Source organism: Tasmannia lanceolata, unplaced genomic scaffold, assembly GCF_043159265.1.
Source record: "Tasmannia lanceolata isolate RefF3 unplaced genomic scaffold, GAP_Taslan_0.1 ptg000011l, whole genome shotgun sequence".
Taxonomy (NCBI): Eukaryota; Viridiplantae; Streptophyta; class Magnoliopsida; order Canellales; family Winteraceae; genus Tasmannia; species Tasmannia lanceolata.
The window spans coordinates 9419799-9563977 of NW_027518688.1; the positions used below are offsets into that span (position 1 = coordinate 9419799).

Consider the following 144179-nt stretch of genomic DNA (forward strand, 5'->3'; position numbering starts at 1 on the left):
TGATCTTCTTTCAAAAAGGGACTACCCCTGTAAGAGTCTGAATATTCCTCTTCAATGTATTCCGAATTATCTGAGGGATTCCATAAGTAGAGATATATCTGGGGAGATGTATTTACGTTTGTAATGTTTTTTTGACTTTCCCTTATTGTTGAGCTCACGCTCTTGTTTGGCTCATGGAGCCCGAGCCATTGAGTTAGTTGTCCTTTGACAACTTCTCCTCCTTTCATGTAATTTTCTTTTTGGTTCAATATATCTGGTGGGGGTCTTGCCCAACCCCAGCTTAACCATCAAAAAAAAAAAAGGGTGTGTGTAGAAGTCAGTGCAATAAAGGATCTTCCAAGCAGCATTCGTATAAACACCTCCACTGGACCTGTTTTCCAAACCATTGAATATGATGGGAAACCCACAGCTTGCAAATGTTGCATGGATTTCAGTCACACTGCGGACGGATGCCCTCTCCTACAGATTAGAGACCCGATAGCCCCTCAAAAGAAGAAGATATGGGTTCCAAAAAAGACAGCAGAAGAAGATAAAGGAAAGATGGAAGAGGAAAAACCAAAATCTGAGAAAAATGAATAGAGCAAAGAAAAACTAAGAATTGAATGCAGTAGTCAAGCGGGATCAAAGGAAGCTATCTCAACTTCTAATGCTTTTGGTCTTCTCGTAGACCTGGAAAAAGATGAGGAAAAGGTGGAAGAAGAAGGTTTCATTTCAGAGACTAGCAATAGCCAGGAGGAACAAAGGTGATGCAGGTGCATCTATGCCGTTCGAAGGCCGAAAATTACAAATCCATGATCGAGCCATTTTCTACCATCGGATTAAAATCCATGCAAGTTTCCATCCCCATTGATGCAGCCGTTCCTGCTTCAAATTGCAGCCATCGATCCACTATCCCTACCCTTGATTATCTCAGCCCCAAACAAGGCCTGAGAAAGAGTTTCTTTCTCAGCCTATAGCCATCATCTTGCTGTTATCTTATTAACCCATTTGTTTCAAGTAAAACCCACATATAGAACCGGACACCCCTTATTGTCTCTTCTAACCATTCAACACCTCATATCAAATCAGCCGAGAACATCTTTTTTCCCATACTTCCGTTTCTTGTTTTTTTCCCAAAATCAGTCTTCTTTGAACTCCTACAGCCTAAGAGCCATTATACCCTTAGCCTTTAAAGAACTTCCAAAAAGGATTTCTATTAGTTTTCGTGCCTTTCCACTATCCGCCCCTGCGTCAAAAGGGATCCAGAATTAAATGCCCATAACACAGATTCGAACTGCAATCATATCAAGAGATCATCAGAACCTCCGGATTCAGGCAACTTACAGCACCAATCTGAGGGTACAAACTTGGGCGTAGCCCTACCTTCCTCTCATGACCCCGAGGCTGGAATAGAAGCAGACTTTCATGAAGTCCAGGAAGAAAACTCCACCCCTGTTGATGATGAATATCGTGAGTGCTTGGAACATTAGGGGCCTCTGCTCCGATTCAAAAAGAAAAGAGATGCAACACCTGATAAGATCCTCTGGCACCCCTATCTGTTGTATCATGGAAGTCAAAGCAAAGCTGCATAAAATGCATGAATATGCAAACAAAATTCAGGAAAATTGGGCAGTCCATGCCAATTATAATCATGTTACGAAAGGGAAGATATGGATCATGTGGGATCAAAGCAGAATTCACATAAACATTCAGAGTGACTCTAGCCAGTTCATTCATGCAGAATTGCTGGTTATACAAACAAATCAAACATTTCTACTAACTGCTATGTATGGCCACAATTCAGGTAGTGATAGGCAGAGACTATGGGAGGACATGCAGAACATCTCCTAGGGTATCCAACTTCCATGGTTGGCCATAGGTGATTTCAATGTCACCAGATTCTCAGATGAAAGGACTAGTCAAGCAGCCCCAAATTTTGCTAACATTGAAGCTTTCAACAACTGCATTGCAAGCTGTGAGCTGGAAGACCTTAACACAATTGGTAACCCCTTCTCATGGAGTAACAGAGCCGATGATGATGAAAGAAAATATGCCAGATTCGATCGGGCCCTGGTCAATGCAATATGGCTGCAAGAAAATCCGCTGTCATTTGCAAACTACAAGGCACCGGGAATATCCGATCACAGCCCAATTATTGTGACTCTTAAGCAACAATCCAATCTTGGCCCAAAACCTTTTAGATTCATGAATATGTGGGTCCAGGATGCCTCACTATACCCGGTGGTAGAGAAAGCCTGGACCATAAAAATCAAAGGGAATCCAATGTACAGACTGCTCCAGAAGCTGAAAAAGGTGAAGAGACAGATAAGAGAATGGAATAAAAATGTTTTTTGGAAGAATTGACATCAGGCTCCCCCTTGTTAGAGAAGCTCTAGAAGAGGTACAAGACCAGCTTGCCCTTCAGCCTAGATGTGCTGAACTGATTGCAGAAGAAAATCAACTCAGAAGTGAACTGGTAAGAGTCTCGCAGATGGAAGAATCTTTCGCCAAACAAAAATCAAGCGTGGATTGGCTCCAATTGGGAGACACAAATTCCAAATTCTTCCACTCAGCCATTAAAGTTAGAACCCACAGAAACAACATAGCTGCTATGGAAAGAGAGGAGGGGTCCATCTCAACAGACTGAAAGGAGATAGCGGGCATTCTCATAGCTTTTTTTGAAAAGCTTCTTAACAATAATGTTCAAGCCTCAAGAGAAACTCCTGAACCAACAAGGAAGCTGACCTCCGATGAAGCAGCCCATCTATCCAGACCAATAACTCATGAAAAAATCGAGAGGGCGGTTTTCAAATCAAATGATGATAAAGCCCCAGGACCTGATGGCTTTAATGGAGCCTTTTTCCAGCGATTTTGGTACCTAGTCAAAGAGGACTTCCTCTCTGCCGTTATGAACTTTTTCAACAAAGGCAAGATGCTGAAGGAGCTTAACAACACTTTCAAAGCCCTGATTCCCAAAGGCATTGATGCATCATCCCCGGGTAATTTCAGACCGATCTCTGTGTGTAATTTTGTTTATAAGATTATCACTAAGATCTTGGCTAATAGGCTCAAATCTGTAATTGGAAAACTTGTAAGCCCAACCCAATCAGCCTCTATAAAAGGGAGAATCATTCAAGAAATCATACTCTTGACTCATGACCTCCTCCATAACTTCCATCTCCCCAAGATCTACCCCATCCATGTGCTTGAAAATCGACCTTGCCAAGGCCTTCGATAATGTAAATCACAAAAGCCTCGTTACTTTCCTAGCCAAACAGGGTTTTGACAATACCTGGTGCAATTGGATCACTGAATGCATCTCCTCTCCCTCCTTTTCAATTCTAGCCAACGGAACTCCACAGGGTCTCTTCAAATCCTCAAATGGCCTTCGGCAGGGTGATCCCCTATCTCCCCTCCTCTTCTGCCTCACTATGGAAATGCTATCCATCTTTCTTGATAATGCCTTAACCAAAAACCAAATTGAAACACACTTCTCTTATGGAAGAACCTCTATTACTCACCTCCTTTTTGCCGATGACTTGATGATTTTTGCTGGGGGGCAACATAAAATCTACTAGAGGGATCAGAAATTGTCTCTCCAGGCTCTCCAAATGTACAGGGTTTCATGCTAATGTTCAAAAAGTGAAGTTTTTTTTCTCAGGTACAAACAGCACTACCAGGAGAGAGATAGTCAGAAAGTTGGGGTACTCGGAGGGTACTTTACCTATCAAATATCTTGGGCTCCCACTCTTCACTTCAAGAATGACAGCTAGAGACTGCTTCCCAATCATCTCAAAAGTTCAAAAGAAGATCAGCAGCTGGGAAAACAAGCTCCTCTCTAAGGCAGGCCGTATAGAATTGGTCAATTGGCCAAAACAATCCTCTACTCGCACCAAATATACTGGTCTGCTGCTTTCAAATTGCCCAAAAGCATTACTGATTTCATCTGGTCGGGCAGTGAAGGAAAAAAAAAAGGTCCATACGGTTGCTTGGCAGAGCATATGCAGGCCCAAGATAAAAGGAGGTTTGGGGCTCAGAGACATGCAAGACATCAGCCAAGCTCTTCAATTAAAACTCATGTGGAATCTCCTTCAGAATAGGGAATCTCTTTAGAAGGACTGGATTTTCTCTAAATATCTAAATCACAAGAACATTTGGACTTCCCCTCTGCTCTCAAAGCCATCTTGGGGAGTCCGGAGCATTTTCAACTTGAGAGATGTTGCAAAACATTTTATCTGCTACTCAGTGGGTAGGGAATCTGATATTGACCTTTGGCATCAACCTTGGCACCCAAATGGGCCGTTCTCTGAACAGCCGATCAATATTGAAAAAAAAAAAAATTTGAGCTGGAAATCATGGCCATTCATTTTGGAGTGAAGCAAGCATAGAAGCTAGGCATTCAGAAACTATGGATTGAGACCGACTCTCTTCTCGCTGTAAATGCTATCATAGGTGATAGGGAATAAACACCACGGACCGTTGGATCCCACCACGTGTCACACATGCGGCGGAAGAATCTAATCATGATTAAAAGAGACCTTAGTACACGGTAAGACCACGTGATTCTGCCACATGTCACCTCCCCGCCTCCAAAAACCTCATCATCACAATTATGGGCAAAATTACACAACAAAGCCGCACGCGCTGTTTAACCAGGGAGGCAACCCAATCCAGCAAAAGAGGGCTTTCTCTCTGAAATGATAACAAGGTCCACGTGGCGCCCCTTAAAGAGGATTTGCATGCGAGATCAAAGTATAAATACACCATTAAGTCCCTGAGAAAGAGGAGGACTCGAGAAAAAGAAAAAAGGGATTGGATCTTATCCTTTCCCCCCTTCCAACCCGGCCAAAGGAAAGGAGCTACTCTAAAAAATGAGGTACCATTAAAGGAAGCTCTGGGCTTGTCACCAAGATTGCCGGACCCTAAGCAAGAGAGGGGAAGAGGTGCTGGACGCCTTATTCCCTCCCCTCCCCCCCTCTTTTTTGTTCCTACATGCTACCTCCAACCTGTCCGCCCTCCTAGTTATCAGAGAAAGAACCTGCATATTAGTTTCGGTAAACCTGATCATACCTCAGCCATTTCTTGTTGTTCATTGTATTTGTTGATCCAGAATCTGACTTGGGTGTCGAAGTGGTCGTCCGGGACTCACTCCTGACCCCCCTGTTTGTGATTGCCGACCCCAGCGGAGGTCCTCTACCCACCGCGCGATCGCAGACCTGGATTCCGGCGTCATTATATTGGCGCCATCCGTGGGACCCATTTGAGTATTAAACGCTTTACGACGATGAGAAACCACGCCCAACAGCAAGAAACAGGAGTAATGACCAGGAGCCAAGCCCAGCATGCACAAACCCGTGCCTCCAATTCCCCTGAGCAGAACTCGCGGGCCTCTGGCCAGCATCGTGATTCTGCCACGTGTCACCTCCCCACCTCCAAAAAACTTCATCATCATGATTATGGGCAAAATTACATAACAAAGCCACGCTCGCCGTTTAACCAAGGAGGCAACCCAATCAAGCATAAGAGGGCTTTCTCTCTGAAATGATAAAAAGGTCCACGTGGCACCCCTTAAAGAGGATTTGCATGCGAGATCAAAGTATAAATACACCATTAAGTCCCTGAGAAAGAGGAGGACTCGAGAAAAAGAAAAAGGGGATTGGATCCTATCCTTTCCCCCCTTCCAACCCGGCCAAAGGAAAGGAGCTACTCTAAAAAATGAGGTACCATTAAAGGAAGCTCTGGGTTTGTCACCAAGATTGTCGGACCCTGGGCAAGAGAGGGGAAAGAGGTGCTGGACGCCTTATTCCCTTCCCCCCCTTTTTTTGTTCCTACCTGCTGCCTCCGACCCGTCCGCCCTCCTAGATATCAGAGAAAGAACCTGCATATTGGTCTCGGTAAACCTGATCATACCTCAGTCATTTCTTATTGTTCATTATATTGTTGGTCCAGAATCTGACTTGGGTGTCGAAGTGGTCGTCCGGGACCCACCCTGGACCTCCCTGACCCTCTTGTTTGTGATTGCAGACCCCAGCGGAGGCCTTCTACCTACCGCGCGATCGCAGACTCGGATTCCGGCGCCATCAACAGGTACAACGATAAAACCCTGGAGAAAAGCGACCATGATAAATGAAATCTTAGACACCTTAAAGTCCTTTTCTTCTTGGCAGCTCACACACATCTGGAGAGAATCAAACGCAACAGCCGACTTCCAGTCCAAGCGACAATGTCCTTGTAAGGGATCGAACATCCCTCTTCCATTAACGCCTCCTCAGCTTCTACAAATTATTCATTTGGATAGAATAGGAACTGAGTATGTAAGATTGTAGTCGGTCTGCTGTTTGTTGGGGGTCGATCTGTCTCCCTTGCTCTCTCATCTTGTAACTTCTTTTTATTTTTAATATATTCCGGTGGGGGTCTGCCTAACCCCAGCTTGCTCAGCACAAAAAAAAGCCTTCAATTGTTAAAATAAAAAGGCCGTGGAGCGTCTGTGTGGTGTAAGATCAACGATGGGGCTTCTCACCGCAGAATGCTTTGCAACCCACTATGGCATAGTGGGTCCCACATTTGATTGATTTGAACCGTACCAAATTGATAAGCTTTGTTTTTGGATCACCTTTGATTGATCTGAACTGTCTACTTGAATGCAATATTCTCCTTTTATTTGCTTTCCTTGAAAATGGTTTTAACTGTTAGATTCAACAAACATAAAATGGAGAAAATTTTCTGCGTGTAAATGACCAGAAAAAGGGCTTTGATATGACAATCACTTGTCAAGGGGAGAGAGTTGTAAATGACGAATCTAGAGTTTTTTGGACAAGAATGCCCTTACTGTACGTTTTTCTCTTTCCCTTTCCCTCTCCCTCTCTCTCTCCCCCTATCAAATCAAATTACAGGTGATGATTACCTTCAACTGTTATATTTTGAGAACCCCAAACCTCTCTCTCTCTCTCTCTCTCTCTCTCTCTCTCTCTCTCTCTCTCTCTCTCTCTCTCTCTCTCTCTCTCTCTCTCCGGCACTCTTCTACCTCTCTCTCCGGCCATCTCTCTGCCCGTCACCGGCACAAAAGAGGGCGCTCCCCACACGGCGGCGCGCCTCTCAGGTTGGTACGCCTCTCACTGTCACTTTCTCCTTCAGTTTTTCAGTTATTGTTCCCATAAAGTCTGGAAAACCCCTAATTTTTTTCAGTTATTGTTTTCCTTCAGTTTTTGGGAACACATTATTGAAAAATGTTAGGTTTAAACCAATAATTTCTCAGACATTATTGGTTTAAACAGCTAAATTTTGGAATATCAATGGTTTAAACCAATAATCTGCATGGTTTAAACCACAAATTTTTTGAATATCAGTTGGGAAATCTCTAATTTCTGAAAAATCAATGGTTTAAACCTACAGTTTGTCACAAATTATTGGTTTAAACCACTAAGTTTTGAACTATTAATGGTTTAAACCAATAGTTTGGGAGAAATATCTAGTTTAAACCCCAAAATCAGTTGAGAAAACCCCTAATTTTTAAAAAATTAATGGTTTATACCAACAATTGATAACAAATTATTGGTTTAAACCCCTAATATTTTGTAAATCAGTTGATAAAGACCTAAACTTTCACAAATCAACGGTTTAAACTTATAAGTTCAAATACATTATTGGTTGAAACCCCTAAATTTTGAGAAATCATTGGTTTAAACCCCTAATATTTCTGAAACCACTTGAGAAAACCCCTAATTTTTAAAAAACCAATGGTTTAAAACCTATATTTTCTAACCCATTATTGGTTTAAACCCATAAAGTTTGAGAAATAAATGGTTTGAAGTAATATTTTTTGAGAATTCATTGGGTTAAACCCATAATATATAACAAATCAGTTAAGAAAACCCTTAATCTTTTAAAGATCAATGGTTTTTACAAATAATTTTTTACACATTATTGGTTTAAACCCTTAAAGTTTGAAAAATCAATGGTTTAAACCAATAATTTGTGAGATATCATTTTTTAAAGCCCTAATATTTTAAAAATCAGTTCAGAAAACCCCTAATTTTTCAAAGATCAATGGTTTAAATTAATAATTTCTCAAACATTATTGGTTTAAACCCCTAACTTTTGAAAAACAATGGTTTAAACCAATATTTGTGAGAAATTATTATTTAAAACCCGTAATATATTGAAAATCAATTTTAATTTTTCAAAAGATCAATGGTTTAAACCAATAATTTCTAAACCCATAAAGTTTTGAAAATCAACGGTTTAAACCAATAATTGTTAAGAAATCATTAGTTCAAACCCCTAGTTTTTAGGAAATCAATTGAGAAAAGCCTTAAACTTTGAAAGGTCAATGGTTTAAACCAATAATTTGTCAGAAATTATATGTTTGTGACACATTATCTGTTTAAATCCCAAAAGTTTGGAAAAAATAATGGTTTAAACTAATAATTTGTGAGAAATCAGTTGTTTAAAACATTAAAGTTTGAGAAATCAGTTGAGAAAGCCCGTAATTGTTAAAAAATCAATGGTTTAAACCACCATTCCATTGGTTCCTTTGTAAGGGCATAAACCACCATTCGATTGCTTCACTCCAAAGCACCATTTCATTGCATTGCACCAATACTAACCTTCCTTCCATGGAAAGGTATGTAGTTCCCTTTTCATTCTCATCTCTTTCCATTTTTAGCACGTTTAAATTGCTTTAAACAACTTCTAATCATTGTTTAATTTTGTCTTTATAGGAGAGAGGAACGAAGGGCTTCTTTTGTCTTACACGTTGACAACATTCTAAAGGATGCGGTATCATTTGAATACGTCGGCGGGAAGAAATTGCCTCTTATTGTGGGTCGAAGAACAAAGTATAGAGATTTTGACAATATAATTCATAGCAAAATTGGGACCACTCGAAGTGAGGTTTCTCTATCTATAAAGTGTCGATATATTTTAGACCCATCTGATATAATCTTATATGATATTCGAGATAACGACAACCTTGATCTAGTAATGATGCTCTTTGATAGTACGGTCATTAACACATTGAGCCTATATGTAACTAAAGAGTTCAGATTCCGAGGAAACAATTCTCCGGACCCTAGGAATGTCGGTCAGCAGTATTTAAGTACGAACACAGAGGTAGTGGGTCCCAGAGTGGAATGTAGAACTGCACTACCAGCGCTGGAAAATCGCTGTGGAGATCCTCCTGGCGAAAGAAGACGTTGTCATGGACATACCAATCATAGGTAAAATAGCTAACTGTTTACAATCCATTCTTGAAATTGCCTTCCCTTTATGCTAAATTACATTTGCGCAGATATGAAGTTGAGTTGAGTGAAGTTAATGAAGATCCTATCTGTTACCAGAACGTTGGTGTCACAACGATTCCTTCCTCATTTGCAGAGGCTTCGAGGCCGAATATTAGTACCGTCCCCCTGCTTCCTGCATCACTGAGTCTAATGGCCGTTGCTCGAAAAGAGAAAAGAACGCTTGGCGGTATTCATACCATACATCGGTAAATTATAGTATTGAACAATTGTTGGGTGCGATTCATATTCCTTCGTTTCATTTCTAAATCAATTACTTTATCTTTAATTTGCTACCGATCTGCAGGTATGAAGTGGACTTGAATCAAGATTTCGAAGATCTCACTTTGAATGAGACCGACGCGACTGAGACCGAGTTTGAGAAAATCCAACCAGGTAGAAATGATTCGGACTTGTGTAGGTATTTTGGAGGTGATATTCATGCTATTGATTTGATTCGACCGAACGATGGCAGCAATAACGACGATGAAGAGGACTTCGGTGATGATGAAGAGGACTTCGGTGACGATGATGAGATGGGTGACGAGGAGGATGAACCTACTAATTATGTAGGCAATGATTTGGAAAATACCAATATAAGGCAGCCGATGGAAGCAGATGAAATGGTTGTAGGGGGTGATGAAGTAAATGTGATCGTGGGACCTGAGGAGTTCACGGTCGGGGCAATATTCCTAAATCTTAAAGTTTTTCAGAAGAAAGTCACTAAGTACGCAATTCAGCATCGGTTTGTGTTTGTCCCACAAGAGACAAATCCTGTAAAGTACGGCTTTCAGATGCAAGGATCGTACCTGCCCATGGCGTATCACAGGGACCACTTATACAGATTATGTTAAGGTAAAAACATTTATCCCCCAGCACACATGGTCAAGCACAATGAAAGGGAACGATCATCCCATGGCCACTATAAAATGGGCTGCTAAATGCTCTCTAGCCTTATTCGAAAGCCCAGAAGATGTTAGGACTCCTATGATAAGATGGTACATCAAGGCCCAGTGGAGTATAACAATGTCGTATCAGAAAGCCCACATGGCGAAGATGATCATACACGAAATTATTTGTGGGAATGCCAAGGCGTCATACCACATCCTGCCTGCGTATGCTGATGAGTTGGTAAGAAGGAATCCTGGCACAGTAGTGGGGTTGTGCTGAACTCGAGAGCTGCGGCCAAGAGGGGATGGTACATTTGGGCGTTTCTTTTGGTCATTTGGCCTAGCATTAGTGAGTTCAACCGAACAGTTTGGCCCCTCGCCCTAATTGATGGGACCCATCTGCGGGGGAAGTATAGGGGGACTCTACTAGTCGCAACTGCGATAGATGGCAACAATGGGTTATTCCCGCTGGCACTTGCAGTAGTCGAGGCCGAGACGTATGATAGCTGGGTATGGTTCCTGCATTTGTTCTGTCAGAATTTTATTTCGGCAGGACGAGATGTTATCACGATTGGGTCTGACCGGATGAAGGGGTTGCCTAGAGACGTAGCGGAAGCTCTGCCCGGGTCGCACCATTTCTATTGCATCCACCACCTCAATGCCAACTTCCATGAAAAATTTAAGAGTGAAGATCTCCGAAAACTTTTTGTGAATGCTGCATATTCCCTAAGGGAGGGTGCTTTTAAGAAGGATGAATTAGAACAATCTTGACGTCACACAATCATGAGAAAAATACTGATGATTCACATGGAAAAGCCCATCATAACACAGAAGAAGCTGCTAATGAGCAACGTTACAAGAAGACATATGTCAATTAAGATGTTCTTCGCTAGATTGATAAAACGACAATAAGGGTATCATTTAGGCTAAAGCTCAGACCATATATATTGACATACACATGTACATAATAAATTTTCCTCACAACCATTGAAAGCTTTTTCTCAAGAATGAAAAGTTTTAATTCCCAATAATGGCTGAAGTAACCAAGAGTTATATGAGACAAAAATTCAAATTGCCTCCTACCTTGCAAGACCCCTGACCCCTTTGTTTGTGATTGCAGACCCTGCGGAGGCTCTCTACCCACCGCGCGATCGCAGACCCGGATTCCGACGCCATCATCTTGGTGCCATCCGTGGGACTCGTTGAGTATTGAACGGCTTATAACGATGAGAAACCACACCCAACAACAAGAAATAGGGGTAATGACCAGGAGCCAGGCCCAGCACGCACAAACCCACGCCTCAAATTCCCGAGAGCCAAACTCGTCGCTCGGTCATCCCCTCCCATCATCTCCCCCTCTCCTTCATCCTCCCATTCGGCCTCTATTCCACCTGAGGAAATGATCTTCTTAAGCTCGGCTATTTCATTTTCATGTCGTACTGACCTCCCTTCAAGTTCTCTAACCCGCTCCACTAACAAATCAAAATCAGCCTTGGTTATAGACACATGCTCTTCCTTCACTTCCCTATCAGTATCTCTTTTTGTCCCTCTCATCCCCTTAAAAGGTATGCTCCTCTGAAAAGCAGAAATGAAAAATTAGTAACATATCACTCCGAGAATGGACTCTATAGTAATTGAAAATGGACTTAAAATTCAGTACCTTTAGTAACATATCACTCAGAGACGTTGTCGTTTCTTCCTCTAAAATTCGAATGTCTTGGAGGCATTCCTCGTCTGCTGGGGCGGTCGTGGAAGGTTCTTTCTTATAAACTTATGAACAATAGAGAAAATTTAGATAACTTGAATATGACGAGCCTATGTAAGAAAAACGGGGGTTGTTCCTTACCACTGTGATCGGAGTAGCAGCCTCTTCGCCCTCATCTGCTGCGGCGGATACGAGACCCTCTGAAATGGGAATGTCGTGGACGCTTTCCTCATTTCTGACATGTTCTGTCTTAGCAACCTACGACCAATTAATAAAATTTAGATAACCTGAATATAACGACCCTATGCAAGAAATAGAGTGATGTTCGTTACCTCTCCCATCAGAGTACCAGCCTCCTCTACCTCATCTGCTGCGACGGATACCAGGCCCTCTTCTCGAGGAGCTACGACGGATAGGAGGCTCTCTTCTCTAGGAGCTGCGACGGATAGGATGCCCTCTTCTCGAGGAAGAGGTAGTAGGCACCTCACAACCTGAAATCGAATAGTTAATCTCGGTTAGAAGAAGTGAGTACTAGGGGAGTACAGAAGCTCTAGGTCTAACCTGGGTCTTCTTTAGCCTCCCATCACGGATCTGTCTAATAAGGGCTGCATGATCACTCTTCTGTGTTTCGATCCCTGTGATCCACTTTAATAGGCGTGGATGTGCATCTGGAGCTGAAGGTGCCCACAAGGTAGTATGCTCGAATAGCCACACTTGGAATGAAGACAGACAGTATTTAGAGAACAAATAACCAAATTTACAAAAGACTAATCATGTATATAATATATGTACTCTTTACCTGTAGCATAATAGTGCATCTGGTGATATATCATGTCTTCCCATTTTTGGAATATGAATCCAATGACTCTACCAGGAAGTCGTAGACGGGGTATGCCCAAGCAATTTTGCCTACGGTCTCTTCTCCTAAGTAGGGGAAGAGGCAGGATTTCGTCCTGTGATCCACAGGGTCAGCCCGGGCAAAAAGCATAGAGCAGCACAAGAGCAGCAACACATGTCTCACTGTCGCCTGGACCGATGCAATCTCATCCGATCTGGACTCTGCCTTGATAACATCTGCAATCTCACCAAATCTCGCCCAAGCACCGGCAAACCTCCAACCTTCGACCTCGTCTTTCGATTACCAGTCTATCTGTATTCTATCCCCTATAAGGCTTAGGCTCAATGCCAATGCTAAATTCCTGGCCTCAAAGGGGACTAATATGCCACCTATTTCAAATGCCCTCGACTTGGGTATCCAAGATCGTACGAGGACGGTCAATATTGCCTTGAGCAATTTAACACCTTCAAGATTAAGCAAGGCCCCAAATGGGCTTCTCTCTAGCATATCGGTATGTGCTTTCCTCAACTTCAGGGACTTGAAGAAGTCGTGAAACTTGGAGGGGCAGCATCTCGACGTAGCATAAGACGCCTGCAAAACAAAGAATTATCTGACATATACAACATTTTCACTATGTGGAAAAGATGAAAAACAAGGCTTAAAAGAATTACCGGAGGCGTTACCATGGTTTGACGAGATGATCACTATGTGGGAAAGATGGAATCCAATCCAATTAATCAGATTTGGACCTGTTCAGACAGAATCAGGAAAAAAATTAACAATGTTCTCTACCAAAATTCTTTAACAACCAGAAATTTACCCTTTTGATCCATTAGGGGTGAAAACCCAAGATTCTTCTTAACTGTGATGCCAACCATATAGAAACTATAGGTTTTTCAAAACATAGAGGTTTAAACCAATAATTTTTGATAAACTATGGGTTTAAACCATATATTTTCCAAAAATTAGGGGTTATAGACACTGATTTCTACCAAAATATTGGTTTAAACCATTGTTTTTCAAAACTTAGGGGCTAATTTCAGAAATAGTAGGGGTTTAAACCAATGATTTCTCACAAATGATTGGTTTAAACCATTGATTTTCAACATTTAGGGATTTAAACCACTAATCTGTGAGAACTTATAGGTTTAAACAATACATTTTAGAACAATTTAGGGTTTAAACCAACTGATTCCGAATTATTAAGGGTTTAAACCAATGCTTTCTCACAAATTATTGGTTTAAACCATTAATTTTTCAAGATTTAGGAATTTAAACCAATAATTTGTGACAAATGGAGTTTAAACCAATGGTTTCTATCAAATTATTGGTTTAAACCAAACTTTAGAGGTTTAAACAAATAATATGTGAGAAATTATTGGTTTAAACCATATATTTATACAAAAATTAAGGATTTAGTTGCTAATTTTTCCAACTATATGGTTCAGTCAACTGATTTGGGAAAATATAGGGAAAATTCTAAACGGGTTTTCTCAAAACCCTAACTTAAAACTGAGAGGGAGAGAGTGACAGTGTGAGAGAGGGGTTTAAACCAATGACTTCTAACAAATTATTGTTTTAAACCAAACTTTAGAGGTTTAAACCAATAATTTGTGAGAAATTATTGGTTTAAATCCTAGATTTATAAAAAAAATTAGGGGTTTAGTTGCCGATTTTCCGAAATATAGGGTTTTCTCAACTGATTTGGGAAAATATAGGATTTTCTAAACTGATTTTCTCAACTTTAAACCAATGATTTGTGACAAATTATTGGTTTAAACCAAACTTTAGGGGTTTAAAACCATAATTTCTGACAAATTAGGGGAAAATTAGGGCTTTAAACCATAGGTTTTCTAAAAAAAATTAGGGGTTTAAACCAAACTTTAGGGCTTTAAACCTTAGATTTCTAAAAAACAAATTAGGGGTTTCGATTAGGGGTTTGATTACTCTCTCTCTCTCTAATTTTCCCAACTGAGAGAGAGAGAGTACCAACCCTAACTTATTTGTTTGAGTCTAAACTGATTTTCTCAAAATCCTTAGATTTTTGTTCCTAAACTGATTTTCTTAAAACCCCTAATTTTTTATTTCTAAACTGATTTTCTCAAAACTCTAACTTAAAATCTCAAAAAACAACTGAGAGGGAGAGAGTACCTGATGGGACATAAATACGGCGCGACTCCCAAATCTCGCCACGTGTCGTCCATGCACCAATGGAGCTTAATCATCATTAAGAAAGGTGTTGATGAGCGGCAAGACCATACGGTTACGACACGTGTCACCTTCTCACCGTCCAAGCCTCATCATCACAAATTATGGAAGGGATTACACAGCGAAACCACGCGCGCCGTCAAACCAGGAGAACAGCCCAATCCTGCGAAGGAAGGTTTTCTCTCCATAATGATGAAAAGGCCTGCACGCCACCCCTTAAAAGGAGGACAAGGGGAGGAGAAAATGAGGATATATCTTATCTCCCTCAAGACAACCTTCAAAAGAGAGAGGCGAGGCAACAATAGAGGAGGCCGGGAGCTTGGTCCCACTCTCCCTGTTCATCCCCTCCGACCCATCCACCCACATACCAAAAGAAGAACCTGCACCTTAGCCTTGGTAAACCTGATCAAACCTCCGCCTTTTCTCGCTGTTCTTTATATTGTTGGTCCAAAATCTGACTTGGGTGTCGAAGTGGTCGTCTGGGACCTACCCCGGACCCCCCTGACCCCTTTGTTTGTGATTGCATACCCCGCGGAGGCTTTCTACCCACCGCGCGATCGCAGACCTGGATTCCGACGCCATCATATTGGTGCCATCCGTGGGACTCGTTGAGCATTGAACGCCTTATAACGATGAGAAACCACGCCCAACAACAAGAAATAGGGGTAATGACCAGGAGCCAGGCCCAACACGCACAAACCCACGCCTCAAATTCCCGAGAGCCAAACTCGCCGCTCTCGGGCCAACATCAGCCGGCCTCCAGCACACCGCAAGTGGTCCCGACCATGGAAATGTTTAACGAACTCCGCCAAGAGCTACTCCAACATTTGCCTCCGCCGAAACCTCCGGCCCCTAGCAACGCATGATCAGACGGAAGCCTGTGACGAAGGTGACGAGGAACCGCCGGGGGAGTGTCATCCCCGGCGAAGGCGAGTACTGGCCCGACGGACGCCCTCCCCTTCAACAAATAGCCCTTTGCCTCCCACAGCTAGGGGGCACCAGCGAAACAACGGAAAGCAAGCTACACTAAGCCGCGCTCCCCCTACCCGGACAACTCGATTCCAGGAACTACCTCCAGCTCGGACAGAAGAGGTAGCAACCTCAGCACAGCCCCCCGGGCTGGACCCGCTAGCCGACCTGCAAAGGCAAATCCGAGAAGTAAAACGGGAAATGAAAAAACCTTACGCCCACGACATCCTCGACGAATGGGAAGGGGAAACGGCATCCCCGTTCACCTCGAAAATCTTAAAAACCCCCGTGGAAGCAGGAGTAGACCTCTCCCGTTTCGGTTTTTACGATGGGAGCACAGACCCTCTTGATTTCCTCCAAACTTTCAAAAGGGTAATGGCGCTCCGGGGCGCGTCAGACGGATTTATGTGCAGAGCCTTTGCCTCCCTGTTAAGAAAGACCACCAAGGACTGGTACATGCGGCTGGAGCCCGACTCCATCGCATCCTTCCACGAATTAGGGAGGAAGTTCAGCGCAAGGTTCACCAACAACCGCCTCCGCCACGATCCGGCGGATGCTCTCTTAGCCCTCCGGCAAGGAAGAAACGAGACCCTAAGAGACTTCATGTTGAAATTCAACGCCGAGCTAGCCCAACTTTCCAACATCGACGTCCAAATAGCGGTCGTGGCACTGAAGCATGCTACCACCGACCCGAATCTCAAACTGCACCTCACCCTCAAGCCACCACGGGACCTGTAGGAACTTGAATCCAAGGCTAACAAGTTCGTACGAGCGGAAGAAGCATGTGCACGAGAGCAGAGCCGACCCGGCCCCGAGGAAAGAAAAAGGGAAGATAGCCGAGGGGTCATGAGGCAACGGGCGGAAGAAAGACAGGCAAGCTGGAACCCCGTCTCCGTCTTCGAAAGGCTGGGAAGCGCCCCCCTGAAGGTTCCCCTCTCCCATGTCCTGCTCGCTATCAGAGATCAGGGTCTCCTGACCCCTCCCATGAGAATGAGCACGGACCCAAAGAAGCGCTCCACCGGGAAGTTCTGTGATTTCTACGAGGACCACGGCCGCAACGAAGCCGACCATTGTTTCCACCTCAAGCTCCAGTTAGAAAAGCTGGCCAAGGAGGGACATCTAAATCAGTACCTCAGGAGCCCCGTCGAAAACTCGGACGAAGTCCATCACCCCGCCGACGGACCAAGAAGCAGGCGCCGGTCTCGTAGCAGGCACCGGTCTCGTAGCCAACGCCGATCCCCTAGCAGGTATCGCTCTCGGAGCAGACACCGATCCCGCAGTAGACACGACACGCACCACCACCAGCGCCTCAAGAAAGGAGAGCCCCCTGAACGGCCGCCGGCCCATGAACAACCGCCTACCATTGTTGGAAAAATCAACATCATTGCGGGTGGACCCGCGGCAGGAGGACCAACAACAGCTGGTCGACGAGCGTACGTGGAGTGGGTGTTCTCCCTGGAAATGCCTTCTAAAAAGGCCCGAACGAATCCTCCCCATGAGGATCAGATCATCACTTTCTCCTCCGAAGACCTCAACGGGCTACAAGTTCCACACGACGACGCACTGGTAGTCAGGCTAATCGTCGCCAACTTCGACATAGGAAAAAGTTTGGTGGATACAGGGAGCTCGGTCAATGTGCTGCACCTCGGAACCTTTGAAGAGATGAAGCTGGGCGAGGGAAGACTAGGACCCGCGGAGTACTCCATCTACGTATTCTCCGGGGCATCGGTGCGGGTCAGTGGCAAAATCGACTTACCCGTAACCTTTGGAACGTGCCCCCTCCAAAAGACCATTTTGACCACCTTTATGGTCGTAGACATACCTTTCACCTACAGCGCCATCATAGGACGCCCTGCTCTGAGAGACTTGGGAGCAATAGTCTCCACCCCCCACCTCAAAATGAAGTTCCCCACTCGAACCAGGATAGGAGAAGTTCGGGGGCAGCAAATGATAGCACGCCAATGCTACGCGGCGAGCTTGAGATGGAGCAATGCCCCGGCCGAAAACTTCACGATCGGGAGTGAAGACCCCCGAGAGCGGGCCCGTACGATTAGAGGGGAGCCCACCGAAGAGCTAGACTCCATCCCTATAGCCAAAGACTAACCAGAGAAGCAAGTCCGGATTAGTTCCTTGCTAACAGGCACCTTGCGAGACCAAATGATCAGTTTCCTCAGAGCCAACAAAGACGTGTTCGCATGGTCCGCTCAGGACATGCCCGGTATACCCCCAGAAATGGTCGTTCACAGGTTGAACGTAAATCCGACCCTCAAACCCGTCCGGCAAAAAAAGAGGAACTTCACAGTAGAACGCCAAACTCACATAAAAGTCGAAGTGGAGAAACTGCTACAAGCCGGATTTATCAGAGAGATCCAGTACCCCGAGTGGCTGTCCAATGTGGTTATGGTCAAAAAGACCAGTGGGGGTTGGCGGGCCTGTATAGACTTTACAGACCTAAACCGAGCCTGCCCAAAAGACCCTTACCCCCTCCCGCGTATAGACCAGCTCATCGATGCCACATCCGGGCACGAGCTCCTCACCTTCCTAGATGCCTTCTCCGGTTACAATCAGGTAAAGATGCATGAACCGGACATCCCGAAAACTGCATTCATCACCGATCAGGGCGTCTACTGCTATACTGTCATGCCCTTCGGGTTGAAAAACGCGAGGGCCACATACCAGCGGCTCGTAAACAAACTATTCCAGAAGCAGATAGGTAGAAATGTGGAGGTATATGTAGATGGCGTGCTGGTAAAAAGCTTAGAAGCCTCCAAACACATCTCCGACCTTCAAGAAACCTTTGACACCCTACGACGAGCCCGGATGAAACTGAATCCCGTAAAATGCGTCTTTGGGGTAACTTCCGGGAAGTTATTAGGATTCATGGTTAGCCAGAGAGGCATCGAGGCCAACCCCGAAAAAATCCAGGCCATCCTGGACATGGAGCCCCCCAGTAACGGCAGTAGAGGTGCAGCGGCTCGCGGAATGGATCACCGCCCTCAGCCGTTTCATGCCCAAGTCGGCGGAGAAGTGTCAGCCCTTCTTTAAGCAGCTAAAAAACATACGAGAATTCGAATGGACCCCGGCCTGTCAAGGAGCTTTCAACGCCTTGAAACAGTACCTCCAAACATCGCCCGTACTAGCCAAACCCGAGCCTAGGGAAGAATTATTTTTGTATCTAGCCATCAACCCTACGGCGGTAAGTGCGGTACTGGTCAAGCAAAGCTACAAGAGGGAACACCCGGTGTACTATGTAAGCAAGACCCTCCACGGTACGGAGGTTCGGTACTTGAACATAGAAAAATTCCGCCCCTACTTCCAAATCCATCCCATAATACTTTTGACTGACCAACCCCTCAGGAAGATTCTCCAAAAACCGGAGACCTCGGGCAGAATGGTAAGCTGGGCCGTCGATTTAGGAGAATTCGACATACAGGTCCGACCAAGGCCGGCCATTAAATCCCAGGTCCTCGCCGACTTTATAGTGGAATTCACAGCCCCTGCCACGAAACCAGCAGTAATGGAGAAGACCAAGGCCCCCACGGGCAAACGGCTCACGAAGACATGGGGCCCGACCAGACGGAACAGAGCGGCGAGACTCACTGGACCCTGCACGTGGATGGCTTAGTAGGTAAAACAGGACGCGGGGCAGAAGTGGTCCTCCATGGCCCCGACAGATTCACAGCAGAGTACGCCCTCCGGCTAGACTTCAAAGCTTCCAACAACGAGGCTGAGTACGAGGCCTTATTGGCAGAGCTAAGTCTAGCCATGGAGCTCGGCGCAGGAAAGTAAAGGTCTATAGCGATTCACAGCTGGTCGTCGAGCAAGTAAACGGGGCATACAAGGCCAAGGGACTCAGGATGAAGAGATACCTCCAAAAGGTAAAAGAGAAGCTGAAAAGAATGGGGGAAGTTGAGATTCTCCAGGTACCGCGAGGCATGAACAATCGAGCGGATGCTCTGTCAAAAATGGCCTCTGAAGAAACCCATGACTTTGGTACCGTGTTCACAGAGATACTCTCCACCCCAGCATCGACGAGGTACAAGTCTTGGAAATTCCACCAGGACCGAACTGGATGGACCCCATCATGCGGTATCTGAAAGACGGAATACTGCCCGAGGATAAGCTGGAAGCCCGATGCCTAACCACAAAGGCCGCCCACTATGTACTCCACGGACCCAGGCTGTACAAACGGTCGTACACATGGCCATACCTCCGGTGCCTGGTACCCTCCGAATCGGAGTACGCACTACGAGAGGTACACGAGGGAATCTACGGAGACCACGAAGGCGGGAGGACCCTATCCCAGAAGATCGTAAGGCATGGCTATTTTTGTCCTACAATCCTCAGAGACGCCCAGGAATTTGTCAAAAAATGCAGCCCGTGCCAAAGGTTCGCTACCACCCCCGGTTGACCGGCCACCCCATACACCTCAGTGGCAGGGCCACTGCCTTTTGCCATGTGGGGCATGGACCTGCTCGGGTCGTTCCCAAAGGCCCCAGGGGGGCACACGATGTTGTACGTCGCCATCGATTACTTCACCAAGTGGGTCGAAGTTAAAGCCATGGCGAGACCAAATTCGAAGGCAATAGAAAAGTTTTTTTATCATGACGTGGTCTGCCGTTTCGGCATTCCGAGAATAATCGTAACAGACAATGGACCCCAGTTCGCACGTGCTGAGTTCGGCAGGTTCTGTGATAATCTGAGCATCGAACACCGTTTCGCCTCCGTAGCGCACCCGCAGGCTAATGGGCAAGTGGAGGTAACTAACAGGATCCTGCTCCAAAGCCTCAAGAAGCGGTTGGGAGAAGCCTGAAAGTGCTGGGTAGAAGCACTCCCCAGCGTCCTCTGGGCCTACCGAACAATGCCCCAAGCCGCAACCGGGGAGTCCCCTTTTAGTTTGACTTTCCGGGCCGAAGCGGTCATTTCGTTGGAAATCGACCTCTCGAGCTTCCACACTGAGAACTACGACGAACATGGAAATTCCGAGCTCCTCCGGAACGCTCTCGATCTCGTGCTAGAAAAAAGAGAGCAAGCCCTCATCCGAACCGCCTCCTACCAACAAAAGGTGGCACGATACTACAACGCCAGCGTAAAAAAATGCACGGTAAAGCCCGGAGACCTAGTACTACGGCGAGCGGAGGTATCTGACCCCCGAAGCTCCGGAAAACTCGCACCAAAATGGGAAGGGCCCTACAGGGTCGTTCGAGCGCTCCGCCACGGAGCCTACCAGCTTGAGCACCTCGACGAGGCCCCAGTCCCTCGAAGTTGGAACATTGATAACCTCTGAAAGTTTTACCAGTAAAAAGGAAGGGCAAGGGCTGTGCTTTCTTTTAAGTTATAACGAATGTTTTGTTTGTTTTCTTTTTGTTATTTCCAGCGCAAAGCTATGTATCCTCCTTAACAAATCAATGAAATAGCATTCCCGCCTGAGCTATGCGCATCTCCACTTTCCAGCCCATGATGCATAAAGGACCGGAAGAAAACAGGGAGTGGAACAAAGGTAGCATCTAGGCTGATCCCCCCAAAAATACCCTAAAACGCTCTCCATGAAAAAAAAAGACCTATCCTTTTTGAAGGGCAGGTAGAACCCATCAACTCCGAGCTGATCACTCGAGAGGAAGATGGCCCTTCCATTAACAAGACGCCTAAGGTGACGCCCTACAGAGGCGCACTAGAGGTATTCTCACCGACCAAATTAGAATTTAACAACAACCCACCACAAAGAAACCTACCAAAGAGCTCAACTAGCCCACGAAGCGTTATATATAAAAAAAATGCGAAAGGCAGGTAAGCCTTCCCTTCAGGGCCCTTACAAAAAGAGGGGGGGGAGAAGAAAACAAAAGAGAGTTCAAATAGCTATTACAGACCGAGCACATTAATAGAACCATAAAAAGAAGCAAAGTCTGGGGAAAATCCCAAGGCGTCCGAGCCTCACCGACCCCCAGTAGAGGTCTCAATAACAGTAGAGGCATCCGGGGCAGCCACCAGATCCTCGACCGGTCTCGTGGTATCCACTGGTCTCGGCAAAAGGTCCTCCTCGGCTTCCTCGGCTTCGTGCACCAACTTCTCCAAAGGGAAAGAAGGATCAACATCGCGAACGCGCCGCCGGCATTCGACGAAAGCATCTATCTCGATGTCAACGCTGAACGAGGCCGCGGCCTTGAAAAACTCCTCAGAACCTCGCCATTCCTCCCGCGCTTTCACCAGCTCCTCAGCATACGTTTGTCGGGACACCACCAAGTTATTTTCCGCACGGTTCCTCCCGTCCTTAGACATCTGGAGTTCCCCCCGGAGTTCAGAAACAGTGTCGTCAAGCGCTGCCTTTTCGGCTTGGGCCTTCTCGAGATCCTCGCTCAGCTTGCGGACGCGTTCCTCAAAAGCACCGATCTCGGACTCGTCCTCAACCATGTACTGCAGCATCTTCCTAGCATAACTTTGAACCTGCAAGAGCCCCCACCACAAGCGAACCATTAGAGGATCGCCTCATGCAGTCTCAAAGACAACAAGAAAAGGGAAGAAACAAACGGAAAAGCCAGCTACACGGTACTTACGCAAGACATAGAATGAAGGTACCGGGCCCCCAGGTGCGGGGGAAGTTTTCCAACTCAGCCTCATAGCCAGGAAGGGCGGTCATCAACCCAAGCTCCATCCCAACCCGAGGATTCCCGAGGACGCCATCCTCAACACCGATCTTCCAGTCCGGCTTAAACAGTTCTCCTTGCGCCTGGTAGCACTGCGGGGAAAACTCCATTTTCTCCAGGAGCAGCTTGGTCATAACCGACCCTTCCAGCCGGCTCGACATGTCCTCCACAAAGGCGGCAGGAGAACAAGCCGCACGACCGGCTTTCCCCTGTTTGGCGTGAGAAGGGGCAACCCTCTTGGCGGAAGGCTCCAACTCCCGAGGAGGAGACCTAGCCGTATCCTTCACTCCGACCGATCGACTGGAAGAACTAGATGGCGCGGGCGTGGGAAGCCTAGTTTGCGACCGATCCTTCCTAGCCACGGCCATAAAGCCAGAGGGAATCCTCTGACGGCCAGTCGGACCCTTCGCCGCCTCCGCCATAACCCCCTTTCCCTTAGCAACATCACCAGAAGAAGACATACATGCTGCCAAAAACAGAAGAGCAACGACAACTCAGAACGAAGAAAACGACAGCAAAAAAAAGGACAAACCTAGGGAAAAAGGCTCACCACGATGACTGGCGGAACTCTCCCCCACCTCCTCGCCCGTGCAGCGGGCCCTCCTCTCCGCAGCACCCAGCAGACCGAACCTCCTCAAACCCCTCTCCCATCTAAACTCAGAAACATCAATAGCCTCCCCGGAGGCGAGCTTCTCCAGGTCAAGCTTGCTACAATCAGACTCGTCGGGGAGGGATTTCCTTCGCCACTCAATGGAGCGCCTCCAAGAACGAGGGAAGCCCCAACCAGCATCCGACGGAGGAATAATAAACACATACTCCTCTTTCCACTTCTTAATGGAAGAGGGCAAGTTCGCCACGATCTTCACCTGAGGACGCTGGGTCAGGTACAACCAGCTGTCCTTGCCCTTCACCAATGGGCTAAGGGCAACGTAACTCCTGAGCAGAGGGAGGGTAGGCTGAATCTTGTGAAGACCCTCCTTGGCCACGAAAGCCAAGAGAGTACGCCAACTATTGGGCGCCAGTTGGGAGGGGTCCACCCGATAAAACTTGAGGGCCTCAACTATGATACCCAAAAGCGGAAACCTAATCCCCGCCCTAAAACCCTCCACGTAAAAAGCTACATCTTCCTCCGTAACGCCCTCACACACCCCATCCCTAAAAGTGGGAACCCTAATCCCGTAATCCTCGGGAATGTGAAACTCCCTTCTAGTCCTCTCCGCCGCCCCTTTTTTCAAAGAACTCTTACAGGACGCCACCCGATCGGGGCGGATGACAGCACCGGACCGAATGTCCCTAATCTCCGCCTCGCAAGTAGAAGAAACTCAAGTGGGGGATTCAAAGGGAGCAGCCCCCAACGACGATCCAGAAGCTCCTGAGCTATCTTCCAACTCCCTGGGCAGTTGTTCATCTCGAGAGCCGCCGCCCCCGCCTTTTACCAACCGCCTCCTTTTTCTTGGCGGAGCCCTCTCCACTACTTCTACTGACTCGATAGACGGACTCTGAGAATTGGTTGCGACAGGCATCGTAAAATAATCAAATGTCAGACTAAACGAAAAGCACAGAACTCTCAGAGGCAGATAGCGAAGAAGGGCAAAAACAGAGAGAAGTTGATGAAGAGCAGCCACCAAAAGAAATCGCCGCAGAAGAAAGCCCACTTCACCCAAGGAAGACGAAGAAATAAGGCAAAAATAAATCCCTAAAAAGGCCTTAAAAGGAGCTAGGGTTTCGACACGCGTCAATTAACCTCCCTCCCTGTCTAGTCGGATGGGACGCGCACACGTGGTGCCCATTGGGGAATTCGAGGAAACCGCCAGAAATCGAAGCGCCATTTCCCCCCGACTGAAAAGGCGTTGCGACCCCTACCACTAAAAAACTTCCCCCAGCAAGTCATCCCTACAACGTCCCCACCTAATGAAAGGAAGGGCTCGGATTTCGAACTGCCAGCGCGTGCCCAGTTTCAAATCCTCGCCACCTAGTGAAAGGAAGGGCTCGGATTTCGAATCACCCGCGCGTGCCCAGTTTCAAATCCTCGCCACCTAATCAAAGGAAGGGCTCGGATTTCAAATCGCCCGCGCATGCCCAGTTTCAAATCCTCGCCACCTAATGAAAGAAAGGGCCTGGATTTCAAATCACCCAAGCGTGCCCAGTTTCAACTCCTCCCCACCTAATGAAAGGAAGGATTCGGAGATTGGAAACCTAGCAAAGAGATCCGACCTCAAAGCCACTAGAGGGAAAATACACGGTTGTACCCAAAGCCACGGCACAAGAGCTCGACATACGAATCCACTGGACGGAAGAAACTAAACGCGCTAGGTAAAGGCTCGGAACCCCGCGCAGGGTCGGGCAAAGCCGTCGCAATTCCTCGAAATAAGGAAAACATATACCAAACACACTGGAAAGGGCCCGGTCTTATAAAAGCCCGGCCTCGCTACCACCACTCCCCCTCAAATAAAACTAACCACACACAGATGGGAAAAGCAGCATAAGAAACAAGGCACAAACTCATAAAGAAACCATCCATTCACATCCTTTTGGCCCGCAGGCCTACAAAAAAGAAGGGAGGGGATAAGAAACCAAACGTAGGGCACCAGGCCCCAAAACCCTCGACAAAAAGGGGGGAGAAAAGAAAAAGAAACAGAAAAACGAAGGAAGCTAGAAACTAATCGCTCGAACGACCAGAAGAAGACTCCTCTCCCGAAGGGTTCCCCTCCTCCTCCCAGGAGCTCTCCAGCAAGGGGTCCACCTCATATTCAAGCAGCTGCTCGTTGAGGGCGTGAACCTTTCTCTGCAACGCCTCGTTTTCCCGCTTCAAGTCCTCAATCTCCTTACCATTTTTGAGACCCGGTCGCGTAGTTCCATCCCCTGCTGATAGCGCCTGGAGAAAAAGGACCACTCCTTGGCAACGTAGGAGCGAGACGACTTGTCCTTGCTAGGCAAGGAGGAAAGGCGAAGGGGGGAAAGCCCGGGGGAGGCCCCGAGTCCCTCCTAGCCCTTTTTCGACAGGCCGAAGGTCCTCCTCCAAGTGAGAGTACAGGTCGGGGTCACTTGAAGATTCCTGGGAAAGAGGGGCTTTGCCCCTAACCCGCGAAGGGGAACCAGACATGTTACCGAAAAAAGGGAAAAGATGCAGAGAAACGATCTATCTCAGAAAAAAAACGATAATAAAAATGCCGGGATGGTCTTCCTTTTATAAACCCGAGGGAGAAGCCCTTGGGTCTCGAAACGAGATAACCCACCCGACACGTGTCTCCTCCCTATCGGGTGACCGGCCGGAAGGCATATAATGACGCTACCATTCCCCGGGAGATAACCGCCGGACGAAATGGCACGTCTTCTCGTACTCCGGAGCTCCCATAAATGCCCTCACCATGGCATCGTTTGACCAGACATTACTCCCTTGGCCCATTCAATGGACCAAATGAGTAAGGGGGTATTATGATGGGACATAAATACGGCACGACTCCCAAATCTCACCACGTGTCATCCATGCACCAATGGAGCTTAATCATCATTAAGAAATGTGTTGATGAGCGGCAAGACCATACGGTTACGACACGTGTCACCTTCTCACCGTCCAAGCCTCATCATCACAAATTATGGAAGGGATTACGTAGCGAAACCACGCGCGCCGTCAAACCAGGAGAACAGCCCAATCCTGCGAAGGAAGGTTTTCTCTCCGTAATGATGTAAAAGCCCGCACGCCACCCCTTAAAATGAGGAGAAGGGGAAGAGAAAAGGAGGATATATCTTATCTCCCTCAAGAAAACCTTCATAAGAGAGAGGCGAGGCAACAACAGAAGAGGCCGGGAGCTTGGTCCCAGTCTCCCTGTTCATCCCCTCCTACCCATCCACCAACATACCAAAAGAAGAACCTGCATCTTGGCCTTGATAAACCTGATCAAACCTCCGCCTTTTCTCGCTATTCTTTATATTGTTGGTCCAGAATCTGACTTGGGTGTTGAAGTGGTCGTCCGGGACCCACCCCGGACTCCCCTGACCTCTTTGTTTGTGATTGTAGACCCCGTGGAGGCTCTCTACCCACCGCGCGATCGTAGACCCGGATTCTGACGCCATCAGTACCAACCTGTGAAAAGGTGGTCCTCTCAGAATCAGAGGCTGCCAGAGAGAGAGAGAGAGAGGGTCGTAGAGAGGGGGAGAGAGGGTGCCGACGACAGAGAGAGAGGGCCGCGAGAGAAAGGGTCGGAGAGAATCACACCAGAGAGGGGGAGAGAGAGGGTGCCGACGACAGAGAGAGATTGCCAGCGAGAGCGAGTGAGAGCCGGCGAGAGAGGGCTGGCGAGAGAGAGAGAGAGAGAGAGGTGAAAATGAAATGTGCAATTGCAAACAGTAAAAACTATAAAAAAAAAACCCTTGAATTTTGAATGACTTTAAGGGTAATTTTGTCCTAAACCTACCAAAACCAGTCACCATCACTCTAGATTGGTAGTTTCGAACTCTCCCCAATTGCCAGGTCATTGTCATATCAAAGCCCTTTTTTTTGGTCATTTTCTCTTAAATTATTAGTCCGATTTTTTACTAGAAAAGGAAAATTGAGTACATCACTTAAGGATGATTCGCACCCCTTGCAGGATGATTTGCACCCCTTGTAAAGTGAATTGCGGCGGACTTTAACTCTTTTTGATGTGTAAAAGGGGTGCGAATCATCCTACAGGGGTATGAATTTATCAACTCCCTTAGTATATAACTTGTTACAATATGTGGCCCCGTTAATTTTGCAATATTGGCCCCTCCATTTTAGGCCCACTTGTGGATCATCGATTAACATACATGTAGGGTCCATTATTTGATTGCCATTAGGATCTCTATGTTGCGTCCACTAGTATATAACTCATTACTGTAGATGGTTTCCATTGGTTTTTTTGTCGTTGGGCTCTCAATACTCACATGTACTAAATGTGAGTCTATTATTTTTTAGGCAATTATGTCTTTAATATGGGCCTTACTAGTACGTAACTCATTATTGTAAATAGGCACAATTGGCTTTTGGCCATTGGATTATCCATCTTAGCCCAACTATTAGATTAGTAATTAGTATACACGTGAGGTCCATTGCTCTTTTAGCCACTAGCCCCTCTAAATAGGGGCTGTTAGTGTGGAGAACGCTAGTTACCATTCAGGGAAAAAAAAAAAAATAGTACTAGTTTTGGGCCGACGAGACTTGCATTTTAGGCCCACTATTGGTTAACTGATCAGCATACATGTGGGGTCCATCTTCTTTTCGACCATTACACCCTCTATGTAGGCCCCAATAGTATATCTCATTACTTTATATGGGGTCTCATTGGTTTTTGGGCCTTAGCCCTGTATTGGCACTGCTATAAGATCATGATTAGTGTAAGGTTTATTATGTTTTTAGCCTGAAGCCCTCTATGTAGGCCCCGCTAATATATTTCTCATTAGCATACATGTGAGTCCCATTTACCAAGTCGTGTTTGGTTGCAAAAAAAAGTGGTAAAAAAGTGGATTTTCGCTGGGATTTAAAATGCCGTGCTACGTTTGGTTGTTGTTTTTTTGCTTTTTCGCATTTTGACCACCTGGAATGTTGGGGACGTGGCTATGAAAAGAGAGCCGAATGGTAAACCATTATAAATCGTTAAAATTTTGGTGGAATGTTGGTGGAATGGAATTTAGAAACAATAGAATTTAATATGGCGTTATTTCCAACCAAATTCCAAACATTGACAGAGCAACAATTTGATATGCCAACTTATCTTCTCTTTGACTTCCATTCTACCAAAAGCCTCTTTGACTTCTTCAAAACTTCCGCCCCAATGGAGTACCAACATCCAGAATTTCGCTTCCCCTACCCGCCCCTACGTTAGTTTCCATAATATGCAGTTCTCTATAGATCGGAGGGTTGAGATCATCCTATAGAAATGATTGGGCTTACACCATATAAAAATTCTCCTTTCCTTCGGGAAAGAAGTGTTGGGCAACGTCATGTGGGGTCCCTTGTTTGGTTGCAAAAAAAGTGGAAGACAGCTTGGCATTTCCCAGAATATGGAACGCCGAATGTTGTTTCATTGCCAAATTTGAATTCAAATTCAATTTGACTACAAGACATGGAGAGGACATCATTATTAGCATTTTTTTCCTAGGTGACGCTTTTGTGGTGGAATTGTCACCCCTACTAATCTTCCAACTAAAAACCTCCAGTTTGGTGGATTTTAAAAGGGAGAAGAGTAGAAGATGTCTTGTCTTGTGTAATCATTACATCTCTCTCTCTCTCTGTGTGTGTGTGTGTGTGTGTTCTTTGCAACCCGGCACATTAGCTGGGGCGGTTCGGCGGATTATAGATATTCGAAATAGACGGATTCTCCAACTAGCTAGAGGCCAATTCTAACAAAAGAGCTAGAGGCGAATTCTAGGGATTCCCGCGGGTTTTGGTAATGACATCCCTATATTTTCTACACCTCTTCTAGAGGTTTGATGCCCAACCATACACACTACGGCTCTTCCCCTATTCTCCTCTAGACAACTCTACACATCTCCCATCCTTGTCACCTCCCTGTTGACTAACTTCCGCTACTCTCCCAACGAACCAAACAGAGATTACGGGTATTCTAATGGAAATCCTAAAGGTACTCTAATGTATGTGGGTTCAAGGTGATAGTTGTATTCGATAATAAAATTAGTACTTGGGGCTTCAAAGATTAGAAAAAGGATGGCGATCTATTAATGAAAGGGCTGTTGGGTGGTCTGTGGAAGAGAGGAAAACTAGAGTATGGCTGGTTTTAGAAAGGTTTGGGATCAGTTTTGGGTTACTAACAGGGTCTGTTGGAGTAGGTTTTAAAGAGAGTTTTGGCAAGGGATTGTCTACCGGCAAAAGGGATGTGTTCGGTTGGACAGAGGTGATAGAGTGGTTGGCTTTGGGAAAGTTTTAATCGGATAGGACAAAGGCCAAAGGTTCTGGGTAATGTGAAAAGGGGTTAGAGAGGAATGCTTCTCTTAGCAAAGACGAAAGGGAAAACTACTAATATATTGGATGGGTGTTCGGGTAGCTAGTTTTTACATAAAAATAAAGCAGGGGCTGAAAGGATGGTGGAGAATTGGGTGGGTAATCAACTATAGCAGGGTGCTATTATTTGTGGGAAAGGATGGTGTTTGAGGATAAACTCACAAGCAACAGGTGGCTCATAGGATTTCCGGCGGGGCTTCGCGGCAACGGCAACAACTACTCCGGCAAACAAGCAGCAGATGGCTTGTCTTTGATGGGTTCTCCGAGGCAACAAAAGGCAGCAAACTCAAGAAGGCAACTCAATTTTTCATTCAAAATAAGATAATGATAAGCGATTACATGAGTGCTAATTTATAGGCTTTTTGAAAAGACTAATCCTAATCAAACCTGAGTTAATTTCCTACTCTAAAGAAACTTCCTAAAACAATAAAACTCCTAAACTCAATCAAATTCCTAAAAATCCTCTACCTTAATCCATGTAAATCTGAAACTCTAAACAATCCTTCTCTTGGACGTCACTAAAAAAAATTGCTAAAAAAAATTAAAACAAACTAAAATATGACTCTTTTAAAGTGTAGCAATCAATGTGTCCCGTTGATTTGGGCGCCGTCCAATTGGATCATCAAATTAGTGATTTGGTAGTGCAATTAAGTATCCGACGATCCTAGCCGTTGATCTTCGCAATCCGACGGATGCACATGCATCAGACGCCCCCCCCCCCCCCCCCCCCCCCCTTCTTCTTCTTGAAAAGATCTCGTCCACGAGTTCACGTCGTCTCCTCAGAAGGGATACATGTACCCAAGTTTCTTACTCTGACTTTGCCCGTTCATGCATTGTTCAGTGTCATGTCTGGAGAAGCAAGAATGCTTCTTCCTTGGTGCTTGTGATGGATCTCTTTCTTTTGAAATGGTCAACACAAGCTTCTTTCCATCGTGGTAGAAGGAATATGTATTCTGATGGCCATCATACAATGCGCTCCGATCGTATTGCCATGGTCTCCCAAGTAGGACGTGACAAACATCCATAGGAATTATGTCGCACTAAATACGATCCCTGTAGTGATCTCTAATATTGAAGGATACGAGACAATGCTTCTTGATCCACGTGTTTGTAGTGTCATTGAGCTAGGCAAGACGGTACGGATGTGGCTCAACTTTTAAGTTCAATTTTTGCACTGCCTCTTGTGAGATCACGTTCTCACTACTTTCGGAATCAATGACCAACTTACATACCTTGCCATCGATGTTGCATCATGTGGTGAAAAATGTTATGACAAAGCCATTCCTCGTCCTTCCGCGGAGTGAGGCAAAGTCTTCACGTGACTAAGCTTTGACCCGTAACATCTTCAGTTGCAATGATACAGTCTTCTTCCTCGGGGGTTTCCTCATCTGCAATGGGTTCATCGAGGATTTCGTCTTCCGGCTCGTAGGTTAGTAACTGTTGTCGGGGTTTGGGACATGAAGAAGCAATATGTCCATAGCCATTGCAACGAAAACATTGAGTACCAAATTGATTGCCGGGTGTTCTTTGTTGGGCCGACTGGGCTACAGCTTGAGGTCTTGTAACCGATGGGGTCGATGTCGACGATGTAGAAACTTGATTTGGTTGTGGTGGAGCAGCACTTTTCTCATAGGAAAATGAACATGTAGTGCTTCTTCGTTGCGAATCTTCTATGAGTTTGGCTTTTGCATGGGCCTCCGTCACATTCTTGAATGTGTGACCTAGAAGGGAATCATATATTGGTATTTTCAATCCTTCGAGGTACCGTGCTATGAGTTGCTCCCGTGATTCATGTAGATTATTTCTAGCAACAAGCCTATGGAACTCTTCTGTATATTGTGATACAGATCGATTTCCTTGGACAAGTCGATGAAGTTTCTAATAGATTACCTGCTTGTAGTTGAAGGGCAGAAACTCCTTGCGCATCTCTTGATGCATCTCCTCCCACCCAGTGATAGGTGGTTCTCCTGATTGGCGTAGCTGATACTTTCGGGCTTGCCACCAAGCAACGGCTCATCCTCGTAGGCGGAGGGCTATGAGAGGCACCACTTTGTCCTCGGGAATGTCCTTAAGCTCTAGGGCTTCTTCAACAATGGCGCTCCAATCAATGAATTCCTCTGGTTCTAGCGTCCCATGGAGTCCCAACTGTAATTGCTCCGTGGTAGAGATTCGGCTCTAACAACCGTACGCTGCTGGAGTAGTTGTCCTTGAACCGGTGGCTCAATCTGCACACCTTCCATAAGATGCTCAACTCAAGATGGTACTTGTTTCACACTGATTTACTCAACACGTCGATCTACTCCATCAAGCCTCACCTCTTGTCTAGCAGATAGACGATTCACTTGTTCCATAAGTGCGGTAATCTGGCCTTGGAATTGTTCATCGCGAGTTTGTTATCGTTCATCTCGAATTTGTTGTTGCTCATCGCTCAAGGTGGCAAACGGGCACGGCATGGCACGAAAATTCTCGGCCCAGCGTGGCCCATGCCGGCAGGCCAAAGGGTGGGGGTTAGGCACGGCACGGCCCGCGGCCCAGTCGTGGCATGCCGTGCCGGCACATTTCGGCACGTAACGGTTATTTCTTTTCAAATAAGTGCATTCTCGGAATTCAGAGAAAATTCTCGGAGTTCCGAGAATATGTTTTTTTCTATTGGAATTTTTCTCGGAACTCCGAGAATTTATGCACTTGTTGGAAAAAATTGAAAAAATTTACAAGTCAAATTGCAAGTAATTTAAAAACAAAGATCGATTGTGCCCGGAATATTTATCCAGGAACCAGGGCGGCACCTTAAAATTTTGCTAATATAGAAAATTATTAGAGGAGGACATAGAACCTTGCCTCTAACCCACCAACATACAAGAAAAAAAGAAAAAAATGAAGTACAAATACATTGTGAAGTAGAAGTAGAAATTAACGACTTAAAAATTCGAATCTTCATATTTCTTCAAGTGAGTCGGTTGAGTCATCTTCTCTTCTGTCTTGTGCTCTATTATCTGCATCCAACCAGTCCTTGAGGCATACGCATACCTCTACTGTTTTTGGTGACATTCTGCTCTGTGTGTCATCTAAGACCCTGTTACCTGCACTAAAAGCAGACTCCGATGCTACTGTGGACACCGGGGGGTTAGTAGATCACGTGCCATGCCAGATAGTACGTACTGAATAACTTTTTTCATGGTCATTCCACCATGTCAAAATATTAAAACTCTCCCATTCATCAGGATTAAGGTAGCTTGAACAATCATTTCTCAGATATAATGATAGCTCATCAGAAGATGTACTAGCACTATTTCTAGGTCTTTTTTGATCTATTAGTGACCAAAGCGGGTTATTTCTAATTTGATAGTTTTGTGAAGAACTCGGTCTTCTGTGTCCATGTTCTGTCTCATACAATGCATGCATAGGATGTAATAAATTTGTAATATCATCTATACTATGCCAAGATCTAATGCCTGTGTTTTCATTGCATGCATCTAAAATGACCTCTAAACCTTGTAACTTGATCCTTGGGTCTATTATTGTACTTAAAAAATATAGAGGAGGAATTTCTTGAAAATATTTTCTAAATTTATCCTCCATTCTATGAAGTAGACTTCCATTTCCCAATCTCGATCTATTGCTTTTAAAACAAATAGTAATTTTATATATTTGACTCAAAATTAATTGTGAAGTTGGATAGTAAACACCGGAAACAAGATTAGTTGCATTTAAAAATACTTCTAATAAATCTGCAATAATTTCACAACTATTCCAATATTCTAGAGATATAGTATGATTGCAAGGTGGAGGCATATGTTCTTGGTAAAATGTTGTAATTATAGTTTTGAACTCAAATGATGATTTTAACATTTTATAAGTTAAATTTCACCTAGTTTTAATATCTAATGGGATTTTTTTGTAGTTTTTTTCAAAATTTTTACATAAAGCTTTAAATTCTTGTCTTCTATGCCCTGAAGACTGAATAAATTGAAGACAATTCTTAATAATCTCTATCTATGGTGCAATTTTTTATAAACCATCTTGTAAAGTTAAATTTAAAATATGGCATGACAATCTAATATGAAATAATTGTCCATCTAAAATAGGTTTCAATTGAGATTTTAATAACCCTATTGATGTAATTAGAGAGAAATGAAGGGAGGGAGAGGGATATTTATAAGACTTGTAATATCATGAGTTACCAAAATATAGTTGTTGATGGGTTATTTTAGTAAAAACATGTGTAATCCCTAAAATACCTCCAAATAAAGTTGTTGGGGGGTTATTTGGGTAAAAACAAGTAAAATCACTAATGTACCCTCAAAATATAGTTGTTGAGGGAGGTTATTTTGGTAAAAACATGTGTAATCCCTAAAGTACACCAAATATAGTTGTTGGGGGGTTATTTTAGTAAAAACATGTGTAATCCCTAAAGTACCCCCCAAATATAGTTGTTGGGAAGGGTATTTTTGGAACACAAGAAATTACACAATGTAATTTTCGAAATTATCCCCCTAACTAACCGTTTTTTCTAACTTTAAGGAGTATTTTTGAGAAAACACATAAAAAATTCAAAAAAACACAAAAAAACAAAGGCAAAATTGCCAATGGGCAGTGCCGTGCGGCGGGCCGTGCCAGTTCATGCCAACCCATGCCTTCGTGCCGTGCCGGCACGGCCCACGTCACTATAGCAATCGTGTCGTGCCGGCAAGGCCCACGACGTGTTGTGCCAGGCATGCCGCTGGCCGGCAAAGCCCAATTGCCACCTTGACTCATCGCTAGCCAGTTGTCGTTCTTGCATCTCAGTAAATCTTTTGAGTAGCTCTACTAACGTGAGGTCAGTAGGGGTTGAACTTCATTCTTCGTTCCTTTTTGGAGGCATGACTATGGTGGGGAATAGAATCCAAGATGTGCAAAGTTAAGAAACCTTGCGAGCCATAGCTTTGATACCAAATAACGCAGGGCGGGTAGCGGAAGCGAAATTCTGATAAGGAATTGATGTAGGGTATTCTAAAGGAAATCCTAAAGGTCCTCTAAATTGTTGAAAAAAAAAATTGAGGGTACTGTTGTTGATAGAAAACAGAAACTTGTTGCTTCAAGGCGTGATATCACTTTCCTTAAGACAAGATTCGCCCCCACTAGTAGTGTGCAAAGGGGATCCGCGAATTGCCTCTAAGATACAATGAAGCTTAGTATGGAAGCCCTACTAATGTTTGATGACGCGTAGCACTAGCGGAATCAAACCCGAAATGCCCTTCCGAAATTTCAAGCCTTAGAGAAATTTCTAGATACTGTTTCTGCAGAAAAACAGTATCTAGAACAGTAAACAAAAGAAAAACAGTATGTATAAATACTTGGGGATTTTGTAGGAGTGTAGAAGAGAGTGTAAAGTCTGTCAGAATTGCCAATTCGTTTTCCTGTTATGAAAGACTGAATTCTGCACATTTTGTAGACCACCTGGTGTCTTTTCAGTATGAAAAACACCTCTACACGGCACCTTTCCAGAATGTTTGAAATCTGACCGTTAGATCGCACCCATTGATATTGAACGGTCCTGATCGATCCTAGAGGTGACTGTTGGTTTGAGTAAAACCTCTCTCCAACCCAGTCATCGTTAGATCAACCATCTATGGTGTGGATCGCACCCCCTTGGCACTTGACCGTTGGGGGAAGAGACACAACCCATTTGATCACACTCTTTGACCGTTGGAGTTATGGGCCCGTTGTGCCAACCATTAGGCCCGAACCGAAGCCCAACCCAACCGAACCATTTGGCTTGATGGGTACGTGCGAAGTGCGCCTAAAAAAGTGCCACTATGCGCCCTATAGCCCATTGCCCACGCCGCGCTCGCTCGTGCACGTGTGCGAACAGTGCGTTGCACCATCCCGCGGGTCCAACCATGGGTTCAACCCAATGTGCAATCAACAAGTATTAGAGAAGTGTAGTGCTTTATAAGCCCTTCTCTTTCCTTTCTCTCATCCGGTATAAGACTATCCTTTCAACTACACTTCTCCATCATTTTGTAAAAGCAAATCTTTCCAAGAAAACATTTTCGTTTTCCCAAACGCTCTTGATAAAACATTTTCCAAAACACTAAAACATGCAAAATACATGATTTTGAAAATCCAAAATCACTAACACTCTAATATATGTGGGTTCAAGGTGATAGTTGTATTCGATAATAAAATTAGTACTTTGGGCTTCAAAGATTAGAAAAAGGATGGCGGTCTATTAATGAAAATGAAAGGGCTGTTGGGTGGTCTGTTGAAGAGATGAAAACTAAGAGTATGGCTGGTTTTAGAAAGGTTTGGGATCAGTTTTGGGTTACTAACAGGGTCTGTTGGAGTTGGTTTTAAAGAGAGTCTTGGAAAGGGATTGTCCACCAGCAAAAGGGATGTGTTCGGTTGGACTGAGGTGATAAAGTGGTTGGCTTTGGGAAAGTTTTAATCGGATAGGACAAAGGGCAAAGGTTCTGGGTAATGTGAAAAGGGGTTAGAGAGGAATGCTTCTCTTAGCAAAGACGAAAGGGAAAACTACTAATATATTGGCTGGGGTTCGGGTAGCTAGTTTTTACATAAAAATAAAGCAGGGGCTGAAAGGATGGGGGAGAATTGGGTGGGTAATCAACTAGAGCAGGGTGCTACTATTTGTGGGAAAGGATGGTGTTTGAGGATAAACTCACAAGCAACCGGTGGCTCATAGGATTTTCGGCGGGGCTTCGCGGCAACGGCAACAACTACTCCGGCGAACAAGCAGCAGATGGCTTGTCTTTGATGGGTTCTCCGAGGCAACAAAAGGCAGCAAACTCAAGGCAACTCAATTTTTCATTCAAAATAAGATAATGATAAGCGATTACATGAGTGCTAATTTATAGGCTTTTTGAAAAGACTAATCCTAATCAAACCTGAGTTAATTTCCTACTCTAAAGAAACTTCCTAAAACAATAAAACTCCTATACTCAATCAAATTCCTACAAATCCTCTAACTTAATCTATGTAAATCTGAAACTCTAAACAATCCTTCTCCTGGACGTCCCAACTAAAAAAATATTGCTGAAAATAATTAAAACAAAATCTAACTAAAATATGACTCTTTTAAAGTGTAGCAATCAATGTGGACCGTTGATTTGGGCGCCATCCGATTGGATCATCAAATTAGTGATTTGGTAGTCCGATTAAGTATCCGACGATCTTAGCCGTTGATCTTCGCAATCCGAGGGATGCACATGCATCAGAAACCCTATAGATCGGAGGGCTAAGATCATCCTATGGAAATGATTTTTGGAGAACAACCTATTTACGTTATGTTCCATCACATGGACGGTTTGGATCATCCTGTGATGTGGTCCGTAGAGTACTTTTTGAAAAATACAGGACTATAAGGGCTTACACCATATAAAATCTCTAGAAAGGAAAGCTTCATCCGCGGTTTTAAGATGGAAAACTTTAAGACGAAAAGAAGAATGTTTTTCTTTTTAGATTGCGCAACCCAACAAAGATAAGTGGTGAAAACTTGGAACAGATTTTCCTTTCCACCAGTTTGCAGCCAACCAAATGAAGAGAGTAAGCAGAACCTAGGTTATCCGGGGATTGAGGCACCTTTGGATCAATCACGTTACGAACCGATTTGAGTGCGTAACAACTAACAACAAAAGGTACATATTATTCGGGATTTTCTCCAAATCAGCTGTTGCTCCAAATCAGCCAATTTGGAAACCAACTCAATCCGGGATTTTCTCCACCAATAGTGCCTGGGAGATAGTTCGTAAGCAAAGTCCAAAAATCCTCTGGCAATCAACTGTTTGGTTTAGGGGCCATATCCCAAAACACAGTTTCATCACCTGGCAAGCTTTGCAGCACAAGTTGAGCACGAGGAACAGGCTAATATTCCTGGGAGGATCGAGGGAAACTCGATGTACTCTTTGTTCTTCGGACAGAGAAGGCATTGATCACCTGTTTTTCCAAGTGCTCCTACTCCTCTTCGATATGGAGATCCATCCTCATATATTTCTCATTCCATGAAAACCTATGAAATCTCTATTACGGGAAGAAGAATGGCTCAGATCTACTATCAAAGGTAAGAACAGAATGCCTACTGCCCTCATATTAGCCCTAGGAGCTGCCATTACAACTTGTGGTCCGAAAGAAACAAAAGAATTTTCGAGCAGAAAGCGAAGTACAAAAGAGATCTCTCAACTGAAATCCTTGGAACCATCCGTTGCCGCCTACTCCATCTTAAGCTGAATGACCCCATCACTGACAGATCCTCATTGTTTGCTGAAGCTTTTCAACTTTCCTCGCCCAACCTCTCCCAAAAGAAGGAATATTGTACCTGGTCTCCCCCTCTCTCAGACTGCCTCAAGATCAATACCGACGCATCTCAAGTAGGAGAGAAATATTCTATTGGTGGTATCATCATAGACTCAGCCAGCACTATTATTAGTGCTTTCTCCGTCAACACTCCGGTTGCCAGTATACACGAGCTTGAAATGCTAGCCATCTACAGTGGCGTTAATCTTGCTCTGAGCCTTACTGCCGATTTCATTTGCATAGAGTCTGACTCTAAACTTGCTGTGAACACCATCAATGGCTCTTTCAGATGCCCATGGAAGCAAAAAACTGCGCTTCACAAATTCTTCATTCAACCTGCTAAGTTCAAATCGTGGAAGGTCACACACATTTGGAGAGAAGCCTGAGTGTCCCCAAGACCTCATTGATATTGTAGCTCTTGACTCCAAGGGAGTTTCCTATCTTTCTTTGTAATTTTTTCTTTTATCTTATTAATATATTTGGTTCGGGGTCCTGCCTAACCCCTGCTTGCCAATCAAAAAAAATAAAAAGGTACATATTATTCTATGTTAGAATTAGACAAAGGCATAATTTTTGGGATCTCTGATAACCAAAGCATAGCCAATCAAGTGAACAGTTCATATCAATCAAAGATGAACCCACTAATAGTCGATGAGCCTCATTGCATTACACTAAGTCATATTTGGCTGCCATGAAAGTTTTCTCCATGGAATATTGGTTTATCAAGTGGTAGGAAAGAGTGGTAGAGGGGGACAAGTGAGGGGAAATGTGTGGGGGAGAGGGTGAGAAGTGGCTGAAAAATAGGGAAAAGAAAGAAAAACTCCGCTTCTCTCCCTAACCCTCTCTCAATACTCGGTAATATTCCATGGAAAAAAATAATGGTTGCCAAACATGGCCAAGGAGGAATGTTACACAAAAATGCAGGGTATTTCGGTATCACAGTTCAGATCCATCCTACCCAACGAAAGCAACCAAACTTCACATCATAGAAAATTGACTCCCAAATCATCTACCATTAGTTACCACTTCAGATTCGGAAAATAGCTAATTTCACTTCAACTCTAGTTCAATAAATAAGCACACTTTCTGCACTAAGCCTAGCTCTGTCACATGAACATATATATGCACCAAAGTACAATGCAACAGGTGTTTTCAGTAATTGGGTTTTGTTAGTTTCCCTGCTTTGTTTCTCTCATTGTCAGGAAGCTTTTGAGTAAAAAACAAATCACGTTCCAGTCTCCATTACAATGAAGAGAAAACCCAACCTTTTCTCCACTCCATCCACTAACCAAAATCCTGTCTTTCCCTACCACCACCCATTTCCTTATAGAATAGAAAAAAAATCTAAAAAGGGAAAGAAAACAAACATCCATTCTTTCCCCCCCACCACGGGAAAAATGTCAAAGTAACTACAGAAATACCTGCATCACTTAATGGTGATGTAGCGATTAGTCCCGTGCTTTGCCCAATGGTCCTTAAGATCTAGAGGGGTCGTTAAGTCATGGCCTTCGGCCGCAAGCCGGCTAATCAATCTGGTAAAGACACTCCCACTCATCTTCCTCCCACCCACGCGAGCATGACGCTTGTTAGGCATCACTGGTAAAGGATGCATTGACATAGTAGTTGTGCAACAAGCAGATTGCCACCCCCCATTCCCCCACTTATAACACTGTTGGAGAGCACCAGTGCAAGAACAAACTGGTATTGGCATGGTTGAGTCATCAAAGGTCACTTGGTTCAACCCCAAGTCCTGATCCTTCCATTCATGCTTTATTATTGACTGTTTGTTTAGATCTTCTCCATCTGTAAACTGTGAATTCTTCCACTCAAGTTGCTTGGCTTCTGGGAACTGCTTGTTCAAGTCTTCGCCCGTTGTCCTCTTACCTTTCCTCACCTAAGTCACAATATCGTTATCAGGAATTTTCTCGGCAAGGGCAAATATCGGGATATATTAAATTTGTTTTATTTTTCAGCTTTATATATAGAAAAAAAGATAAAAATTAAATTGTCTGAAAATATATGATAATATATAAATAAGAAAAAATAAAAAATAATAAAAATACAGTAAAATATCATGATATCATCGCAATATTATCTTGGTAAATGAAAATATCGCTATATTTTTTAAATTCTTGGGATTATTTTGGGATTTTGTTGTTTTATCAAAATGTCGCGATAAAATCACTAAAATTTGAAAATATCAGAGATATTTGAGACATAGTTCCTCTCACCGGTTTTGATGCCTTTTTGGATGATAATAGGGCCTTCGACTCCTTTCTCGGTCGCTTAGCCTTTCGAGATTTTGGGGAAGCTTCAGAAACTGCTGAGATTGGGAAGGCCTCACTTATTATATGCATCTCCCTCGTATGGTAAGGAGCATCGCCCATATGTGATGGGTGGTGTATATGAGGAGGATGATGGATGTGCTTTGTTCCACGTGAAACTCCACATCCTGGAGGACAGGTGGCCACACCACCGCCATTCATGGCATTGTCCCGGGCATATTCAAGGGCGGAGATGGCAGAATCCCGTTCCATCATGGCATTGTTCCGTTCGGCAATGGCAGTATCACGCTGGAGCATCGCCATGTCTCGCTCGGCCAAGGCTGCCTTCTTCTCGGAGAGAGCTAAATTCCGTTCTTGGATTGCAGCATCCCTTTCAGCCATGACAGCCATGAGCTTTATGGTCTGGTGGTCCTTCATCTGCGGAGGAATTATCCACTGCAATCATCCAAGCTCAATATCATCAAATGAGAGGCGTTTACATATGTAACATGGGTTTATACGGATGAGTTGATAATAATTTTTTTTTTACATCTTTTGTTGGTAAGCAAGCCATGATCAAACCCAAGATCTCAAGGTTGAGACCTATGCTGCATCAATATGGATATGGGTGTTGAAATCCAGCACAGGTATCGAGAGTCGGAATCGGCAAACCTCAAAAAGAACAATTCGTGGATTTGCCATAATATTTTAATCAATTCTCATATTTTAATTATTTTACATAATAATATGAATATAACAAGTAATATAATAAAAAATTTAATACCCAAAATGTTTTATTTCCATTTAAGAAAGTTACTATTAGGATGAATAAAACTCAAAACATGCGGTAATTGTAAAGTTCTGGTAGTAATATTTAAAATAAACAAATAAAAGAGATCTAGAAGTGTCTCAAGGAATCCTGAAGTATTGGAATCCAAATCGTGTCCAACATGGATTATTCGCACATGTAGAAGAATCCATATAACATGGGCTGAGACAAAGTACAGGAACTGAAATACCGCCTATTTCAAATGAAATGTTAAGTGCTACCATTTACTCGTTTATTTTTTCTGACATTTTAAAAGATTTTTGCACTATGATGGACTTCCTATCAGAGAGATCTCTGATTGATACCTGAGAGTGAATGCCTTTGTAATGATCTGATTTGTGTCTCCCGTTATCCCGTTGCACATTGTCGTCCATGTCACATTCCCCTTCAGCAATCAAGGGAACGATGAGTTCTATAGTCCTGAATGATTTTTTGTTGAACTCCTACAGCAACAATCCAGCTTCTAAGCCTGAGATGCTTCCATCTAAATTTTAAAAATGAAAACCAGTTTGAGCTGTGAATGAGGCATGGTTTTAAATTTCGGTCGAAATCTGTAATTTTGGACCGAAATTTTTCGGAAGGGACTGAAATTTAAAACCGAAACGGAAATTTAAAATTTTGGCTAAAATTATAAGATTTACATAGAAATTTCATTTTCAGATGAGGCCAAAACCGAAACCGAAACTGAAATTTCAAACATTGGAATGAGGACCTATTTAAAAAAAAAAAAAAAAAAAACATTTAACTACGTTAAAGTATAAAAGATAAATAATGCCTTCCTCCAACAGCTTAAGCTTTTGGAGAAGTTAGTAAGTTAACATGGTATCAGAGCCAAAGGTCTCGAGTTTAAACCTCCCGGATGGCTAAAATCCACATGCGATGGTCGGCCCAAAGTGGGGACATGTGCCACGTGTTTGCCAAGTGGTCCACACGTGCGGGGGAGTGTTAAAGTATAAAAGATAAATAATGCCTTTCTCCAACAGCTTAAGCTTTTGGAGAAGTTGGTAAGTTAACAAACAAAAAAGCATGAAAGATTACCTGAATCAGGAAGTAGTCATACAACCTGAAATGCTCACTTTTTTGCACACCAAAGCCGCCCAAACTAGAAAGCTACCCTCCAGGAAGATCAATAAACCCCCCTCTGCAGAGGTAGAAACTGCTTACTGGTAAAAAAAACATAAATTCAACAAACTAAATAATAGAAGTTGCATCACAAAATATAAAAGCATATCTATGCTAGAGCTGTCTCTGCATCCCAACGATATGTAGACTTATTATTGGAAAATAATATTCATGGGAGACGAGAATCCAGTGCCAAAATGAGACTAATCCATCGAACATTTTTTTGTGTCACTATGTTTTCCCCAGTATTGATATGGAGTAACATGAGGTGGAGCAAGTGTAATCAAGAAAACTCTTTCACCCATGGACAGCAAATTAACCGCTAGCACAATCAACTGGTGACCCAGAAAAGTTCTAGGATGAATTATGACTGGAATGCAGTAAATCATAGATGTGCCTTAATGTTTCCTTGATTGGGTCGATCTATTGACGCACCTTGAAAAAAGTGCTAGTTTAAAAGAGTAACAAGATGGGAAAAGTCGCTTGACACAGGCACAGACTACTACAATCAAAGCTCAGTCGTTGTTAAAATCGTATGATTCAAATTGAATCGAGGGTTAAATGATTCAAATCGGAAGGAAGAATTGTTTTTTGTAAAAATCATACGATTCAATCGTTGAACCTTGCGATTTTTACAATTCTTTTTTGTTCGCTCATTTTTTTGTGGTGGGCCCTTTACGATTAGAAATAAATCGCAACCACAACTTTGGATTACTAATCATGGAATTTTATATTTAATTTAATAGTTCTGAATGAAAAATAGAAGATTACTGAGGCGATTCTAGAGGCGAAAAAAAGGCAATTCGTGGCGCTCCCTCCCTAGGTCGATGGAAATCCTACGGAGGGAGGTGGTTTCTTCCATGCCTCTCTCTCTCTCTCTCTCTCTCTCTCTCTCTCTCTCTCTCTCTCTCTCGTCGTCTCCTCTTTCATTGACTTTGGAGCCTCACCCTCTCTTTCTTGTCTCTCCCCTTTGATGGCCCTTTCTCGTCTCCCTCTCTTCCTATGTTGTTTTTAGTCTCACCCTCTCTTTCTCGTCTCTCCCCATTGTTGGCAAAAGTTGAGCCGCGGAGGCCGGATCTGGAACCATGGAGGCCAGATATGGAGTATGGCTCTTCTGTGGTGGCTAGATCTAGGGCCGTGGACGCCGGATCTGGAGCTGTGGAGGCAGCCGTGATGCTGGATCTGGACCTGAGCAAATTCGCGGAGGTTGCCGAAGGCCGTGAAAGGCAGTGGATCCACTGGATCCGGAGTCGTGGAAGGCCAGCTATAGGCGGAGCGATCTTATTTTTCAGGACGAGGATTACCGGAGGCTGTGGATTGCCGGATTAGCAATGGGGTTGATGGGTTTGGTTGTAGGAGGCTGTGGTCTCCGGAATCAAGATCATGGGTGGTGGCCTGAGGACGGGTGTGGTGGCCAGTGGCAATGGTGGTTGCCGGATCTTGATAACGGTGGTGGTGGCTGAGACTCCCCTAGCGGAGATGTTTTCTTTGGAGGAAACGGAGGAGGGACTGGAGGTGGTGACCGTGGTGATTGGTGGTGGTTCGAGGTGGAGGCCGTCGGAGATCCAATGTTCTTCGTTGGTTGGCTATCGTGCACGGTGAGGGCGCACGATAGCTCTGGGCTTTTGAGAGGGATTTTTGAAAATCGAATTCGAGATGTGGTGGAGAAGTCGGTGTGACGTGGCAGGTCACAATCTTGACTTGGGGGGCCCCACAATATGGCATTTTTATTGGATTCGATACAATTAAGGCTATTTGGTATTGTAAGGGGTAATGGGTTTCATTTTGGGCCAAGGAGAATGCTCCTGGGCAATTCATAGTCATACAATGTAAATCTGGTGGGACTACTGGTCCCCATTGTAAAATTTGCTGGTATGAATATATTTGTCAGTTTTTAAAAAAAAAATAGAAGATTACTCATTTTATTCTTATTTTTGACTTTTCTGTATTTTTTCTCATTTTTATATATAAATTTGAAAAAATCTTACGATTTACGGTCTAATTTACGATTCGAACCCCGTTACGATTTACGATTCAATTCCAATTTTCAGAACCATGCCCAATCATATTGCAGACACAAGTCGCATCAACCAGTCTTTTGCTTGTTTCCAACCATTAATCACACAAGCTCAAATAAGATAAGTTCATCGGTGAAGGACACCTCAGTTGTATTTTCCTTAAGATTTCATTTGGTCATCACAAATAAATGCCTCATGGTTTTTTTTTTCCTTTTTTTTTTTTTTGGGAAAAAGATACCACTAATTAAATAAGAGAAGATTACAAGTGCACTTCAGGGGGAAGAGATGGCCCCATAATAGATGCATCATGATTGCCACATGCTTCATTGCCACTTTTATCTTACACAATCCATTGCACCATCTGGAAGCTAAAGATAAGGTTTTCATGGATGCCAAGAACAAATTAGGCCAACTGTAAATGAAAACATATATTTCTCCAAAATAATTTCCTAACATTGTAAAATTGTACATGAACAGGCCCATATCAATTCATTAACATAATAGAGGTGACAGAGTTCTGTTAAGAGAGAACTATAGGTACTTAGCAAATCAAAATGCACATAACAGATACAGCCAGGTTCCCATAATACAGCTATGAGTAAAAGGTATCTTGTTCTAAGATTGGAGATTGACATGTCAATATCAAAGTATAAAACTATAACCCATGGAGGTTCATTATCTCAATAAAAAATAAACTAAGAACAATCTATATGGGGACAATTATCTTCCTTATAAACATTTGACCAAGTGCTGCCTCTGAATATGTAGTCCAACACTGATACATGATGCCACATGTTTACCCAACAGAATGAATGGTTTCCATGGTAGTAGAATCAACAGAGACTTAGTTAGCAAACGGTGCTTCCTTCAAGATTTTTGACAAAGCCTTCCACCATGCCCATTGTTTTAAATTTCGGTTAAAATCCAAATTTTCGGTCGGTTCTGAAATCTAAAAATTTCGGATTTCGGCCGAAATTTGGTCATTTTGACAGAAATGACCGAGATTTGAAAAAAAAAAAAAAAATCGGGTTCGGTCCCTAAAGAAATCGAAACCGAAATTTAAATCCATGCCCATGCCTACCCTTACAACAATCGTCAATGTTGACCCAAACAGAAAGCCTTGATGAAGAAGAGGCGATACAGCATTAGTGCATCCATATAAAGTATTTGGGAAACATAGCAATCTCAATCCTCCGACCTGCCACTTGTGGAGAATAAGTTTCTCATTAGTGGTGTTTGCCTACCATTACTTAGCAGTTAGCTAGCACCACATGTGGCAGGTGGTAGGAGTGGAATTGCTTGATAATGCACTCGTGCTCTCTGGTCTCTTTCTCACCAAGGCTTGACATTAAGATTAGCATTGATGAATGTAGGAAAGATTTCCATGATGGAAGACTTAACTAGCACCATGAGTAATTGTTAGGAAAATGCTACTGACACAGCAACTAAGTCAACGCAAGTGGCAGGTATTAGGACGGGTAGTGAAAATAGCAACTAAAAGTATAAGGATAAGATAGTGTAGACCATAAAGCACTATTTTTTCCTAATTATAATGAAAAGCCTCTACTAAAAAAGCAGGGATTGCCCCACACTGAATAAATCTCTACTTGCACCCTCTAGGAGGAATACCAATCCCTTGAGTATTGTCGAGTATATATGGTCTATATGTGCGCACTTCTCTATAGGGGTATTTCACTCTTTGACTATGTGTAACCTATTTATACATATTTATACATAGTGTGTTCGTGAATGAGGGAATTAACTCATTCACGCAAGTCTTTTCTCCAACCTCTCTCTCTCTCTCTCTCTCTCTCTCTCTCTCTCTCTCTCTTCAATGTAATGGTTAAGATGGTATCAAAGCTTGGGTTGAAGATGAGTGCTACATCCTTCAAATAAACCTAATCCTAGAACCATACATCCTTTCTCACTGCCGCCTCTTCTACCCTAACCCTAACCCTAACCACTGCTGAAAACCCTAAAAACCATCATCCTAACCCTAGCGATCACTGCCGCCCCTCCTTCCCTAAACCTAATCAGTGTTGCACCACAAATAAACATAATAGCACCCCCTCTCCTTTCTTTCTATCAGATTCACACCCTCTTTTAGTTGATCTTTACAACCTCAAACCCTAACCCTAATCTATAACACTCATGATTTAAACATTCATCCATCCTTCATCTAATGGTTCCTATCATTTGTGTATTAATGTGCTGTATGCGATCTGATGGAGATTAGCTGTGACTACTGCTTGCAGATAGAGTTGATTGATTGTTTCTTGTCTGTGGTCAGCCGTGGTTGTTCTCGTTGGTGGACTGTTTGGAGATCTGATGGTGAGTGGCTGTTGGTGCTGTGTGATAACTTATGTCTTGTATTAGCTGCGGTAGGTTTGTGGTTGGTGATGTGTTTATTGAATAAGCATATGCTGATAGCCATAGTTGGCCTTGCTAGTTTGTTGGAGTTGGTAGTTGTTAATTAATTTTTCGGGTGTTGGTGGATCTGTCTGCAATAGCTGGTAGATATTGGTGAGTTTGAAAGCCTTTGTTGGTGGTTTGATAGTGGTTGCTGGCAATCAGTTGTTGGTGGTACCTGATGTTGGTTTGGTGTAGTTTGGGGTTAGCTTTATTTGCAGTTTGTGAGTGGTAGTTGAGCAACCTGTTGGCAGCCATTGTTGTTGGTTAGTATTGCCGCAGATTTACAGATCCTTGACGTTGCGATTCATTGTGGTTATTCGAAATGGCTGTGCCCTCCACTTCGTCTAGTTCGTTCCCTGTGACTTCTATGACGTCCATCAAGCTTGATGGTTCGAATTATCCTGCCTGGAGTCGATCTGTTCAGTTTTGTCTCTGTGGACAGGGCAAGTTGAGTTTTATTACATTGGATCCCCCTAATCCGAAGGATTCCTCCTACGACAAGTGGAGTCAGGAGGATGCTCAACTTCAGCCACTCTTATGTCAGAGTATGGATTCGAAGATTGCTAGCCATATGTTGTTTCTTAATACCTTTCACACAGATTGGCAACGTGCAGAGACTCTCTATTCGGGGACTAACAATCTCACTCGGATTTGTGATGTTTATACTGATTTATTCAGTGCGAAGCGGGGAGAAAGATCTGTTTCTGAGTACTATTCTGATTTCGTTAGCTTATGTGAGCAGATAGATATCTATCATCCTCCATCCACCGATCTTGCTGAGTTAGCAAAGCAGAAAAGTGAGATACGTGTTGTTCGATTTTTGGATGGACTTGGTAGATATTTTTTGCCTATTCGTCAGCAGATCCTTGGCCTTGGTACTTTACCAGACATGGATGAGGTCTTCTCTCGGGTTCAACAAGCATTGAGTGTTGATACTCAAGGTGATATCATTGGTGAGCAGCCCTTGCCGTTCAGTCTGGTTACAGTAGAGGCACTCGCGGTCGCAGTCGTGGCCGTGGTCGTAGAGGTTATGGTCGGGGTTTTGGCCATGATTCAGGGGGAGGCCGTACCAATGGTGGTCGTGGAGCCCGTCAGTGTTCCCATTGTGATATGGAGGGTCATACTATTGATTTCTGTTATGATTTACATTCAGAGTTGCGACCTTCTAGAGCTGCACATCATGTTTCAGGGACATCTATAGAGACTCTCACTGCTATCTCTACTGATTCTTGTGACACCTTAGTGATCTCTCACACTAAATACGAGTCTCTTCGACGACTACAGGAAAAAGGGAAACAACCAACTGCCACCATTACGACAGAAGGTAGCACCCCATCCCATCATGCTCTCTCAGTCATTCCAGTTCTTGGCTTATTGATTCTAGAGCCTCACATCACATGACTGGTAACGGTAGTCTCCTTAGCCCCTTTAAGCGTAACTCGTCTTCTACATCGGTTAGTTTCGCTAATGGGCAAAGTGCCCCATTTCTGGTACAAGGGACACTTCTGTCAGTTCTCATTTATCTCTTTCTTATGTTTTATGTGTACCTAGTTTTCCCTGTAATCTCTTTTCTGTTAGTCAACTTACGCGTCGTCTTAACTGTTCGGTGACGTTCTTTCTTTCTTCTTGTTCTTTTCAGGATCTGGAGACTGGGAGGAGGATTGGTGTAAGACGTGAAGTGGATGGTCTCTACTACCTTGACGGTGATTTTGCACCTACTGCGCTGAGTACTTCAGTTGATTCAGTCATGTGGCACTGCCGCCGTCTTGGTCACCCACCAGCTAATCGTCTACAGTATTCTTCGGCCGTATCTGGTCCTATTAGTCAGTTTCAGTGTGAGTCTTGTCAGTATGGAAAACATTATCGTGTTTCCTATCAGTCACCTTCACTCAGTCGTGTCCTACGTCCGTTTGAGCTGGTTTATTCTAACGTTTGGGGTCCATGTAGGACTCCTTTATTTGGATATCGATACTTTCTTATATTTGTGAACGATTATTCAAGCATGACTTGGTTATATGTAATAAAAGATTGTTCTGAAATTTTTAATATATTTTGTTCTTTTTATGTTGAAATCTCTACTCAGTACTCTTGTTCTATTAAATGTTTGCGCACAGATAATGCACATGAATATTTCTCTATTTCTAATGGTTTTCAGGAGTTTTTATCTTCTCGTGGAACTATTCATCAGTCGTCTTATGCCCATACCTCTCAACAAAATGGTGTTGCAGAGGAAAATTTGATATCTTATGGGCATAGCTAGGACTCTTTTTTATCAGATGCATGTTCCTAAATCATATTGGGCCAAGGCTGTTCTCACAGCCTGTTTTCTGGCGAACCGTTTTCCATCATCCGTTCTCGAAAATCACTCGCCTTTCTCTGTCTTAAATCCCTCTGGGAATCCATTTCCCTTACTGCCTCGAGTGTTAGGGTGCATGTGCTTTGTTCATGATCTTACTCCTGAACTAGATAAATTGGAACCTCGAGCGATTAAATGTATTTTTCCAAGCTATTCTCGCACAAAAAGGGCTATTGGTGTTATAGTCCTCAGCTTCGCCGTGCTTGTGTCTGCTTATGTTTCTTTTTTTGAGGATAAGCCTTATTATACTGGATCTATTTCTACACAAGTTCCAGACCCTAAGGTTCCCTTACCTGTCCCAGTCCCTATCTCTGTACCGATTTCATCACCTATCGTTCAACCCAAACCTGTGTAGGTTTATTCTCGTCGTCATCATCAACCTGTAGGTCAAGATACCACTTCGTGTCCTACACCTCCCTCACAGCTCGCTGGATCACCCACTACTCCTGAGGTAAGTGATTCTCCTGTTGAAGCTCCAATTGCATCTCGTACCCAATCTCCCCACTCATCATCTTATCTCTGATGTAGTTTCTTATGCTCATATGTCACCTTCGTACAATTCCTTTTTATCATCTCTGTCTTCTGTTTCTATTCCTCACTCTGTTGTCGAGGCTTTGGCTAATCCAGGTTGGCGAGTAGCTATGGATATAGAAATGGTTGCTATGAAAGAGAATCACACATAGCAGTTGGTCCCTCTTCTTCCAAGTGCTCAGGTTGTTGGCTGTAAGTGGGTATTCATCGTGAAATATCTACCATATGGGAAAATAGAAAGGCTGAAAGCTCGTTTGGTTGCAAAGAGATATACACAGACATATGGCATCGATTACACAGACACATTTTCTCCTGTGGCAAAGATTCCTTCCATCAGAGTTTTGATATCCCTTGCAGTCAACAGCTCGTGGCCTCTCTATCAGTTAGATGTTAAGAATGCCTTATTGCATGGTGATCTGCAAGAAGAGGTGTATATGGAGCAACCTCCGGGCTTTGTTGCTCAGGGGGAGATGAAGAATGTTGTCTGCAAGTTACACAAGGCAATATATAGTCTTAAGCAATCTCCTCGTGCTTGGTTTGGCAGATTTAGTGAGGCAGTGATACGTTTTGGAATGAAACAGTGTGTTGTAAATCATTCAGTGTTCAGCTGTCAAGGCAAAGACGATAGGATCTTTCTTCTTGTATATGTCGACGATATCATCATTACATGGAGTGACAGTGTTGGGATCAGCATGTTGACCAATGAGTTGACCAGTGCGTTGACCAGTGCCTGACAAGATGAAAAAAATTTAGAGACCAAATTATGAGACTTTTTTTACCGGACTTTTGGGAGTTAATAATGTTTGGACATGATAGATTTTATGAATTTTTAAAATTAGAAAAATACCCCATCATTTGGAAGTTAGGATTTTGACTGACCCATTTTTTTGCATTTTGTACTAGAACTGGAAAGTTGACTTTTTATCCTTTTAGATTTGGATCTTGAAACTATTTTTAATAGATCCAAATGGGGGGTATTCCCTTATTTACATGTAAATCTTAAGTAAATGGACGATTAAATAGAACCAGGAAGCAGAAACAATAAGTAGAACCAGGAAACAGCAGGAAGCAGAAACAAGGAGAAGAAGAAACAGGAAGACAAAAAAAAACAGGAATTCTGGAATTCTGAACGAAACAGCACATTCCGCCTGTTTCGGCCGGAATCCTCGTCCGGAATTCCGGATTCCGGCCGAAACGACCGGAATGGATTGGAACGGAATATATGGCCATTCCGGCCCAGAACCGGAATTCTAGCCGGAACGAAACGGAATTTATAACTATGGTATATATGGTCTATATGTGCGCACTTCTATATAGGGGTATTTCAGTCTTTTACTATGTGTAACCTGTTTATACATAGTGTGTTCGTGAATGAGGGAATTAACTCATTCACGTAAGTCTTTTCTCCAACTTCTCTCTCTCTCTATTCAATGTAATGGTTAAGAAGTATCATCTCTTAGGATATGCACAAGTAAAAAGTACATATCTAAGTATGTCCAAAATCCAGTCCTTATTTCAGCATATGTTCACAGCCTTAAGATATAACAAAGAGTAACCTGTTTATACATAGTGTGTTCGTGAATGAGGGAATTAACTCATTCACGTAAGTCTTTTCTCCAACTTCTCTCTCTCTATTCAATGTAATGGTTAAGAAGTATCATCTCTTAGGATATGCACAAGTAAAAAGTACATATCTAAGTATGTCCAAAATCCAGTCCTTATTTCAGCATATGTTCACAGCCTTAAGATATAACAAAGAGCCCATGCAATCGCATCAGAAGTCACCCTCAACCCATAGCAATCTGCCACGCTTCCTATAGAAAATGTTAAAGACGACAACAAAGAGTGTTAACTTCAAGTTCATTAGCGGAACGGAAAAGACTTTCAAGATCTAGCCTTTAGCCCTAAATGTTGCCCACCCTTGTAGAATCCAGATTGCCCAAATACCCACCATTAAAGTTGACCAAGATCACATCAAAGGGAGGGATCCATCTTCTCTCCTTCACATGCCAGATGAAGTCTCCAACCATTTCCTATAAAATATCTTGAACTGATGTCTCTAAAACCTCTTTTCTAGCTGGAGCACATCTAATGACCGAGTTTCCATTGGCTAAGAAAGGTCAATACATGCGTCTAGAACCCCAAACCAGTTGAGAAAAAAATTGATACCAATTGCACCGTCTTGCAATGAACCAAGGATGACTATGCATTTCCTCTACTGGTCCACAAGAGAGGTGCATATTCACCAGAGCATATCTTGTCTTCTTCTAAATGTCAATACTCAATAGTATTGTAGAAAACCGAGAAATACCTTTTCAACAAGGATCAAACACGATTTGCAGCAAGCAACAAGCAAAAGATTCAAGAAGCACAATCACAAAGAAAGAAGACAAGACTCTCCTTGTTCCTGGCCAAGAAAACTCACAGAGAACCTAGCTACCCATAACCCTAATATGTGGCTTATATATTAATGCCACTACGTTAAGAAAATTACCAAAATACCCTCTTGCGGAAAAGACAATTAAATTTTCCTTTCGGGTCGCTGCACTGGAAACCCCGGTAGGGGCATGCTTCCCCAGCAAGTATGTGTGCGTCACGCACATTAGTCCGTCAGGTATCCTATATAATTCTATAATACAAGGCATCTACACAACAAGTATTGATCTTAGTCAAGACTGCCATCCAATAAAAAACAAAATATATTGAGCCCTAGGAGAAAGTGGGATCATCAGCCACAAGAGCACTCCATAACTTAGTGAAGGAGAAAGAATGTTCATTAGGCACAATGAGGTCCAAAAAAAAGTGAACTCAAAAGCGAGCTGAAGGATCTAAAGTCCACATAGGTCATTTCCATAACTTTGTAGGAGGAATAGGGCTCACCAGTCACAATGAAGTAAAAGAAAGCACAACTCTTTAAGGATCTAACGCCCAAACATGGTTATAAACCTATATAAGGAACATAAACCTCCTCAAACCTAACTTGAGAAATGAACCGCCATGCACCCAAGCCGACTCATCTTGTCAATCACCCTACCCTTCATTGCATCACCATGTTTGCCAATCATAGTATTTCTTCTCGAGTATTGGATGCATATCAAGCACAGTAAAATCAGATAGGTATGGTAGATACGTCTAGAAAGATTCCCAAAAAATCAGAAAACAATATCTATGAGGCTGATAACAAAGGTGTTCTATAAGTTTTATTAGCATATATTTTATTTAGTTGCCATATGTCCAATTTGTATTGTTTTTAATATTTTATTTAGTTGACATGCCAATAATTCAATATAAATATGTAATCAAAATGTGAGCTGCAGATGTGGAGTCAGTGGCAATTAATAAGGCAAGTTGTGGATGTGGAGTCAGTGTGTGCCAATCAATAAGGCAACATGGGAACGGCAACATCATTCATCAAAAGATAAGGAACAAACTAAAAATGAGAAACAAATGGTGTATATGGATTATGAATCAAATATGAAGCACTAAATTGCAAAAAATAAAAAGCAAAAATGGCCAAAAACATGGGGATGCATATGATACAGTATTCATACCATGCACCGGAAATTAAAAATTAATACAAAAAAACATTTGTAACTTTTCAATCCTATTGATTGCAACTCCTAAAATTTTGGAGTGACAAAAAAACATCGGCAGGTAGGAAAATGAAGCCTAGCTAAGAGTAGTCCTCCACCAACACGATATGTAGAGCACAAGCTTTTTGTCCTTTCTCTCAGCCCCTAAGATTCCAAATCAACTCAACTCAACTCAACAAAGCCTTGGTCCCAAACTAGTTGGGGTCGGTTAATGAATCCTTCAAAAAAATTTCATGAAGAAGGTGAAAGAATCTACCTGGCTCAAATTGACTAAGCCTAATCCTGACACAAGTTGGGCTCGTCTACATGGATCATTTTCTTCCTTTCTCTCCTATACAAGGTCATGTTCTCTGTTATTTCCCTAGCCATCAAGTCTTTCCTCACTGTTTCTACTCAAGTTTTTTCAGTCTGCCCCTACCTCTTTTTACTCCATCAACTTGGCACGAGTCACTTCTTCTCACTGGAGCATCCAAAGGCCTACATTGGATATGCCCAAACCATGTTAAGCGGTGCTCTCTCATCTTCTCCTCAGTTGGTGCCACCCCCACCTTTTTACGGATGTCTTCATTTTTAATTCTATCTAACCTTGTGTGGCCGCACATCCATCTAAGCATTCGCATCTCCGCTACACACATCTTATGCACATGTTGGTTCTTGGTGGCCCAACATTCTCAGACGTATAGCATGGCTGGCCTCACATCTGTCTTATAAAACTTTCCCTTCAACTTGGTAGGTATTTTACGGTTGCACAGAACTCCTGAAGCATGCTTCTACTTCAACCAACCTGTTCTTATTCTGTTGTTAACATCGTCTTCAATCTCACGTTCCTTATATAGGATTGAACCAAGATAGCGAAAGATATCACTCTTAGGTACCTCCTGTCCGGTCATATTTATTTCCAAATTAAACCAATTGCTAATAAATAATCGGGAAGTGTTCCACTTTGTACCCAAGCACCTCAGCATACTTAATCAATCTATCTTCCACACTGTTCACCCCCACTTTATTAAAACTAAGTGTCAACACCAAGAACACTTTGAACCATCTAAGAATGAATTTAAGATCACTAACTTGCTAAAATGAGTCTCCACAAAGATAACATTATCGTCTACAAATTAATAATAGAATAAGAGTTAATGATAAAAGAGGATGTAAACACAATATTCGAATTAACTAGCCTTAGCGCAACGGTAAGGTTGCTCCATTGTGACCACCAACTAGCCTCTCTGCAAAACAGAGGTAAGTCTGCGTACATCTAGCCCTCCCCAGACCCCGCAATGGCGGGAGCCTCGTGCACTGGGCCGCCCTTTTTTTCACTTGACACAGTACAATAATGTCTCGAAACACCGACATTAAGTCTAACAGTTTTAACAGTAAGTTTAAAGTGTTAAAAGGAGTTCCGATACGTGTCGACAAGCGTGCTTGCTGAAAATTTGTAGTACAATAATGTCTCGAAACACCGACATTAAGTCTAACAGTTTTAACAGTAAGTTTAAAGTGTTAAAAGGAGTTTCGATACGTGTCGACAAGCGTGCTTGCTGAAAATTTGTATTTTCTTCATCCAATAAACTCGTCATGTTTTCAACCATATCCAAATTTTCAATTTCTAAAAGGATAGATTCTTTGTTGATTATTGTCAACCCAAAACAATTTTCCTTCCACTGCTTAATCATCTGCTTGAGTTATTTTAATTCTCGCATAAACTTGAACCCCTTTCTTCCTTCGAGCACAATCTCCGCTCACCACTTCCCAAATTCTTTCTTGAAACCACTTCAAGTCTTCATAACATATACTTTTAATTTAAATGAAGCTGGCCCCTTAACTACCCCAATCGATTGAAGATAGACGCCTTTGACCTGAGATAGGCCGAAGAAACATCTTTGGCAGGCTCCCAGAACACCTCCCCCTTCTTAGCAACATCTATCTCATCTTTATCCTTGTAGGGTTTTCTTTACCGTTGGTCCATGTAAATTGAGCACCCCCTAAGGGAAGGTTGCTAAGTTCATTTCTATCGATAAACTCAAGAAACCTCATGATAATAGTTCTTGAAGATAGAAGCCTATGACCCAATATAGGCCCAATATACTCCCAGCACTCTTCCTCCTCCTTAGCAACATCTATCTTATCTTATCATCGTACGGTTTTCTTGACTGTTGGTCCATATAAATTGTGCACCCCTAAGGCCCTGTTTGGATTGCAAGAAAAACATTTCTGATGGAAAACTTTTTCTTAGGAATTTTTTTTTCATCCCACAATTTAGAGGGAAATTATATGATTATCGTTACTTTAGAGGGATGTTATCATGAATTGAAGGTCCCTCTGTAAAGAATGATTAGGGTTGGTTCAAGTAATTTTTTTTTGTAAGTAAAATAAGTAAAAAATTTTAGAAATATTTTCCGTTCCAAACTTTTCCATCAAATTCCAGCAATCCAAACATGGCCTAAAGGAAGATTGCTAAGTTCATTTCTATCGATAAAGTCCAAAGACCTAATGATAATAGTTCTATTTTTTTTCTTGCTTTTAACAAGTGAACCGAAATTTTGTTAAAGTCACCTCTAAGACACCAAAGGAAGTTTCATTTTATTTTAGCCTCACTCCCATTACAAATCAAAACATCTTTAGAGATGGATGCTGTCTTTTGATAAAGAGAATCTAATTATAGAATTTTTCTCTCGAATAAAAACCTCCTCATTTTTACCACTTCAACATTTGACATGCATTATACTTAGTACTTATATAGGTCCAAATTGTTGCGAATGGTACAATATAATACTTATTGGTATCAAATATTTTGTGGATAATTCTATTTGTACAATTGACTATCATGCTTTGTGTTGCATATCGGCACTTTAAACTCAAGTTTGTGAGGCCTGTAAATGCTATAATCATTAAAGAATTTAAGTTATACTCATTAATTTTTTATTTATAGGTCATGTGTCTTACAACATGGTTTACAGGTCATGTGTCTTACAACATGGTTTACAGGTCATGTGTCGTACATCATGGAATGGGACACATGTATATGGATACGCATCTTAGATTTCAATAAAAGGGTCAATCGTGTCTCCACTCCCATATCTATACTTGTATCCATATTTGGGTACCATTAGGAAGACATGCTCACTCCATATTTACCTGATTCACTGGTACACTTGATTTAGGTAAGGGTTTGTAATATGCTACATATTGAAAGCACTGTTTATGTTCTCGCAGGCCCAGTTAGTCCACCCTTGGGTCGGATAGTTTGTTAATATGTTTGGCTCAAACTTCAGTTCATGCTCACATTACCTTGGGAAGAAGATTATGTAATTTATCCTATTACTTATTATTATCTTTGTCGGTAGGCTGGCCTCAACCCATAACACCATGGTTGCAACACAAATCACGTTTCAACTTAAATACAAGATCAATCCAAAATAAATGCTTTTATAAATTGACAAAATACTTATTTTTTTACTAGAATCCACAAATTCAGACCGTTCTGTGTAACTTGTAGAGAAAAAGAACCAAAAGTCAACTACCAACTGATCTATAAGCTAAAGAACCAAAAGCCTAAAGTCTGTCAGTCTAGGGTTACCGAGACTAGAGCCATCAAAATTCAACTTCAATTTCCCTAGAAGGTGCAGTTCCCACTTGGATGACATGCCCTACTTGAAGTCTCTACTCGTCATGGTTTCCTCCCAAGACTTGTAGAAACATGGCAATGGGATTCCTTTAAAGGAAGGAAGATTTGATGTTTATTGTTCTACTGTAGAGAAAATTTGCCTTTGTAGACTAAGAAGACCCTTTGAAGTACCTTTGAAAACTCTCTGGTTTCTTTCTTTCCAGACCAGCCAAAGGACGACAGCAAAAAGAAGGCTCCAAAGAACATTGCCTCTTAACTCTAAGAGGCTAGGGGCAAATGCACGACTCGATGTGGGTTGAGATGTGGCCGGGGCGAATCCAACATACTTCAAATTGGTCCAAAAAAAAATGTCATAGCTCACTAGAAAAACCACAGCGAAGCAGCGGATGGTAGGAAAACTAGGCATCAATAAGGCACAACGTGCAATGGTTGACAATGATTTTATGTCGACGCAGATGGTCAACTGCAAGGATTGAGTTGAGGCAAGTTGTCCACAGAATGCCAGCACATGGCGAGGAATGAAAACCCAAGCATTTTCAAACAGGAAAGGGAAGCTTGACGCGGGTGCGAGAGCGGAGGTGAAGGTGGGGGTGGGGAAGCATGGGTATAGATGAGTCAAAAGTTGGGAGCACTATGGGAGCATTTATGTAATATTTTCTTTATGTCTTTCAAAATTCAAGTACATCAAAAAATAGTGATTTCTAACTATCTTCATATAATATCTTTCAAAATTTAAGTATATCGAAAGTAAGTAATTTCTAGCCATCTTCATTTTTGTGCCTTGTTTCCTCGTGCCTTCTGAAGACGTCTTTAGGCTTGCTCCAATGAAGTGCTTTGAAGAGTTGAAGAAGTTTGATGCAAGGAAGTTAGTGATAGTGCGACTGGTAGAGTAATAACAGCAGGTGGTGTGGAGAGAATGAAATCATCACTAGGATTGTTATCATCATCATCTGATAACGGTTTCTCTCTTGCCTCTATTGTCATTATATCTTCCACAATAATGTCATCATTTGGATAAGCATCACAATTTTATAGGTTGCTTGATAATCCTCTCGAAATCTTGACAATTGTAATGCATAAAAACAAGTTTTTCAGTATGATCCGCATTTAGTCAATTCCTTTTCACGCTAAGAATATAAGAATAAGTACTCCAACATCTTTCATCACAAGAGGTGTTAACACTCTCTGACAATACTTTACTGCTAGAGAATATAGATCAGGGGCTGCTCCACCATATAAGTATTCACTATGAAAGTGTTTCATTGTCTCCCTATCACTCAAATTGTGCCTGTGCAAAATGCCTTTATTGCTAACAAAATCACCGATTTGTTGACTTATTAAAGCGGCTTTTGATGGTTCATGAATCATCATCATATGAAGTGCCCCAAGATAGCTTCCTTGGACCTAAATATCAAAATGAGGTTTTATCCTCATCACACCACCTGGGACATGTTTTGAAGGACAAGAATTTATATAGTATTTGGGAACAAGTATGTAAGCCAGTAATGTAATGTATATTCATCTTGTCCCATCTTTCCATCAGAAGATTGAGAATCTGCACATAAATTACATAATCATGAGAAAGAGTATCCTTAATATGCCCAAACATTGTATCCATATATTTACATACCACACCAATCATTGTAATATCTGAATCTAAAAATCTTGTAAATAGGCTTCAAGACTCAAAGTAGTAAGTACTCTCTAATTTTCTCCAAAATTCTTCTTCCATAATAGTGCGATAGATAGTGTAATGGTGTTTTGCTGGTGTGCTTCTCCTTAGGTTTTTCCATTGGCTATTTAGAGCCATAGACACCAAAGAAGCCCGTACTTTTACAAGCCGATGAAGACAATATAGTGGAGTGCAGATCTTGTTTTATTTACATTCAAAAACACCAAAGAAAAAATGTTTTAAATAAAAACTGACAGGAACTGTGATTCTTTATGCATATAACTATTGCTTTCCTTCTTTTATGTTTCACGGACAAATGATAAAGATGGATGCTCAGATTTAACAGTATCTTTCATTAATATAATGTATGAGTTAAGCAACCAGACCAAGATATACAGGGATGCTTACGTTAGATTAGTGTTCCCTAAACTTGCAATTGGAGGCATTATCAGCGATCGCTTGTACCACATTCGACGGTCCAACGTATTCAATAGTGTTGAACAACTCAGCAATATTTTGTACAATTTTGCCAATCGATGAAACATCATGTCCATTTATAAACATCGCTCTACTACATGAGGCAAAGATGATGTTGATAGAAGTATGATTTTTTACGTTGGACCAGCCATCTGAAACAATGGATACACCATATGTATTCTAATCCTCCATTACGAGGTTGAGGCCTTGTCTCATCTCGTCTCCTTGTCTAACGAAGAAGTCCTCACTTTTTCATAATTAGGAGATTTGCAGCCTTTTAATGTATTGTTGATGGTTGTAACCATATCTGCTCAAACAGAGCTCATGACATGGAAGGGAATACCATTGTCATGAAGGCATCTAGCAATCTTCTGGTCAACTTCTTCCCTAGAGCTAACATTAAACATTTTGTTAATTCTTGTCTCCATTGCAGAAAATGTACACTAAAACATTTTGCGATAAAGATGAAGAAACTACGTTGGTTCTTATAGAAGTTTACATCTAACAACAATCAGGTCCAATTCCTCAACGATTAGCTTGAGATTTCTTTTGTTATTAGTTTTTCTTTTTAAAAAAAAAATCCTTCAGAATCTCTCTTTTCTTCTCGTTTCTACAAGTGGATTTTTATCTCTTTTCTCCTCCTTTCTACAAGTGGATTTGTTTCTTTTCGGTACCAAACTTTATTTTTCACTACAAGCTTATGCCTCTGATGGGACCATAGTTCCGTCTCTTCAGGGTCATGTTCCATGGTCGTTCCTTCCTAAGGAGCGTTGAATCGTTGTTCTAGTGCAAGAACAGCACCCATGAGCATGATTCCTACTGTTAAGGGAAGGACAAGGTGATAGCCCTAGGAAGACAACAGTTGAAAAAATGTTTAATCTTAAATCTATGAGAGAAGTTGACCAGAAGATTGCGAGGCGCCCTTATAGCGACGGCATTCCCTTCCATGTCGTGAGATCACTTTGGGTAAATATGGTTACAAAAGGCTAAAAATATCCTAATTATTAAAAAGTGAGAACTACTTGGTTAGACAAAGAACGGACTAAGATGAGCCAAGCACTCAGTTCTTTAATGAATGATTAGAAGACGCATGGTTTATCCATGCTTCAGATGGCTGGTCCAACCCAGAAAATCAAACTTTGATCAACATTATGGATTCCTCAAGTGGTAGAGCCATGTTCATAAATGGGCACGATGTTTACAAAATATTGTTGAGTTGTTGTTCAAGGCTATTGAATACGTTGGGTCATTCAATGTGGTGCAAGTGATCACTGATAATGCCTCTAATTGCAAGTCTACATGAACACCATTGGTAAGCATCTCCATATATTCTAATCAGGTTGCTTAGCTCATACGTTAAATTTATTACTCAAAAATATTGTTAAATATGAACACCCATCTTTATCATTTGTTCATGAAACTGATAAAAGAGGAAAAGTAGTACTTATATATATTCCCTACCAGATTTTATTTAAAATATTTTCTGCTTCAGAAGGTAAATAAAATAAGATTTGCACACTATTATATTGTCCTTCAGGGCCTTGTAAAAGTATGGGCTGTTTGGTGTCTATGGCTCTAAATAGGCAATGGGAAAATCTAAGGAAAACTTGAGAGAAGTGAGAGTACTTAGAGTCTTGAAGCCTATTTATAAGATGTTGAAATCTTCATATTCCGATAGAGCACTGATTGGAGAGGTATATGAACATATGGATATAATCTTAGGGCATATTAGGGATACTCTTTCTCAACGTCGTGTAAAGTATGAGCATATTCACAATCTTGTGGTGGAAAGACGGGACAAGATGAATAAACCATTACATTGTCTGGTTAACATACTTGTCCTTAAATACTGTACAAATTCTTGGCTTTCAAAACACGCCTCAGGTGGTGTGAAGAAGACAAAACTTCATTTTGATATTGAGAAGCAAAGAGGCTATCTTGTGGCATTTCGTGATTTTAAAGGATTTCCATCGAAATTTTCAACCAAAACAGAAACATTTCCATTAGGGTGTGTTTGGTGCACAGAAGTCAGGATGGCTTAGGGGTTTTGCTTGGCATTTAGGTTCCACATTAGCAAGATTCCTTGTTTGGTTGCCAATATAGCATTGAAATCTCTAGAGACTCCCACGAATGTCTCCTAGTTAATCATTCATGTCTGTTGATGTGTCACCCTTGTTCCACCCTATATATCTAAAAACCCAAAACTACAAAAAGGTGGAATTTCGTTTGGATTTCTTGGGAATGATGCTTTGTTTCGCTCTTTCTCTCTCTTCCCTCTTTCTCCTCTCACTATATTGGTAATGACACCCTACCAATACGCTACAAGGTTGACAACCAAACCACCACTATTCTCCGAGGTAAGTTCCACGCAAATCCAATGCTTGTCTCCTCCTTGTTGTCTACTTCTTCCACTACTCTCTGAGTCTATGCCGCGCAACCAAACATTCCGTGGCAACCAAAACCGAAACTGAAATTGAAATTTAAAACCTTGGTCATGAGTACAGATGTAACGATGAATTCAAATTTACTAATGGGTTGCATTGCCCTACACTGGATCAAATCACATCCTAACTAGGACCAATAGTACCTCTGATTGACATGTAAAACGAAAGGAACGAATAATAAGGCTATAAGGTGTGGATCCTCAATAGATCTAAAAGTAGAACTCTTACAAGCCATCTCAAACTTATGCCAACTCAATATTAATGTTGGCCCCTTAAATAGGACCATAGTATCCGCTCAGACACACCCTTCGATGGCCTAGGAGCATCCCTTACAGGAATTAACTTAATTTTTTGTCGCCTTTAATATAAGAATACATGTTCTCACAATATGAGTGGCCTTACGATTGTATTGTCAAGGACGGACCAATAGAATATAGCACAACTCTAATGGCACGGCATCACACCAAACCAAAATTCAATTGAAAAGTTTACAAGACATCGGATTTTAACTCAGACCTTGACTCTGCCTTTTACCCACGCAATGTCATATGGGCAAGTAAGCGCCTCAATCATCATCTTCAACTTTTCTATCATCATGGTCGAGACCAAGTTGCAAATACTTCCACTATAAAAAATAAAAAAAAATAGTCTGTATCTACGCACCTAGCATGCAAGTGGTGTGGAATATATTCGTTCTCAATCATTTATCCATCCTTAGGGTCCCAGGGGGTACCACATCACAACAAATCACACAAACAGAACCAACACAATCCCCGTCAAGATTAGTCTCATCGTGCCTTTCACTCGTTTGTCAACTCTTGTCAAGTACTCTCTTCATGGGGAGGATGTTCTTCAAGGTTGATCTTATCCTCATCATCCAAATGTCCTATTAAATTGGTCTAAAGATTGAATGTACTAAGGGGGGCAATCAGACGAATTATGACTTGGTTCACCACACTTCAAACATTTAAAGATGGTGAGCTTTATGGTTTGGGCCCTAGGAGGCTACACCCAGCATTTGTCTCACTCACATGGGTTTTTGTGGCATTGCCCTTCGGAGGAAGAACGGAATTCAAACGTCTAATCACTCGGTTTCGAATGGCGGTACAAGAGGGTCCTTTATCAGTATCCCTACGCTAAGAATGACAAGCAATCTTCTCAGCCATTAGGCCAATTGAAAGGCATCATCAACATTGGGGGTGTAAAGGATAACTAACTCCTGCAACTGAAATCACGGCCCATTAATGTATCGAGCAACAACGTGCTCTTTATCTTCACCCAATGCATTACAAGATGTTAAGATATTAAACTCTTCTTCATATTCTCTCACACATCAAGCTCCTTGCTTAAGATCAAGTAGTATTCAGTAAAGTACGGTCCTAAAATCAGATGATATGTATTTAACTTTCATCTTTTCTTTAATTTTGGCCCGGCTATCAATCTTGGTCTTTTGGTCTTTCTTCTTTGAGTTCTCCTTGTTTGGAGTTGTTTCCAACACCCTTGAGTTTCATGATAACAAATCTAACAGTTTAATCTTATGCTAGCTCTTTCCATTCAAAGAAGTGGTCGATGCTGTCTACCCACTCTAAAAACTCATATAGGGTCAAGGCGGCCCCTAATATCCCCGAGTTCAACTTAAATATCTTAATCTCTAGAACCCTCGAAGGCTCGCACTAGCCTATCCTCAAAGTGATGTCTGGTTCCATCTTGGAATCGTCGCGGCTCCTTGAACTCATCATCTGGATCTGAAGGGCCTTAAGTCATCAAGACCTAACCCTCAACTACAGTCTAGCTTGGCACAAATGGCTGAAGTGGAAGTGTAGCCGTAGGGATCATGGCATTTCTAGGGCCTCAAGCCCTATATGCTCACTAACACGGTTTAGTGCTACCCTAATTTCGGCTAACATATTTGAAGGCTAATCCAAGGTGGCTTGTGTGCTCTGTTGTAAGAACCCTCGAAGTTGGACTCATCCTTGCCTTTAATGGGGAGCATTGGCCTATTAGTCATAGTCTGGAATCTAGATGTGTGCCATCGATGTGCAGGACAACCCTCCTTACACTCGAAAGACTTTAAGACACATAAGCAACAATAAATAGCACCACAATACGTAACTAACACCTAACTGGCATGGGATAGACACTATGACCTAGGACAATACTACATGCACAGCTCCACCAAAAGATGCCCTAACAGAAAAGAACAACTAATCTAGACTCTAACAGGAATTTGACCGAACACCTAGATGGCGTATGATTATGAAACTAAAGAAGGAATATGAGCTTTTGGCTTGGATACCAACTTGGTTCAAGCGTATGGTTCGCATGTGCTTTTCTGAAAATTTAGAAGCATAATATGGGCTCTAAAAACAACAACCCAAATCTACATAAACATAACATAAATTCAGCCATAAAAAAACAATTCAACTAGACATATTCCATACAATAATCCAAAAGAGAAAACAACTGCCTAGTGAATGAAATCAGTTCTTAGTCAAATTAGTCATAAAAAGCATATTTATAAAGAAATATTTATGGCCCAAAAAATACTAATAGGGTAGTGAACAAATGGAGAATCTTTAGGTCTAGATCAGTAATAAAGAGACGAGAGTTGGGAATGATTAAGGTAAAGAGTAAAGGTTAGTAGAAAATATTTCAAGGGGAAGATTATAAAAAAGGTTACGAAAAAATGAGGTGATTGGATCGTAACTTAGGCAATGTGCCAGGCTCCATGCCTTCGTCGCCGTGATGTTGGACATGTGTGTGTGTGTGTGTGTGTGAGAGAGAGAGAGAGAGAGAGAGAGAGAGAGAGGGGCGATCCCAAACACGAGAAAGAGGAGAAGAGTGGAGAAACAATATCACAAGGACAGAAAGGAAGGAAGAATGTAGTGAAAAGGGGCAGCTTATAAACCCAACTGTGAGGGTACGGGAAAGGAGAGAATAAGAAGAGAGGGAAAAGAATGAGGAAAAGAAAGGGAGGAAAAGAGGAGATGGAGGGAGAAAGTGGGCGACTCACCCGGTCCCGAGGGGGAAAGAGAAGGATATAAAGGGGGAGAAGGGGGGAGAGGAGAGGAGAGGAGTGGTGGGGTAATTTTCCAATCTAAAAAACATGGGTTTAGAGGGGAGGATGGTTAGGTTTTAAATGGAGAGGGATTTAGGCTAAGTGGTGGGTCATAGGATTTTGGCCAATAGGATAATTAATAGGTTTTTAAAAGGCTTAGGTAGGTTTTAAAGGATTTTAAGTGATGAACCAAGGGAGGAACCAATGATGTTTTAAGGTTTCTTTAGGGACGCGTTTGGATCACAAAGAATCGGGAATTAGAATCAGGATCTAATTATGTCTCAAAAGATTCCAGCGTTTGGTTCGATTTACGCAACATAATCGTATATACTCCAAGCGGAAAAAATGCTGGAATTTTGGGGTGGAACACGTAACCCACCGAAGAGAAGGTATTGTTTGATTCTTGATGTCTCCCTCCCTCCCTCCCTCTCTCTCTTTGAAAAACAAAAAAAGAAGAAGAAGAAAAATCTCTCCTCTCCCTCTCTCTACCTGATTTCAGTGAGAAAATCTTATGTGCCTGTGGATGATCTATCTCTCTTGTGTGCCTATGGATGATACATCTCTCTTAGATTCCCCTTTTTTTTTTTTAAATGATAGCCAATTTTAATGACAAAAGCGACCGAGGTGGTCAAAATACATCTCTCTTATGTTCATGCGGATGATCTATCTCTCTCATGCACGTGCAAGCACATTGGTGTTGGATTTTGTCCATGCTTGACCATTATCAAAGTCCAAGGTTGCCACCAGCATCGATTAGTCAATGCATGCATATTTCTTTTTTTGTGGGGAAAGAAAATCCAAAATTTTTCTTCATTGGCAAATGAAACATTTTTCGGGATGAAAATCCAAGAGCTTTATTCATCGGCAAACTGACATTCTTGTGTTGAGATCTTGAAATTGTTTTCGATTGCTAATGCTTGGCCTAACATTAGAATAGGAATTAAGATTATGTTTAACAAGAAAATGGGAATATGAATGGAATGAGATTCCCGATTCCGGCAATCCAAACGCACCCTAAGTGAGTTGTGGGGATTTAAGTGATGGGTCATGGGGGTAACCAATTAGATTTTAAAGTTTTAAGTGAATTGGTAATAGACAAGTAATTTGAGTCAAAGGTTGATGTAGGCATCTCCTACACATGTAGGTCCATAAAAAAAACTAAAAACTAAAATAAAATCCTATTAAAATGTAAACAATCATATCCATCGATAAATTCAACCTAAATCTAAGGCAATCACATCAAGACCCAAGTTGAGCTTCCCCCAAAAGATCCAAGAGCTCCATTTGAACGGCACGACTTCACCTAGATTCCGAGTGGAAAGTGGTACAAATTTTCTTTGCGACTCGGAATCCCCCATCCGGTTGGCCAATGGACAAAAACTTTTCTTTTCTTGTCGAAACCTTATTTATCCACGTGAACAAGGTTTTCTCCCTTACTCTCTATTCGTCCTTAAGGAACTAGAATGTAAAGGACATGGTGCAACTCTTACATCTCCCCATCGATCGCGATGCTCAGTGCCCTGATAAGTTCCCATCAATGTCGGAGCCAGCAAATCGGATTGAAGAGCTATATTGTTTAAGCCAATACCAGGAATGAGACCAGAACAGCCAATACCAGGAACGAGACCAGAACATGTATCTGGATCTGGTTGATGATCCATCATTTGGATCATCCAGAAAAACCAACTCAATCCACAGGTCAGGAAAGCCATTGGTCTCACTATCGGGCTGAAGGTTCGATTACTTTCTCCACTGTATACATTTAGTCTAGTGTATTGTTGTTTAATGGGAGTTTAGGAGTTCTTTTTTTTCAGTAATCAACTGTTTCTGTAGATTTTCTTTTTATAGCAATTTTTCCTTTTTACCCCTTCTATAGATAAATACCTAACCTTCTACTCTCTTGATATCAAGCATTTAGATCTATTCTCTACTCTTTAGTCTTCCGTTTTCTATTCGTAGATCATAAATTTCATCTTCTTTATTCTTCGATTCTTTTTCTAGCTCACCAACCATTTCATCCTTTTTCAACTTTTCGGTCATCTAGGGTTTAGATATTTATCTCCAACTCCATGATCATATTAGATAAGAATTGTTCCCTTCCATAGCACTCGAATCATATAAATAGCCTAGTTTAATATTGTTTCCTTAATAGTTATGTTAGATGTGTTATTCAGAACCCTATTCCAACATATTCTATTGCATCAACTTGTTTATCTTAACTTTCATCAAAGAAAGATACAAAATTCTCTCTAGTTTCATTCCCCTTTTCATCTGCATCATTTTTTATATCAAAGCTAAAAGAACTAGTTTTCTTCCCCATTGATCCTGCATCAAACAGGCTTTGTTAAAGATTCTAATCTCACAATAGCCAGCAACCTCAGGTTATCACTATGTCCACCACAAACCCACATCTGACATGAAACTAATCCTTCATCAAACAGTACAGCTAGTGAATTCAAGAATCTGGAATGCAAACATAAGGCCAAAATCTCTTCATCTCACGTCCAGTTTATAATTGAGAAAATCGATTGAAGCGCAATGAGCAAAGCATCCCTCCCTACATCACCCTAATGGAAATTATTGTCCTAGGTGAAAACATAAGCTGAAAAAGATGGATGGCAGAGACCTAATGGAGTATGAGGTTACCGATGATGTTGTCCAATGTGTTGTTTCTAATGTTCTAAAAAGCGCTGGGCGGAGTTGGGTGGCTGACTGACCTCCCAGCGCCCAGGCGGCGCCTAGGCGTTTTGAGGCGTTTTTCTTTTTTTTTAGATATTAATATATTTTCATAATATCTTGCATTTTTATATATAAAATACAAATACTTGAATACATAACAATCCAAACCATTTTATGCATAAGCACTAAACATTAAATAATAATAAAAAGTCAAAAACGCTCAGGGCCTGAGCGGCCGCCTCATCACCTGGGCGGCCGCCTAATAACGGCCAGGCGGTGAGACCACTTTTTTAAACGCCCAGGGCCTGGGCGGTGCATTTTTTCTGCGCCCCGCGACTAGGCGGCCGCCTTTTAGAAAGAGGTTGTTTCTCTAAAGCCATTAAAAAGATAGAATTAGTCTTTATTTATATATGTTTAATAATTTGAGGAATCTTTCATTTTTCTTAATGTTTAAAACATACTAAAGAAGCATGCGCCCATGAAAAGCCATTCAAATCGATCCACTCCAGTCATGCATACTCCCCAATTGCACCTGCAACACAGGCACATAGCCCCATAGTCATCTCTAGAGATTATTGATTCAACAGCCAACTAAAATCAAAGCATTAACTTTAAGCTTGCAAGCTACAACCCAAGTAAAATCTTCATCACATTGCATATTTGTACGGAACTTTCTCTGTCATTATCTTAGAAGCACGAAGCATGAAGCAGGTGCAGGGGGCAGAGGCGGGGGCAGGGAAGCGTGGGGGTCCAGAAGAGTCCAAATTTGGGAGCGCCATGGGAGCGTGGGTGTAATATTTTCTTTATATATCTTTCTACACTCAAGTACATCAGAAAATAGTAATTTCTAACCATCTTCATATATATCTTTCAAAATTAAAGTATGTCAAAAAGCGGTAATTTATAACCATCTTTTTTTTTGTGCCTTCTTTCCTCATGCCTTCCGAAGATGCATTTGTGCTTGCTCCAATGAAGTACTTTGAAGAGTTGGAGAAATTTGAGAAATCCCATTGTGAACACGATTAAAATATAATTGCCATTATAATTTATACAACTCCCATTTTTTAAATGAAGACGGTGACTTTGTAAATCATCAAAACAGCAAAGGTTAGTTCAGGAATTGCATATAATGGAAAACCCAAAATCTCCATTAATATGATGGTGAAATAGAGAAACAAGGGACAATTCTGCAACTTAATCCTTTAACCCCATGAGGACTACCAAAGATTGATATGGTATTTAAATACCCATCACAGCTTTGAGTTCCAATAATTTGTATAGTGTACATGGATAGTAGTCAAACATACAGAGATGCAAATGCAAGCTGAAGCAAAAATATTAGCAAGGGCAATAACAATGAACCGAACTGAAATAAGCAATCCATTATCCATATGAATCATGGTTTGGTTAAGGTACTCTAATGAGATAGAATAGCCAACATGAGCTGGCAATCTCTATATAAAGAACAAAAAAAAGAGAGAGAGTAGGCAATCGCTATACCATGAGCCAGAGGCTATGTTTGGTTGGGCGGAGGTGGCTTGGAGAGTAGTAGAATAAGAAGTCAAAAGGAAGGAGACAAGCATTTGATTTGGCTAGAATAATAGTGGAATAGTGGTAAGCATGGTTTGAAATTTCGGTTTCAGTACCGGTTTCGGACCCCACCGAAATCACATTTTCGACTGAAATCGCAATTTCGACCGAAATTTCCCGAAATCCAGCGAAACAAGGAAACCACTATTTTATTGGATATAAAATTTCGGCCGAAATTTTGGTAATTTCGGTCGAAATTTAGGTAAAATATTAAATTAATTAAAAAAAGATTTTTGAGTGAAATTTCGGCCGAAATAAAATACCGTTTCCGAAATCCGAAATTTTGGTGTCGGTCTCCACCGAAATCCGAAATTTCGGATTTCAGTCGAAATTTCTAACCATGGTGGTAAGTAGTGTTTGGTTGCGCATCAGTCCTCTCGGAGAGTAGTGGAAAAAGTAGGGGTGTCATTGCCAATATAGAGAGTGAAGTGAGAGATAGAGAAGAGAGAAAGAAGACCTTTTCCACTATTCTTCTACCAAAATTTTACCATTTTGGTAGAATTTGGTTGGAAGATGAGTAGGGGAACATTAATGCTACATGGGGGCCACATAGGAAAAAAATAATAATGATGACTGAAACATTTTGGGGAGTCAAGTAGAGTTTCAATGCAATATTGGCAACTAAACAAGGACTCGGCATTCATTGGCATTTGAATCCAATGAAAACCGAGCGTTTGTGCAACCAAACAAGGCCATAGAGAATTGTATCCAGAGCAATCTCCAACAAAAAGTCAAGGGAGATTGAGAATGGATGTAAGCCTAACGCCCATTTGCATACATAAACAAATTACAAAACATGGATTATGGAATCAACTTTATATTCTTTAAAATCTCTAAGGATTCATACACATTGTGGAAACATTGCAAACCTCTAATACTCAGTTTTCAGTGGCATATACTTTCGCAAACTTAAAGAGTTGGGTTGGAAAATTAGTAGGTGGAAACTTTTTCCTTGCCATTCATCAAGTTTATTTTTCCTCATAGAAACCTAAAGTTCACCTTTCTTGATGTGTTTTCCTTTTTCCATCTTGGCCAAGTTCCCTTAAAAAGAAAAAGAAGCCTTCAAAGAATCCTAATATAATTCGAAAGACTTATACCAATTCTAGAATACCCTTACTAACTCAACAACAAGAAAGGAGCACCAATCACAAATTGGATGAAAAGATCCTACACTCCATAGAAGGGGAACACATATAAAATGATCTGCCTTGAAATGAGAAAGAAATCAAAGATCCTTGATAGGCAACATGTACTATGTTCACACGGTGGCAATAGCATAATTGCATAAATACTTCCACCCTATCACCGAGCAATGGCGTGGATGTTTACAGGCTATTTCACTTATGCTTCTAGTTAAGTGTAGCATGTTGGTAAATATTTGAACTACATAAGTAACATGGCTTCTACACTACAACACGTGATCATCATTGCCATAAGTTTTTCTATTGGGTCTTGCTCCAACAATGCTGTGAATTGGGTCAACCATGAAAAAGGTCACTGTGCTAATGTTCTATAAACTAACTCCAAATATTCAAAAGACACACGAGTGTACTCTCCTTGAGTAAAGGATGCAGGAAAACGCATATGCTCCTCTTCAAGATAAAATTTTGCTTCTAATGTTATGGATTACATAAGCAATAAAAGACCACAGCTATAAAAGCCACCAATTTTTCAAACAATACCCAATACAATATATCTGCAGATTGGGAAGAAGAGCAACAAGTAGCCTAAAGAATCCACATGGATACCCTCAGACAACTAGTTTTTCTTAAAAAAAGAACGTTGTTTCTCATACCAGATTACATTGCCGAGTAGTGGCAGTTATAGTTGCAATAATGTTGATGATTTATTTGGTATCAGGGACACTTGGAGTTTCATCTCTGATGACAAAATGAATCTAGAGCTTTCAGCGTAGAAAGACGTCAAGAAAGCTTGAATAAGATTGTTAAAGGGTTTAAGCGTAGAGAAAGAAAGAGTCTCTCAATAAAAGAGACAGTTAATTTAACCACCTTTTACTACTTGGAGTCTTAGACACCTAAGACTAATTAACCCCAGAGTATATAAGATTAGCTAAAACAGAACCATGATCAAATACCATTACATTAGAAAAAAAAAAGAAAAAAAAAAACAGAACCAAATCATCCCGTGTGCTCTGTTTGTGCCTGTCTGCACATATCAATATATGCTTAAAAGGGTACAGTGGATCCACCAAAACCAAAGCCCTAGGTAGGCTTTCCTAACTTACTTGCATTGCTTCAACCATAAGACAGTTCCACACAGCAATCAAATAACATAACCATTTCTAATCTTCCATAAGATTTCAATTCTAAATACAATATGAAGTGTGTGTATATATATATATATAGCACCGATTGTATAGAAGACGAAAAATAGAAAAGCCAAAGAAGGAAATATCATCAGCACTCAAAGTACATAAAACGAAACAAACCTAAAACCTCATAAACCCGATCTAATATGAGAAATCAAATTAATTCCACAACGGATAGACGAGCATTCACATCTGTCCGTTGTTTGGAGAATCAGATCCAAACGACGGACAAGAAAATCAAAAAAGCCCGCCGAAAAAACCCTAGGATTCGATTAAGATCGAGTCCCGTCCAAATTAGGGTTTTCAAAGTCAAAAGGATAACATTGATATGGAGAGAGGGAAGAAATATAAGAATTGCAGAGGGAAGGAGGAGCAAATTCATACCTGTCTCTCTAGGGCTCTGTTTGAAAAATCAGGTGCTGACTGCTGAGAGGGGGTCTGATTTTATAGAAAAGGGGTGTCTGAGGAGAAGAAGGGGTGGTTTCTGTATCGTCTCTAGTCTGGGCGATGTTTGTGTTTGTTCTTCGTATTTTGGGGAAAAAAGTACCCGGTCATGTTTTCTTTTCAGTCGTCGTTGCACATTAATTTACCCGCCATCAGGCAGATGGTAAAATGAGTTTTTTTTTTTTTTTTGCCTTAAAATAAAGGGCGTAAAATTTGTTTTACGCCGAAACAAGAAAACCCTAATTATAATTTATAATCAAGGTTTTAAATTTTGGTTTCGGTCCAATTTCAGACCCCACCGAAGTCCGAAATTTCGGGCCGAAATTAGGTATTTCAGTTCGAAATTTCAGACCAAATTTCCAAAATTTCGGACCGAAATTTTGTGACAATTTTTTTTAAAATAAAATGACATTAAATCAAAATTTCTGACCGAAATTTCAGTAAGGGCAAAATCTAAAATTTCACCAAATTTCGGTTTCGGTCCCCAATCGGCCGAAATTTAAAACCATGATTATAATCAAAGATTTAAATTTCAACTGAAACCAAAATTGGAAAAACTCGAAAGGCTACAAAATTTCAAAATTTCGACCAAAATTTCGTTTTCCCTGAAAATTCGGTCTGAAGTTTAAGGGTGTGTTCCATTGAGGGTAAATAGGGGGTAAAACATTGATTTACCCTCTAGGAAGAAGATACAGGTATTCCAGTAGTCTTAATTTTGGAATCTTGGCCCATATTCCGCTTTCGTTGCGTCAGTTGTTTACTCCATAATGGGGTAAGTTGCATACACCGCAAAAGGTAGTAATTAGTTTACGAAGTAAGTCAATAAACATCGCGCTTGTTTTCCGTGGACATCTCTCCCAAAACAACAAGTTTCTTCTCGTCTCCCACCCAGATTTTGAGGAAATCCAAGAGCCTAAAGTCTGTGTATCCAAACGAGCCCTAAAGCTACAAGATAGTATTGGAAACCAAAATTCCAAGAAAGCCTGTCAAATAAGAGAGAGTCACAATATCTTGTTATAGTAATTAGGTCAAGCAAGAGGTTGCTTGAAGCATTACATCCAAGGTATCTAATTTGAAATACCAAGTTTGTTGCCCCCAGCCCCTATATATAGAGATACACTAGGGTTAATGACGGGTTAATGGACTCTAGCCCATGTGGGCCCACTACACCGGTCCATTATCTTACTGGGCTTATATTAGAACATACATGGGTTATATCATATACCCAACAATCTCCTCCTATGTTCTACATATAGCACAATCCAATAGATAGATAATGTAATGTTCAAAACAAAATATTGAATCATCCACATCACCATATGGTCTATATCATAAAAGATCTGTAATCCAAATGAAAACATGAATCATTTTATGACAAACCAAGAGTTTTAGATATACAACAAGCTAAACTCAACCAAAAGGTAGTTTCACATATAAGTGAACCCCACTGATCTTAGATGAATTCACACATGAGGTATGATTCTCATCGAGATCCAAAATAAAGTTCCACAAAAAAGTGAACTCTATGCATACTGAAATGTAAGCATAGTCTTTATGACTTTAGAAGATTTACTCATCAAGTAAGTCATCTTCATCAAAGTCCAAATTAAGACACGCTCCTCCTTTTTTGCCAATCCCTGTGAATTACCAAATATGGATTTCATGAAATGAATCCAATCATTTGTGTAAAACACTAAAGTATCTAGTTCTACCTGAAGAAGAACTTAGTACAATTCCATAATTCACGAAAGTATCTAGTTTTACCTGAAGAAGAACTTAGTACAATTCAAAATGGCTGAAAAAATATCAGTATCACTCTCACCATAAGCATCATCGTCAAGTTTCAATAAAGAACAAGACCTAAACAGCTTCTTTTGCAAATAACCATTCCTAATTGTCAAGTTTCATTAAAGAACAAGACCAAATAGTTTCTTTTGCAAAAAACCATTTCATGTTTCTTTTTGGAATGTTACAGTCATCTTATCCATATTTGAGTTAAGCTGTATCATCAAGTTTGGAATGTACAGCCTTTCCCAAAAAAGACATGTCATCAAATGTGGAATGACACTCAACAACTGTAAACATCATCGAAACATATCAAGTGCCTATCTTGGCCAAAAGGGAGATTCGAAGATTCAAAATAACATGGATGTAGGTTAAGTCATGTCTATACAGACTTTAGCCCCATCTCCCCCACAATTTTGAATATTCGATCTTTGACCAGTCCCTATTGTGAGAGCTTCGGCCTATTATCCTTCGATTTCGTATCAATCAAAGTGATAATCCCTTATTCTTGAGATAATTCAGCATATGGCCTGTTTCAGCCTAAGATGTCTCCTCTTATCATTAAAGAGTGAGTTCTTCACAACCATTGTTGTAGCTTGATTATCACAAAACACACATAAGGAACTAATCCTTAACCCACTAAAGAACTAATCTTTAACTGGGTTAGTGGAATGTCATAACCATAATCAGATTCTTTATCCCTTAGCTTTCATCTATAGCTGAAGTTAGAGCATAAAGTTCCAATTCGACTTTCACACAACAGCAATAAATTTGCTGTCCTCTGATTCTGAGCCCCATGATGCATCAGAATATCCTTCCAGTACAGGAGGATGGCTACGATAACAAAGAGCATAATCTTGAGTACCGTTAAGGTATCTCATCAGCCTTATAAGGGCATTCCAATGCTCATGGTTAGGACTACTAGTAAAATGACTCAGCATGCCAACTGTAAAGGCTATGTCTGGCTTAGTGCAACTCATAGAATACATGAGACTACCAATCAGTTTAGAATAATCTAACTGATTCACACTGTCTCCTTCATTAGAAATCAGCTTCTTGGTATAATCAAATGGTGTCTCAATCGGTTTGCACTCACTGTATCCTCATATAGAAAGTAGTTTTTCAATATAATGGGCTTGGCTAAGGGGAATCCTTTGCCTTCCAAAACTTACTTTTATACCAAGAATGATGTCAACAACACCCAGGTCTTTCATGTCAAATTCTTTACTCAAGGTTAGTGTCACGTCACCCACTACAGAGAGATCGAAACCAAGAATCAACATCTCATCTCCATACAAGCAAATAATCATGATCTTATTCGACACAAAACGATAGTAAAGGCATTTATCCGAGTAACTGGTCATAAACCCAAAGCTCTTTACTAAGTCAAAATTTGATGTCACAATTTAAGTGCATGATTAAGACCAATACAAGGATTGTTAGATCTTAACATCCATACGAGCTTTGTATAATCACATACAAACAAATATCTACTTACAGCCCATAGTCTTAGCCTCATTGGCAAATTGACTAGCTACCAAGTTAGATAACCAACAGAGAGCTCATTCCATCATGAATGGCTTCTGCCCACAACATAGAGTCTCTAGATCTCATCACTTCCTAATATGATGATGGATCATTCTCCAATTGGTAGGTCACAAAGTCCTCACCAAATTCTTGGGTACTCAATCACATGGAGGAGCATTTAGAGTTTTAGGATGTGATTTGCAGTCAAAGCTGCCTCTCCCCAAATGCAACTAGGCATGCCAGCTAACATTAACATGGAGTTTAACATTGAATTTAATGTCCTGTTCTTACACTCAGCTATGCCAATTGATTGAGGCGAGAGAGGAGCAGTAGTTGCAAGGATTACGCCCTGAGAGGCTCAGAATTTCTTGAACCCTGTCAATGTGTATCTTCTCCTTCTCTATCACCCCTAACTCTCACGCTTGTCAAATGTAATTGACATATATAATGGTATCTTATGAGTATTAGTAAGTTAGACCATTTTTTGATAGTGCACATGTCCCAATCGGTTGTGTAACAACTTAGGAGCAATTAGCGGTGAACTAGCCTAACTAACAGTCTCATTATCTAAACTCAAATCAAACATATCATCTATCAAATATGCACAATCAAAATAGTATGAGTTAACAATCAAAAGTTACTCTACCACACATAAAGGAAATACATATGCCAGCATAGTCTAAAAGACTAATAGAAATTAAATTCTTTTGAAGAGCAAGAACTACTTTAACATTTTTTAAAGTTAGTATTTGTCTTGAAGAAAGGACCAAGTTCGCAGTACCAGCGTGAGTCACCTCTACCTCTGCTCGACTGGCCACTGTAACGGTCTCTTTCGCGGCAACATCATCAATTAGTAGTTTCGTGGAGTTGCAAACATGACAAGTGGCTCCTGTATCTAACCACCAATCTGAAGAAGTACTGGCCTTACCGTTGCCCAACATAGCAACAAAACTCTTAGGCTCAGTCTTACCCACCATCATATGAGCTTCCTTCTGTGGTGTGTCAGATTTAGACTTGTTAGGTAGACTACAATCTGCCGCAAATTGATCACATTTTCCACAGTTGTGGCACTTGCCCTTCTTTTCTTAAAGACAGTCGTTTTGGCTTCCAACTTGGGAATATCACTCTTAGGTGACTTGGATGTCTTAGGAAAGTTCTTGGGAATATCCACCAAAAACTTTCACAATCTCAGCCCAAAATTAGAAAATCATAATTCTTCTACTACCATGTTCCTCTCATGTGTATGTGTCGAGAGAACAATATCACATGAGTAATGAAAACAGTTGTCTCTCTTTGTGAGATGTAAGAAACCCACGATGGAGGAGGGCAGCATAGATCCACGAGCCGAAGGTGCAACCTCTCTACAATTTTTCTCAAGACAACCAGAAAAATGAGAGAGGGAAGAGGGGAGAAAAAACACGCCCAAATCAACTTCTATGGTGGTACAAAACCATGCCCAAATCTGTTTTCAATGGAGATTTGCAGAGAATTGACCCATGGCTATTTCTCCATGCCGTGAATTTCCTTCATTAAGAAACCCCAAATTTGAGAATTGTCAGCTCGTGAAGAAGGAGAATCCGAATTTTGAGGGTTCGGTGAAATACAAAACCCACTTGGAAACACAAACCCTCGTTAGAAACTCACATGAGAGAGATACACACGCCTCTGTGTGATTATGTAATGGGAAAATTAAATTCTTTTAACCATCAAGAAGATTCGATTCCACCAAAAAACTCCAAAAGGCCCAGAAAGAGAAACAGACGTCCTCTTGGGGAAGAGAATAAAACGAAAAACCGACGATTCAAAAATTAGGGTCTTAGACGGCAATTACAGAGGAGAGTGATGATTTGTTGATTTGCAGAGAACAAAACCCAGACGTCTGTTGGTGCTGAATAACCCAGCCGTGTATGATCAGTTCTCTGTTTAGAGAGAGAAGCAGACGTTCCATGAGAGATCAAAAAACCCTAACGAGTGTGATCAAAACGATCGCACAAGAGAGAGTTGAAGACGATTCCAAAAAAAAGAAATAATGCTTCAAGATTGTTATAGTAATTAGGTCAAGCAAGAGGTTGCTTGAAGCATTACATCCAAGGTATCTAATTTGAAATACCAAGTTTGTTGGCCCCAGCCCCTATATATAGAGATACACTAGGGTTAATGACGTGTTAATGGACTCTAGCCCATGTGGGCCCACTACACCGGTCCATTATCTTACTGGGCTTATATTAGAACATACATGGGTTATATCATATACCCAACATATCTAACTTTCCTAATTGGCTGAGACTTTATCTCTATAAAAAGGGGACCAAAGCTCAAAGGCACGGATTTCAACCAAGAGAGATTGGTCCTTATTTGTTTCCCTTTCTGACTCGGGCATTGGAGAGCCTTCCCGGAGTCCAAACTCCAGCAGGCTTTTCTACCCCCATTCCCTCCTACAGGTTGAAGTGCAGGTCTTCACTCCCAGAACAATCTCTTTGTTGCTCATTGTTCGAGAGCCTAAATCCATATTTTAGCGACGACATTTTGGCAATCATGAATTTTTTTCCCCATGAAATATTAGTTTGTCAAGTGGTTGGAGATGGCTAGGGCGTGGGAGATGTAGACACTTGAGATGACATGACACCGAAGAGCGTAAGAAACGGCTAAAAAACTAGGAAACTTAAATTATATTTTGATTATAGTTTTTCTTTCCCTTGTTTTTTGGATTTTTCTCACTCTCTCTTCGCTCACGCTGGGAGTAGGAAATGTAGACAGTCTCTAGTGAGTAGTTTCTCTTTCTCCCACCCTCGCTACTCCCTAGCCCTCTCTCACCACAATTTACAATTCCTTGAAAAAAAATCATGCCAGCCAAACATGGCCTAAAATAAAAAAAATAAAAATCAGAGAAAAAAATTTCCATCAAAAATGTTTTTCTTGCAACTAAAGCAAAGGAACAACCTTTGGTGCTATCCTCACCGTACACATGGCAATTGTAGATGAGAAAGAACAACCCTTCATGTCGTCCCCAACATATACATTTGGTGATCTAAGATTCAAGATCTCCCCCATTTATTCCACACTCACACAAACACTGTGGACGTTTGATTTCTAATGAATCGGCATCGTATGAAGTTTAGATCAAAACCGAGGATTTGCTAGCTTTTATCAATCCATTTGTTGGCTTTCTTACTTATTTATATTATATTTGGGAATTCATATTGGAGTGGGTTTTATAATCCATGTTTGTAAAATTCTAAGCGAAAACATAGATTTTACAAGTTAAAACCTGGATTTTATAAGCTAAAGACATGGATTTTACAATCTAGGCTTGTAAAATCTAGCATTTAGCTTATAAAATATAGGTTTCAGCATGTAAACCCAGGATTAAAGTCTAGAGATATAAAATACATGTTGCCAAATGGCCCCATAAAGTTTAGACATTTTTTACACCATAAATTAATTTAACCTATTTGATTACTTTTACTTTATTTCCTAAGTCTAAGAGAGTGTCCCATTGGTGGTCTTTGGATTGGATGCCCTACTTGAATGATTATATCTTTAACAAAGCTCTAGGGTTGGCTATCCCTACCAGTATAGTATACCCTACTCAAATTCCTCCCAAATACAAATTTTTCTCCTCTTTCCTGTTTGTTTTGTTTTTTATCTATCATAACATCTTTTCTTCCCTCCCAAATTGATTTTAAAAGAGTGATCAACCGGCTGCCAAGGATAGCTAACCCGTGCTCAACACACTTTATGGGGCTATTCTTGAATGTTGAAAATTTTGTTCCATAAACTAGGCATTTCCAACCATAGTAGTTTCTCTTATTTGAATTATATATAGGGAAATGATTTCACCACAAACATGTTTTGATACATGACGCTCATGTTTCTTGTCTTTTATATTTAAAGAGCTGTAAAAGGGTTTTTATGGTCCCCAAAACACACTTAGTGGCAGTTAAATGCTAAAAGACAAGATACATGAGCGTCGTGTATCAAAACATACTTGTGCTGAAATCATTTCCCTATATTTATTATTTTAAGTATGTACATTGCAAATTGATATGCTAGCATAATTTTAAGCTGTGTTTGGATCTAGAAAAATATTATGGAAAATTTTTAGGATTTAGTGCAAGTTTTGGCTACCATAATTTTTTTTTTCATGATAAACTAGTGTCTCCAAGTGGTGAAGTGGCCAAAAATCAGGAAACAAAAATCAAAAAACTGGTTTCTCAAGTGGTGAGGTGGCTAAAGGAAACAAAAATCTCTACTAAAAAAAGGATGGACTTTTTTTCTTGATTTTTAGCCACTTCTCACCTTCATTTCAATCGTGCCCACTAAAATCTCTCTCCTCACACGCGCCCTACACTCTCTCACCACTTTGAGGCACTAATTTATCATTGAAAAAAAATTCTCTCAGCTAGACATGCCCTTAGTAGGTTGATATTTTCCTTGAAAGCATAGGAAATTTTTATCTTGGATAAAATATGGAAAATGATATCAGTACAACCATGTTTTGATAATTGCGCTAAGTCATCTTGTCTTTTAGTATTAAAAGAGCTCTCAAATGTTATTATAGTTCCCAAAAAATTCCCACGAGCCAATTAAGAAAGATAAGACAAGCTGAGTTTGTGCAGTTGTTAGAACATGGTAGTACTAATATCAGTAGCATAAAATATCTGTCAAAAATTATTTAAACAAATGCTAAAAATTTTTTTCACTAAATATTTCCCCGCGCCCAAACGGCCAAACATCTCTAAAGGGGGTGTTTGGATGTGAATAATTTTTTTTTCTTTTTGGTACCGAAGGGTGTCCCACCCCCTTCGGGGGTAGGACTATTTCCCTATGGATGCGTGCAATCACCTAGAAACCACGAGCATCGGGTAAGCAAGGGGGGATTCAGGTAAGCAAGGGGGAACTCGAACGCATGAATAATTTGGATGTGAATATTTGATTGCATGAATAATTAATAGCTCTGACATGAAGTATATTTATAATTAAATAGTTTTACATTATTTCCATGGCATCCTTCATTTCCAAATAAATTTAATTACACGATTTCTAATTTTCCTAAAAGTTCACTAAGTTTTGTTTGATTAATAACTTCAAGAAAATTATATGTTCTCACAATGGTATGCCTAATCAAATGGGTATTATATATTAATTTTTTTTTAAATTATGTAAAACCTAATGGGTCCAACTATTGAAGTTTTGCAAGGAAAATGTAATATCATTTTATGGCGAGCATGTACACACATCAAGTGTCCAGAGTAGAGGAAAAAAGTGGTCAAATGCTGGGAAAAGAAAACATTTTAATGACATGATGAAAAAACCATTTCTTCATTAATTAAATTACAAGAAAGTGAAAGACGTTATCTCGGGTGTTTGCACAATACTTATGAACACCGAAACCAGCTGATAAAAGGAGATTAGCTACAAAAACAACAATAATTTTTTGAAAACTAACCCCTTGTATAGGGGTATTTCTTTCATTTTCTCATGAGATGGGGTATTTTGTCATTTTCTTTGGGATCAGACAGAAATCTTGTTCAAGATCGATGTGACGGAAAAAATGAATCCAATGAAAAACCAAATAAAAAAATTTGAAATTTTTCTTGGAACCCAATACCGTTCGAACGGAGTTGGGCTTGTCTAATCGGACATACTTATATCCATCCAATCAAATGTTTAAACGATAATTTTTCAAATCATTTCTAGAGCATTTGATAGGAATTGGAAGAATAATTTCAAGTATTTGATAGGAATTAGATGGATATTTATCAAGGCCATTTTTAACATTATTTTGAAATGCTTTGCGAATCAAGAGATTTTTTTTTTAAGAAATACATTTGAAAAAATATTTCAGAGAAAGCTTGGAGAAGGGTGGGCTCAAAAATTATTTTTCTACTAATTTGTGGAATACATGGGTACTGTATTTTTAAATTTTGTTTTCTAATGATCAATGAGACAGATATAGCCATCATTGTAACAAAAGGCAATGTTAGGATATGTAAGGACAAAATGAGATGTCTATGCCATAATACAACCTCCCATTGAGATTAGGATAGTAGAAAAAACATAGCCATTAAACAAAGCAAGTAACCAACAACTTCCATGTCCTCTAGAAAGACACTAGCAACTTGAATAATACCACGTTCTTGGGTTCTTTTATAACCATATTGTACACAATAAGAGAACTTGTGTCGTCATACCCAATCTCCCATGTTATTTAAAAGCTTGTAAACATAAAATTCCTTACAACTATTAAATACATAAGTGAATTTTTTATGGGATTTGCTACGTCATTTTGCGAAAGGCCATTTCGCAGTTGACTTTTGCATGAGAGAACAATCACACCGGCCCACTTTCAGCAATCTTTTTTGTTGGGGAAAGTTGCCTTATTTCCCACCCACAAGAGTTGCTCAGGCGGGAAGACAAATGGAAAAAAGAAAAGCTACATTTTTAGGTTTTGGAGAAACCTAAATACCAAAAAGAAAGTGGGTTTTCTCTTGTGTAAGGACGGCAAGAGAGGACTAACGAGAGACTTGGGTGTGATAGCTACCCTAAGGGGGAGAGAGAAAAAGAGAGATAAGAAGAAAGAAGAAAAGGGTTTTTTCTTGGATTCCTCTTGGGTTTTCTCGGGTTTCCGTTGTGTACGATCTTGGGTTTGAGAAGCAAGGATCTTGTGTACGATCTTGGGTTTTCTCGGGTTTCTCTTGTGTTCGATCTTGGGTTTTCTTGGGTTTCTCTTGTGTACGATCTCGGGTTTGTGATTAACCCATTATAATCTTTGTATTTTTTTTTTCTTATATTGGAAGATCGTGTTTCTCGCCCATGGAGTAGGCTTGGCCAAACCACGTAAAATCTTGGTGTTCATCTTGTGGTTGTTTGATTACTTTTACTTTTCCGTTTAATTTGTGCACGATTGGATCGTTTTGCCCAGCGGATTTTCTCAGCAAGTGGTACCAAAGTCGTGGTTGGAGCGATCGACGAGGCCGGGTGGAGTGATTGTGGGTGTTGTGGTTGGATCGTGGTTAGAGCGATCGTTGGGAGTAGAAAGATTGTCCAAGAAAGATTCTCGTTCGAGGTGGAGTGCTACACCGTGAAGTGCGGAGTAATCTGAGATGGCAGTAAAATCAAGTTCAATTCAATTCAATATCGACAGATTTGACGGAAAGAGCAATTTCACCCTATGACAGATGAGGGTGAAGGACATCTTAGTTCAACAGAGCCTTGCTAAGGCGTTGAAGGGAAATGATGGGAAGCCAGAGAAGATGACGGATGCCGAGTGGTAAGACATTGAGTCGAAGGCGGTCAGCACGATTCGGCTATGTCTGGCAGATAGCGTTATGTTTAATATTATAAAAGAGGAATATGTGCCTAAATTATGGGAGAAGTTGGAAAAGCTTTACATGTTAAAATGCTTGGCCAACTAGTTGTATCTGAAGCGACAATTGTACGGGCTAAAGATGCAGGAAGGCAGAGATCTTCTGGACCATCTCACTGTGTTTAACGGGCTTGTGGATCAGTTCCACAAGGTTGATGAAAAGTTGAAGGAAGAAGACAAGGCCCTTTTGCTTCTTACTTCACTTTTTGATTCATATGACAACTTGGTGACGACTTTGTTGTATGGTAAGGAGACAATAAAGTTAGAAGAAGTCACGAAGTGGCTTTCATCGAATGAGATGCGAAAGAAATATGTTCTTGGTGGAAGTGAAGAGCACGGTTTGGTTGATCATTGTGGGAATCAAAGAGGAAGGTCGTCTGACAAGGGATCAGGAAAAGGCAGGCCATGATCCAAGGTCGGCGAAAAGGGTGTGCAGTATTACCATTGCATGGAATATGGCCACATCAAGCGGGATTGTCCAAAGCGAGCTGACCGGACGGACAATGGTGCTATGAATGTTGTGGTGGCGGTAACGAATGAACAGAGTGAAGTGTTTGGAGACGTTCCCACAGTCTCCTCAGGTAATCACACTTCTCATGATGAGTGGATTCTAGATTCAGGTTGTTCTGTTCATGTATGCTCCAGGAGTGAATATTTTGATATGTTCCAGGAGACAAGGGCGGGTGTAGTGTCCTTGGGTGACGGGTCTACTTGTGACATCACGGGAGATGGGATGGTGACGATCATGATGTTTGATGGAGTGGTTCGTATTTTGGGTTGTGTGGCGTATGTCCCAAAGATGAGAAGGAATCTTGTATCACTTGGCCGGTTGGATTCCAAAGGTTGCGGGATTTCTGTGGAGCCATGAAAATCACACGAGGCTACATGCTTCTGATGAAAGGAGAGAAGTGCCGTGGGTTGTATCGTCTGGTCGGGGACACAGTGACTAGTGTTCCTGAGATCTCGATGGCTAGTTGGAAACGGAGTGGTAGCGTGTGCATGCGTAGGGTCTCTTTCACAGTTGGTGCAAAGACATGTTTCCATGCTGCAGATGATGGTGAGAGGATGTCAGTACCTGCATTGGAGAGGATGTATCGAGATCTCTCTCCAAGGTTGACTAGGGTCAATGGGTTGGTAGCTACACATGTGCATTGGCCGTGTTGATCGAATCGGGAAGAGTTAGAGCCAGAATGATTCGAGGGTATGTAGCTAGTACTTTGGAAGGCCAATGGTGGTTTGCGGTGATAGCAGACCAGTGATGACATCAACAGAAATCTTCAGGTGGCTCGGAAATAAGCCAAGCTGGAGATTGTTGGGGAAAGTTGCCATATATCCCACCCACGAGAGTTGCTTGGGTGGGAAGGCAAGAGGCAAAAAGGAAAGCTACTTTTTTAGGTTTTGGAGAAAACCTAAATACCAAAAAGAGAGTGAGTTTTCTCCTGTGTAAGGACGACAAGAGAGGACTAGCGAGAGGCTTGGGGTGTGACGGCTACCCTAAGGGAGAGAGAGAGAGAGAGAGAGAGAGAGAGAGAGAGAGAGAGAGAGAGAGAGAGAGAGAGAGAGAGAGATAAGAAGAAGGAAGAAAAAGGTTTTTTTCTTGGGTTTTCTCGGGTCTACGATCTTGGGTTTGAGAAGCAAGGAAAGGGCTGGGGGTTTGTGGGTTTGTGATTAATCCATTGTAATCCTTGTATTTTGGTTTTCTCATAATGGAAGATCGTGTTTCTCGCCCGTGGAGTATGCTTAGCTGAACCATGTAAAATCTTGGTATTCATCTTATGGCTTGATTTGTTTATTTTAATTTTCCATTTAATTTGTGCACGATCGGATTGATTTGCCTGACGGATTTTCGTAACATTTTTCTTATTCATTTAATTCATTTGAGGTGGCTATTCTCTCACGTAAAAGTGAGCCGTGAAATGGCTTTCCATGGATTTGCCTAGCCATTCTCCTTGTTTTAGATATTTATACTATATAGTGGGAAACTTAGTTACCATTAAAAAAAAAGTTACCATGACCTCTCTCCCATGTTATCAAATCCCTGTAAATGTAAAATATTGTATAGTGCATGAGAACATGATTCAAGCAAAAAATATATATGCCTTTTTCATTTGAAAATGGAGCGTTTTGAAGGGAAAATGCTTAACACTCCATTTTATAGCAAAAAATATGTTTTTTACGAGAAAAACGTAAAAACACATTTTGGAATTATTAAACATATTTAATTACCCAATTTTCAACTTTGCACTTGCTTTATTTGTAAATTATATAAAAGTATCCCCAAAAAAGGTCACTATACGAACAAGTCCTAGTCCCCCCCAATTCTATTCTAACCCTATCTCATTCTCTCTGCCTCCTGAAGTTAATGATATTCTTAAGGTTTTCGTGTTACACGTACATATACAGATGCACACATAATATATGGGAAAACTGTTTGTGCGTTCGAGCGCATATAAGCTTATATGCGCTCGAGTGCACAAAACAGGGTGGGCCCACATTTTTGTGGTGATCCAAACCATTCGTTTGAAAGGCCCTTACCTAGATAGCGTGTCCACAAAAAATCAGATCCTATGGATCATCCGAACCCCTCCAAAAGTGAAGGGAAAAATTGCGTAGATTTGTGGTCAAACAGTGTCTATCCATTTTCCCCTCCACTTTTGGATGGGTTGGGATGATCTTATAGATCTGAGTTCTGGTACACACCCTATCTATGGGAGGGCCTTCCAAATGAATGCTTTAGATCACTCTAAAAAATGCGGGACCCATGTGTTTGTGGCACTCGAGCTCATACACGCTATATGAGCTCGAGCTCACAAACAGTTTTCCCAATATATATATATTATATTGGATATTTTTATTAAAAAAAATATTAAACCCCATTCTATCCATCAAACATATTTTTTTCCCATTTTCGTTTATATTATCGTTTGTTATTGTGTATTTTTAAACCAAATACCATATTAAACCCGAATTTTCCAGTCCTTTTTTTGACCTATCACATTTTGCTAACCACAGTTAGCAAAAAATGTTTTAAACGAACAAGTTTTATAGGTTCATCGTTTAATACTTTGTTTAAAGGAAAAATTCTCAAAAAATGTGATTTTTATCTGAAAATCTCAAAAAGGGTGAAGTTGGCTAATTTCTCAAAAAGGGGTGAAACGCATCCCAAGGATTGTTTTAGGACCAAAATGCCCTTGTGTTGGTTCCCCCCCAAGAAAATAAGCAACGGATCCCAATGCATTTCACCTAACATTTTGACCTTTTTACCTTCTTCTTCCCCACGCCAAAATAAAACTCCATTATCTAGGAAATGTTGTAAAAATCCATTCAAATTTCATTACAGAGAGGTGAAAGTCCCCTCTCCTAAAATCAAGATTTTATTAGATCTCTTTATTTTTCTTTGGCTAGGAAACCTAAGCTTCTCTTCTAGGTCCATTGTGATACATTTGCATAGTTTTAACATGTTCCTTACAATGCTATGGTGTATTGTCATCATCTTGTGTATTTGTTAGGGATTTGTTATGGTTTTGTTAGGCATTTGTTATTGTCATCCTCTTTACAATGCTATGGTGTATTGTCATAATCTCTCTATCTCTATCTCTCTATTGCCCTCTATGTTTCTATTTAGAGTAAACCTGGATGAAAATAATGTCTATACAATTACAACCACTATTTAAATGTGTAGAAGCAATATTTTGTTCTCGGAACCACTGTTGATATCTGAGAACCAATATTTAAACACTCAGAAGCACCAATTATACCTATGAACCACTATTTACCACTGTGTAGTGGTTCCGAGGTATAAGTAGTGGTTCCAAGGTATAAATAGTGGGTCCAGAGTAGAAATATTGCTTCACACAATCTAATAATACTTCATTGGGCGACAATGTTGCAATGAATATAGGAACAATGGGTTAAATAGTTGTCTAAAGACTCAGATCTTATGGTGGTTCATAGTTTAGATGGCCTAATACTTGTTCCGAGAGTTTCAATCGTGATTACAAAAAGTTATGCACTCAAAAACACTATAAAAAGTGAGAATGAGTTTATTTATAGGGTTTTAAACACTCAGAACCACTAATTATACCTAGGAACTACTATTTACCAGTATGTAGTCGTTCAAAGGTATAAATAGTGGGTTCAAGGTATAAATAGCTTATCCAAGGTATAAATAGTGGTTCCAGATTAGAAATATTGCTAGTAATTCATTGGGTGTCAATATTGCAATGAATTTACGAACAATGGGTAAAATAGTTTTCTAAACACTCAGATCTTATGGTGGTTCAGAGTTTACATGGCCTAATACTTGTTCTAAGAGTTTAGATTGTGATTACAAAAAAAGTTATGCACTCAAAAACACTATAAAAAGTGAGAATGAGTTTATTTATAGGGTTTTATACACTTAGAACCACTAATTATACGTAGGAACCACTATTTACCAGTATGTAGTGGTTTCAAGGTATAAATAGTGGTTCCAAGGTATAAGTAGTGGTTCCAAGGTGTAAATAGTGGTTCCAAGATATAAATAGTTGTAAGCCCAATGGTTCCCATGAGTTCAATCATTCACCTTTTTCTTCTTGTTTTGATGCTAGCAAACCCAAATTGATTAGTCTTTATGGACTAATGTGTTGTCTTTGAGTGTTGTGCCTTAGACAGGAACTTGACATGTCATATCGCCATCATACAACTCAACACAACACATGGCTTGCGGATCAACATGCACAATGGACCAAAGAGCTTGTACACACATGGAAAAGATCATATTTGGAAGATGTCCAAGCATAGAACTCAAGTTGAGGATCCCACAAGCATGCCTGGCATATGCAAAAATGAGCTTGAAGTTGAACAAAATGTTGGTGACCTTCTCATGCTTCAAAACTAAAGATTCATTCAAGAAGAGAAGTCGCATGTACTAAAGCATTCTCGAGTGTTCACTTACAAGCCAAAAACCTAAGGAAGACCTTTAAAGCCAATACGATCAAGGTGCTAAGTAGTTTAACTTTATAGATTGTGTTGGAGATCTTTTTCAAGTGGTTTTGCATTTTAAAGTATTTTTCAATCCTCTTTTAAAACCAACTTTAAAACCTATTTGTATTTCATGTAAAATCATTTTCAAATGTCCTAAATGTTATTAAAACAAAAGTCCATAGTCCAAGAACGAAAACATAAGTGCTAACCAAAGTTTACAAATGAAAATGAATGACATTAGCACTTGAATGATGAAAACATCAGCTTAAACTTGATTTAATGGGTCCAAAACATTTTCAAATATTTATGAAAATATTTTTAACAGATATCTCTCATTTTTCTCATATTCGTAGTGTATAAGAACTTTAAATCCAAGAAACGAGTGAGATATGAATTTTAGAAGATCGTGGCCATAAACTATTCTTGCAGTCGCGGTCGACCGGCCCGGTCAACCGGGGCAGTCAATTTTTGGTTTTTTAAAATTCCAGATGACCCTCGGAGGTCGACCGTCCTACCCCTGTCGACCGCCACGGCGCGAGAAACTAGCCGTTGGGGCGTAACGGCTAGTTGCTTTTTTGACCATTTTTTATCTTTTCTTGCCCAAACTACCCCCAAACGGTCATGAATAATTGTGGGCTATAAATATTGTTCTATAATGGATTAAAAGACTTTTGGACATATTGAAAACCTTACTTGAGCTTAAACCTTCAAATCCATTAATTTCTTCAAAGACCTTTGAACTTGCATATTTCATTTTGAAGAAGATCTCCATAGGGCTTTCATTTGTGTTATCTTTTGGAGAGTTTTGAGAGCTATTATCTTTGTATCAAGCCTATCAAGAGGCTAAATAGAGTTTTTCTTTATTTGTTCTTCTTTGTATTAAGGGTCTCCGATTCGGCCCGATAAGAAAGGTGAATCTAGGAGTTGTGAGAGGGGTTTCTTCTTCGGCCTTAAGGAGAAGCTTGATTGTAAGAGGGTCTTCGATTCGGCCCATTAAGAAAGGTGAATCCGGAACTAGAGGATTTGTCCCCTCGGAGGTGGAGAAGGCGTGTGTAAAGCTTTCAACATTAGTGGAGAAATCCCAAGGAAAGACTAAGTACTTGGGTAGTGGAGTAGGTCCGTTAGTGACCGAACCACTATAAATCTTTGTGTGGTCTCCTTCCTCTTTGTGGTGATTGGTAAATTCTAACATTTCTTGTGTTTATGTTCTTAGTGAACAAGGGTTAGAAAATATAAATGATAAGAAATATCTAAACCCTAATTGTGTTATCTTGATTACTTGAACTAGGGTTTGATATAAATAGCTTAAAATTGGCAAATTGATTTTAACCTTCTGTGGGACCCAATCCCACAAGAGGGGCGCGACGCGTGACCCGCCTCTCTTTCTCTTGGTCTCTCGTACCCACGTGGTTGGCGTGTGACGTTTATTATTAACTTAATTCATCTTTTCCGTGAACTTGGGATCATTAAAGCAATCCGATCTCCACGCAAAAGAGAATGACAGAGTCGCTAGCTAGATGAGAGATCTAGGACCCGTAAATGACCAGAAATCTAGATTCGTTACCTGATTACGAGAATGGAAGGAATGGGGAGCTACCACGACAAGTACCATTCTTGCCCGAGAATTCGGTCTTCAATTCCAAAAGTTAACTCTCTTGAATTTCTTCATTTAACTCTTTATTAATGTGCGAACTATGTTACATGCATCCTAAAATCTAATTTCTATGTATTCCCTAATGTGTATCTTGATTTTTTTAATTTGTTTGGATTCAATCTAAGTGAATGTTCTCCTAAAATTCTAATTTGAGAGAAATCCTATATATATTTAGTTAAGAATTTATAATAAAAAACTAATATACAAAACCCCACCATTTGTGGTGGGTCGACTCGTGATTGATATGCCATCAAGCATCTAAGCTGCCTACGTACCCAAGCCTCACTAGGATCAGGGTCGACGTAGTTCGGTGCCTGAACTAAGCTACATGCCTAAGACATCTTGGACATCAATCTAAACTGGAAGAACTGTTTCAACAGTTTAAGAGAGATTATTTAGTTCAAGTTGAGTAGATTTTATTATCCTAGGACTCCATCTAAGATGTTATATGGTCCTATCTAAGTGCAAGTCATCCCTTAGACTAATGCAGGTGAACCTACATCGTAGGTAACTAGGCTCGTCATATGGGAAAAATGGGTAATTAGTGTAACTAGATCTATGACTCAATTGTTAATAAAAGCAATCGGTCGTGATGAGGCTGAACCCCCTAACTCTAGGACACCCTAAAACCTAGGACACAACTTGACGTAAGTGTTCCTAATTGGTTCTAAAGGTTCCTACGAAGTGATACCGTTATCCAACAGTTCCAAAAGCATGGATCAAATAATCTTAATTTATTAAGTTAATGATTTTTAATTTTTCAAAGATTTTCGATTTCTAACATCTAAGGAATACCAATGGCTCTATTATTGGCAAGTTTCAGCCTCGAGTTGCATTCATTGAAGGGAATCGTGCTTTCCACCGTTGCATAATTTAGCACGTAAGTTATAATATGTTATTGCCTGACATATTTCTTAGGATTTTCGTGGACAGTGGACCTCGGAGCCAACAACATACTATAATTTAAATGCTCAAATTATTAAGGATTGATCGCAATTAAGATACGATTATGGGCGCAGTCTGGCAGTTAAACTATCATAGCATTGCAAATTAGCAAAGAAAATCAATGATTTCTAAAGTTTCTATTTCAATAGTTTAAAGATTGAATACAAGATGGAGCATTAGAATTCTCTAGAAATTTTTATAACAATTTGAATTTGCTTAAGGATTTTACAATTTCAGTTTCGATTATAGATTTACACATAAACTTATAGAAAATCTAATCGAATTAAGCTGAAATTTTTACAATAGCTTTCTCTTGACCAGAAAAGGTTACTGTAATATTTTCATGAATTCCCAAAGTGATTTACTATCAGTTTTCCACTGTTGAAGGTGTCTGTCCAGATTATAGATTTACTCACCGATTTGTAGAAAATCTAATCTAAATGATTTCAAAATTTTACAGTAGCTTTCTATTGACCAGAAAAAGTTACTGTAATATTGTCATGAATTTTAAATGTGTTTTGCTATCAAGTTTTCAAAGTTGAAGAGATCTATCCAGATTATAGATTTACACATCGACTTATAGCAAATCTCTTCTAAATTATTTGAAATATTTACAGTATCTTTCTCGTAACCAGAGAAGACTACTTCAAAATTTTCATGGATTGTTAAGATGATTTACTATCAATAATCGATTTTAAAGATATCTGTCCAGATTATGAAATTACAAAGAAACACATAGTAAAAATAATCCAAATTAATCCTAACTTTGTGAAAACATTTAATTTCAGCAGTAAATCTTAATAGAATATTTTATGAATTTTTCATTGCAATTTGCTATTTGTTTCCGATTTAACATGGCATGCTTGATTTGGCATAAAAATCATAAACAAACATCTAACATCAACCAAAAATCTTGAAACATTCACAGGAGATTAGATCAAGTCTTAGTTACTTCTCGTCTAAATTTCATCTCTGGAAACTCTATATATCTTTCAAAAATTAGTTTTTTTCCAAAAATACCCTTAGAATTAAATAATTTTTTAAACCCCTTAAATTAAATCCAAAATTCTTCAAAAACTTTGTACTGTTTCATAACCTTAAAAGTCTGTTATGTTTAAATTTTCATTGATTGTTGATCTGTTTTAACATCTTTTTAAATTGGATCTTGAGAATTTTACCCCTGTAAGGGTAAAGTTCAAAAGGTCAAATCATTGTCAAAACGGAGTCAAAATTTCTAAAAATTCCAGATTTGTATGCTTTTTAGTACACAAAAGACTCAGAGATTGAAAAATTCAAGAAATTTCAAAGGTTATTAAAGTTGGTTTGTAAAGTGAATTTAACCCTCTTAATTTCAAAAATTAGATTTTAATATTAAAAAAATAAATTTTTCAAGAAAAATTTTAGATTATGAAATAACCTAAACCTGATCTCATCTCCTCAAAATTTCACATGCAAATAATTTCATATTCATAGCTTTTCAAAGAAAATCACAAATTCAATCTTAGCATGCTTCTAGTTTAAACTACATGAAAGAGGGTTTTGGAAGACCAACCTTGCTAGCTCTCCTTGTCTCTAGGGTAAGTAATCCTTGGATATACGCTTTGACTTACCCTTTTAATCACAAAAGAAACCCCAAAGAATCATAATATAGCCTCCAATGTTGAATATGTTGAATATATGAAAGTACTTTGTGTAGAACCAAGTGGAAGAGATAAACACCAAAGCAACAAAAGAGATGAATGAATTCCAAGGAGGAAGAAAGAGAGGGATGAATTTTCTAGAGAGAGGCCAAAGGTTGTGCTTGCTTTGTTTTTATAGAAAAGGTTATGGTTGAGAGAAGATTAGTAGTTTCCAATGTGAGAGCTCATTTCTTTAGCTTGTTTCTAATTTGTGATTTGACTTTCTCATTCTTTGGTTTTCAAATTGAACATATTTATAAACCTGTTTCTTGCAAGCTAAGCAATGCTAAATTACACAATAGAGATTCTTCAAGATCAATCTAGAAGCTTTCTCAAATAGGAAACTAACTTTTATGAATGATTTTCGTCCAAAGAGGGCTGTCCGATATTTGAGCTCATTGTTGACATATTTAGAGGCTGATTCAGGAAAAGTTGTAAACTACAAAGTTGTATATCGTTTCGATACGTTCGAAACAAGTATAATTATGAACTTTTTGGACAAAAATGTAAAAAGTTATGGCCGTTTTAGTAACCTGATCATACAAGCCCTTTCTAATTATAACTCTTCATTTCTTTATTATTTTTTTCAAAACAAATATGATGTCACCAACCACCTCATCCCATGTTGGACGTTTTTACATGTGGCTTCCTCATGTGGGGCGCCCACTTAAGTGGCCGACCCACGTGGGTGGGTCCACATGGACCCCCACCTTGTGGACTTTAGCCCAATGGGCCTTATGACATGTATTTTGGGTTTTTTTTCAATAAAAATTCAATAAAATCCTTTAAATTTAAATTTTTTATTGATGAATCCAACCCATACGACATTTATGGTGTACCATCGACATATGATCGAACCATCCTTTTTTGGAAAAATAAATTTTCAGACCAAAATGCTCGTATTTGACCATTACACATCCAAATATGACCAAAATACCCTCAAATTGGTTCACCCCTTAAATGGGAAAGTCTTTATGGTCAAACTTCAAAAATAGAAACTTCTAAAATTGGTTCCTTTTGGTGAGCAATATCAAACATGATCATTTGGTATCCCCTGAAAATACCCAAAATGCCCTTGACACATAAAATTTCCAAGTCAAGCGAAACCCCTGAGAAACTCTAAATTTAGCAGGCTTTTCAAAATTCATGAAATGATCTAAGATTCCTTAGACACACCCTAGAGGTCAAATGAAACATATTGGAAATGACCAAATTACCCATAAGGTACAAAATTTGGTGAAATTAGGAAAAACCCTGAGAAATTCTAAAAATAGCAGGTTTTTCAAAATTCAAGAAACAACCTGAGATTTCTCAGACACCGTCCAATGATCAAATGAATCACACAGGAAAAGACCAAAATACCCCTGGAGTGCAAGAATAAGGGAAACTCTGAGAAATCTAAATTTAGCAGGTCTTCCAAAACTTATAAAATTATTCATGATTTCTCAGCCACAACTCGGGGGTCAAACGGGACACATCGGGAATGACCAAAATACCCCTATAATGCAATAATGGGCAAAAATGAGGAAAACCCTGAAAATTCTAAAAATAGCAAGTTTTTTCACTTGCTCGGAAACTTGAACTTTCACCTTCCAGATATCACTGGAACACCCTAGAAACCTTTAGGATTGCGAATCAACTTCCAAACACCTAAAATGAGAGGAACACTTCCCTACAATGCATGAATGCTTAATCTATTGCAGAATATAGACTCGAGACTTGACAAACTACCGAATCTTTTGCTTTTTAAAGTATAGCAAAATGGGGGTGTTTACACCATCACACCTAATTAAGCTAAAATTTCTAATTGACCAATTCACCCCCTCATGGGTTGCCACACTTGGATTTCAGTAGTGGTTCCAGAGTAGAAATATTGCTTCACACAATCTAATAGTATTTCATTGGGCGTGAAAGTTGTTATGAATTTATGTACAGTTGTAAAATATTAAATTAAACCCTCAGATGTTATGGTGGTTCACAGTTTAGATGTCCTAATAGTGGTTCTTTTATCTTATGGGTAGATTGTTGTGAAGATGGTAGAAAAAAGTGCTTCTTTTATCTTACACGTTGATGGGTACTTCAATGATGAAGTATTATTCCAATATGTTGGTGGGAGGAAGATGTGTCTAATTGTAAATCGCCAAATTAAATTTTCAGAATTACAGTCTCTTATTCACCAGAAAATTGGGACCTTCAGGTCGACCGAATAGTTTTTTTTATTTTTTGCTAGATGCTGACATGGTCCAATTTGGGGTGTGTGTGTGTGTGTGTGTGTGTGTGTGTGTGTGAGGGGGGGGGGGGGTATCCAACTGGGGGGCCATGGCCATGACCACTTCACTATCCGAGCAATGAACCTGTAGAAATTACATTCATGAACCAATACAATACATGAAATTGCATGAACCATCAAGAGTTACATTCACCAACCAATACATGACCAAAACCATCTAACATTTGAAACAATTACATTAATATACCAATACAATACCCAATTACATATGGGTACAATGACAAGATCTGTTTAGAGTGAACCAAAACAATACATGAACCATCCAACCATCCACAAAATGTCATCCACCTAGAATCTTCCAATACAAATTAATTACAAGCATCCACAACAATTTTACAAATCCATTTACTACACGCTAACTCTCCCATATACCCCCTGCAACATTTCGGATAACAGAGACACTCTCATAACCGTAATATCTGCCTGGCTGAAATCAAAAGTGGTGTCACGGGTGAGGTACTCCATTTCCTTCAAAGCGAACAACCCACAATCGTTTCTGCAAAACAGAAAGGGTATTCATCAATAAGAAACACAATGCCGACCTACTAATATCAATAAGAAACAGTTGTATGACCTCCTTGTAACAAATATTATTGGGTTGAAGGGTCCATGGAACCACATTTTCATTAAAGCAACAACAATTAAATACTAACAATTACCTGGAACCACAGTGGTTTCAAGGGAACATGTAAACAATATTGGTTTTAGATAGTTGAATCCACAGTTACAGTTAGTGAAACCACTAATAAACTAATTACTGCTATTATTGGTTCCGAGAGTTTTAGACTCTTCAAAATGTAAGAGTTATGATTTCAACGGCCTTTGAATCACAATTACAACCCTACGAAGCACTTAATGGTTCCAAGGATCATACTCTCTCCAAAATGTAAGTAACAATAACATCCATATAACCACTAGTTATCATTGATTCTCACCTCTTACAAAACTCCAAAAATTATTCAAAATATATGGGTTGAAAGGGTTGAAAATTAATAGCATCCTTCGAACCACAGTTACAAGGCTGTAAATTAATGGGTTGAAAATTATATGGAACCACTAATTATCACTGAATAATATGGAACCGCTAATTATCACAGGTTGAAAATTATATGGAACCGCTAATTATCACAGGCTGAAAATTATATAGAACCACTAATTATCACTGCATTGAAAGGGTTACAAACCCTCCAACAAATTTGAACGATTGTGAAAATGACCAAACCAAATCTAAGCATAAAACCTATCCAAAACCCTAAAGAAGGAAAACCCTAAAATGACCAACAAATTAATGGATTCAAGCGTTTCTTATTCGAACATTTTAATGAAGAAAACCATAAAGAAGGAAAACCATAAACCAATTCAAACCATAAAGCAAACCAAATCAAACCATAAAAATATTTTCATGAAGAAACCATAAACAAGGAAACCCTAATCACAATTTGAACACATACCGTAGAGAAGGAGATTTGTAGCGAAAGGAAGATGATTTGTAGCAAAAGGAAGGAGATTTTCGCCGAAAATCTCCTCTTCTCCGGCCAAGAGCTCGTCGTTTCAAGAGGTGGGAGATTTCAGTTTAAAAAAAGAGTAAAAAACAAGAGAGATAAGGGGGAAGGTAAGAAGATGGTAGGTGAAAAGTGCATAAAGGGCATTTGCATCCAAAAACACTCCTGGGGACGCGTTTCCCCCTTTTTTGAGAAATTAGCCAACTTAACACTTTTTTGAGAATTTCGGCTAAAAGTCATATTTTTTTTAGAATTTTCCCTTGTTTAAAACTTTTACAGCAAAAAAAAAAAACTTCTTTTTGGTGTAAAATGCTTACAAACATGTTTTAAACATATCAAATGCGTTTTTTTGGCCAACTCTCCAATTTCATCATCGCTATATTTTGAAAATGACTAAATCTTAAATGCATTGAAAGCATTTTTTTGTGTTTTTGTTTATTTCACCTTTTTTCTACATTTTTTAACCAATATCTTATTAAATCCAAATTTTCCGGTCCTGTTTTTTTCTTCCCCCCCCCCAGCACATTTTGCTAACTATGGTACTAAATATGCTCCAACGTACCCAAGGGATTACCACAAAAAATACAAAAAAAGACCAAATCAGGATAACACACACCACCATCTACCCCACTATAAAAATGGGTTTAATTAAAACCTAAAAAACATGCTCAAATGGTCACCATTTTAACCCATTGAAATTCCATTAGAATCCACAATTCCTCCTCTCCAATCTCATACAATCATTGCATTAAAAGAATCACCAGAAAGGGAAGTAAAATAGCTGCAAGGCCATTAGAGAAACACACCCAAAATGTCCAAAACACACATACTCGTAAACAACCCAATGAAAAACCCTTCAATTGTTTCTAGATAAGTATGGAACATATTCTTCAATGGGTGCCTAAAGCTAGAAACGCCACAGAGAAAATTGACAGTCCAGGTGGACGGCCAAGATTTAGCCAACAATCCCTCAATCCGTGTGAGACTTATTCTAACCAATCAGAGGCCACTATTCTCTTAAATGGCAACCCTCTCTCCCCTATCCTATAAATAGAGACAAATCTTAGTTTTTGGGTCGTCAGTGTCCATCTTTGTGACTAGAAAAATAGATTTTGGAGATGTCAGAAGGTGAAGTAGTATCAACCATGGCTGTTGGGCCTGTTGTGGAAACTCAGGCTGAGAAGCCAACAGAGGAGGATACCAAGGCTTTGAAAGAGAAAAAGGCTACAAGAGAGAAGAAACCCAGAAAAGCCAAGCCCTCTAATCCTTCTCATCCACCTTATTTCATGGTAATCTGAGAAACCCATTTTTAGTTCTCCTTTATATTTAATTTTCTTGCTTTATAGTGTCTGTTTTCATTCAATTACTCTGATTTTGCTTGTGGGTTTCATCAGTTTTTAACTAAAAAAGAGGGGAAAATGATATATTTGCCCCCTTTTTAAATTTGGAACCCCCCCTCTAGTGTTCATAAATACACTAGAGGGGGCTATCCCAAAGTAAGAAAAGGGGGCAAATATATCACTTCCACCTTATTTCATGGTGATCTGAAAAATCCATTTTTAGTTCTCTCTATCTGATTTTGCCTTCTCGCCTTTTTTTCATTCAATTTGTCTGATTTTGCATATGGTTTTCATTAGTTTTTAACTGAAAAAGAGGGAAAAAATGATATAATTGCCCCCTTTTTTACTTGGGACAGCCCCCTCTAGTGTAAGATAGTAGTCTCAAATACACTAGAGGGGGCTTTCCCGAGTAAGAAAAGGGGCAAATATATCACTTCCACCTTATTTCATGGTAATCTGGAAAAACCATATTTAGTTCTCCTGTATATTTGATTTTCTTAGATTCTTTTGTCCTTTTTTATTCAATTTGTCTGATTTTGCCTATGGGTCTCCTCTAACTTGGGATAGCCCCCTATACTGTAAAAGAGTAGTCATACATACACTACCTGAGGCTGTACCAGGTAAGAGAAGGGGGTCAATATATCAACTCTTTTTTTTTTTTTTTTGGTTCACATTTCATTTGTATTGAATTTGATTGATGTTCTTGGGTTTTCAGATGATCAAGGAAGCCCTCATAGCTCTGAATGAGAAAAGTGGTTCAAGTGTTCATGCCATAACCAAGTACATGGAGGAGAAGCATAAAGCAGTACTTCCTGAGAATTACAAAAAGATGTTATCCCTTCAGTTGAAGAATTGTACTGCCAGAGGAAAGCTTATTAAGATTAGGGCTTCCTTTAAACTGTCTGAATTGGGTAAGAAGGATAGTTCTACAGCTGCAAATAAAAAGAAATCCTCAAAGAAAGTTGAGAAGTCTCCTAAAGCTGTGAAGCCTGCAAAGAAAGTGGGTGCCAAAAAGGCTAAGAAATCTGCCCCTGCAAAGCCAAAGCAACCCAAATCTATTAAATCTTCTGGTGCTAAGAAGGCCAAAAAGACTAGTGCCTGATGATGGGAAATTATTTGGCCTCCAAAGTCCGAACCAATAACAAGAACTTTTTGCTTGTGTATATGCAGACCTTGTCTTTAGCCCTGTTGCCTTAACTTTTTGTTTCTTCCTTTTTGGGTTGCTCATAAACTCACTCTATACTGTACAAATTTGGAGTGTGTGATAATGGAGATATGTAGAAGTACCTTTTTATTGTTGCTCTCAAGAGCTTTTTTTGTATATTAGCAAGTGGTAAAGAAAAAGATGGTGGATTGAGATGTTTGTTTTGACAGTGCTGCAAAGTGTGAGTTAAAATTTTGGTTCAATTTTTTAGTGGGTGCTTTTAAAATATTCGAAAATATTGAAATGCAGCAATAAAATGGTACAGGAAATCAACTTAAAAAGGCCATATACGGTATTCAGAGAAGAGATGAGGGGGATGAAAAGGGATGAGAAATGGGTATCAAGGTTGCCTGCCGTACTAGCAAATGAATGGCTTAGATCATTTTCAGGGCACTATGAATGGTTAAGATTTTCTTAATGCTCCTAGCAAATTGATGGTTTAGATCAGGGTTACCTAGTTTGCCGAATCAGAGACGACACGTATGTCCATTTTATATCTTTTGGGGCGAGCGATCCTTCTTAAGCTGCACCACCGAGAGCAAAGGAGTTTTTATATATTTTTTGATGGGTAAGCTGGGGCTAGGCAGGACCCCTACCAGATGTATTAAGAAAAAAAAAAAAATGATAAACGAACAGGAAACAAGAGCAACCCTCACCTGAACAGGAAGGGAGAACAAAAGAAAAACACGAAAGGCTCAAGAGAGCAATACAAAAGGGGAAAGCAAAAGAAATCAGCTAATCAAGACAAAGCACCCTGATGATCAATAAGCAAGACCTCACAAACAAAACGGCCCTGAAAATAGCAAGCAGCCCCATTTTATATCTTGAGTGGTAGGAAGACGGGTCGGGTTTTGAGGAACCCAACCCTACCATGATAAATCTCAGGTCGGGTCGGAGTTTTTTTTACGTTGACGCAATTTTTTAAGGAAAACTCTTGTTTGGCAAGGCAACTCAACTCGTAGAAGTAGAAAAACTCAAGCTTGGCAAACTCTCTAGTGTATTAACTAATAACTAGTCCAAAGAAAATAATGCATTATCAAATGAAAATGATTTTACACATATGAGATAAACAACAAGCTATTTAGTGCATTAACTATTTAGTTGAAACTTGAAACCCTAGAGCTAAAGGGGGGAAGCGAACAGAAGATGAAAAGAGTCTCTCTGATTGTGTGCGTGCGTGAGTTTTACTTTCAAGTTTTCACTTTTAAAGGAAGAAAGTTTTAGAAAAAAAAAAACATACTATAACTAAAGTAACTCGGGTCGGGTCGGGTTGGGCCCTTTCAAACTCGGCTCGACCCGAGATTCATGCAGGCTTTTGGATCGTAGACCCGGCTCTACCCGAAAGTAATGCTAGACATGATTTTTCCAAAACAGTGTACTTTAACTCGTACTCTAGCATCTTCTTACTGATGTAGTAAATTGGCTTCTCCCTTTTAGACTCTGAATCTTGCTGAGCAAGCATGCAACCCATCGTTGTATTTGTGATAGACAAGTACAACAACAACGGCTGGCCGTGAATGATAGGTGATAGAACAGGAGGTAAAGATAAGCACTGCTTAACTTTTTCAAAGGCCTTCTGACATTCTTCATTCCACTTCTTCGAGGAATTCTTCTTCAGAAGCTTAAAAATGGGTTCACACGTCATCGTCAGATGTGATATGAACCGTCTCAGATACTGAACTTTGCCAAGGAAACCTCGGATTTGCCTTTCTGTCTTTGGCGGCTGCATTTCTTGAATCGCTTTAATCTTTTGCGGGTCTACCTCGATCCCTCTTTCGCTGACCATAAACCCCAAGAGTTTTCCTGATGTAACACCAAAGACGCACTTACTCGGGTTTAGGCGAAGCTGATATTTCCTGATTTGCTCAAAGAACTTTCTCAGGGCGACAATGTGCTCAGGTGAAGTTTTGCCTTTCACAATCATGTCATCGACATATACTTCGACCTCTTTATGGATCATATCATGTAAAAGAGTTGTAGCAGCCCTCTGATACGTAGCACCAGCATTTTTTAGACCAAACGGCATCACCCTGTAGCAGTAAGTACCCCACTGAGTAATGAACGCTGTCTTCATCATGTCCTCTGGCGCCATCTTAATCTGATTGTAGCCTGAGAACCCATCCATAAAGGATAAAAGAGCATGACCCGCTGTATTATCAACCAGGAGATCAATGTTTGGAAGAGGAAAGTCATCTTTAGGACTTGCCTTGTTCAGGTCTCGAAAATCGACACACATTCGAACTTTCCCGTCCTTTTTGGGCACCGGTACAATGTTCGCAAGCCATTCTGGATATTCAACAACTTGAATAAATTTTACTTCTAACAACTTCTTTACTTCTTCGTAAACTTTCAACTCCCATTCGGTTTTGAGTTTTCGGAGCTTTTGCTTCTTTGGCTTAATACCAGGGATTAAGGGTAATCGATGTTGAACAATTTTCTCATTTAATCCCGGCATGTCATCATATGACCAAGCAAAAACTTCCTTGAACTCTTTAAGTAAGGCGATTAATTCCTCGCGTTCTTCAGGAGATAAAATTTTGCCAATTCGAATCTCCTGAATCAAGGTTGCATCACCTATATTCACAGTTTCAATTTCCTCTTCGAGTGGTTTTGCTCGGCGACTCTCATCCTGTTGAATCATGTATTTGATTTAAGGGGGAGTGTCGTCGGCATCCTCATCAGAGGGGGAGTCTTGATTGTTATTATTAAGATTATTAGATTCTGAAGCAGAAACATTAGAAATAAAAGTAGAGACAGGAATGTACTTAGAAGAAGAATGCTTTATTTCATTGAATGTTGAATCAAGTACATCAAATGAAGAATTACCCACATCGGGCTTTACAATAGACTCTTGAAACAAATTTACAGACTCAACGAATATATTGACATTTGTGTCAATTGACTCTGAACTATGCACTGAAATAATATCTGAATCATCAATAGAAACAACATCTGACTCGATCCTGGTGGAAGAAGAAGAATCACCATCGACCTCAGGAGACTCAACCTTTATATCACCTGCATCAAGAGAATCGTTAGAATAAACAGACTCTGAATCAGACTCAAAGACTGACGTGTACTTACGGACAACCGACTCTTTTGAAGGGACACAACTGTATAGGAAAGTAACCTGAGGTATGACCTGAAAGGTCCAGTTAGTCAATTGTTCCTCTGCCGGGCTGATTAAGTGAGTAGGGTTCAGAATCGAGGCCCTCCGATCAATCACGGTAATAGTCTACAAATCTTCAAGAAACATTGAATTCAGCAGGCTTGGTTCTATATGTTCTGCCCAATCAGCTTCTGACTCAACTTCCACGATCTGCACACCCGTCTGCTTATTTTCTAATTCAAGATCGAAGAAAATTTTGAAACCTGGCAACATCTGTCCTGAACTCTCGTCCAACCAAGTCTCGGCAAAGCCACAGAAAGGGACATCTGCGCCCTCTTGTCGGAACCGGCCATTCATTGTCAAATTAATCGGCGCCATTGGTAATTCTAACCCCCTGCGGCGACATTCAGCCCATTTCCGCATCAACTGCTTCATTTCTTTAATCTCTTTCTTCGCGGGCTTGTACCCCAGTCCAAATAAACCATTGAATGATCTAAACTCGGGGAATTCAGTCAAACCCTGATGATATTTACCCAGCCCTGCACCTGGCATGTATCCCTGTCGGCGAATCATCCTGACGACATTTGAGTTTGTACTGGTCAGGAAACAAATTTCCTCATTCATAGCTTCCTTAAAGGTGATGGCAGTCACTTCTAGTGAGAACCCAGTCAAACTAATATCCTCAGTCTTCTCCACATTCAGATCCTGAGTAATCAGCCCTACTTCAAGGTTTGGGTCTCCCTTTACAGTTATCACTCCGTTTTTGTGAAGAAACTTCAGCTTTTGATGGAGAGAGGATGGGACAAATCCAAGGGTTGTCCCAGTACTCAATGGGCAGACATTCAGAGTAGAGCCGTTGTCAACCAACACCTCTGGTACTCTCTTTTTGTTGCAAACAACAGTGACTTTTAGAGATTTTGTGTGGTCTCGGCCCTTAGAAGGCAGATCATCATCATTGAAAGACAGGGTCTTAGACACTCTTGTCATGGCAACCAAGCTCACCAATTCATCAGGAGTAGTGTCAACTGAAACCTGTGCTAAGTTAAGTTCTCGAAGAACTAACTTTCCATGCTTGGATGAAGCCATGAGTAAGCCCCACACAGAGATGTTAGCTTGAGTCTTTTTCAATTGCTTCAACAAATTCTCCTCTTCTTCATCTGCGCTGACTTTATTCTGCTTCAGATTCTCTGCATTTCTTGCAACTTCTGTAGGATTTTCTACACACAATTCCTGAGATTTGAATACACGCCCACCGCGGGTCATATGACGCATCTCATCACAATGGTTATCCAACAACAATAGCTCATCTTCTTCAAAGTCTTTAGCCCTTAAGACATATGAAGCTGTCCTTGTATTTCCGGCACTGTCAGTCTGAAATATACCAGACTGAGATGAAGACGATTCAGCCAATTCATCATCGTCAAATGAGATTACATAAGGCTCCCTCCTTTCTGCTGCTTCCAGCTCTCCTTCGTCAAACTTCATGACATAGGTTTTTTCTGCGGTAATGGCACAAATGAGGGTGGATGGATCGAGTAGAGGTTCATCAGCAAAAATTGCATTGGTAGTAGGAGGGGGCATAGCATGATGGTTAGGAAGTGGGTTCTGAGTGACGTTTGGTCTCTCCACTGCCAACTCGTTTTTGTCAATCATATTTTGAATGGCATGCTTCAAGGCCAAACAATTCTCAGTCAAATGCCCTGGGCCTCTGTGATATTCACAATATTGATCCATCTTCCAGAATGCGGGTAAGGGATTGGGTGGAGGTTTGATATCCGGGAGCCGGATCTTCCTGTCTTTCATAAGCCTCTTGAATATCATTATTATAGGATAGGGAAGAGGATCAAACTTTCTGTCAAAGGTAACTCTTCTTGGCGCCCTGGCAGCTTCTGTAACAACTCTGGCCATAGGACTGGTGTAAGTGACAGCATGAACTTCCTTGGGCTGGACCATAGGTCTTTTCCCTTCTCGGATCTCTGTAGAAACTTTTGCTCTCAGACCCTTTGCTATGGCATCTTCCGTCTGAGTACCCGTCTTGATTAAGTGGTCAAAGCTCGGATAATGCTGAGGAGCAAGAAAATGAAAGTACTGAGGAGACAAACTTTTCAGAACCGGTTTTATCTGCTCTGATTCAGACATTCTCTGGCTTAGCTGGGCAGATTTGCGTCTCCAGCGCCTGATAAAGAAAGTAAAGGTCTCCTGAGGACCTTGCTTCAGCTGTTTTAGGTCTCTCTTCGTGACCTCAATTCCTTCCTCCATCGAGAACTACTCTATCAGTTTCTCAGAAATGTCTTCCAGGGTTCTCACCTCTTCCGGCTTCAGCCTCTGTGGACCCCGATCCAAGGACGGTGCCGAGGGACGCGAGATCCCTCCTGCAATCCTCTAAGATCTCCACAAAGTGAAGGAGAGCTTTGCCAAGGAACTCTCGAAACGGATGCCACTCTCACAGCATAGCATGAGTGGCAATATAAAAAGAAAGAGATACATCCGGATCCGGAGCCAGGGCTCGAAACCAAGATATATCTGAAAAATAACTCAGAGTCGCCATCCATGGATGCGCCATGGAACCAAAACAAATGCTCTGTTTGCAATGGATAACCAGAGATACAAAGGTCCGTGCCTGATGACGAATGGAGAAGGTCTGAAGAGCGCCCCCAATTCGCCCGAGTGCGAACACTTGGTCTCTTATGCCATTTATTATTAACCTCGAAGAGTTTTGGGCAAAATCATGTGAAATGGGAACAAAATATCCCCGGGAAGACGTCTACCTAATCATGCATGACCAGGGGATAAAATAATAAGCACACACAAAATAAAGTAAAAGATGTGTCACCTAATGACAGCTAGGTTATGAGTGACATGCCTAACTGGTGTCTAAGTTCTGGTGAACAAGCACATACATGCTACAGCTAAAGGTATAGGTCTGCACAGGAAAGTAAGAAAACACAACAAAATATAAAATATACAATATAACACAACAAATCCTAAGACTCTAAACGATTTAGCCTGAGTCCTCGGATGGTCTGATGTTCATCCAAAGAAGCCTACGTATCCCCGCCTCCACGAGAATCAAGGCAACGTAGTTCTTCGCGCCTATTCTAAACTAGGATGCCTGAGACACCTAGACCTCTATCCTAGACTCGATCTAAAAGACCGGACCAGTTCTTAAAGCTTCTTGTACGATTATTTAAATTCCAGTGAATTGTAGATTTTAGGACACCCTATATGCCCTAACTAAATGCAGGTTAGCCCTAAGCTAATGCAGGTGGTTCCTACAACCTATGTGTAACTAGGTTGTATTTCGTAAGGAAAACCATGGGATCACTAACGCATCTTAGACCTAGTCATCAATCGGCGATGTGAATCGCCAACTGACCGGACGGAGGCGCTCCTAGCTAGGACAAACTCCTAACTCTAATACAAACACACAACAAGCACACAACAAATCAAAGACAAACCCTAACTCTAAAACCCTCCATCTAAGACAAAGTCCTAACTCTAGAGGAAGATCTTGTTGAAAACAAAGTTTTGAAGAAAAAGTGTTAAAGCATTTATTTACAAAGTTTGGCTGGACTTGGGATAAGAATCCCAAGCTGCACTACGTACCTCGTGGAAGAGGATCAAGCCAACGTAGTTCGAAACGAACTCTCCTACTACACTCCTAAAGCTCAAAAGCATTTCAAAATGACTTAAGATTTTTGATATTTTTCAACTGTTTTTGAATTTTAAGATATTTCAATGTTTTTGAATTTTAAATTTCTAATGTTTTTTGGATTTTAAAGCTTTTCCAATGCTCTGAAACTTTAAATGTTTTCAATCTTAAAGGGAACACGCAAGCACAACCACAAACTAGGGCAAAGCCCTAAATCCAAAGGAGAAAACCCCGAACAAGCAACTAACGCCTCAAAGAGACGATCCACAACAAGTAACTGGTGCCCCAAGAAAAATGAAAATGATCTAAGATCCCTAGCACTGAAGGCTCTAATAAGACTGAGTTAGTCTCAAACGAGGATGAATGACAACAACTCTAAAGGCGGACTCGCTCTAAAAGAGGAGGCCGCCCTAACATGAGGCTAGGTAAATAAAGAGTCTTACCTTTGAGCTAAACCTTCCCTGTTACCGCCATCACCGATGGTAATGTGGACAGGACCACAAGGATCTACTTTTCCATTGCTGACGCGTTTCGAGCGCTCATAAGCATGTACATGGCCAGCAACTACAATATCCACATTGGCCTCATAAAGCAATGGCTTCATGGAAGCCATCATCTTGTTTCCTTCACCTTGATGAGCTCTGTTACTGTTATACCACGGCACATGAAAAAAAACACTAGTAGCCAGGATGTCCTTTGACGGTTTACCTTCGAGAGATCGGCCTTAAGCCAACTATACTGATCTGAGTACTCATCATAATCTGCATAAGAACCAAGCATGACAATATGCACTCCTGCAACTTCAAAGGAGTAATACAAATTTGAACCAGATCCGCTCTCTTCAAAAGGCATCTTCCACCGTGCATTATAGGATTCAAACCCAGCTTTAGTTAAAGGTATGCTCTCTTTTTCATGGTTCCCTTCAGTTACCATCCATGGTCTTGCACTTGCAAGTGGTTGCACCAGCTCGCCAAACGAGTCCTACAGGTGTTGCATGTAATCAGCATAGGAGAGGTCTCCAGGGAGCATATGCACATCGTATTTGTACTTGCCTATATGGTCTAGAGTTGATGAAGTCCAGCCGGATTGACCAAGATCACCGGCCACAGCAAAAGTAATCGGGAATTGAGAGGGAGGGGTCTTGAGGTTGAACTCTGGACCTTGTCCCCCGCATCGATAAAAGTAAATTGTGTCATCTTCCAGAGGTCCAATGACAACATGATGTATCGTTCCAGAACTATAGAATAAGTAACTGTAGGATGTGCTTTCTCCTTGAGATGACGATGTGTATTTTCCAGGTGATGTTCCATATTCGACAACTGAAGGGGAATCATTGTCATCGTCATCATCCGTGATCCATGTGATTCGCATTTGTTTATCCCCCGCCAAAGAAATGTGAACCTGCAAAAGCCTTAGATTGAGAGCCGCCATCACAATTGCCGAGCATTCGCCGATCTTCGACGATTTGCCACCGGTGTAGTTTTCCTGCTGTTGAGGCTGAACATCCAAATGCGTAGTCCTTTCCTCCACCATTTGTAAACAAAATCTCTGCACCACCCCCTGAATTGATTGGATTTGATGATGATACTTATCACCTCTCTAACTTCCAGCGCATCACCCCATTCACCATTGTCAACATACATGCTGGCCAAAAGCACATAACTTGAAGAGCCTTCTGGCTCATCCATAAAAATCCGTTCTGAAATACGCCTAGCCACGTTCAAATTCCCATATATTTTACAAGCCTCGAGCAAATGCACCCCACATTACACTATCAGGCTTCCACAGCAAGGCAAGAAGGAAAGCTTCTGCCTCCTTCAAATGTCCGGCCCGTGCCAAGATATCGATGATACATGTGTAATGCTCTGTTGTCGGCTCAATCTTATACACATTGATCATGTCATTGAAAAGCGGCGGCCTTCGAGAACCAGACCACAATGGCTATACACACTTAACAAGCCGACGAATGTGACCCGGTTAGGAGCGATCATAGCTTGATCTGACCTCACCATCTCATCAAAAGGCTCCGAAGCTTTCATACCTTCTCCACTTTGGGCAAACCCACATATGATTCCATTTCAAGAAACAAAATCTTTCTCTGGCATGCTCTGAAAGAGTCTAAATGCATCGCTCATTTCCCCGCACTCTGAGTACATATCTATAATTGCACTTCCCACAACCATATCAAATTCCAATCCAAACTTCAAAACAAGACCATGATATCGCTAACCCCTTCCAAATGCATTAGCACTAGCACAGGCACTAAGCAACCCACCAAAGGTAAAAGAATTGGGTTCCAATCCCGACAACGCATCCATTCAAACTCCGACATTGCATCCTTCTCACAACCATTTTGCGTGAGCCCAACGAGCATCGCCGTCCAAGAAACCACGTCTGGTTCACAAATTTCCTCAAACACCCGCGCTGCATTGCTTCAAAAAACTCGAGAATTCAAAGCAAATTCATTAAGCATAGTCGCTAAAGTGCACTCGTCTACCCCCATTCTTTCCCAAACCATTTCTCTAAAGAGCTACTTTGAATGGCAAGCAATCAAAGCATTCCAAGATACCAAACCTCTATCAGGCATTTTATCAAACACCTTCCGCACGCCCCCCATTTCTCCAGATTCCGCATACATTTTCACAAGATTTGCCCAGAAAGGCGTCCGAACACGAATAAACCTGAATGATTTGTGAATGAATTCGTCTCCCACCTTTCAAATTGCAACATGGAATGATAATTGTGTATGTGAAAGTGCCAGGCCTAGTTGAACTGTGGGTCATTTGGGCGAAAAAAAGGCTATGGCTTCTTTGAATCTTTGGTTTTGGACACAGCCTGTAATGAGGGCATTATAAGATAGAGTGTCGGTTTGGAGGAAATGGTTGAGATGAAGGATTGGTGGCTACGAAAATGAGACAAAGGATGGAGATGGAAGAAGTGGAGAGAATGGGATCTGCTGGTATGGATTTCAACGAGGGTTTAATGGAGACAACGAAGATGGTCGGAAAAATGGTAGCCGGATCTCTATCTATCTATCTCTCTCAATCGCCCTCTCTCTGCTCTGTTTTACAATCATTCCCCAACAAAAATGGAGCTTTGAGATGGGTTTTGGATTTTAGAGGACGATGGTGGTGGGGGTGGAAATCGGGGTTGGAACCGATTGGAGGAGATTGCAGAGGCGAGGAGGGAGTGGGAAATTAGGGTAGGGATGGTTGGATTTGGGGATTTCTCACCGGAGAAGATGGTAGACGGAGGTGGGTTTCAATGGAGGTGGTGGCTGTTGGTGGTTGGGTGTGGCTTTGATGGAGGCGGCCGGAGATGGGGATGGTGGTCGGAGGTGGGGAAGAAGAAGAAGAAGAAAAAGAAGAAGAAGAAGAAGAAGGGGCCGGAGATGGGACGGCCGGAGTGGGGACCGGAGATGGTGAAGATGGCAGCTCCTCCCCCTCTCTGCGATCTCTTTCTCCCTCTCTTTTTTCTCAAAAAAATGAGGCGCCTCCCCTTCTGCAAAAAAAAAAAAAAAAAAAAAAAAAAACCTAACTCCCCCTTTTATCAACGAAATCCGCTCCACCCCTTGAAGCCCTAATTTGCTGCTTTAAAAGGAGAAACAAATAAATTTGCACCCTCCATTCTCCCCGGAACAGCTCCCTCTTAGTATATTTATGCCTACTCCTTCACTCTACAAGGGGTGGTCTTTGGTAAGAGCAGGGGTACAAACCTAAAAAATAAATGATATATCACACCCCTTTTCTCTCTTGGGACAACCCCCTCATAGTGTATTCTGATTACTCCTTTACCTTATATGGGGGTCCATGGAAAAACAGGAAGAACATGAATTGCTTTTCTTTTTGCTTCTTGCAGGAAAATGATATGGGCACCCCTGCGGATTGATATTGACACAGACTCAACTAGTCCTTTCTCTTTTCTCTTTGGTTTGCCTGTTGATAAGAAAAATGAGACCCACACACTTAACTTTGGATGATGGCACAAGCTCGCCTCCTTTTTTTCTACCATGCTTCGTTTGATTCACTTGAAACCTTGCTAAGACCTACATAGGATCTGGAACTAACCTATTTGGGGTTCGGTCAAAATGGGGTGTCTACAGCCTCAAGAACCACTTCTTCGCGATTCCTGTCAAAGAAATAGGGAACAACTGCGCCATCTGCTCACGGCTCAGACCGTACTGTTGCGAGAGAATGATAAACCATCTCATGTGATTGCGCGGACATCCGGTTCCGTCATATTTATCATAATCAGGAGCTTTGAAGTTAGGCGGCAAAGATACTGTCGAAGACAGTATTAATTCAGAGACATCAAATTTCTTTGGCCCCTGTACCTTCATCTGCTCCATTTCATGAGCCATCTTGCTAAATTTCTCAGACATTTCCTTCTCAAAATTTTCAAATTTCTCCTTTTCTCTATCAACCCTTGGATCACAATATTCTGCAGCATATTGGTCATCATCTAAATCAACCTCAAAAGGCTGGATAACGGGTCTATGCGACTCCGGAGCTGGAACATGAGAAGGCTGAAGTACGGGTCTGGATGTGGAAGTCTTATCACTTATCTGGGTCTTCATGTTGGCCATCTCCTCTTTCATCCCCGTCATGTCTCGGGTGAGATTCTTCATCATCTCTTGCATGCTGAGCAGAAGGTCAGTTGGGTCAGCCATTTGGTTCACTTCAAAGGAACCGGAAGACTCTGGTGAAGAAGGTAAATGTACTGTTGTAGACACCCCATTTTGACCGGACCCTAAAGTCCCCAAAATTGAATAAAATTCCCAAATTCCGAGTCCCAAGATGTCCCGAAATTAATTCCTGAAGGACTGGGCTCAAAGTGAGAAGAAGGCTTGAGTTTCGAGCATCTTATTGTGCGTATTTGTGGGTACAAACTCCCCAAGTGATTGTTGGTGTTCTCAAGAATCCCCCTGCAAAATTTCAGGGCAATCGGGTGAAAAATGAAGAATAAGACAGGCGAAGTATGTGCGATAATCAAAGCTGGGTTGTGGTAGGGTGAATTATCAAAGCATGGTTGTGTGGATATCACCCTCCTTTTTCCAAAAAAGACAAGATATTTTGTTTGGCAAAATGGTGATTTGCCATCCTTGGAGGGGCGATTTTGGAATTCCAACAATACTTAGGGTGTAAGCAAACCCTAATGGCCCTTGGATCAAATCAAGGGGTTAGGATCATTTGAACAGAAAAGAATTTGCCCCCCCTATTTTCCACCCAGCCCCCCTTTTTTTTTTGTTAAAATTTGTCAAAAAATGCACTAGGTGGCGGTTGTCCAGGGAGGATGGGGGGGGGGGTAAAATTTTTATTTTCCTTCTTATATACCATCGGATTAGGGTTAGAGAAGAAAGAAAAGAGGGCTCATTTTCGTTGAAAGAAAAACAGAGAGAGAGAAGCAGAGAAAGAAAAAAAGGAAAAAAGGGCCACCCTTCTCCTCCATCTCCTCCGGCCGAGCCCCCTCATTGACCATCACCAAGCCCCTCTCCATCCAACCCCTTCTCCATCCACACCCTTTCCACCATTTTCTGCATTTCTGCAGAACCAAAACCCTCCATTCCACCATTTTTCCCCGGCCAAACCACCTCCCTCGCCGTCGGCAAAAACCCATTCTCACCTTCACCTCCAAATCTCACAACCACCACCCCCACCGCCAGCCCGGATCCAGCAAAGACAAACCCCACCACTGTTGCCATGCCCAAACCCACCTCACTCCCACCTTGAATCCGGCCGGCCTTCTTCCATTCCACCACCTTCTCCCTCATCCCCAAAAAAAGAAAGAAAGAAGAGAAAACAGAGAGAGAGAGAGAGAGAGAGAGAGAGAGAGAGAGAGAGAGAGAGAGAGAGAGAGAGAGAGAGAGAGAGAGTGCTCCGGCAACCTTGCCGGAATCCGGCAACATTACTCCGGCCACTCCTCCACCGAGCCATCAAACCCATTTCACGGCTATCAAAACCATTTCACAGCCGCCCACCTCCACCGACCGCAACCTCCACCTCTGCACCGAGCCACCATCAAAACCCATTTTGAAAAAAAATCCAAAAACCCAACCACCAGCCACCTCCATCATCCGAACCCCATCTCCACCACTACCTCTGCCATTTCCCAAAACCCATTTTCGAAAAACCCACCACCATTTTCTACCTTCTTCACCTCCATCTACCATCATCTTCTTCACATCCTCCGGCAAACCCCACCAGAATCCAAATCTATCCTCTGTTTTCTGCGAAACCCACATCCGGCAAGCTACCCATCTCCTCCTCCTCCGGCCATTTCCTCCTCCGGCCGAATCCGGCAAAGACCAAGCCGCCTAACACCTCCACCTCCATCGGCCGCAACCTCCGGCCTCCCTAGCATCCACCCTCGCCACCACGAACAGCTCCAACTTCATCTCCACCCATTTTCAACCCCAGCAGATCCGGTTCTCTCCTTGGACCTCCATTAAACCCTCTTCATTCCCCATCTCAGCCATCACTCTCCAAACCCACATTCAAAGAGAACCAAAAACCCATTTGATTTCCCTGTTTTAGATTTATAGGGAGGGGGGGGGGCAAAGAGAAGGTTCGACCATTTTTCTCGGTAGGGAGGTCTTCCATTTTTCATTTTTGGAGGGGATAATAATATATAAAAAAAAATCAGCAGAAAGAGAAGAAGTCTACGAACTCCAGCAGGTATGGATCTGTAGTTTGACTTACGAATTCCTTAAATGGTTATTGCTACTGTTGGTTTATGATTTTTTTCTATGAATTGTTAAAGAGTCATTAAAATTCGGTGTTTTTGATGCTTTGGTCCATGGGTTGCTATGTTTATTATTGAATTTCGGATTTCTTTCCATTTACTTGAGGGATTTAACCAGCAGGTGGTTATATATGCAAAACTTTCATTGCAATTTGCTACTACAGATTTATGGTACAATCAGTTCTTTTTTTTTTAGCAATAAGATTCTCAAAAATTCCATGTCTGAAAGTTGTTATTATGTTTTGAACAAGAGAAATGATGCTAATGCATCCACTCTCTGTCATTCATATTAGCTTTAAATTGATCCTGTTGTTAGTTGTGGCTATAGCTGAAATGATCTGTATTGGCTCTAAATCGATCTTGTTGTTTGTTGTGGTTATGGCTAAAATGATCCCGCTGTTCAATATATGGCTATCAAGGTTCCAATTCCCATTCAGTCATACATGTTGAACTGTGCTTCACCCTTGCATGCTAGCTAACCCAACTTCATCTGCTTGTTAGTTGAATTTCCAGCATATTGACTTTAGACAGGAGAGGTGGGTATAATAAAAGATGCTTCTATTCTTGAATTTGCATGTGCCGAGTGCTGCGAAATTTCCTTTTCTGTCAATCAAAGGGGAAGTAATGTCCATTAAATGGAAAGTCCCTAACAGGTCGAATGAGTAAACAGATGTTGGAGATATTCAATCTAGCTCCTTCAATTCATTTCTTGTATGTTAGGAGTGGCAATTCGAATACCCTTTGTATATAGGACCAAGCCTCTAATAGTTCATCCCAACCCAACAGTTGATAACATTGTTGGGGCGTCTATATGGTTGGCATTTTGTCCTATTCTTTCCCTTCAAAGAATGTGTATTGTATGAGTCTCGCAATTTCATTCATAATTGAACTCTATTTCTTGTTTCTTTCCCCTTCTAGGATCCCTATAGAGTTTAGGGTTCATTTTGTTTTCTGGCTCCCTTTCATTATCAGATTTCCATGGGGCCAGGGCTATGACGGAATGCTTCTTGAGCCAACCCCTTCCCTTCCTGCCTTAGAGTTTTCGCAGGTTAAGGGATTCCTTCCTCTATAGAGTCAGTCGTAGAGAGTTTAGGGGTCTGTCCTACCGTCCTAGGGTTTGGGAGTCTGTCCTACCCTTGTAGAGTTTAGGATTCTGTCCTATCCCTTCATAAAGCTTATGATTCCATCATTCTTTCAGAGTCAGTCTTCAGCATAGGAGTCAGTCCTTCAGTCTTTCAGGAGTCTGCCCTATCATCATAGGGGTTAGGATTCTGTCCATCCCCTCATCAAGTCATGTGATTTTTATCCGCTCTTGCAAGGTATAGGATGCTGTCCAACCCTTGCAGAGTCGTGATTCTGTCCAATTCCCCCGCAAAGCATAGGATGCTGTCCAACCTTTGCGGGATATCAGGAGTCTATCCTACCCTTAGGATGATAGGATTCTGTCCTGTTGAGTCAAAAACATCAAAAACATCTGAAAAACCAAAAATCTCAAAAATCAAGAGTCATTAGTAGTAGTTAGGAAATTCTCGTCCGAACTACGGATGGCTTGATCCCTAGCTGAGGGGTACGTAGGCAGCTCAGGCGTGCAGCTGGCATCCTGAGTTCAGTCACAATTTCCACAATTTCCACAATTTCTTAACTTTCACAAATTTCAAAAACTTCCATAAGCTTCAAGACCTTTCAAGTCTTCTCAAAATACAAAAATCCTTCAAAATAACCTTGCAAACAATTTTCAAAAGATCTTCCCATAGAGTTAGGAGGCTGTCCTAGGCGTTTGGGGTGTCATAGAGTGAGGAGTCTGTCCTGACTATGTTGCTTTGTGTGTCTGGTCGTGTGAGTGTCCCTAGAGTTAGGAGGCCTCGAGTCGTGGTCGGTTAGATACTTAGTCGAGCCGATGACTAGACTAGAATGCGCTTAGATAGCCCATGGTTTTCCTTAGGACACGCAGCCTAGTCACACTTAGGGTGTAGGTCCACCTGCATTAGTTATGGCATATAGGGAGTCCTAAAAATTACCATTCACTTGAACTTAAGCAATGGCGCAAGAAGCTTTAAAAACTAGTCAGGTCTAGTTGATCGAGTCTAGGATAGCGGTCCTAGAGGGTTAGGCATTGTAGTTTAGAATAGGTCACCGAACTACGTTGGCTCTGATTCTTCCCGAGGCCGGGATACGTAGTGCAGCTAAGATGGATGGCCGTCTTGGTCCGAGTCAATTATCGCATTAGAGTTTAGGGTTTGTCGTGTGGAGTCGTGTTGTGTTGTGTGTTTTGCTGTGTTTTCTTACTTTCATGTACAGATCCTATACTCTTAGCTGTAGCATGCATGTGTTTGTCTACCAGAACTTAGACACCAATCAGGCATGACACTCATAACCTAGCTATTCTTAGGTGGCATGTCATTCATCTTTTTTGTGTGTGCTTCTTATTCATCTCCGAGACATGCATGATTAGCTAGACGTTATCTCGGGGATCTTCGTTCCCATTTCACATGATTTTCGCCCAAAATTCTTCAAAGTTAATAATAAATGGCATAAGAGACCAGGTGCTCGCACTTGGGCGAATTGGGGGCGCCTAACCCCTTCCCCATTCGTCATCAGGCACGGACCTTTTATATCTCTGGTTATCTGTTGCGACAGAGCACAGCATGGGATCCAGGGCCTACTTCCTTGGATGGCGACTCTTTCTTTGTTTAAGGTGCGTCTCGAATCCGGGCTGGTCCCCGGATCGAGAGGTATCTCACTTTACATCGCCGCTCATGCTGTGAGGGGCACTCTTTCGAGAGTTCCTTGGTGGAGCTCTCCTTCACGTGGATGATCCAGAGACTCGCGTGGGGGCACGTCCCCCCGCCTCTCTCGGAACGGGGTCCACAGATTGGCGACTCTGCTGGGGATTTTTTGAAACATTGCCTAACTCTGTAAAAATGCCATTTTAATTAATTTTGAAGAAATTTGGGTCAAAACCAAGCTAAATGGGAACTTTATCGTTAGAATCCAGGGGCACCAGATAGGTGCGTAATTAAAACGAGGGATTCACACACTTGTGGACCCCGATCCCGAGGACGAATGGGCGAGGGACACGAGATCCCGCGCCGATCCTCCAAGATCTCCACAATGTGAAGGAGAGCTCTACCAAGGAACTCTCGAAATGATGCCACTCATAGCATGGGTGGCGAGACAAATGAGATACCTCTCGATTAAGGACTAGCCCGGAACCAAGATGTACCTATAACAAAGAAGAGTCGCCATCCAGGGAAGTAGGCCCTGGATCCCATGAAATACTCTGTTGCAACGGATAACCAGAGATACAAAAGTCCGTGCCTGATGACGAATGGGGAAGGTGTTAAGCGCCCCCAATTCGCCCAAGTGCAAGCACATGGTCTCTTATGCCATTTTTAATTAATTTTGAAGAGTTTTGGGCTAAAATCATGTGAAATGGGAACGAGTATCCCCGAGAAAACGTCTATCTAAGCATGCATGACCCGGGGATGGGCAAAAGAAAATAAATATCCAAATCCTAACTCACCGCATCTAATCCTAACCCATCACATCTAGGAAAGCAGTAACATCCACACACATAGCTACAGCTAAGCAGATAATCAAGATAAGATAAATAAATGCTACAACTAAGCAGGTGAGAGGACATATAAGCACAGCAGTAAACTACCAAAGCAATAGAATAAACACACTATCATGCGAGCCTATGTAAGAGATAATGCTAAGAAAATAATAATCAATCTCATGCTAGGAAAGTAAGCAAGCTAACAGTAGCACATAAGAAGTCAAAGATAAACACACAATGAGCTAAAAGATATAGGGAAATAAATGAATCGGAAAATCAACGGTACATGAGGAACGAGAATGCCAGGGAAAAGAAAAGGGAGCGTACGATAGGCTCAGGGAGCGATTCTGATGAATCAAGCTCAGCGATCCTGATCCGTTGAGATCGGATAAGTCTCACGATCGTCATAGCCTATCGTTGGGCTCAGCGAGGACAGTCCCTGTGAAGGGGCCACGCTACGTCATCGCCCGTCCCAAAACCCGATAAAACGTCGGAAAACCGATAACACCGGCAAACCACGATCAAAATCGGAAATGAAATGAAAAGAAGGCTCCGAGTGACCTGGCAATCACCATCCTTGCCGATTTTGGTTTTTGTATTTTTGAGAAAAGCTTGAAAGATATTTTTAGATGCTGAAATGATTTTTTGAAGGATTTAAACGATTTTATTGAAAAAGTTTGACTGAACTTGGGATGACGATCCCAAGCTGCCTACGTACCCTGTAGAAAGGGATCAAGCCAACGTAGTTCGTTGTTTTTTGTATTTTTATCCCTTTTGATTGAAGGGGGTTTTGGCTCAGGAGGTTGCCGTCCGTCGTCGCCTAAACCCGACAATGTTCCCGAAATCGATGGGGATCCCGAAATGCAAAGAGAATCCCAAGGAACGTGAGGAGAGTGAACCCGAGAGGTAGAAGATAGAGTTTGTCCTTCCAGTAGATTATGAAACCTCTACTCATGTATACTCTCAAAAGCAATCACAAAACTAAAACTAGAGTTTTAATGACAGCAAACACAGAGAAAATCTAAACCTCAAATTAGAAATGTAGAAACCCAAATTGAGAGCATTAGAATGAATTGGAAGCCTAGCATCACCATGATAAATAGAATTCTCACTCACACCATGAATGGCATAGAGAGAGAGAGAGAGAGAGTTACCTGGAGTTGTCAACAAGGTCAGGTGAGGTCTGTGCAATGGGGATTCTCGACAAATTTGATGGCTGTAATATCACAAACCTCAGAAATGGTGATCGTGAATTGCAAACATTGCCAGAACCGAACGAGATTGGGGCCCAAATCCGGGGTCATCGCGAGGTGAAAGAATTCACCAGAGAAGATGGAAAGAGTGTCGGATCTGCAGAGATGCGGCCAGATCTCTTTACCTTTCCCCTTTCAAACCACTATTGAATGGATTTTCTTTTTTAAAAAAAAAAAATAAGCCGATGATTTAGAGCTTTGGAAAATAAAAGTGATGAGAGGGAGATGGTGGGAAAATGAAATCGGTTAGGGTCGGATTTGCAGAGATGAAGGTGGGGATGGGATTAAAATGGAGGAGGGTGAAGGGAGAAGAAGGGGGTTTGAAGAAATGGGAAATAGATGATGGCCGTGGATTTGGATGGTGGCTTGAGGAGAGGGAGGCGGCTAGTGGAGGTGGAGGTGAAGAGAGGGGGTAGATGGTGGTGAAGGGTGGTGGTGGATGACGGTGGTGGTGCCTCGGCTCCCTCTCTCCTCTCCCTCTGGATTTTTTTGTTCTGTCTCTTTTCCTTTCTTTTAAAAATGAATGCAGAAGAAGAAGTTGGAGGTGGGGTGGAGGAGATTGTGGTTGCTGTTGGTGTTGGTGGAGAAGGTTGAGGATCGTGGTGGTACCAGGCAAGGAAGAGCGTTTTGGCTGCCCAGCCCCCCTCTGTTTTTATTTATTTATTTATTTTATAGCCAGGGTTAAAACCCTCCTCCTAATCTCAGCCATCCATTCTCCTTTTGATCTTATGGCCTATGTCCATTGCTCGTCCAATTCTTCTAAAATTTGTAGGGACGCTCTCGGAGAGGTTAACCATCTTGGGAAAATTTGTATCAATTAGTGAACACTGTGGGTCAATAAAATTTTGGGGTTTCTTCGCATTCAGGGCTCGGTTCTTCAAAAATTTCTGGACTCGGCTTTTGGGAATTTATTCGATTTCGAAAATTGGGTCAGGTCAAAATGGGGTGTCTACAACACTGCACATCATGCATCGTCATATTCTTTATTTCTTTCATTGTTTTCATTATTATTGGCTCCACGGGATAGATTCGATGCGTGCCCGACTGGGATGTCATTACACCCTGATGGTACTGTTGAATCTATTTCCAAGCTATGCGCCGGTGCTGCAGCCGTAGACATTGGGCGTACTTTTGTCTACAGCAGCCGATGGGCAATGAAGCATACTATGTATAACATTGGGCGTACTTTTGTTATACATATTAAGTATGTTTCATACGCATAGTACCCGATAGATTGAGTCCGGAGTCATACTTTGTTTTATATATTATGTATATACTTACTGACTTAGTGAAACCCAACTAGGAAGTACCCGTGTTTATATACATCTATATTGCATTCATATGAGGATGAACATGTGTTGCTTACACATGTGAAGCCTAGAGTTAGGAGCTTTGTCCCCTTTGTAGACTAGGGTAGTTCATTTTACATGGCTACAGCACGGTCCTAGTACACTCACCAGTCTGTCTTGAGTCGAGACTTCCTTGACTCCGCTACATTAAGGTTAGGGCTGGTGCCCCTGGTTAGGATATATGTATGTGTATATTTATATACTGATTACATAGGATTCTCCTCTTAGTTAGAGTCCCTTATTCTTTTCAATCAGTTATACCTATTCATTATTCAGATCTGGATCTGATCAGTGGTCTTTTGCTTGCCATTACCTTGGCCCTGTTTTGTCCTTGATTTGTTGATTAGGGGATTTGACCCGTTGTCATGTGTTCTCACCTATGGTCAGTCCCTCATTTGCTCACCTTTCTTTGGTAGCCATATTTCGTTTACCAATTATGAGTTGTTTGTACCACCCCTATTCATATACCTTGGGTTGGGTTGTGGGAATCCTTTCTAGCGTCGTCATGCTGTCAGATTTTACCCAGAATATTTTGAGCATGGCCGCTACTCTTCAGAGTTAGTTAAACCATGGGTTTACCTTACCTTATCTTTCTTGTCTAGCCGTTATGCTGTTGAATTTTTCGCAGCATATTTTGAGCATGACGATTATTCTTTAGAGTCAGTTTTCCTTGTCTCGATTCCCAGGTATAGCCTTGATTTAGCTTAGAACCCATTTTTAGTGAGAACTTCTGGTTTGATCAGTTGTATTTACATCCTTTTAGTCTCACTAGGTTAGTGGCATGTACGTGTCGCTCTTGTGGTCATAATTTATTCGTTACCCTCTGATTGTTTATCCAGTCTTTCGTTGTGTCATAGATTCAATTGGTATATCTATTATCCGTTAGGATATATATTTGTTTGTATACCTGTTTCACCTCGAGATCTAGCCGATAGCTTATCGCTGTCCCTATGGCCATGGTCTACAATTCTGATCCTCTTGATCGTAAAGTTGTTGGTATTCAGCACCAGATTTAGATCCGGTTTATGACCTACTTCTGTCATCTTATGGCCGTGGTCTATTTTTCTGATCTATTGTTTACCTCTCATCTTTGATGAAAAATTCATTGTCTCAGACGGTATCCTTTTCATAAAACTGATTGCCGAGTTAGCCTTGCCATTTGTCTGCGCACAGTTATTCCTATTCTTTCCTGATCTTTGTCCTACTTGAATGATAGGTCTGATCATGGCGAATAATTTGTTAGATAAATGGATAGCGGAGACTGTTAAATCTTTTCCGTTAAGATGCGAAGAAAGGAGTGTGGTTGAGCATTTCATCGGTTCATTTACTCATCTAAACAGTCGCTGTATAGATTGGAAGTTTCTTCAAGCAGCTGCTGGATTTTGGGACCCTGTTTTCCATGTCTTTCGATTTGGGTCTTTTGAACTTTGCCCTATATTCAAAGATTGGTGTGTCTTGTTAGGACTTCCTCCTGGGGGACTTTGGATCCGACCTTCGAGCGTAGACTCCCCTCATGATCTTTTTTGCAGATTATTCGAAAATAAGATTGTGAAAACCCTGCATTGCTTAGCAGAGAAAAATGTGCAATTTCAGACCCTCATTGAGTTGTTTTCCAAAACGTCGATCCAACTGACTCCCGTTTTCAGGAATGTCGACGTAATGCCCTAGTCTTTGCTGTCTTTGCACGCCATGTCCTTCGCAGAGACTCTAGTGCCGCCCCTTTCACTTTGTTGACGATAGTAGATCAGATAAATGAGGGGAGAAATCCTGTCCCTACAATGCTAGCCGAAACCTTTTATGGCTTAGACCTTATTGCTAGTAAAAAGGTGCAGGATAATTTTTTCGGATGTGCTAAGCTGTTATATGTGTGGCTATGTGAGAAACTCACTATCCTTCAGCCACAAAACAGCATTGAGTACACCCTCAAGGGTTTTCATTCTTGGAAGACAAAGATTAAGCAACCCCAGCTTAATGAGTGGCACCATTGGCTGCAGAATGTAGGGGAAGACCAATTTCATTGGGTGAGTCAGTCCTGTTAAAAAATGATCACCAGCACCTACCCATACTCATTTGTCTATCTTATGGGTTTAGAAAAATCATCTTTCTATGCACCTTTGTGTTTCCCTTGCCAGATTAATGCAAGCTCTTGTGCTCCTAAGGTTATCACACCACCTAACTGTGAAGACCTTACTCCTGATCTCATTGCATCCATAGTAGCTGCTTGGAGAGACAAAATCACGGAGAGGAGATCTGCTTTCGTGTCTAAACTTCGGAAGGAAGGAATGTCCGGAAGGCCTGCAAGCCGAAAAGCTCGGATTGGTGAACCATGAATATTTTCGGCATGAGATTATCATTTCTTTACTGTCTTCACTTGTTTTACTTGGACATAATCAAAGTCAAAGATTGTAATCCCGGTCACATTATAGATGAAAATATAGAGAAAAGAGTTTTACTTGATACATGTTATAAGCAGTTGGCGATTCAAAGTTTCATCAATTTTTACGTTGTCAATCGTCGTCATTGTAACCTGTCTCGATATAATCAATGCAAAGTGTGTTTCTTTTCTTTTCTCTCTATTTGTGGAAGCTACCTAGTTTCAATTATCAAATGTGCGATCTAACTTATTAACTTCCATTCAGGAGTCTTAGCGGGACATCATCGCTCCTAAGAAAGTCAACTCAAAATCGGCCTGGTCCCGTCAGTCTTCAGATTCCAGGCTGAATAGGCTTTCTTTTTCCCCAGAATCCTTTACTTCTCCTGCGCCGCTTCTCCTTGGTCGTCCAAAAATTCTTTCATCCTCTCCACTGACATCTGAATCAATGGAAGGGACCGGAAACAACAGTCCTGATACGAATGAAATGATGAAGGCTATTCTCCTTCAGTTGAGTGCCATGAAGGATGATATAGCCCTCCTGAAAAATGATCGTCTTTCTACCTCTAAAGACCCGGCCAATCAGCAATCCCCAGTTATACCTTCCGTTCCTCTTGTTTCTCCTAGGCCAGTTGTATTGCCTGAAATCGAAGACTTTGATGAGTGCCAATACGCAGCAGAGAACTGTCTTCCTAACCTGGGAAATCCTGATAAAGCACAGGAATTGGCTGACCAAATTGAGAAGCTGACCCGGGATATGGAAACCATGAAGTGCCAAGGTCCCAAAAATTTGGATATGTATGAATTCATGATAGCTCCAGGGGTCGTACTTCCGCCCAAGTTCAAAATGCCAGACTTTGACAAATACGACGGAATGGGGTGCCCTCGTAGCCATCTCAAGTCAGTCATTCCTCTGTTGCAGCAGCACGGTTTATCCCCAGAGCAGATTGCTTTAGTGTTCCCTAGGACTTTGACTGGGACAGCCAAGAAGTGGTTTTTGCATCTGAAGCCAGAAGAAAGCAGGACCCTTGAAGGTGTGGCTAACAAATTTGTCCAGCAATTCTCCATGGAAGAGGGGATTGACGTGACAAAAATGGACTTGAAATCGCTGAAGCAGGGACCCAATGAGACCTTTACTTCCTTCATTCGGCGATGGAGGAGAAAGGCAGCCCAAATGACCCACAAGTTACCGGATGACGATCTTATCAAGATTGCCGTCAAGAATCTTTCCCCTTTTTACTTTCCTCATATGTCAATCCAGTACTTCAATGACTTTGATCACCTGATCAAGACCGAGACGAGAATCGAAGACATATTGGCTAAGGGCGGCCTGAGAACTAGGACCTCCACCTCAGATGTCAGAGAGGGAAAAAGGCCTATGGTGCCTCCGAAGGAAGTTAACAATGTGAATACTGCTCGTCCGGTTAGGAGAGAAGGTCCCGGAGGAGTTCGTCCGGAAAGAAATGAGCCCAGACAATTCACTCCTCTACCCTATTCCCTATCTGTGGCTCTCAAAAAACTGTTGAGGGACAAGAAGATCACTCTACTAGAACCCTGGGAAGCCCCAAATCCTCTCCCGAAATATTGGAGAAAATATCAGTACTGCGAATATCACCAGAGTGTTGGGCATTTGACCGACAGATGTATGGCATTAAGGCATAGGATCCAGGATAAGATCGAGGCAAAAGAAATTGCGGTGGAGGCTCTTCCTAATGTCACCAGGAATCCATTGCCAACGCATCCTATGCCTCCTCCAAATGTCTATGCTATTCTCACTGAAGAGGTTGTGCTGGATCATTCCCGTATATGTGCCGTTATTTCTGATGAGCCGTATATCTTGAGATGGGAATCCGATGATGAGGAAGTTGAATGCAAAAAGCCTTATGTATTGTCCTCTGCGCAAGAAGTTGGGGAATCCTCTGAAGGTCCTTATGTCCTTAGATTCGAGGGGGAGGAAGAGAAAAGCGAAGTCCCATATGTCCTTAAGCTTGAGGATGAGGACTTGCTGCTGTTGAACGAGCCCTGTGATGAGGTTCGCCATGTTACTCGTGGTGGACGTGTCTTTAAGCCTCCCGAGTTGAGAGCAGAGAATCCCGCCGAGATCGCCAGAGCAGTTGAAAGCCAGAATCAGAGGTTGAGTCCTGAGGAGGATGAGGACATTCTGTTGAAACAGCTTAGGAAGACTCAAGCTAATGTTTCTATCTGGGGTTTGTTGATGTCATCGCCTAAGCACCGTCAGGTTATACTTTGGGAATTGAATACAGCACAGGTGTCTGTGAATATAACCCCTGATGAGCTGGTTGGGCTCGTATCTATGGCCAGATCAGCTATGATCGTGTCCTTTTCGGATGAAGATTTGACTCCGGAGGGTAAGAATCATACAACATCTTTCAGAATTACCGTCGTGTGCAATAAGAAGAAAGTGCCAGAGGTTTTGGTTGACAACGGGCCAGCTCTGAATGTGTGTCCTTTGAGCACCGCTACTGCCTTGGGGTTTGGGCCAAATGACTACATTCCGTCAGAGCAGGGGATATTGGCTTACGATGGGACCAGAAGGGATCTCATTGGAACTTTGGTCACCGAAATCGAGATTGGAGGTGAAATGTTTGATATAGAATTCCAAGTTCTGGATATCAAGACCTCCTTCTTTCTCCTTCTCGGCCGACCTTGGCTTCACAAAGTCGGAGTGGTTCCTTCCACTGTCCATCAGAAGCTCAAGTTCATCAAGAATAACAGAATTATCACCGTTAGAGGGGATCCGAAACCAGAGGTTGGGCAGATATCCCAGGAGCAGATCGGTTCAAGTACCATAGATGTCAGTCTAACTGGATTTTCACTCGAAGTTTCGACCATTACTATGGAAGAAGCTATGAGTGAAGAAATTCTATTTATGTCCAGTGCAAATGCGCAGGTAGCCCGAATAATGCGCCGATATGGGTATATTCCTGGAACTGGTCTGGGGAGAAGTCTGCAAGGTTTAACTAAGTGGCCGGAGCTGAAGGTCGCAAACAACCTGTTTGGGTTAGGATATGAACCCACCAAGAAAGAGATCAGGGAAAAAAAGCAGTACATGCTGAAGTGGGCAGAGCTGCGTCGTCGGGGCCTAGAGCTGCCTATGGGACCGTTCAGTCTGTTGATGAATGGTAGGTACAGGAAAGAAGGAGCTGATTGCCCGTTCTGTGGTTTCCCCGAGCCGTGGTTGGATGAGTCTGGGAAAGAGCTGCCAGGTTTTGAAATCTTTTTCGCTGATGAATTGCCGGATGAGTACTTCCATGGGCAGATTACAGCTGTCGAAAAATAGGAATTTGATTGGGCGGAGAACTTAGAACCGCGCCTTCTAGACTCCCTCTTCGAGGTTGAGGCACCGGTCATTGCCATGATCGGAGAAGATGCGCACATCCTGAACCCTAAGGGCCGAATTACCCCAGCTGAGGTACCCCTTGATAACTGGACCTCTCAGGTCATTCCTCAATTAGTCCTTCAGCATAGTCACGTTCCTCCAAAAGAGTTTAAAGTTTCTAAGTATGTGTCTGTTTCCGAGTCAAATATAAAGTCTGTTATTTCTAACAATTCTTTGGATGCAGGTACCTTAGGAAGCTTAGGCATTCCTGGTGTGGGTGGCGAGTCCTCCGGTATAGATGCTGTCTATGAAGATGAGTCTGTTATAGAATATACCACAAAGTCCATACATAGTCCAGTTGAGTCAGGTGTCAACATTTCAGTTGACGATACAAACTTTTCTTTTGAGCATACTGTAAAGCCTGCTGTGGGCCAATTGATCAATGATGTAAATTTTGATTCTATGAATGAAATGAAAGACTCGTTTCAGTATCTTCCTGTCTCTGTCTCTGTTTCTGCTTCTCAAATTGATAAAACTAATAACAATGATCAAGACTCCCCCTCTTATGAGGATGCCGACGAAACTCCCCCTGAGATCAAACACATGATTACTCAGGAGGAGCAGCGTCGCGCTAAACCACTTGAAGAAGAAATTGAAATCGTCAACATAGGTGATGAAACCTTAATCCGGGAAATACGGATTGGCAAAACGTTATCCCCGGAGGAGCGTGAAGAATTAATCACTTTGCTTAAGGAATACAAAGAGGTTTTTGCTTGGTCCTATGATGACATGCCGGGATTAAGCGAATACATTGTCCAGCATCGTCTTCCCCTAATCTCAGGTGCCAAGCCCAAAAAGCAAAAACTTCGAAAATTAAAACCAGAATGGGAATTGAAAGTCCATGATGAAGTCAAGAAGCTATTAGATGTGGGCTTCATTCAAGTGGTTGAATATCCGGAATGGCTGGCTAACATAGTACCGGTGCCCAAGAAGGACAGAAAAGTCAGAATGTGCGTGGATTTCAGAGATTTGAACAAGGCGAGTCCCAAGGATGATTTTCCTTTGCCGAGCATCGATCTCCTGGTGGATAATACAGCTGGTCATGCTTTGCTATCCTTTATGGATGGGTTTTCCGGATATAATCAGATCAAGATGGCCCTTGAGGACATGATAAAAACTGTGTTCACCACTCCATGGGGAACATATTGCTACAAAGTGATGCCGTCTGGGCTGAAGAATGCAGGGGCAACCTATCAGAGGGCGGCTACCACCTTATTGCATGACATGATTCACAAAGAGGTCGAAGTTTACGTCGATGACATGATTGTTAAATCCAAGACTCGACCAGAGCACGCCATAGTCCTGGGGAAGGTTTTTGAAAGGATCTGGAAGTATAAGCTTCGCTTGAATCCGAGCAAGTGTGTATTCGGGGTCACCTCAGGGAAGTTGTTGGGATTCATGGTCAGCGCAAGAGGGATCGAGGTAGATCCTCAAAAGATCAAAGCAATCCAAGAGATGGAGCCACCGAGGACCGAGAGGCAGATCCGTGGTTTCCTGGGAAAGGTTCAGTACCTCAGAAGGTTCATAAATTAGTTGACAATGACGTGCGAACCCATCTTGAAGCTATTGAAGAAAAATTCTCCAAAGAAGTGGAATGATGAGTGTCAGGAAGCATTCGAGAAAGTCAAGCAGTGTCTAAATTTGCCCCCTGTCCTGTCACCAGTTATTCCAGACCAGCCACTGTTGCTGTACTTATCCGTCACTGACACAGCTATGGGTTGCATGTTAGCCCAGCAAGACCCTGAGTCGAAGAACGAAAAGCCTATCTACTGCATCAGCAAGAAGATGCTGGAGTACAAAATCAAATATTCTATCTTGGAAAAGACTTGTCTGGCCCTGGTTTGGGCAACTCAGAGGCTTAGGCATTACCTGCTATCAAGCAAGGTTCTCTTACTCTCACGGATGGATCCGTTGAAGTACTTGTTCGAGAAGCCCGCCCTCACCGGGAAAACATCCAGATGGTTGCTGCTATTGTCTGAATTTGATATTGCCTATGTAACCCAGAAATCAGTTAAAGGACGTGTGATAGCTGAGCAGTTGGCTGATGCGCCTGTGGATGAGAATGCAGTTCTGATGGCAGATTTTCCTGATGAAGAGATCATGGCTATAGAAGATGAGGTCCCAATCACCAGATGGTTGATGTACTTTGATGGTGCTGTGAACAACCGAGGTCAAGGGGTCGGGGCAGTGTTGATATCTCCGAAGAAAGAGTACATCCCCGTATCCATCAAATTGCAGTTCAAGTGTTCCAACAATGAGGCCGAATATGAGGCTTGCATTGCTGGTCTCGAAGCAGCTTTGGCTTTGCATATTCAAGAGATAGATGTTTTCGGAGACTCAATCTTGATCATTTGTCAGATCAATGGTCAATGGAAAACAAAGGAGGATAGATTGATCCCGTATCACACGCATCTGGACTCTCTGGTCAAGAGATTCAAGAATGTTACATTCACTCATCTGTCGAGGACGAGGAATCATTTCGCTGACGCTTTGGCTACACTAGCCTCAATGTTGGATATCTCTACATCAATGGAAGTTCAGCCCCTAGCAGTGCGGTTACAATGGGCTCCAGCGCATGTGAACGCTATAGAGATAGTAGCCCGATGTCCCGATGGAAAGCCCTGGTACACTGATATAAAGAATCTCATTTTAGGCCAAGGGCACCCCCCGGAAGCGTCAGGAAAAGAGCGGAGGTCTCTCCAGAAGTTGGCGGCTAACTTCATTATCTGCGGCAATGAGCTCTTCAGGAGGTTGTTTGATGGAATCCAGCTTCTTTGTGTAGATGAAGATCGAGCAGCTAATCTCATAGAGCAGACGCATGAAGGAGTCTGTGGGCCTCACATGAACGGGAAGATGATGTCGAGAAAGATCCTGAGACTTGGGTACTACTGGCCAACCATGGAAGCTGACTGCTTTGCGTTCGTGAAGAAGTGTCATAAATGTCAGGTTTATGCCAACCTCATTCATGTGCCGCCTTCTGAGTTACATTCTCTGACTTCGCCGTGGCCGTTTTCAGTCTGGGGAATCGATATTATCGGAAAGGTGTTTCCGAAATCTTCAAGGCATGAGTACATCCTGGTAGCCATCGATTACTTCACTAAGTGGATCGAAGCCGCATCGTTCGCATCGTTGACTTCAGCCTCAGTTGCCAAATTCATTCGAACGAACATCATCTGCAGATATGGGGTACCGCATGAGCTGATCTCAGACAATGGATCGCACTTCAAGAAAGAAGTGGTACGCCTATGTGAGGAGTTCAAGATTAAGCATCACAAGTCCTCACCATACAGGCCCCAGACAAATGGAGCCGTCGAAGCTGCAAACAAGAACATCAAAACCATCATCAGCAAGATGACAAAGACGTACAGGGACTGGTCAAATAAGCTACCATATGCTTTGTGGGCTTACAGAACGTCGATCAGGGCCCCTACGGGAGCTACGCCATATTCACTAGTGTATGGGATGGAAGCGGTCCTACCAGTTGAGCTGAGAATTCCTTCGTTAAGGGTAATTATGGAAGCTGGTTTGCCAGAATCAGAATGGGCAAGGGCCCGGTATCAGGAGTTGCAGATGATTGATGAGAAGAGACTCAGAGCTCTGTATCATGTCCAGGGATATCAGCGTCGAATTGAGAAAGCCTTTAACAAAAAGGTGAAGATCAGAGATCTCCAGAAAGGTGACCTCGTTTTGAAATCCTACAGGGCACCGGTCCATGATCCTCGAGGGAAGTTCAGACCAAACTGGTCGGGTCCTTACATTGTCGATGAAGTCCTGCCTGGAAAAGCCGTCAGACTCCTTGATCAAAATGGTGAAAAACTAACAGAACCCACAAACCTTGATCAACTTAAAAAGTATTATGCCTAAGACACCAGAGGCCGTCCTTGGTCGATCTGAGCTTCAAATCCAAAAATCCAATTGAAAAATAAAAGAGAAAAGTCAAAGACCGTTTGCAAACCCTTTGAGCCAATAAGCAAAATCAAAATTTCTTTGTCACCCTCAAACCAGGGGCATCTTTTATGACTTACGCCATAAAAGACGCAAAGCCTGAACTACGCCATGACCTGATCCCTTTCCACAGGGTACGTAGGCAACTTGACAACGTCGGGTTCGGTCAAATCTTTCAAAACGGTTGAAAAGAAGAAAAAAAAACAAAGGAGAGAACTTTAAAAAAGAAAAAAAAAGAAGTCAAATCAAAACAATCTCAACCCAAAGTCCCCAATGGGCGAACTACGCGGACCTGATCCTCACTCTTTGGAGGTACGTAGGCTATCTGGAAGGGTCCAGATTCGGTCCAGTCAATGCAAACACCCTAATCCAATTTTTTCAAACCCTAACCCACCTAGAAGTCCTCCTGGTGTGATAAGGCAAAGGTTTGTGGAGAAACAGAATAAGAAAAAATATAATAATGGAGTCTTAGGCCCGCTAGATTGAAAACCCGAAAGGGCGGTCTAGGCAAAAGTTAGGGTCATTCACCCGCTAAGCTGAAAATCCGAAAGGGCGGCTTAGGCGAAAATCAGGGTGCAGAGCCTGCTGGATGGAAAACCTGCAAGGGCAGGCAGTCCAGGCAAAAATCAAGGCAAGCGGTCCGCCAGATTGAAAACCCAAAAGGGCAGTCTGGTCATGGCAGTGACTTCTCGTAAAGGACTAAATTTCAGAAGCTAGCAAGACTTCCATACCTGTATCGGCATCACTTCAAGGTCTGAATAGTGCCGGCAAGGCTTCCTTTGATATTCCCCTAAGCTAGGGGTTAAAACCGAGCAATCCAAAGGGTATAATAACCATGACTAAATACCAAAAAGAGGCGAAATCACCTTAAAATGCGGTATTCAAAGAGTTCCAAGAGTGGTAAGCTGTACCCTCTTAAAACATTATCAAATTAAGAAGCAGATTTGGTCTTTCCTGAAAGTCAGTCTTGTAACTCGGTTGTGTACTCACCAAAAGTCCTTCGTCAAGCAGTTGTCAAGGTCATTCTTTGTCAAGTCAAAGTCATGTACTCAGTCGAGTCAGGTGTGTCCCAAAACGACCTGTTTGGTCCAGTATCCTTTCAAACGCTGGGGTAACAGGTACCAGAAAACGAAGTCGCATCTCCAGAAGGCGAAACGACCTATACATGGTCTAGAAGCGCGGCAAGCTCTTAGGCCTATTTGAAATTCCTGTAGCAGGCAGGAGGTTGAAGATGTGTCAAGCAGAATCAGTCTGCTTGGAAGTTGAAAACCATTGTAACCTGAAATTCTGACAGCTGTTAGAAAATTGAAAGTGTTCCAGGCGGAATCAGTCTCTTGTGCATTTTGAAAGTCGTTGAGGCCCGGAGCCCTGCTATTGGCATAAAAGTGGTAGACTTTTCAGCAAGAGTCAGTCTCTTGTACCTTCAAAATCTTTGTAACCCAAGTTTCATAAAAGAAAGCTTGAATCTGTTCGAGTTTTGTTAAGACTCCTGAACTGGAAGCGAAATTATACTAGGGGCATCTTTTATGTCCTGACGAAAGTCAGACCATAAAAGATACCTAGCATGCATTGATGTTTGAGATATCAGTTTTAACGAATCAGGATTTGAGAAAGCTTGAACGCATTTTTCAAATCAAATTTTCAATTTAGGAATGATCATGATGCTGTCTAATCATTCCGCTTTGTTCCTCTGTCAAGATGCTGTCTTCTCAGATCCTAATTTGGGTTTGATCATGATGCTGTCTAATCATTCCGCTTTGTTCATATGCCAAGATGCTGTCTTCTCAGATCCCAATTTAGGAATGATCATGAGGTTGTCTAATCATTCCGCTCTGTTGATCTGCCAAGATGCTGTCTTCTCAGATCCCAATTTAGGAATGATCATGAGGCTGTCTAATCATTCCGCTCTGTTGATCTGTCAAGGTGCTGTCTTCTCAGATCCTAATTTAGGTTTGATCATGATGCTGTCTAGTCATTCCGCCTTGTTCATCTGTCAAGATGCTGTCTTCTCATATCCAAATTCAGGTTTGATCATGATGCTGTCTAATCATTCCGCTTTGTTCCTCTATCAAGATGCTGTCTTCTCAGATCCTAATTTGGGTTCGATCATGATGCTGTCTAATCATTCCGCTTTGTTCATCTGCCAAGATGCTGTCTTCTCAGATCCCAATTTAGGAATGATCATGAGGCTGTCTAATCATTCCGCTCTGTTGATCTGTCAAGGTGCTGTCTTCTCAGATCCTAATTTAGGTTTGATCATGATGCTGTCTAATCATTCCGCCTTGTTCATCTGTCAAGATGCTGTCTTCTCAGATCCAAATTCAGATTTGATCATGATGCTGTCTAATCATTCCGCTTTGTTCATCTGTCAAGATGCTGTCTTCTCAGATCCTAATTTAGGTTTGATCATGATGCTGTCTAATCATTCCGCCTTGTTCATCTGTCAAGATGCTGTCTTCTCAGATCCAAATTCAGGTTTGATCATGATGCTGTCTAATCATTCCGCTTTGTTGATCTGCCAAGATGCTGTCTTCTCAGATCCTAATTCAGGTTTGATCATGATGCTGTCTAATCATTCCGCTTTGTTGATCTGTCAAGATGCTGTCTTCTCAGATCCTAAATTCAGGTTGATCATGATGCTGTCTAATCATTCCGCTTTGTCCATCTGTCAAGATGCTGTCTTCTCAGATCCCAATTTAGGTTTGATCATGATGCTGTCTAATCATTCCGTTTGTTCATCTGTCAAGATGCTGTCTTCTCAGATCCTAATTTAGGTTTGATCATGATGACTGTCTAATCATTCCACTTTATATTCTCACTATCCCTCGAGAGTCCATCTCAGTTTTCTTTTCGAGAATCTGTCTCGTCAATTCATCTTATCATTCCTTCTCGATGAGAATCTGTCTCGTCGACCCATCTCGTCGCCCCCTTGCATCCCTTCTGTTTGGAAACCTTGGGCCAGTCAAAATGGGTTGTCTGTTCGGCTTTGGCTTTCGTGCGACAAGCACACTCTGCCAAAGAGGGGCATCTGTAGACACCCCATTTTGACGGGACCCTAAAGTCCCCAAAATTGAATAAAATTCTCAAATTCCGAGTCCCAAGATGTCCCGAAATTAATTCCTGAAGGATTGGGCTCCAAGTGAGAAGAAGGCTTGAGTTTCGAGCATCTTATTGTGCGTATTTGTGGGTACAAACTTCCCAAGTGATTGTTGGTGTTCTCAAGAATCCCCCTGCAAAATTTCAGGGCAATTGGGTGAAAAATGAAGAATAAGACAGGCGAAGTATGTGCGATAATCAAAGCTGGGTTGTGGTAGGGTGAATTATCAAAGCATGGTTGTGTGGATATCACCCTCCTTTTTCCAAAAAAGACAAGATATTTTGTTTGGCAAAATGGTGATTTGCCATCCTTGGAGGGGCGATTTTGGAATTCCAATAATACTTAGGGTGTAAGCAAACCCTAATGGCCCTTGGATCAAATCAAGGGGTTAGGATCATTTGAACAGAAAAGAATTTGCCCCCCCTATTTTCCACCCAGCCCCCTTTTTTTTTGTTAAAAATTGTCAAAAAATGCACTAGGTGGCGGTTGTCCAGGGAGGATGGGGGGGGTAAAATTTTTATTTTCCTTCTTATATACCATCGGATTAGGGTTAGAGAAGAAAGAAAAGAGGGCTCATTTTCGTTGAAAGAAAAACAGAGAGAGAGAAGCAGAGAAAGAAAAAAAGGGAAAAAAGGGCCACCCTTCTCCTCCATCTCCTCCGGCCACTCCTCCGGCCGAGCCCCCTCATTGACCATCACCAAGCCCCTCTCCATCCAACCCCTTCTCCATCCACACCCTTTCCACCATTTTCTGCATTTCTGCAGAACCAAAACCCTCCATTCCACCATTTTTCCCCGGCCAAACCACCTCCCTCGCCGTCGGCAAAAACCCATTCTCACCTTCACCTCCAAATCTCACAACCACCACCCCCACCGCCAGCCCGGATCCGGCAAAGACAAACCCCACCACCGTTGCCATGCCCAAACCCACCGCACTCCCACCTTGAATCCGGCCGGCCTTCTTCCATTCCACCACCTTCTCCCTCATCCACAAAAAAAGAAAGAAAGAAGAGAAAACACAGAGAGAGAGAGAGAGAGAGAGAGAGAGAGAGAGTGCTCCGGCAACCTTGCCGGAATCCGGCAACATTACTCCGGCCACTCCTCCACCGAGCCATCAAACCCATTTCACGGCTATCAAAACCATTTCACAGCCGCCCACCTCCACCGACCGCAACCTCCACCTCTGCACCGAGCCACCATCAAAACCCATTTTCAAAAAAAATCCAAAAACCCAACCACCAGCCACCTCCATCATCCGAACCCCATCTCCACCACTACCTCTGCCATTTCCCAAAACCCATTTTCGAAAAACCCACCACCATTTTCTACCTTCTTCACCTCCATCTACCATCATCTTCTTCACATCCTCCGGCAAACCCCACCGGAATCCAAATCTATCCTCTGTTTTCTGCGAAACCCACATTCGGCAAGCTACCCATCTCCTCCTCCTCCGGCCATTTCCTCCTCCGGCCGAATCCGGCAAAGACCAAGCCGCCTAACACCTCCACCTCCATCGGCCGCAACCTCCGGCCTCCCTAGCATCCACCCTCGCCACCACGAACAGCTCCAACTTCATCTCCACCCATTTTCAACCCCAGCAGATCCGGTTCTCTCCTTGGACCTCCATTAAACCCTCTTCATTGCCCATCTCAGCCATCACTCTCCAAACCCACATTCAAAGAGAACCAAAAACCCATTTGATTTCCCTGTTTTAGATTTATAGGGAGGGGGGGGGGGCAAAGAGAAGGTTCGGCCATTTTTCTCGGTAGGGAGGTCTTCCATTTTTCATTTTTGGAGGGGATAATAATATATAAAAAAAATCAGCAGAAAGAGAAGAAGTCTACGAACTCCAGCAGGTATGGATCTGTAGTTTGACTTACGAATTCCTTAAATGGTTATTGCTACTGTTGGTTTATGATTTTTTTCTATGAATTGTTAAAGAGCCATTAAAATTCGGTGTTTTTGATGCTTTGGTCCATGGGTTGCTATGTTTATTATTGAATTTCGGATTTCTTTCCATTTACTTGAGGGATTTAACCAGCAGGTGGTTATATATGCAAAACTTTCATTGCAATTTGCTACTACAGATTTATGGTACAATCAGTTCTTTTTTTTTTTAGCAATAAGATTCTCAAAAATTCCATGTCTGAAAGTTGTTATTATGTTTTGAACAAGAGAAATGATGCTAATGCATCCACTCTCTGTCATTCGTATTAGCTTTAAATTGATCCTGTTATTAGTTGTGGCTATAGCTGAAATGATCTGTATTGGCTCTAAATCGATCTTGTTGTTTGTTGTGGTTATGGCTAAAATGATCCCGCTGTTCAATATATGGCTATCAAGGTTCCAATTCCCATTCAGTCATACATGTTGAACTGTGCTTCACCCTTGCATGCTAGCTAACCCAACTTCATCTGCTTGTTAGTTGAATTTCCAGCATATTGACTTTAGACAGGAGAGGTGGGTATAATAAAAGATGCTTCTATTCTTGAATTTGCATGTGCCGAGTGCTGCGAAATTTCCTTTTCTGTCAATCAAAGGGGAAGTAATGTCCATTAAATGGAAAGTCCCTAACAGGTCGAATGAGTAAACAGATGTTGGAGATGTTCAATCTAGCTCCTTCAATTCATTTCTTGTATGTTAGGAGTGGCAATTCGAACACCCTTTGTATATAGGACCAAGCCTCTAATAGTTCATCCCAACCCAACAGTTGATAACATTGTTGGGGCGTCTATATGGTTGGCATTTTGTCCTATTCTTTCCCTTCAAAGAATGTGTATTGTATGAGTCTCGCAATTTCATTCATAATTGAACTCTATTTCTTGTTTCTTTCCCCTTCTAGGATCCCTATAGAGTTTAGGGTTCATTTTGTTTTCTGGCTCCCTTTCATTATCAGATTTCCATGGGGCCAGGGCTATGACGGAATGCTTCTTGAGCCAACCCATTCCCTTCCTGCCTTAGAGTTTTCGCAGGTTATGGGATTCCTTCCTCTATAGAGTCAGTCGTAGAGAGTTTAGGGGTCTGTCCTACCCTTGTAGAGTTTAGGATTCTGTCCTATCCCTTCATAAAGCTTATGATTCCATCATTCTTTCAGAGTCAGTCTTCAGCATAGGAGTCAGTCCTTCAGTCTTTCAGGAGTCTGTCCTATCATCATAGGGGTTAGGATTCTGTCCATCCCCTCATCAAGTCATGTGATTTTTATCCGCTCTTGCAAGGTATAGGATGCTGTCCAACCCCTGCAGAGTCGTGATTCTGTCCAATTCCCCCGCAAAGCATAGGATGCTGTCCAACCTTTGCGGGATATCAGGAGTCTATCCTACCCTTAGGATGATAGGATTCTGTCCTGTTGAGTCAAAAACATCAAAAACATCTGAAAAACCAAAAATCTCAAAAATCAAGAGTCATTAGTAGTAGTTAGGAAATTCTCGTCCGAACTACGGATGGCTTGATCCCTAGCTGAGGGGTACGTAGGCAGCTCAGGCGTGCAGCTGGCATCCTGAGTTCAGTCACAATTTCCACAATTTCCACAATTTCTTAACTTTCACAAATTTCAAAAACTTCCATAAGCTTCAAGACCTTTCAAGTCTTCTCAAAATACAAAAATCCTTCAAAATAACCTTGCAAACAATTTTCAAAAGATCTTCCCATAGAGTTAGGAGGCTGTCCTAGGCGTTTGGGGTGTCATAGAGTGAGGAGTCTGTCCTGACTGTGTTGCTTTGTGTGTCTGGTCGTGTGAGTGTCGCTAGAGTTAGGAGGCCTCGAGTCGTGGTCGGTTAGACACTTAGTCGAGCCGATGACTAGACTAGAATGCGCTTAGATAGCCCATGGTTTTCCTTAGGACACGCAGCCTAGTCACACTTAGGGTGTAGGTCCACCTGCATTAGTTAGGGCATATAGGGAGTCCTAAAAATTACCATTCACTTGAACTTAAGCAATGGCGCAAGAAGCTTTAAAAACTAGTCAGGTCTAGTTGATCGAGTCTAGGATAGCGGTCCTAGAGGGTTAGACATTGTAGTTTAGCATAGGTCGCTGAACTACGTTGGCTCTGATTCTTCCCGAGGCCGGGATACGTAGTGCAGCTAAGATGGATGGCCGTCTTGGTCCGAGTCAATTATCGCATTAGAGTTTAGGGTTTGTCGTGTGGAGTCGTGTTGTGTTGTGTGTTTTGCTGTGTTTTCTTACTTTCATGTACAGATCCTATACTCTTAGCTGTAGCATGCATGTGTTTGTCCACCAGAACTTAGACACCAATCAGGCATGACACTCATAACCTAGCTATTCTTAGGTGGCATGTCATTCATCTTTTTTGTGTGTGCTTCTTGTTCATCTCCGAGACATGCATGATTAGCTAGACGTTATCTCGGGGATCTTCGTTCCCATTTCACATGATTTTCGCCCAAAATTCTTCAAAGTTAATAATAAATGGCATAAGAGACCAGGTGCTCGCACTTGGGCGAATTGGGGGCGCCTAACCCCTTCCCCATTCGTCATCAGGCACGGACCTTTTATATCTCTGGTTATCTGTTGCGACAGAGCACAGCATGGGATCCAGGGCCTACTTCCTTGGATGGCGACTCTTTCTTTGTTTAAGGTGCGTCTCGAATCCGGGCTGGTCCTCGGATCGAGAGGTATCTCACTTTACATCGCCGCTAATGCTGTGAGGGGCACTCTTTCGAGAGTTCCTTGGTGGAGCTCTCCTTCACGTGGATGATCCAGAGACTCGCGTGGGGGCACATCCCCCCGCCTCTCTCGGATCGGGGTCCACAACTGTGGATGACACAGGGGAATCAAAGTGACGAACAAGTCTAGACACTGAAGTAGGTCTAGACCAGGTAGGTTTAGCTTGGGAGTCCTTTTTGGGAGCGATGGTTGCTATCTTTCAGAATCCTGATTGGAAGTTAACAAACTAGATTAAATGATTGACAAATGAAATAAGATAGTTTGCACCAATAGAGAGAAAAGAAAAAAAAGAAATATCCTTTGTATTGATCATATTGACAGGTTACAACGTCAGCGATTGGTTACATGAAAAATGATGAAACCCTGAATTGCCAACTGTCTATAACATGTATCAAGTAAAATTTCTTTCTTTAAATTTTCATCTATAATGAAATCAGATTTACAATCTTTGACTCCGATTATATTCAAGTAAAACAAATGAAAATAATAAAAGAAATGACAATCTCGAGCCGAAGATCTTCAAGATTCGGTGATCCGAGCTCTTTTGGCCGTGGGCTCTCCTGGTAATTCCCCACATCAGACTTTAGATGATAAGCAAATCTCTTCTCTACAATCTTATTTCTCCAAGCATCTATAATGGTTCTGATGAGATCATGAGACAATTTTTCACAAGGAGGAGGTATTACAGTCCCAGGAGAACATGGATGTCCTGTGATCTGATGAAGTAAACGGATTGGTGCATAAAATGTTGACTTTTCTAAACCCATGAGATACACAAATGGATATGGGTAAGTGCTGGTGATAACGTGCAAACACGGATGACTCACACAACAAAACTGACTTTTTTCCACGTGTTGTAACCAATTATACCACTCATCAATGGATTGCGGTTGGTTGGCCATCGGTTGCCAGGACGGGAAATTTTTCAGGTAGTACTTGTCGTGGCTTTTTGGCTGAAGGATAGTGAGTTTCTCACAAAGCCATACGTATAACAATTTGACACACCCATAGAAACTATTCTGAACCTTTTGATGGTCAATACGGTCTAGTCCAAAAAAAGTTTCTGCCAACATAACAGGAACCAGATTCCTTCCTTTGTTCATTTGGTCCACTACTCCGAGCAAAGCCAACGGGGCGACACGAGAGTCTCCACGAATGACATGACGTGCAAAAACTCCAAAGATTAAGGCGCTACGCCGACAATTCTGAAAATGGGAGTTAGCAGGGTCAATGTTCTTTGAAAAAAGTTTAATGAGATCATAAACTTCCACGTATGTGCCCTTGAAACAAGGTAGAGTATCAACAGTATCATTTTTGAATAGCTCACAGAAGAGGGAAGGGGAGTCCATGCTTGAAGGTCGAATCCAGAGTCCTTCTGGTGGGATATCTAACAAGGCACACCAATCTTCAAAGATTGGACAGAATTCGAAAGGACCAAATCGAAAAACATGAAGAGTGGGATCCTAGAATTTTGCAGCTGCTTGGAGAAATTTCCAATTCACATCAGATACACTCAAATGATTGAATGTGATTATAAATCGATCAACCATACTCCTCTCATGCTCCCGCGGAAGAACTTTGATAGCCTCACTAATCCAATTCTTCAATACATTGTTTGACATGATCAAACCTAAAACCCAGACAAAAACAAAATCATGAGAAAAAAGATATATCCATAAGCAAATGATAAGGATAAACTTGATGATCAATTATAAGGGGAGGATACAATCGGGGACATTGAATTTTTCACCAAAGATGAGAGATAACCAAGAGATCAGACAATAGACCACGGCCACAAAGTGACAAAAGTAGGTCGCAAACCGGATCTAAATTTGGCGATGAATATCATCAATTGTGCGATCAAGAAGATCAAAATGATAGATCATGGTCATAGGGACAACGGACAAGCCATCAACCAGATCTAAGACATAACAAGTAGACAGATAAACACATACCCTAATGAAGAACAGATACACAATTTGAATCTATGACACAACAAAAGAATAGATATATAATCAAAGGGTAACAAATGAATTGTGACCACAAGAACGATATGTACAGGCCACTAACCAAGTGAAACTAAAAGGATATAAATACAACTGATCAAATCAGAAGTTTCCACTAAAAGTGGGCTCCAAGCTAATCCAGACTATACATGGGAATCAAGACAAAGTAAACTGACTCCAAAGGATAGCAATCATGCTTAACATGTTTTGGATAAAATCCAGCAGCATAACGACTATACAAGGAGGTCAAGGCCCAGACTAAGTGAACTGACTCTAAAGAGTAGCAGTTATGCTCAAAATATGTTGTGAAAAATTCGGCAGCATAACGACTAAACAAGAGAGTCAAGATAAGGTAAACTCATGGTTTAACTAACTCTAAAGGATAGCGGTTATACTCAAAATATTCTGAAAAATTTGGCAGCATAACGACTAGACAAGAAAGTCAAGGTAAGGTAAACTCATGGTTCAACTAACTCTAAAGGATAGCGGTCATGCTCAAAATATTCTGGACAAAATTCGGCAGCCTGACGACGCTATAAAGGATTCTCACAACTCAACCAAAGGTATATGAATAACGGTTATCAGAGAAAGGGGATCAACTGAAGGACTGACCAAGGGTGAGATCATACAACAACGGGTCAAATCCTATAATCAACAGATCAAGGACTAAACATGGCCAAGGTAATGGCAATCAAAAGCCACTGACTAGATCTAGATCTCAATAACGAATGGATACAACCGATTGAATCAAATAAGGAACTCTAACTAAGAGGAGAATACCCTAATATATATAATCAGTATATATAGGCATATATATATATACACATAAATCTTAACCAGGGGCACCAACCCTAATTCTAATCTACCGGAGTCAAGAAAATCTCGACTCAAGACAGACTGATGAGTGTACTAGGACCGTGTTGTAGCCATATAAAATGAGCTACCCTAGTCTACAAATGGGACAAAGCTCCTAACTCTAAGCTCTACATGTGTAAGCAACACACGTTCGACCCTTATATGAATGCAATATACTTATATAAACACGGGTATTTCCTAGTTGGATTTCACTAGGTTAGTAAATATATACATAATATGTAAAACAAAGTAGAGCTCCGGACTCAATCTATCGGGTACTATGCGTATGAACCATACTTAATATGTATAACACAAGTGCACCGAGTGTTATACATAGTATGCTTCATTGCTCATCGGCTGCTGTAAACACAAGTGCACCGAGTGTTTACGGCTGCAGCGCTGGCGCATAGCTTGGAAATAGACTCAACAGTACCATCAGGGTAATGACATCCCAGTCGGGCACGCATTGAATCTATCCCGTGGAGCAAATAATAAAAAATAATAAAAAATAATGAAAGAAATAACAAATATGATAATGCATGATGTGTAGTGTGTGAATCCCTTGTTTTAATTACGCACCTGTCTGGTACCCCTGGATTCTAACGATAAAGTTCCCATTTAAAATGATTTTAGCTCAAATTTCTCCAAAGTTAGTAAAAATGGCATTTTTATAGAGTTAGGCAATGTTTCAAGAACTCTCCAGCAGAGTCGCCAGCCTGTGGACTCCGATCCGAGGACGGTGAGGGGACGAGTCCCTACATCCTATGGATCATCCACGTTAGTGGAGAGCTCTGCCAAGGAACTCTCGAAACAGATGCCACCCTCATAGCATAGCACGAGTGGCGATATAAAAAGAAAGAGATATGTCTCGATCCGGAGCCGAGGCTCAAAACCAAGACATACCTGAAATAAACTCAAAGTCGCCATCCATGGATATGCCATGGAACCCTAAAAATCAAATCCTCTGTGCAATGGATAACCAAAAATAATATGGGTTCGTGCCTGATTACGAATGGGGAAGGTCTGAAGAGCACCCCCAATTCGTCCGAGTGCAAGCACTTGGTCTCTTATGCCATTTTCATTAACTCCAAAGAAGTTTGGGTAAACATCATGTGAAATGGGAACAATCCTCAGGAGTCGTCTACCTAAACATGCATTTCCTGAGAATACAAATAATAAACACACATAACATAAAATGAAAGATGTGTCACCTAAGCATAGCTAGGTTATGAGGGACATGCCTAATGGGTGTCTAAGTTCTGATGTGCAAACACATGCAAGCAATAACTAAAGATATAGGATCAGTACAAGAGAGTAAGAAAACACAACAAAATATACAATATAACAACACAACAAATCCTAAGACTCTAAATGATTAGCCCGAATCCTTGGATGGTCTGATGTTCATCCAAAGAAGCCTACGTATCCCCGCCTCCACGAGAATCAAGGCAAAGTAGTTCTTCGCGCCTATTCTAAGCTAGGATGCCTAAGACACCTAGACCTTTATCCTAGACTCGATCTAAAAGACCGGACTAGTTATTAAAGTTTCTTGTACGATTATTTAAATTCCAGTAAATTGTGGATTTTATGACACCCTATATGTCCTAACTAAATGCAGATTAGCCCTAAGCTAATGCAGGTGGTTCCTACAACCTATGTGTAACTAGGCTGTGTTTTCTAAGGAAAATAAAGGGTGGACTAGCGTATCCTACTCTAGTCATCACTCGGCAATGTGGATCGCCGACTGACCGGACGGAGGCGCTCCTATAACTCTAGGACAGACCCCTAACTCTAAAACAAGCACACAACAAACAAACAAACAAACAACCTATCAAAAGAAAATCCTAACTCTAAAACTCTCTATCTAGGAGAAACTCCTAACTCTAGAGGAAGATCTTTTGAAAATAGGGTTTTGAAGGTTGCTTATTCAAAAAGATTTAAAATGCTATTTACAAAAAGTTTGGCTGGACTTGGGATATAAATCCCAAGCTGCACTACGTACCTCGTGGAAGAGGATCAAGCCAACGTAGTTCGAAACAAACTCTCCTAATTACTACTTCTAAAACACTCCACACTTTAGGCTTTCTTAAGATTTTTCAAATATTTTTGATGTTTTAAATTTCTAATATTTTTGAAGTTTTAAATTTCTAATTTTTTGCATTTAAAAACTTTTCTAATGTTCTTTTCAACTTTTAAAATGTTTTAGATGTTTTTTTCAGATTTTTAAAATGATTTCACCCTTTTGATCAAAGACCTAAGGGAAAATACTAAACAAAACCCTAGGGCCAAACCCTAGGGTCAACATGGGAAACCCCTAAACCAGGTAAACTAGCTATAAAAAATAACGACACGATCTAAGACCCCTAACTGGCGAGGCTTTTTAAAAAGAAAGTGCTAGTCTCTAAAGGGGAAGAAACGACAACAAAACTCAGGAGAAACTCCTTGCTAAAAATACTAAAGAATGAGTCAAAGACTCTCTAATAAGGCCATCTAAAAGACGGATGAGTCAAAGACTCTAAAAAAAAAAAAAACTACCCACAGAACGAGTGAGTCAAAAACTCTCTAACCATATTACCAAAAGGGGAGCCAATGAGACTAAGTAAATCTCCTGGACGCAAAGGCGGACTCCAAATATCTCTATCATCACCCTAGCAATGATTAAAGGCATAGGCAACTAGCAGACCAAGTTAATCTTCAACTAGCGAAGGTATAAGTTGGGGTACAACCTAGAGAAGAACCCTATAAATGAGGCAAGGCATACATCTTAAGGGTACACTATCTATCAAAATCAAGGCTACCTCCCCGAGGGTAGGCTCTAAATGAGACTCGGTAAGTCTCCTAAAGGGGAAACTCTCTAAATGAGACAAGGCTTGTCTTTAGACTGGGACTCTGTAAATGAGGCAAAGCCTGCCTCCTATGGACAAATTCTTTACCAAACTAAAAAAGAACTCTTAGAAGGGAGACTCTAAATAACAAGGCTTGTCTTCGAGGGAGAAACACCTTAACGAGACAAAGCATGTCTCCTAGTGCAACTCATTATTGAGACCACACTGATCTCCTAAACAAAGGGTTCCTCTATCTAAAAGACTTAGAAAGTCTCCTAAATAAAACAGGGGGACGCTATTAGGACTGAGCAAGTCCCCGAAGGATGGGCTTGGACTGACGCCTTCATTGCCCCCAAGGTAATAAAGGGGCTACTATGTCTAAACGGTAAAGGCCGCCAATATCAAAGTGAGGGGCTGCCAATATCAAAGATATGAGGGGTAATATCTTTCCCCAACAACCTACCATATTAACCTCGCTCTTTTTAAATTTTTTTTTTTTATACATGGTATTGACACAATTATTCAAGTATCTGTTACCCAAGGACTGAACATCAAATGAGGCTTTGCTAATGGATTTCAAAGAAAGGTAATTCACAGTCATACATGAGTAGACCTTAAGATGTACTATAGTGATAGTTAAAATGGTAAGCTCAGTGTCCACATCCAAGTATACAACAAACTCTTCCAATGATCATTGCACTCTCGAATGAACAACAATGAGAGCAGCTATGTGTAAAGATGGGCAGCAGTTATAGTACAACCATTGAGGTGAATAAACGTACAGAGCAACAATTGTGGCCTGCGAAGTGAATCAATATGCAGAACAGCAGTTATGCCATAACTATGAAGTGAATAACCATATAGGACAGCAGCTATGCTGTAACTGTGAAGTATATGAGCATATAAAATAGAAAATATGCTATAATCGTAAAAGATTATGACAATAACATGGATGAACACATAGAGCAGCGGCTGTGTAAAGATGCACAGCATTTATGAAAGTGAAACAGTGCTCCAAATGCTAAAATGAAGTGTGGACTGCACATATTCAACATGAAAGATTATGACAGTAGAATGTATGAGTATTTAAGGCAGAAATGTGCTATAATTGCGAAAGATTATGACACTAGAATGCATGGGTATATCAATCAATGAATATGTACAACTTTAAATATGCCCATTGTGATACACGTGATATTCCTAGACATGCACACGCACATAAACAGTCCTAAACTCACATACTATGTTAATACCCTGTTCGGGCGAAGAGCACTATGTGACTGCCTTATTTCAAGGCACCAAAATATGCACATAGAAAACTCTATTGCTGCCCTCTTTCTTTTGTCACAGGAATATACACATCTCAATAAAGCATTGCCCAGTTTAGAGGCACCAAAAGCATACACTTTAACACCTAGCTTATTCTCATATACTAAGGAAATTAGTAAGAAATTAAAGCAGCCAAGAGCTGAACCAGTACTTATACTGTGAAAATCAGTGAAGAATATCAAATATATGCTCTTATCCCACCTACAGTCCTAACAGTTAAGTGCACGGCTAGTGAGATTGCATCCGTGTGCTTTTATCAAACAAAAATCTCCCTAGTGAAGTACCTAGGCTTGCAGGACATCAGTTACTCACTAATGGACAGCAGATATGACAAAACAACTAGTTGCATCATTTCTTTGTAAAACCCGGACATGCAATTATCAGAACATAGTAAGACCCAATAGACAAATGATATCTGCACAGCCATGTTTTGATATCTCATTCCTAGAATATAAAGGGTTGCTATTATCGAAATGCAATGAGGATTGCCAATACTAAAATAAACGCATTCTTTCCGCTACCAAATTTACCATTTCCTTCATATAGTATGCCTGACAATTATCCATAGGAGCAATGACCACAGAAAACAGAAGTAAACAATCTATCACCATCATAGATAAGAATGAAAACATGAGATCCTGATATGAAACAAAATTACATATGTTTTGTAATTTCTAATGATTGCAGCTCAATGAAACCAATTATATAATATATGTAGGCATTTTCATTTCCCACTTGGATAAAGCATTGAATATCTACTAAAAACAATCAAAGCCGAATGTAATCCATGCATAAATCGATGAAGACTTTTGAATATGAACTTGGCTTGCATTTACAATGTAAGAGGCAATTATATTAATTGAATCATGAATTGGATCTGAGCATACAATTTCTAAAGAAAAGGCAAGATAAAATTTCCATTCAATGACTCTAAAATACATAGTTCAGTTATGGAGACGAACATATTGAATGGATTACAAATCGTTTGGACTGAAACTGATGAGATGATCTCGATACTTTGAAACATATACCTTACCAAATGGATACATGTGCACACCCCTATACACATGTATACATTCTCATACACAGAGTACATTAACTATTGAGAGTAAAAAAATTTTTAGCCAATATAGCCACAAAATAAAGGCATGTACCACTGACGACTTCATTGTTACGTAAATATTCTCGTTTAGACAGCAACATATTCAAAATTAAAGAAATCATGAACACAGCTAATTTCCATGTGATGACTCTGTGATAAAAATCATTATAAATAGAACCACAGATCCACCATTCCAAATGAGTAAGTAGGCTTTAAAGAATAATATTGACATTTCGAATACAGAGGGAATGATTGTCAAACCCTGATTTAATAATTTCTTATCAGGAAAGTTAAAATCAAGCTAGATTAGCCACCGAACAACCATAGCAGAAATTTTTAAAGTAAAAGATCAACCAGATCTTAGAAATCCTGTAAAATGATGATGAGAACCTTACTTGATTTGTGTGAATCTCTCCAATTCCTGCTCGATTGTGCTCTCTACATGTGCTCTACTCCAATTTGATAACAGACCTGCTAAAATTACAAAACCGATTTAAGGTGACCGGATCGCCGGATCTCCAGCAGAAATGATCAAGTAAAATGATCGGAACACGACCGGAGCTTGGTCGGATTACGATCGGAGAAAACAGATATCCAGAACCACTTCACTCCTCTAACTTTTCACAGATCTGCCTCCTTATCTTGTTCTCTGATACGATATCCTCCAATAAGCAGATCTGAAATCTCAATTTGATGAGACAATGGGGATCTAAGCCCATGAGACTCAGATCTGAGAATTTGGTAGGAATCCAGTTAGATCTTGGCCGGAATCCGGCATAATCCGACGAAGAAAATGATCGGATAAGAGAGGAGAAATATAGAGGGTTAGGGTTTGAGATGGAGGAATTAGGTGAGGTTTCCTAAGAACTCAACTAGATCTAGGGTTTTAAGTTTCAAAAATAAGATTTCAAAGGTGAAATCCGAAAAATTAGAAGAAGAAGATGATCTGTGATGGGGACGGAGATTTGACCGGATTCCGGTCAGATCCAGACGAAATCTTGCCGGAAAATCGATCAGAATTCTACCGGAGAAGAAAAATTGGTTAGGATCTCAGATTCGAGTTTAGATCTAGGATTTGAGGTGAAAAATGATTTAAAGCTAGGATTTCAAGAGATTAAATTTACGGCTTCAAGATTAGGAAGAACAGAGAGAGGAAAACAAGGGGGATGAAAACGAAATCCGGCCACAGATCGATCGGGATTCCGGTGAGGAATGATCGGAGAAGAAATACAGAGGGTTAGGGTTCGAGGAATATTTTGACCAGAGCTCCGATCAGAGCAAACGGAGAAGAAGATCTCTCCTCCCTCTCTCCATCTCTTTCTCTCTGTTTCTCTCTCTCACGACTTTGGATCGGAGGCTGGATCTCCGACTAAACAATCGGAGGAACGATTGGCGAGGGGAAGAAGATGAAAAGGAAAAACCCAAATC

General features: G+C 41.4%; 4 protein-coding genes and 1 pseudogene across 10 annotated transcripts; 3 read left to right on the forward strand and 2 right to left on the reverse strand.

The window, feature by feature from the left end:
* The first annotated feature begins 16857 nt into the window (after nucleotides 1-16857).
* Nucleotides 16858-17970, forward strand: LOC143885852 (uncharacterized). Its single transcript, XM_077389903.1, has one exon. The coding sequence runs from the start codon at nucleotides 16858-16860 to the stop codon at nucleotides 17968-17970; it is 1113 nt and encodes a 370-aa protein (XP_077246018.1).
* A 20789-nt stretch (nucleotides 17971-38759) lies between these two features.
* On the reverse strand, nucleotides 38760-71345 carry LOC143886409 (barley B recombinant-like protein D). Of its 7 annotated transcripts, XM_077390378.1 has the most exons (6): nucleotides 71160-71344; nucleotides 67318-67388; nucleotides 41908-42032; nucleotides 41175-41353; nucleotides 40008-40496; nucleotides 38760-39670 (listed from the first exon to the last, which is right to left on the reverse strand). In XM_077390378.1, the coding sequence occupies exons 4-6, from the start codon at nucleotides 41241-41243 to the stop codon at nucleotides 39203-39205; spliced, it is 1026 nt and encodes a 341-aa protein (XP_077246493.1). In that variant the 5' UTR covers nucleotides 41244-41353; nucleotides 41908-42032; nucleotides 67318-67388; nucleotides 71160-71344; the 3' UTR covers nucleotides 38760-39202. The 7 variants fall into 7 exon arrangements, with proteins under 7 accessions (XP_077246493.1, XP_077246496.1, XP_077246495.1 ...); XM_077390381.1 differs by lacking the exon at nucleotides 67318-67388 and having other exon boundaries at nucleotides 41175-41254; nucleotides 41908-42010; nucleotides 71160-71345; XM_077390380.1 differs by lacking the exon at nucleotides 67318-67388 and having other exon boundaries at nucleotides 41175-41254; nucleotides 71160-71345.
* LOC143886411 (uncharacterized) lies at nucleotides 46706-48423 on the forward strand. The gene is made up of 2 exons (XM_077390382.1): nucleotides 46706-47745; nucleotides 48061-48423. The coding sequence occupies exon 1, from the start codon at nucleotides 46744-46746 to the stop codon at nucleotides 47620-47622; it is 879 nt and encodes a 292-aa protein (XP_077246497.1). The 5' UTR covers nucleotides 46706-46743; the 3' UTR covers nucleotides 47623-47745; nucleotides 48061-48423.
* A 24660-nt stretch (nucleotides 71346-96005) lies between the features above and the next one.
* On the forward strand, nucleotides 96006-97634 carry HIS1-3 (histone H1-3). The gene is made up of 2 exons (XM_077390383.1): nucleotides 96006-96224; nucleotides 96991-97634. Exons 1-2 carry the CDS (start codon nucleotides 96054-96056, stop codon nucleotides 97375-97377), a joined length of 558 nt encoding a protein of 185 aa, XP_077246498.1. The 5' UTR covers nucleotides 96006-96053; the 3' UTR covers nucleotides 97378-97634.
* A 7045-nt stretch (nucleotides 97635-104679) lies between these two features.
* On the reverse strand, nucleotides 104680-105773 carry LOC143885854 (purple acid phosphatase 18 pseudogene; annotated as a pseudogene).
* Between the last annotated feature and the right edge of the window lie 38406 nt (nucleotides 105774-144179).

What these genes read in the sequence shown, in the direction of transcription:
- HIS1-3 (XM_077390383.1), top strand. Translation starts at nt 96,054, where the DNA reads ATGTCAGAAGGTGAAGTAGTATCAACCATGGCTGTTGGGCCTGTTGTG. An exon ending in CTCATCCACCTTATTTCATG is followed by an intron (nt 96,225 to 96,990) that starts GTAATCTGAGAA and finishes TTGGGTTTTCAG; the next exon opens with ATGATCAAGGAAGCCCTCAT.
- LOC143886409 (XM_077390381.1), bottom strand. Translation starts at nt 41,243, where the DNA reads ATGGACGACAATGTGCAACGGGATAACGGGAGACACAAATCAGATCAT. An exon ending in ACAAAGGCATTCACTCTCAG is followed by an intron (nt 40,497 to 41,174) that starts GTATCAATCAGA and finishes GGATGATTGCAG; the next exon opens with TGGATAATTCCTCCGCAGAT. An exon ending in CCAAAAAGGCATCAAAACCG is followed by an intron (nt 39,671 to 40,007) that starts GTGAGAGGAACT and finishes ATTGTGACTTAG; the next exon opens with GTGAGGAAAGGTAAGAGGAC.
- LOC143886411 (XM_077390382.1), top strand. Translation starts at nt 46,744, where the DNA reads ATGGCTGTGCCCTCCACTTCGTCTAGTTCGTTCCCTGTGACTTCTATG.
- LOC143885852 (XM_077389903.1), top strand. Translation starts at nt 16,858, where the DNA reads ATGAGCACGGACCCAAAGAAGCGCTCCACCGGGAAGTTCTGTGATTTC.